Source organism: Salvelinus fontinalis, chromosome 20, assembly GCF_029448725.1.
Source record: "Salvelinus fontinalis isolate EN_2023a chromosome 20, ASM2944872v1, whole genome shotgun sequence".
NCBI lineage: Eukaryota > Metazoa > Chordata > Actinopteri > Salmoniformes > Salmonidae > Salvelinus > Salvelinus fontinalis.
The window spans coordinates 20500008-20621903 of NC_074684.1; the positions used below are offsets into that span (position 1 = coordinate 20500008).

The 121896-nt window shown below is 42.1% G+C and overlaps 5 protein-coding genes across 7 annotated transcripts; 4 read left to right on the plus strand and 1 right to left on the minus strand.

Moving 5' to 3' along the window:
- Positions 1 to 2204: 2204 nt before the first annotated feature.
- Positions 2205 to 8505, plus strand: LOC129817491 (transcription cofactor vestigial-like protein 2). The gene is made up of 4 exons (XM_055872790.1): positions 2205 to 2485; positions 3933 to 4203; positions 5025 to 5507; positions 5968 to 8505. Exons 1-4 carry the CDS (start codon positions 2399 to 2401, stop codon positions 6009 to 6011), a joined length of 885 nt encoding a protein of 294 aa, XP_055728765.1. The 5' UTR covers positions 2205 to 2398; the 3' UTR covers positions 6012 to 8505.
- A 23818-nt stretch (positions 8506 to 32323) lies between these two features.
- Positions 32324 to 74690, plus strand: LOC129817492 (discoidin, CUB and LCCL domain-containing protein 1-like). 2 transcript variants are annotated; one of them, XM_055872791.1, is made up of 16 exons: positions 32324 to 32718; positions 36033 to 36251; positions 39376 to 39489; positions 42496 to 42639; positions 43320 to 43371; positions 44735 to 44807; positions 48332 to 48465; positions 50643 to 50683; positions 53465 to 53662; positions 59486 to 59607; positions 59825 to 59972; positions 62324 to 62419; positions 62524 to 62608; positions 70034 to 70083; positions 70780 to 70899; positions 71905 to 74690. In XM_055872791.1, exons 1-16 carry the CDS (start codon positions 32646 to 32648, stop codon positions 72471 to 72473), a joined length of 2238 nt encoding a protein of 745 aa, XP_055728766.1. In that variant the 5' UTR covers positions 32324 to 32645; the 3' UTR covers positions 72474 to 74690. The 2 variants fall into 2 exon arrangements, with proteins under 2 accessions (XP_055728766.1, XP_055728768.1); XM_055872793.1 differs by lacking the exon at positions 39376 to 39489 and having other exon boundaries at positions 32328 to 32718.
- A 2837-nt stretch (positions 74691 to 77527) lies between these two features.
- On the minus strand, positions 77528 to 99693 carry LOC129817493 (Golgi-associated PDZ and coiled-coil motif-containing protein-like). 2 transcript variants are annotated; one of them, XM_055872795.1, is made up of 9 exons: positions 99139 to 99693; positions 85032 to 85196; positions 84843 to 84866; positions 83400 to 83575; positions 83152 to 83317; positions 82951 to 83046; positions 82649 to 82813; positions 81523 to 81697; positions 77528 to 77677 (listed from the first exon to the last, which is right to left on the minus strand). In XM_055872795.1, the coding sequence occupies exons 1-9, from the start codon at positions 99406 to 99408 to the stop codon at positions 77559 to 77561; spliced, it is 1356 nt and encodes a 451-aa protein (XP_055728770.1). In that variant the 5' UTR covers positions 99409 to 99693; the 3' UTR covers positions 77528 to 77558. The 2 variants fall into 2 exon arrangements, with proteins under 2 accessions (XP_055728770.1, XP_055728769.1); XM_055872794.1 differs by having other exon boundaries at positions 77528 to 77680.
- A 523-nt stretch (positions 99694 to 100216) lies between these two features.
- LOC129817929 (nephrocan-like) lies at positions 100217 to 102931 on the plus strand. The gene is made up of 3 exons (XM_055873526.1): positions 100217 to 100803; positions 101040 to 101941; positions 102265 to 102931. The coding sequence occupies exons 1-3, from the start codon at positions 100603 to 100605 to the stop codon at positions 102671 to 102673; spliced, it is 1512 nt and encodes a 503-aa protein (XP_055729501.1). The 5' UTR covers positions 100217 to 100602; the 3' UTR covers positions 102674 to 102931.
- A 3511-nt stretch (positions 102932 to 106442) lies between these two features.
- nus1 (NUS1 dehydrodolichyl diphosphate synthase subunit) lies at positions 106443 to 121431 on the plus strand. Its single transcript, XM_055872796.1, has 5 exons — positions 106443 to 106998; positions 108444 to 108578; positions 113651 to 113803; positions 114772 to 114871; positions 116880 to 121431. Exons 1-5 carry the CDS (start codon positions 106632 to 106634, stop codon positions 116968 to 116970), a joined length of 846 nt encoding a protein of 281 aa, XP_055728771.1. The 5' UTR covers positions 106443 to 106631; the 3' UTR covers positions 116971 to 121431.
- Positions 121432 to 121896: the final 465 nt, after the last annotated feature.

Below are 121896 nucleotides of genomic sequence, written 5' to 3' on the forward strand. Positions count from 1 at the left end.
AATTGTGAGTTAAAGAGGGCTGATGTGTGAGGGGCCTGGTTCTCCCAGACACAGCACAGGGCTGGCAGAGCAGAGCGGGTGGTGGTTTCCCCCATGGTCATGTTTCTGCCACAGCCAACAAGGTTAATTGAGTGCAAAGACACTCTCTTATCCAACTCGCCATCAGAGGGCTAGAATCATCTTTACCTTGGATTTCCTTTATATGGTTTATCCAGCATCAGACATGTTTTGTAGGATATGGTAAAAGGTTTGTCTCCCTTCAATTGTTGAAACATTTAAAGAAATACAGTGAGCTCCAAAAGTATTGGGACAGTGACAATTTGTTGTTGTTGTCTTGGTTCTGTACTCCAGAACTTTGGATTTGAACAGTTTAGAAATTACACCACTTTTTGTACATAATCCCCCAATTCTTATTGTGTCATTTTGGAGTCATTTCTATTGTAAATAAGAATAGATTATGTGTCTAAACACTTCTACATTAATGTGGTTGCTACCATAATTACAGATAGTCCTGAATTAATCTTGAATAATTATGAGTGAGAAAGTTTTACAGATGCACAAATATCATACCCCCAAAACATGCTAACCTCTCACCATTACATTAACAAGGGATGTTAGCATTTTGGGGGGGTATGATATTTGTGCATCTGTAACTCATCATTATTTACAATTCATTCAGGACGACCCATAATCATGGTCGCATCCACATTTATTAGAAACATAATCTATTATTATTTACCATAAGTGACCATTCATTTCTATTGGGGACAAAATAATGTGAAACACAACCAAAACAAACAGCAAATGCATCCAACAATTTTGTTTAAACAAAAGCTTGATGTAATCATTGCATGCTAGGAATATAGGACCTAATACTAAACTTTGGACTAATTTAATACACATATTTGTCCCAATACTTTTGGTCCCCTAAAACTATGTACAAAAAGTGCTGAAATTTCTAAACGGTTCACTATGGATGAAAATACCCCCAAATGAAAGCTGACAGTCTGCACTTTAACCTCATAGTCATTGTTTCATTTCAAATCCAAAGTTCTGGAGTACAGAGCCAAAACAACAACAACAAAAATGTCACTGTCCCAATACTTTTGGACCTCACTATATTTATGGTGAAAAAAACATTTGTCCAAGCCCCAATGACCATGAAAGCAGAGAGAGTCTTTGGATATGAATAGTCATTACCTGTCTCACTTTGTTCACAATAGACTAGAGCAGCATTTTTGTAATGTTAATACCTTCATTCCAGTTCCATTATTGTTTGTCGTGAAATTATTATTATTATCATTCAAACTCTAGGTAATCCGTTCTGACCCCGACAAACTATTTAACCTCTGACCTTGGAATCTGACAGGCCACTGAAGGATTGTGACACGCTGTACTGTGTGGGGCTGGAGCCCTGCATTCCTCTCATTCATTTATTTGAACTGTTTACATAGACAATTAACACCAACAACGATCACTATGTTACATTCCATATGTTGAAATTCCTGACTCATATTGTACTCATTTGGGGAAAATTTGTATGAATAAATGTATTGTTCCAATTAATAGATCTACATACTTTTGACAGCCGTACAGGCTGCATGTACTGCCTGATATAATGTACACTGAGGGATTATTTTAAAAGCCTCCATTGCAAAGGATATAACACAGTCTTATTAATAGGCCTTTACAGCTTACCACAGAGCCATGAACGTTATGCGACAGATCCATGGGTTTCTATCCTGGCCCATCAAACTATAAAAGTATTAGAATATAATATAAAAAAAGTTTTATTCACAATATTTTGTATCATACTGTCTCATTTGTGGCAACCAGTGAATGACTAGCCTTATGTAAAGACAATATAAATGAGCTACAAATATAATACACATATGTGTGTGAAATTAGCATATTGGCGTGTAATATAGATTAAATGGAAGTAACAAGCAGGTGCGTATCAAATGAATTCATTCCAGGTTACAGTCGATATCAGTAAACATTTAACTTGTTACTAAGCGGCCTACCCTATTTGGCAGAGCTCCATTGTATTTCATTTAGCATCTCGCATCTCATGACAGTAATGAAATGTTCATTGCAGACTTTCAGAAGACAAAATACACCAGCTTGTGAAGTGCTTTTGCTCCCTCATTGGTCAGATGCAGGCTCGTCCAGAGACACTTCAAAACCGCTGGCTGTGTAATGTCTTTACTTTCCCCCGCCACGCGCTCCCTGTCGCACTGACGTAGCGTTAAGAAGGCAGGACGCGCAGCGCAATTGGGATAGAAATGCAGCTCTCCAACGTCCCAAATTACTTTCATCTCTCCCCGTTTAGGAAATTACAGCCCTACAATCTGCTTATTCTGTCAAGTTATTATCCGTGAGAATTCGCTTTTTCGCCATGAGCTGCTTGGATGTTATGTATCAAGTGTATGGTCCACCACCTCAGCCTTATTTTTCTGCAGCATATAGCCCATATCATCACCAGGTATGTTATTTCTTGTGTTGTTTCGCTTCTTGGCAGATTTAGTGCACGGAAACTTTTGTAAAACTTGTGTGGAATAAAACTTTCATCGCGCATTATAGCGCGTCATTAGGTCTCTCTAGGCAACTGTATTTTGGCAATGGTCACTTTAAAAATGATTCTGCATGACAGCCGTCGGTCAATTGGGAACCAATAGTCCCTTCCGACGGTTATCTATTTAATAATAATAATGTATTAGCCTATTGACAATGCTAGGCCAACTTTTGATTGTTATTGAGGATGCATTAATGAATAATGATAGCCATACCTCCTTATATTGTTATTGACTATATCGAATCTGCGTGATAATATTTTAGTTGATGTAAGTGTTTATAAGTGTTTTAAACCAACTTATTTTTCAAGTTGTTTATAGATATGCTCTCTGTCTTGCTAAAACGGATCGCTCAGGCTAGGCTACTGAATTTGTTGTGTCTATATTCTATTGCTATTTAGGATATTTTGCTATGTGTAAGTTAGGACTATTCGTAATATGTCGGTTACATTGAAATAGCCAAGGCCTTTATTAACCAATCAAAACAAAATGGTGATGGGTCATTAATAGATTGTAGGCTTCGTTACTACTTTAATTAACCGTTCGTCAAGTCGAAGTTGGATGCAATTTAGGATTCTTTACATTCACAACAATTATTTTGTTACCGTGTAACATTTTTCATAACTTGCAATGAGCAAGGGCAGTTGAAAATTGAATAAACAGTGCTCTGGTAACGATTTCGTTTAAGCATATCCGGTGATTACTGTAAATTAAGTTTACATTTACATTTACATTTAAGTCATTTAGCAGACGCTCTTATCCAGAGTTAATGCTTGTGCATGCACAAGAACCAGTTCGGCCTATATGGACTATTCGTTTTCTAGACGTGCATTGGTGCTACGGCCCTTTAAATGTTTGCAACTTTCTTAAAACCTCTCACAGTCAATACACAAATGCAGATCTTCGTTTGCACGGAGAGCTGGTTTTCATATTTCAAATAGGTCGAACGTTTTCTTTAAATTGAATGAGTATGCACAGAGATAATGGAATAATGGCATTCATTCAAAACTCTCCAATGTCCATAATTAACAAATTAACTGAGTTGCGATATGTTCAGGAATTTAAATGCAATAACTTTGCTCTTGAATCCAACCACTGCCTCCTCTAAAAAAAAGTTTGAGTAGGCCTGTGAATGAGGAGAGAACCATGCTTTTATTTTTAATATACCACACACAGAGGCCACAATATAATGCGCAACTGTTGGACAATAATGAAAAGCGCAAAAATGTCACACGTGGTCACCCAGATGTGCAGGTGAAATTCAAGAAGATCATTTGTAACTTGATGCCTTGATAGGAATTCATATCTAATACATGTCAAGGCTGTTACATTCTGACGTTTTTTTATCGGATGTTTCAGAAATTGGCATTTTATTCCAAAATGCAAGAAGCGCAAGAGAGCATCAGCGGGAGCAGCTCGTTCTCGAACCTCGCGGGTCCGACGATAAAGGAGGAGGACTGCGCGCGCGAGAAAGATCACCCTCCGGAGGCCGAGTACCTGAACTCGCGGTGCGTGCTCTTCACCTACTTCCAGGGGGACATCAGCTCAGTGGTGGACGAGCACTTCAGCCGGGCCCTCAACCAGCCCACCAGCTACGTCCCCGGGTCGGTCAGCAACAAGTCCATACGAGGTAGACCTACATCCACCTCTCGGAGAGGTGCCGATCACAGAACCACTCCAAACACCTGTTCGCGCGCGGGGTTTCATTTCACCCCAAAACGGTGTATTTAGGCTACATAGAAGATAAAGGAAACGTTTTCATAAATATTTGCATTAATTTGGCAAGAAGGCCTAGGTCTTGCATGCAAGTGAGCTCTTGGTTTTTGGTATATTATTGTGTTCACATTCTACTAAAATAAACTGCCTTTTAAAAGTTTGGATTTTAGAACAAATCAATGAATCCCATGTTTTGCTCCCATAGTTTCAGTTGGCAGTCATTCACTCTCATTTGTGTTTGATCAAAATTACAAAGGAATCAGAAAGTCAAACAAAATTGATGGGCATGATGAAGTGCTGTAAATAAGGAAGTTGAAAATATAATCACATGGGTTCTGTGGAATTTAGGGCTTAGACTTGTTCACTATATTGTAGGGGAACCTGTAGTGAGGGTTTGGTTAAATTTTTCTGTTGCATGTTACTTCCTTAATTAACAAAAATGTAATTCTATGACCAATATTACACAGCCAAACATTCTCCAATTTTGATCAACCATCAGAAATTATGGACAACAACAACGATATTCATCCATGCATCTTTTTCCCATCATGTTCTCCTTTATTTCATCCTTACAACTGAATTGATCATTGAATCATTGAATTCAATGAATCATTGAATGCTATTTTACCACATCCTCAGAACAGGCTTATCGATCCTCTTCCACAGATACGTTCATAGTCTTTACCATTTAATTGATCTGTGATTGAGCATTTCAGTGTGTCTGTGGTTTCCCAGATGGATCATTCCCGATGAGCCAGAGGAGTTTCCCTCCGTCCTTCTGGAACAGTGCGTACCAGCCCTCCTCCATGAGCAGTGCCTTAGGAGCCTCCCACTCAGAGATACCCTTCCCTGGGGACCCTTACTCCTCCGCCACCCTACACAGCCACCTCCACCATGCTACCCCAGAGCCCTGGCACCACTCACACCACCACCACCACCACCACCCCTACTCACTTGGCGGGGCCATCGGCACCCAGGGCTCCACCTACCCTCGACCCAGCATGCACGAGGTGTATGGCACGCACTTTGACCCCCGCTACAGTTCTCTGCTGGTGCCCTCCGTACGGCCGCTCCGGCTCCCTCAATCCACTGTCCCCGGGCCGAGCGCCTCACCGTGTGACATTGGGAAGAGTGAGCCAACCAGCTCGGCCTGGACCGGGACCTTCACCGGGGCAGGGGCAGACATCAGCCAGAGCATCGGCCTCAATGTAGACTCAGGTAATAATAGCAATAACAACAAAAACACACTCTTCATAAAGGAGTAGTGGTTCCAAGGGCACTTCAGAATAGCATTCATTATTTGATTGTCCCCAAACATGCGTGACTACTATTGTGGGCTCTACAATTCATTTAAGATAGAAGTTAAGAAACGTTGCGACGCCTTACACCAGGGTTATCCTTCATTCATAACACAATGTAGGGTTTCTTTCTGCCTGGGAAAACTGTTGTCTTTTCAAGGCCACTCTCCAACACTAAGAAAGACCATGTCTCTGTGTTTTAACAGGTTGAGTTCTCTGTCTCTGTTCTCTGTTTCCTGGGAGGCAAAATGTTTTTTTTTACACTTTTCTGCTTCAAGGCTTCCTGCTTCTACCTTTAAGACATTTGATCTCCCTCTTCCTAATCGTCTTCTCTTGCCCTCCCTTCTCTTCTCTCTTTTTTCTCTTTCCTGTCCTCTCAGGTCTGCAGGCCCAGGATAAGAGCAAGGACTTGTACTGGTTTTAAAGCTCTGCTGCCCTCCAGGCTTGAGCTGGCCTCTGTGTTTCTCTGCACTGTGTGATATTGACAGACATTTTCTGTAACAGATTCTAATCTCACTTGCAGCTCGACGCTACACCCTCTGTGGCGGAAAAATCCTCAGCTGAAATTACGCCATTGTGGATACCATCTGCTGGAAATGCAGTGGACAAGGGAGAGAATCTAAAACTGAGTCTCTCCTACTTAAGAGAAAGGAGGGCAGGACCTGCTGGACAGCATGCCAGAAATACTAAGTGTTGTGACTGACAACTTTTATCTGGCCAAGACTGAAAACTTTCAACTCCTCCAAAAAGGACACTTGTTGAAAAATAAAACAAATATGGTGAATGTGTGAAACTGGAACATCAAAAATGAGATTTGACAAGAGCATAGTCAGAGACTGGACAAACATTATTTGCCATTGTTGTTTTTCTATCCGTGAAAGGAGAGGAGCAAGAAAGAGGAGCATTCTCTAACATGACTGAAGTGAGCACTGGCTATTTGAAGCCACTTGACTCTATCTATATTGCTCCCCAGCAGCTGTCAACGACAACTGTTTCAGAACTCAACGGACACACACAATCGTAGTGTCACTGCACAGTGTTTGACGGGGGCTCCGGACTTCATAAAAGGAGCATTTTGTCAAATCTGAACCCCGACCCACAGGGAACAACTGGTTTGACTGGTGATTTTGAGGGGGAAGGGTGGACAGGTGGTAGCAGAAGTGGACACACACAACTGTGCTATGTATGTATGTCTGTGTGTGATCTATGGGCAGCTCTATACATGTGTAGGATCTTAATTTGATCACCCTGTTGCAGGATCACTTTTTTCTAACTTGTAGCGTATGTGTGGTTTAAAAAGGCTTCTGAAATTTGTAATTTCCACTTTGAAATTTCAGAGTTGATTTTCTCTTATGAAAAATTGATCAATCCCTACACTAATGTCCATTAATTATAATCCACATAATAATTCACATTTCCTGTTGTTGCAGGATTATTTTCCTGCTTTACCAATTCTGGCTCAAATTAAGATCCTACATCTGTGATAATGTTGTATTTAAGATTTGGATCTTTATAAACTTATTCCTCATTGTTTTTCAGTCATCCCAGGTATTTTGCAAAGTCAAACGATTACCCATTGAATATTGTATTGTGAACATATTAATATATTGCCTTTTAAAGTATTTTTTCTTGATACAGTTCTGATGTAATATCAATGTGTTGCCTGTAACTATAAAGCAACAGCACAATGTGATTAAAACTCAACTATAGGCTCTGACTGTTTAGGCGAACATGTACACGGCAGATATGGGTGATCTTTAGAAAATACAATTTCATTGACAGTCCGATTGAAAAGTATTATGTTTGATGATGTGTCAGTCTATTATTCTGGTTAATTTCTTCAATGATATTATATTGTACAACATCCATATCTTCCAGTCATCTGTAAGCACAACTTAAGAGTTACATTTTTATCCTCCACTAATGCATTGTCAGTGTACTGGGGTTCACATTCATCTTATTTTCTTTCTCCCCTCTTAACCTTTTACTGCAGTGGGCTAAATCAGGGTCAGACAGAGTGTTTCTTGGTAGTCTTAAAAAAATCTAATTTGAAACAAAAGTACACACCTCACACACATGGCTATGGGCTTAAAAAAAGAAGACCTAGATTTGATCTAGATTTGAAATGTATTCCATTTTGAGTTTGTATCCTAATACTTCACTTTATATACATCACAGAAAACTGAAATATAACAAAACGGTTTGACATAGAAACACAAGATTTTCATCGTAAAAAAAAAACTTTATTAATGAGAATATTATAACAAATATCAATAACGTTCCACCCATGAGGCCAAAGAGGGCGCTTTTGGCCATTGACTGCAGGAGAGGGCTACATCATTCTCTTGTAGATATTGTCAATGCTAATGCTTCAACTTTTCAGTGTGAAGACATACTGTATGTCTAAAGGGAATTCAATACCGTACAGCAAAAGTGTATGAAGTATTTGTACAGAGTAGTATTCAGAAAGTTCTTTACAGGGAGATAGCAGCTATGCACATTCAACTGAGATGTTCTTGAGAAGAGACCACGGCTATTTCTTTCACTATACTCAACACCACCACTATTTTCTTTACTTTTCTCCATGAGGTCATACAATACGCTACATACAAACAGGCCACAAATAACACATAACTTACATATCAGATGGAGAAAAGAAATAGGGGTGAGAAAGAAAAATCCAAAACAAAAGTCAAACAAAATAAAAGTGTGATGATGCCTATGTTTCCACTCTCAGATGGTCATTTTGATTGTGTTTCAGTTTAGCACTGGACAGCTGTAGATTAATATCAGCTTCTGACTAAAGTGATGAAAGACAAGCGAGGGGTGGAGGGTCTCTCTCCCTTCCATGAGAGCCACTAACAAAGGACTCTTTTCAGAGAGATTATTTTTCAGTAATCATGGAAGCGTTTTAGCATTTAATGGGATAAAATAGGCTACATGCAGTGTTTGGGTCAATGAATTAGCCTACTGCATGTAGGCTAAGTGAAAAATTATTGATGAGTTTTTTAACTATCAGTATGTAGGCTATGTGTTCTTATAACATAATTGTTATTGGTAGCCTACCATCAAAGTGTGGGCTATTCAGCGTCATCTGGGCTATAGCCTACTATCATCAACTTGTCTAGGTGGCATGTATGCAAAAAATAACATTGCATAATAGATTGGTGTGTAGCATAGCTGCGGGAAGTAACACTGCATAATAGATTGGTGTGTAGCATAGCCGCGGGAAGTAACATTGCATAATAGATTGGTGTGTAGCATAGCCGCGGGAAGTAACATTGCATAATAGATTGGTGTGTAGCATAGCCGCGGGAAGTAACATTGCATAATAGATTGGTGTGTAGCATAGCCGCGGGAAGTAACATTGCATAAGAGATTGGTGTGTAGCATAGCCGCGGGAAGTAACATTGCATAAGAGATTGGTGTGTAGCATAGCCGCGGGAAGTAACATTGCATAATAGATTGGTGTGTAGCATAGCCGCGGGAAGTAACATTGCATAATAGATTGGTGTGTAGCGTAGCCGCGGGAAGTAACATTGCATAATAGATTGGTGTGTAGCGTAGCCGCGGGAAGTAACATTGCATAATAGATTGGTGTGTAGCGTAGCCGCGGGAAGTAACATTGCATAATAGATTGGTGTGTAGCATAGCCGCGGGAAGTAACATTGCATAATAGATTGGTGTGTAGCATAGCCGCGGGAAGTAACATTGCATAATAGATTGGTGTGTAGCATAGCCGCGGGAAGTAACATTGCATAATAGATTGGTGTGTAGCATAGCCGCGGGAAGTAACATTGCATAATAGATTGGTGTGTAGCATAGCCGCGGGAAGTAACATTGCATAATAGATTGGTGTGTAGCATAGCCGCGGGAAGTAAGGGTGCTGAGGGTGCTGCACCCCCTGTAAAATCAAATGTAAAAAATAAAAATATATAAATAAAACAAAAGTAGTATATGTATTAGCGGACTGATAGAGCCATCTGCAGCGCGGGAGAAATGTGCCCCCCCCCCCCCCCCACCCCCACCCCACCACAAAACATCTTCCCACGGCTATGGTGTGTATGCAAAAACAGACCAGTAGCAGTTTGACTGTGCCACCCAGAACTGTCAGAATATAAATCACAGGTCTTGTTTCCAAGCCATCGGCACCACGTGGGTAACTCTGACCGGTTGCAAAGAGCGCGAGCCAGCTGGTCCTCTGGAACATGCGACGGGACACACGATAGCCTTTCGTGTCGCTATTAGGAATATTTGTGAGGTTAACATATAATCTAAAAGCAGGAACTCATAAAGTCTTGCTTGCTCATTAGAGATAGAGCGGAGCTGTCATTCACATTATCCTAAAAACACACAGACTTCCATTTCCTTATACGGAGAGTGTGATCTGGGTCCAGTTGTCACTATGTGTGACCTTCAGCAGTGGCGGGACAATGATCTACTCCAGATCAGTCAGGTCCAGTACAGCAGACAGCCTATCACAAGACGTTTTGATCACCGTGTGTATAAATTACTTTAGGCTTCTTCTTTATGTGTTTTTAGGGGGTAGATTAGTTTTAATATTGCAGATTGATTGTGGCTTCCATCAACGTAATTGTCTGCATAATTTACAATCGCCCATATATATATATAGATATATATATATATATATGTATATATATATTTTTTTTAAAATATATTTTCCTTTATTATTTTCCCCTAACCCTACCACCCCTCCCCTAACTGGAGTAAACTAATGGACAACAACACTTAAGCTTCTACTTCCAGCTTATACATACTATACATATTTTACAGACACAATCTATTTTACAATAGTTCTCTTTTTTTTCTTTTTTTTCTTTTTGCCACCCCCAACAACTCCCATCTATCTCTGAAGACCATCCAGTTTGATTTCTATTTGCCATATATTTTTAACTGTGATACTTTAGGCTTCTTTGCACCAATAGGCTATGCTATAGGCCTAAGCCCTATGTAAATTGATTTTTGTATATGGATAGACAGGCTATCATATTACAGCATGCGTTCTACAAGAAGAAAAAGTTCTTAAATTGGCCTTCTCACTATGGTCTCATAAAAGTGGAAACCACACTGTGAACAGGTTATTTGTGTTTGCCAAGATAGAAGGTATCCATCAACACATACTATATAATTTTAGTGTGCTTAACATTACATTTCCCCTTGTATAGTTTGTCTCAACCATGCAAAAACATTCTCTACTTCTGTAAACCATTGGCACTATTTCAATTTGTTTGGTTAGAATATCATTACCCCTATCAGTATGCTCAGAATTAAAAAGTGCATCTGATATATTCCACCCTGGAACGAGGCTTGCATTATAATATAACCTTAGAGAGTTGAAATATGATTGTTAACACATGCCAGGCTAAATGGCAGAAGACATTGTGTTTTTTAATTTAGTCCATTCATTAATAACAGTCTGATCTCTCTCGCACCCTCAGCTTCACCATCCCAAGCACTGGCTTGCTCTGCTGTCATTGCCACAGTCTGTTCTCTCTGGGCAGCGTGCCACATCTCTGATTAGCGTTCAGCCTTTTCTCCATCATAGTCATACAGAGTATAGGGCTTGTGGTGGGTCTATTGCTATGTAAACGCAAGACAGGATCACTTACATGAACCACCTGAGAGACTGGTAGTGTGCTACATGCAGCCGTGTTGCAGTAATGCCTTATTTTCCAACTCTGTTCATCTTGATTTGAGAGGAGCCCTCATGACCCCTCATGACCCCCACTATATCATGTCATCTCTTTAGCCTCTGTTTCTTTTTTGTCTGTCTTTCTTTATGGCTCAGGAATCCATCCTTGAATTCAGATGAATGAATGGAGGCTGTTTATGAAAGAAATAAAAATCAATGGTGGGCCCTTGTAATGCACTGACAGTAAACTATATAATTAGTGGCCATTAAAAAGGTCACATGTCAATAGTTTGAAAAGAGAACATGAGCATCTCCTACAGCATACAGTATGTCAATAATTCATAAGGTATGCCCAACAATCTTTCCAACAATGAAGGCAGGATCTTTTAAAATGATTAGTACAGTATACAATCATCTGTGTCTGTGAGCTTGCCTTTGTATTTAAACACTTTGATAATATAAATTCCTAGGGATCATATTATTTGCGTTATTTGCTCCTGAAATGAATTAACGTCAAGGGCCACATAAAACCTCCTGGTGGGGCTCTGTGATAGTATCGCTGTTGTAATGCCTGCTACTTGGCCCTCTCACCACCATTGAACATAGGAATTGGATGTTGGAGTTTGTGTGATAATGCCTCTCCCTGGTTGTAGAGGAATGCCAACCACGCTAATGCTGAAGTTGTAGAGCAGCTCTATATGACATTCAGACCATGCACGTGTGCCACATGGCTGCCGATTCTCACACCATGGCCATTGGCATTTTGCACATTAGTCAACATAAGCACTACAAATGCGTACTTGGAACCCTGTCCACACAGGAGCATCCTGCTGGTGATATGGAGCAAACTGTTTTTAAAATGTGTTCTTAAGTGGATCATTTATCCAAGGATGCTATTGATTTGAATGTATTTCAAAGCCAGCAAAACAGAATACCCACCTACATACTACATAGCTAGAGTGACTCAACATCCACCAAGAGTATCTGTATTTCTTTAAGTTTGACCTCAGACCGACATTCCAGGTCTCAGGATGGACATAGGATGTTCCTGAACTAACAGCTGATATAAGACCATCCAAAGCATTTTAGTCAACTGGTCTGATGGGGACTTGTATTCTCCTCTAGGGTCTACTTTAGAATGGTTTATGACAACACATGGTGATAGGCACTGATGCCATTTTGAACTCACAAAGATCAGAAGGCATGTCGTTAATCATGTAAAACATACAAGGGTCATTCCACGAAATGAGTTCCTTTCGGGTATTAAAAAAAGAAAGAAACACTGCACACTGCTGCTCATGCTCCCAGGTGATTTTATTATTGCAACGTTTCCACCGTTAGATCTCCATCAGGCTCCATATCCCAGATGGGGGTGGAAGGTCCTATATATAGAGGCAGTACTCAGTGACATCACTCCCTAAAACAGGACGTAAAAATATATAACATAGGTTCTCAATATCAGCATTCAATATATCAAAATATATGAGCATACATGAGGAATGTGATCAATATTTTGGGTAGTGTAACTTGATGAAAAATGTTGTTTTATTTCACCCATTAAGTGCTAAATAAAGTAATAGGGTTGACCATAACAGGGTTGAAGATGTCATCTCAAAGCAGCCATAGGGATTGACGCATTAAGTTTTCCACCACAAAACACCAGAAAATTGCCAAAAAAGAGTAGAACCAGCTCACCTGCTTTTACACTATGATTGATGATAAGATATTCAAATTATTTAAAAGGGAATAGTTTCACCATATTAAAACAAGTGTTCAGTTCAGTTCATGCAACAGAGTTGACCTTAAAATGAGGGACAGTTTTTATTTTATTTTTTACCTTAAACCAAATCAATAATAACATGAAATAAATATTAACATACACACAGACTAGATAAATCAAAATCTGTGGGGCAGAATCTGTGGGGAAGAAATGTCTACTTTTACTTAACTGTCTAATTGTACTACTTTTACTTAAATGTCTAATTGTACTACTTTTACTTTGCACCAGTGCACATCCATCTCAGCACTGATCCATCTCAGCACAATATCCTATTTCACTGCAGCACTCACTGTTTGCATGTTAACTGGGCTGGAACACTCTTAACAATGGAAATGAATCCTCAATGTCTTGTTCTAAGAATGCCTCACATATCTAATACGCTTTGCTACAGTCCTCTAGATGGGAGAAACAAAGTCAGTGGTTACAAATGACTGACAAAATGACACTGGAAGGTAAAAAATCTTGTGCCATGAAAGAGGCCTCAAAGACAAATAGTTGACATGGGAGTATTTTTAAGCAATTTTGTGTGGAGCTCTGATGGACACAAGAGCCGTCTAAAACAATGGATGGGGGACAGACAACGAAATCGTAGAAAAACACACTTTCACATCCAACCATCAAAGCAAAGTAAAAGCTTCAGAGTCGTGAACTTCAGCCACATAAGGATTGACTTTCCACCTGCAGCCTGAGAAATCACTGGTTTTATTCCATAGCTGCATTTAGCTTTTTCCTCTCCATAGCCTGCCACTTTAGCCAACAACAACTGTCACCTTCCCCCCTGGAGTGTGTACAGTGAGAGAGACTGTAACTGAATGTGAGTTTCCACACAAACACAGAGTTTCTCTGGAACTGGAGCCCCTTGGTGAAATACATGCATCAACAAAGTCATTGACAACCCACATTAACAAATCACAAATTGTATGATCTTATTGTCAGAATCTGCAATTACTGACCAGAAATGTGGGACATTAAAAGAGAGATGAAAAAGGAGGTAGTATGGAAAAACAGCTGTGGTGGTCGCCGGCCAAGACTCCACTGCCAAAACTGTCCGTCGCTGAATAAAACAATTCTTTTTGGAAAACATACAGTAGGGTGATTTTTATTGAGGTTTGTTTATGCCTATTTGGGGTAATTCACAACACGGTCATCTGTGAACTTGAAAATGCCAACAATGTATACAAAATACATGCCAATATGAAGTTAATTTAGATCCATTACATGCTTTACATTTTTAGTAAACATATTCAGCAGACTTTCAGGTGTACCCATCTAGAGAGTCTGATTTACAGTATTAGAACAGAAAGAAGAGCCATTGTCTATCAGAATCCCCTAGAGCAGGGTATTCAACTCTTACCCTACGAGGTCCGGAGCCTGCTGGTTTTCTGTTCTACCTAATAATTAATTGCACACCCCTGGTGTCCCAGGTCTAAATCAGTCCCTGATTAGAGGGGAACAAAGAAAAAAAGCAGTGGAACTGGCTTCTAGGTCTAGATTCGAGTTTGAGGGCTCGAGAGAGTAAATACATTTTCAGTTCACTGAATATTCTATAGTTAGCTGTTATGGGTCAGGCCTTGCATAAAAAATGAATTCCAAAAAACTCAAATGCAGTAAATGCATTATTTATTTTCATATACTTTCTTCTAGAGCTCAGATTGAATTCCCCTGCTTGGTGTGATTACTTCCCTTTTAAATGATATGTATACAGAGGACCACCTCCCAGTGGGATATAATTTGAGGCAGCATTTAAAGTGATGTGCCATACATTGAGCACCAGGATTAAAGGACCACTTCATTCCTGCAAATTAAGATGGCAGATTGAGATGGAAAACTCTGATTTTCAGAGGGAAGCAGCTGGTTCCATAAATCATATTCATATGAGCGGAGGTGAGCTTAAACAGTTTGCTGCTCCTATTTCATACACCCCCTCAGTGCATTCTGACCACCTCTACTTACACCCACTGCCTCCAAGGGCAGAGAATCACACACAACCAAACCTGCACAAGCAGGGCAGCAGTTCAGATGGCGTGAAAGGATCTACAGTGCCTTCAGAAAGTATTCACACCCCTTGACTTATACCATATTTAGTTATGTTACAGCCTGAATTCAAAATTGATTAAATGGATTGATTTTCTCTCACCCATTTACACACAATACCCCATAATGATAAAGTGAATCTATCTATTGAAAATTAAATACAGAAATAATCTAATTTACAGTGGCCTAAAGTACTTAAGTACAAATATTTAAGTACTACTTAAGTATTTTTGACAACTTTGATTTTACTTCACTACATTCCTAAAGAAAATATGTACTTTTTACTCCCATACATTTTCAGGGACACCCAAAAGTACTTGTTACATTTCGAATGCTCAGGCAGGACAATATCAATATAACGCATTGTAATCCCTACTGCCTCTGATCTGGTGGACTCCCTAAACACAAATACTGCATTTGTAAATGATGCCCGAGTGTTGGAGTGTGCCCGTCTGTCTGTAAATACATTTTAAAAACTACAAAATCATGTTGTCTGGTTTGCTTAATATAAGGAATTTGTAGTATTAGTATAGTATTACTTTCTACTTTTACTCAAGTATGACAATTGAGTACTTTCCCCACCACTGTACTTAAATGGATACTTCGGGATTTTGAGAATGAGGCCCTTTATCTACTTCCCCAGAGTCAGATGAACTTGTGGATACCGTTTTCATATGCACGTTATTCTTTTTCATGCTCTGTCAAATGGTTGTTCATCATTGCCAGACAGCCATTTTCAAGTCTTGCCATAGATTTTCAAGCCGATTTAAGTCAAAACTGTAACTTGGCCACTCAAAAACATTCAACGTCGTCTTGGTAAGCAACTCCAGTGTAGATTTGGCCTTGTGTTTTAGGTTATTGTCCTGCTGAAGGGTTTTTCCTATAGGATTTTGCCTGTGCTTAGCTTTATTCCGTTTCTTTTTATTTCAAAAAACCTCCCTAGTCCTTGCCGATGACAAGCATACCCATAACGTGATGCATCCACCACCATGCTTAAGATATGAAGAGAAGTACTCATGTGTTGTGTTGGATTTGCCCTAAACATAACGCTTTGTATTCAGGATTTAAAGTTAATTTCTTTGCCATATTTATAGCACTTTTACTTTAGTGCCTTATCGCAAACAGGATGCATGTTTTGGAATATTATCTTTCTGTACAGGCTTCCTTATTTTCACTTGGTAATTTAAGTTAGTTTTGTCGAGTAATTACAATGTTGTTGATCCATCCTCAGTTTTCTGTTATCACAGCCATTAAACTCTGTAACTGTTTTAAAGTCACCATTGGCCTTAAGGTTGAAATCCTTGAGTGGTTTCCTTCCTCTCCGGCCTCTCCGGCAAGTTAGGAAGGACGCCTGTATCTTTGTAGTGACTGGGTGTAATGATACACCATCAAAAGTGTAATCAATAACTCCACCATGCTCAAAGGGATATTCATTTTATTTTATTTTACCCCTTTTTCTCCCCAATTTCGTGGTATCCAATTAGTAGTTACAGTCTTGTCTCATCCTTGCAACTCCCGTACGGACTCGGGAGAGGCGTAGATCGAGGGCCGTGCTTCGTCTGAAACACAACCCAACCAAGCCACACTACTTCTTGACACAATGCCCACTTTACCCGGAAGCAAGCCGCACCAATGTGTCGAAGGAATGTAAATGAAGGAAACACCGTACACCTGGCGACCATATCAGCGTGCACTGCACGCGGCCCGCCATAGGAGTCGCTAGAGCGCGATGGGACAAGAACATCCCTGCCGGCCAAACCCTCCCTTAACCTGGACGACGCTGGGCCAATTGTGCGCCGCCCCATGGGTCTCCCGGTTGCGGCCGGCTGCGACAGAGCCTGGAATCTCTAGTGGCATAGCTAGCACTGCGATGCAGTGCCTTAGACCACTGCACCACTCAGGAGGCACTCGCTTTTTTTTTTTTTACCCATTTACCAATTGGTGCCCTTCTTTGCAAGGCATTGGAAAACCTCCCTGGTTTTTGTGGTTGAATCTGTGTTTGAAATTCATTGCTCGACTGAGGGACCTTACAGGCAATTATATCTGTGGGGTACAGAGATAAGGTTTTCATTCAAAATCATGTTAAACACTATTATTGAACACAGAGTCCATGCAATGTACTATGTGACTTGACATTTCAGCTTTTCAATTTTAATTAATTTGTAAAAGATTCTAAGAACATAATTCCACTTTGACATTATGGGGTATTGTGTGTAGGCCAGTGACACACAATCAAAATGTTTATCCATTTTAAAATCAGGCTGTAACACAACAAAATGTGGAAAAAGTCAAGGGGTATGAACACTTTCTGAAAGTACTGTAAGTGGATAATCTGTGCCTGGTCAGCCGGCCTCTAAGATGGCTGGCACCTACAGTACACTCTTGGTCGGCCTAATTTACGAGCCTCTGTGGCTCCGTCCGTACAGTGTGCAGTGCTATAGGGGAACAGCAGCGTGGCCACCGGGTCCTCCGGACCAGCTGTTTCAGAAGCTCTCAGAGGCAGTGAAAGTTTGCCCTCTGGACAAGCTCCCTCTGCCAAAATGTCAGTGTCATATCGCATCTGCAGGATAAATTGTTCCCATCAATTGTAATCACTTTATTTTTAAGATGATGGACACTGCGTCTGCATCGGGCCGCCAGATTCTTTGAACAGTGCGGTTTGTGATTAGTATTATATCTCTCTTCTAAAAGAGGCAGACCCTGTCTGACAGACATGTTTTGACTGTGTATATAACTGTGGTCTTTGTTTGATTTAAAAAAAAAAATTGGCAAAGATTCTTTATATTTTACTGTAGTCTTTGTTTGATTCAAAAAATAGTTAAAGATTCTTTATATTTTTTTGTAGTTGTTTGATTTTTGAAATCGTTTTTTTAGTAAAGATTCTTTATATTTCAATATAGTCTGTTAGATTTTTTTACTATTTTCTTTGGTTAAAAATTCTTGATATGTCACTGTTCGTTTGATTTTTGAAATAGGTTTTTTGGAAAGGTTCTTGATATTTTACCTTAGAGTTTTTAAATCGTTGTTTTGAAACATTTCTTATTTTTTTTGTTAATTTCACGCAATTCTGCACATTTTGCCATGGGGCGTAGAGAAAATGTTGCAGTTTTAAAGCAAGTTGGCTGCAATTCTACACATTTTGCCATGAGGTGGAGAAAAGATTTTGTAATTGTATAGGAAATTTCATTAAATTCTGCTCATTTTGCCATGGCGCAGAGAGAAAAATGTGCAATTTTACAGCTAATTTCCTGCAACTCTACACATATTGCCAGAGGATAGAAATGTTAGCAGTTTTTAATATGATAATAGGGGCACCCGGTCGGTAATTCGACCTTGATTACTACAAGTTTAGATAGCTGGCCACTAGACTAATTTACCAATCCAAAGACATTTAGCTGACATGGTTAATTGAGTGACTGTCAGTGGCTGACATAAGAGAAAAACTGCTGATGCACAACCACATTTCAAAATTGGACCTTGTATTCTACTATTCTCACTCTCAACAGTAAGTTGAGACCCACGACTGAGTTCTTTAAAAAATCTTTGGTGATAAACTGCATGTGCAACACTTTACTTTGACCTGAATACATGAGGGGAGTGGAAAGTTGCCATAACACAGGAGCTCTCTGACATAGATACTGTATTTGAGCAACAACATGTTGTTTTATGTTCGTTGCTGTAATTGATAATGCACAAGAATCAAACAATGTGTTCGCATGTGTGCATGTTGGTGTAGGTGTGAGGATCATAGGGGAAAACAGAGAGAAAAAAGGGCCTCTCTCTCACACCTTTAGACCTCCGCTGTCTGTCCATGGTGGGGAGGAATGTTGAGAGCCGGGGAGCTAGAGTGCTGGATCCCACACAATGCCAGGATTAAGTATCAGCTATTCCAAATGTCAACAATTCTTCACTCTCCAAAGCCACAGCACTTTTTCATGTCCCATGACCTCCTGACTTGCTGTGATAATGGTAAACAAACATGGTCTTACCTGGCCAGGTAACATAAAACCCCCAAACTTCCTGCTCTGGCACCCCGTAGAGCCCAGGTCCAAGCCCCCCTACCATTAGGGCTGTTCCCCGCGGGAGTGGGGGGGGGGGGGGGCTTTGGGAAGCAATGAGAGGGTGCCTGGGGGAGGCATGATGGAGCTCAACAGTCAGAACGGCAAAGAGGGGAGGAAACAACAGAAGAAAGCAGAGACAGAGGAAAGAAAGAGTAGGGGATGAGAAGAGATTGGTGAGGTGTGAAGGTGAGGTATGCTGAGAACACTTCGCCTGCGAGGATCCTCCACAAGCTCAAGAAAATAGGAGAGCCTGACAGGTGATCGATAGAGACAAGAAGAACAGAGAGGGTCTTGGGAGGTTAGACTAAGAGGGTAGACCGAGAGGAGGAAGTGCATAGAGGATTTTGTCTTTCTTTGTGAGGGCGTTGTTTAATAAGAACATAGAGATTTTAATGGTTGTCCTCGATATGGGAGCAGTGTTAATGTCAGAGGAGCCAAAGATTTCAAAGGCTTCATACGCAGAGCAAAGACCATAAACAAGTGACATACTTGTTTTCTGAAGGCTTTATTTAAGTATGTAGAGCAAGAAGGCTTTTATTAGATGTTTTATTACAAACAACAACAACAACAACAAAACAACAACTAAAATGATCATATGACTGGCAATCAGGAGCACATTTAACTTGAGAGCTTTCCTCTGTCTACGTACTCAGGTCCATCACACTTCAAATATTATTTAGTCCTACATGTCAGTACAATCTTGAGACCTCACATTTTTTTTTGCAATCATGTATAATAGTGTTTGACAGTTATTTTGAATGAATTCAATATCAACATACACTTAGTGTACAAAACATTAAGAACACATGCTCTTTCCATGACAGACTGACCAGGTGTATCCAGGTGAAAGCTATGATCCCTTATTGATGTCACTTGTTAAATCCACTTCAAATCAGGGAAGGAGACATGTTAAATAATCATTTTTAAGCCTTGAGACACCAGTTTGAATGTGTCAAGAACTGCAACAATTCTGGGTTTGTCACACTCGACAGCTTCCCATGTGTATCAAGAATGGTCCAACACCCTATGGACATCCAGCCAACTTGACACAACTTTGGGAAGCATTGGAGCCAACATGGGCCAGCATCCCTGTGGAACGCTTTCGACACCTTGTAGAGTCCATGTCCCAATGAATTGCAGGCTCTTCTGAGGGCAAAAGGGGGTGAAACTGAATATTCGGAAGGTGTTCCTAATGTTTTGTACACTCAGTGTATAAGTGATGTTACATCGTTCACACAGAGTTGATGGTTTATGGGAAGGGGGGGTCAGGGACGCTGATTAAATGTGTTTTTAATGTCAACCCAAACCACGCAACACAGTCACACCCCACTCTGTCTGTTACTGGGCAGTTCCCTGGTACTGTAACTGTATGGAATTGGATTTGCAGTCTTCATTCATACATAGGGATTTTAAGTCTCGTGGTTGGGCTCATTCAGGAGAATCACCTTTTGATCTTAGCAGCAAACATGGGACTCTGTTTTCTGTGTATTTCAAGTTCAGGGACTGTAACAACAGGCTGCTAAACGTTTAATTCAATGGTATGATTTATACATGAACATTTATAACTGACTGGCCAAATATCAAAAACATGATCCGATTGGGCCATATCTCATGTAAGACAAAGGGCATTTTGTGAGCTACGTCGGCTGTTATGTACAACCTTTCCGTGCTAGAGCTATGCAGGTTGGAATTATAGCGACAGGGTTGAAAGTGAGAACACGTGGTGCAAAGTGAAGGAGTAAGACAACACAGGGGCAAGGATTGATGCTGAAATGCTACTGGTTGTGACACACGTAGGCCCAGTGTTGGCCAGGACACAGCCGGGCCGGGGCCGGTTCTGATGAACAGGTGGGCATAGCGCCTGTCAGCCTGCTGGAGATTGATGCTGTGGGTTAGAGCGAGGCCGGGTATTCTCTTACAGCGTAGACAGCTGTGCTGGTCTCTGCCTCGATGTGTTGTCTTTTACCACAACGGGACACTCTGGAGCCTTGGGTAATGGGCCAGTTGAACTCTGAGGGCCTTCTGAGTCAGGGACGAATTGTTGCACCCTCTCTCGTAGTTTATTTGATTGTCTGAAGGTTGATATACAGTGTGAAGGGGATAGTTGCCATTGAGAGACAGACACTTCTAGAATAAAGTAGTCATACAATCATAGTCCTCATTATTCGCATGAAGATTAATTTCAACATGTGTTGTACCAAATAAACTGGGCCAATGTTACTATTATAGCATTATGTTAGCATTATAGAATAATTTGGTCACACTTTTCAGTACACAGGCCTTGTGCCAGAGGTACAGCAATAGAATATCCTATGTAATTACTGTGTTATATTACAGGAATGAAGCATGTAGTTACAGAATACCTATTGCATTTTTTTCTATATGTTATACAGAGCATTTTTTGCTTTCAGTTGTTTGTGTTTACTTGTTAAACCAAATTAGCAGAAGTAAGTTCTATGTAATCACATACTTGCTTTGGCTTACATTATTTTCTTTCTTTGACGATTTTTTTTCCTTCTATGATCTGGAAACAACATGGTCTGTCTGCTCTGCCCTTCTACCTTCATGTGCTTCAATGAATAACAAGAATTCAATTGATTTTGTTTATTGGGAGTGCAACATTCTTAGAATTACTTGTCTCATTTGACAGCAAGGCAATTACAGTACAGAGGTACAGAACCATCAGAAACCCCATTTCGTGTTCAGTCCTAAATAAGTGAAAATAGGTTATCTTTTGAGTTTATTCTATTAAAGCTTTGTAATTAAAAAACCTGAGCAAGAGAATTTGTGTGGCTGACCGGTAATGATCAACATGCTTTCATGTTCAGTTTGTGGGTTTGCAAGCTTGGGTGAATTAAAATTCCGTATCCCTCAAACGTTTACAGTAGCTTGTTGCCTCCTGTCTCTACTGCAGAGATGAAGGTGTGCTGGGGACAGCTGTATTTAAACTCTCCTTTGGTGTTGTTCCATCTCAACAACAATATCTCAAAAGAGGATGCACTTGATTGTTGCACACAGAGGAAGGCTATACACAGGTCTGGGATAAATAAATAATCCACTTATTTTTGTCAATGGAACCTATAGGAACATATATGAACCCCTGTAAGAGACGCCAGCATCACAGTAATTACACAAGTAACAGCTTCTCTATGGCATGGGATGTCTTTTTTGCCAGTTGAGGCCTTCACCCGTTTTCAGTCTGAAATTAAGAATTCAAGAATTCTAAAACCTCAGCCGTATTCGGCTGCAGTGGTGCCTCTCTCTGGTTCAGTCCCAAATGGCACCCTATTCCCTATATAGTGCACCACTTTTGACCGGAGCCCTAGAGCCCTGGTCAAAAGTAGTGCACTACATAGAGAATACGATGGCATCTGGATGGAGCCTCTGCCAGTCTCTACACAAATTAATACTGAAAATGAACAGAGGAAGAATTTCTGAAGAGTTCAGTGAACTACAATTCAACATGAAATCTTCCCCCACACATATTTCTTAGCTATTCTATCTTTGCATTGATCTTGTAACTTGTAATGATAAAAGTTCATCACAGTTTACTACTTATATCTCAAATCCAGATCTCACAAAACCAATGTGGCATTGTTGGAACACTGGTATACAAGCTACAATATGACATAATTATTTCTGAGCTGCTGCTGCTAACAATGGGAGCGCGTACCTTCAGACTACCTGTCCCCTGTCCGCTCACGCTTCCTCCATCTCAAGGCTTTTATTGGTTAACACAAAATCCTTCTGTCCTTCAATATGTTCAATATTCAACTATAGAAATCGTGTAAAATATATTGCTGCAGTATAGGGCTGAGTTCAAAGATGGAAGCGGATGTGGATGAAAGCATACAGCATTGTCCAATGCATCCCTTTCATCCCTGGAAGACAGTCCCTTCTCCTTCTGTTGGCTTTTAAAAAGCCTCATCTGAAAGTCCAAACAGATAGGAGAGTTGTACGACAGAACAGCACCAATCAGTACCTTATTCCTAATCGGCCATGTGATAACATGTGGTTTGTATTTCACTTACATCTCTCTTGTATTGTGTATTGACCTTTCTTTATCGTTATGCCTTTACTATCCGGTTTGTTTCCAAACCTAACAAAACACAAGACAACAAACAAGCACTGTCTTAATGATAACGGTAGTTGAAGTCTATATGAAAGATTTAGCTTACAGCTTTGACTTGAATTCCACCACATGGTGGTTTATGTAACAAACACTTATCAAGTGGAAATATTTTCATTGCCATTTAAGAGGATTAGTGTGAGTGTGAGATTGTTTACAGATCCCTGCTGTGATCTGGTACAATAGCTGCAGTTGTCCATTTTTCTGCCGGTTTTGAACACTATGTGAGTGTAACGACCTTCGTCTGGAGAAAGAGAGGACCAAAGCGCAGCGTGGTAAGTGTTCATGATGAATCTTTAATAGAACAAACTGAACACTGAGATACCAAACAATAAATTGAACTACTGAAAACCGAAACAGTTCCGTGTGGAACACAACGACACGGAAGACAACCACCCACAAAACACAACAGAAAACAGGCTACCTAAATATGGTTCCCAATCAGAGACAATGACTAACACCTGCCTCTGATTGAGAACCATATCAGCCCAAACGAAAAACCCAACATAGAAACACAAAACATAGATAACACACCCAACTCACGCCCTGACCATACTAAAACAAAGAAAATACAAAAGAACTAAGGTCAGAACGTGACAGTGAGTGTGTAATGGCTTCAAGACTATGAAATTAATTAGGTATAAGTAAATAGTTTTGTATGATAAAGTGGGGACCCTACCAGGTAAAATACTCACTCTGCCACCCTCCTTTTTCATGCCTACTCATCTAGTCTCTGTCTAAAACAGAGATACTGTAGGAATTAAGTTAATGAGAGGACTCTGTCAGCAAGAATAATGGCAAGGCTAAAAATATATAACCCCTGATTGCCCTATCAGAGAAGTGAGCCCCACTCAGCCACCTCCAGCAATGACTGAAATGACAAATTACTCTGTATAGCCCAAAACCAGCGAGTCACGCCGAAAAAATGTTCTTGTCAAGAAGCTGTTTTGTGTCATGGCCAGCTTTCGTGTTTCAACTACTGCCAGTCACATAGAAAGAGACATAACAACCAAGGTCTCAACAGCATTCCATCTTTGTTTTCAGAGAACTGATATATTGCAGCTTGGTCTGCAATCTTCTTGCTAATTAAGGGGGAAATGTGCTCAACATACCAACGTACAAACAACATTTAAAAAAGTAGAATTCAGAGATGCTGGACAGTTCACTTGTTGATATGATATGGCATTTGTTCATGCATTTTTGTGCCTTGCAAGTTTTGTGCCATTCCATTTTCCATGGCTTAGCATATATAACCAATATAGCTATTCCAAAATTGAATTTAAAATAAACTGTTTACTATCAAAATGTTTGGATTTGTGATTCATAGGGGCAAACTGCAGCATCCATTTCTGGACTCTTATTTTAATTATATATACCCATTGATATACACTGTACCTTACAAATGCCCATAGTCGCGGGAAGCAGGGGTGCTGAGGGTTCTGCAGCACCCGCTGAAAAATCAGAATAAAAAAATTATAAAACAACAAAAACATATATATTTTTTAAATCAACAAAAAAAGTTGTGCGCTGGACCTTTACTTGTTCTGTATTAGCAGACCGATAAAGCCATCTGTAATGCACTCAACAACAACAACAAAAATATTCTGCCATTTCTCCAGCCCCATGCTTCAGCTATTTACCAAAACATTGGCTGGGCAACCGCTTGTTGTAGTTTGAACTGCAGATTGTCCCTTTAAGGGAAGCTTATGCACTTGTCCCAAGATGGGTGGACGTAATGCTTTAGGTGGTTTACCGGTATGAAATCAATTACATTGCAATTCGATTTGAGGATATTTCTTCAAAGAGTTCAGAAACTAGTCAGATGGTGTCTTTTTTTGTTGTTGATTTCTTTAAAATATATTTTTTTAACTATTTCACTTACGAACCACTGCTTTATGATTTATGGCAGTGGACTGCAGCCAAGGGTAAGAAACAGCACAGCCTAGTGTAAAAATATGGAGGACACACATTTTCAATGGTACCAGCAAGTCAAGGACATTCAGTAATCTATACTGTAGGTTCTCAACGTTTCATCATTCCTACATGAATTATATGGAAAGCAGACATTGTAACAGTTTCAAGTGTGTTTTGATATTAAAAAGTCTATCCATGATTTTTTTATCGAATGTAGGCCTATTCATGTTTTTCATGTGGGAAAATTGTAAATGTCAAAAATATTACATAAAATAATGCATGATGAGTATGCACAGTAACAAGAACCTCTGAAATTTTAGGGTCAAAATGTGGGTGAAGAAATTAGATTTGTAAACAACTTCACAGCTGAAAAACAACTGAACAGGTTAACAATTTTCTTAACTGGTGGATATAAAAACAAAATTAAACTCCTCTCCAAACAAATAAAATAGCAGACCATTGGATACAACTATAATTGTGTTGTGGAATTAACATTAAAAAGTGTTTTGGCTTTTGTATTATAAAAATGAAATGGAACCTTGAGCGAGACCATTGCAAAGAATGCCTAAACCCTTCTTTTCATTAAAAGAGAGACACTTTAAATTGTGGTCTGAAAATGGGATATTGATTTAGCACAAGCCTTGAATAGTGAAGTGCCCTCACCTTTCTAATGAAACCTTGGAAAAAGTACTATTGTACTTTTGTCGTCATAGGACAGACATTGGTGCCCTTGAACTTTAAAAACTACAACAACATGGACGTGTGTATTCTCTCAAGTTCTATTCAGTTTAAACAAGGCATATGAAAACCCCTAAATCTAGAGTTAGAATAGCGAAATCAAATGCAATTTCTTCATTCATAGTGCTTAATTTCACCCACCATTTCTGCTCTCAGAGTCATAACATTAAGAATGCATGATAGAATGCGCAAGATGTGTAAAAAAAATCTCACAAGTGGAAAGATAACCAGCCTTGATTCAATCTAATGAAAGAGAAAACAGGCACAGTATGACAAGGACTATAAGATAAATCTTCACCAAAGCTGTTGGTGCATGAAACATAACCATAACCATCTGGACATTATTATCGTAATTATTTTAATTTTATTGATGGTAATTTGATTTAGTTATTGCAATCTGCTTTCAGCTGGCAATAGTTTTGGGATAATGGTGAATATGCTGCAAGCTTGGTGCATGTTGACAACCATTCAGCTTTAATTGCAGGGATATAATCTAGTAAATCATCTTTGAGTTCCTCTTAGTTTTCTCCTTGTACATGAAAATACACTGTATAGATCATCAGTAATGGAAAATCATTGCCTTCACTTATCAACAATGGCTCTACAACATACTGTCTGATTAGCATTAAGTGCAATATGAGCAGGTATATGAATATGTTCAGTGGGGGGGGATTAAACCTGCAAACGCATTTCTTTTTTCATTGTGGCATGGCGTCAGGGAGATTCAAAGCAACGATCTTCTGTTCTCTATCCATGGAATTAGTCCACTGCGTCACCAGGATGGAGCTAGCATGGAATGTTGTTTTTTTTGCTCAAAGCTGTTCATTTTTACGTTGTTTCTCAACATTCTCGGAACGTTCTGAGAACATGACATTGAATGGAACATTGAGGAAACCTGTAGAAAACGTTACACTGAAGTACTGAAATTCCCATAGCATTGAAACATATGGTTCTCAGAACATTATGTGCTAGCTGGGTAGTGTGCACCATTCCCTGAATGTTGTGGGAAGGTTGTATGCAAAATAACCATAGGACAACCAAGCTCTCACCAAGCTCTAAGAAGCATATGGTTCTCAGAACGTTATGTGCTTGCTGGGTTAAGATAGCCTACACTTAGGTGGGTTGGTCAGGGAAATGAGTCGGAAAACTCCACCCAAAATCTACATTTTGGTATTTGTTTCATTAGTCCATTGTTGACATAGTCCCAAAAATGTTTTCCTTGTCAGCACTCAAGTTTTTAAGATATGTAACTTTCAAAATATAGACATCATCTTCATATGATGCTGCGTTTGGAACATATTATGGCTGATTTAAGATGAAAGCGTTAACCCTGTTATGGTCAATCCTTTTACTGTCACGCCATGATCTGTTTCACTTGTCCTTGTGATTGTCTCCACCCCCTCCAGGTGTCGCCAGTTTGTCTTGTATGTTTCCAAGTCAACCAGCGGTTTTCCGTTCTCCTGCTTTTTGCATTCTCCTTTTTCTAGTCCTCCTGTTTTGACCCTTACCTGTTTCTGGACTTTGTACATGCCTGCCTGATCATTCTGCCTGCCTTGACCACGAGCTTGTCTGCCACTGTACCTCCTGGACTCTGATTTGGTTTTGACCTTTTGCCTGTCCCCGACCATTCTCTTGCCTTTCCCTTTGGATTAATAAACATTGTAAGACTCCAACCATCTGCCTTCAGTGTATGCATCTGGGTCTCGCCTTGTGCCTTGATATTTACTTTATTTGGCCCTTACTATAGTTTTCACCAAGTTACACTACTGACAAATAGTTGAAAATAATCCAGACAAGATCTTGCCTGTCCCCTGTGAACACATTTACTGAAACCTGTAGGTCAATGTCATTTGAAAATAAAATGTCATTTGAAAATAAAATGTAAACTTTCTGAGGGCAAAGGAGAGTAACCAGCCTTATGGACTTTCATGAAATGTAGGCTACTGTAAATTACAGCCATAATCTATTGAGTCTGTTCCAGTGGCAACCAACGACTGTGCTATTTGTTCAGGCTCCTCCCTTTTCTTTTATTGAAAATTGTTTCTCACCTTGGGGGTCATACCTCATTTAGGTTCAATATAATGTGTAGGTAATAAGCACTGAGACAAGAGTAGTCACCATTGAAATGGGTGTTATTCCCTGTATAGAATAAAGAGGAAGATATCCCTTCCCAATCAACATCGCCATCTGCAGGCTGCTATATTCTATCCATATTTGTTTCAACATAGCGGGCCATTTAGACGATTATTTTATCCAAAGTCAGTGATTCAATCAATTACAGACAGTGAATTTCCAGAGCGCTTTCAGAAGTGTGTTTGCTTTGCACAGCAAGTGTAATGGGTGACACGTAAAATAGTTGTGTAAAAAAAGGAAGTCTTTCTCTGCCTTCAGTACAGAAAGTCACATACTTCAGAGTGACCTCAAAATAACCTCAAACCATTTTCAAACTCAGTTCTGTAATAGGAACATCAACAGAATGAAATATTTGCTGTAGATCACTCTGCATCTCTCCCAAATATAACTAACCTCTCATGTCTCTCCTGTGCCTACAATTTTTGAAGTTTGCCTAACATGTAGTGCACAGAAACTCCACTAGGATGAGATATAGTTCCACTATTCAATTTATGGACCAAAGATAAACATTAAAGCACAATCTGTAAGATTCCTTGTGTTTAATAATCAAGGTAAAAAAGGAGTAAAATAGAGAAAAAGTACATCAAGGGGATTAAATATATGACTAACAAACGATGGTCCACAGCATTAAGACAGTCTGTCCTTATGAGTCTGCCTATCTGGATACTTCCTTACGTTTTAACTCATTACTGCATAATCATGTCACTATGACACTTTATGTGCCTTTGGTCCCCGCACTTAGTTCTAGCCAGCTAGTGATTTACTCTGCTTGATGTGATCTATACCAGGTAGTAAGCCTAATCCCCAGCTGCATTTTCCATTATCAAAACCATAAAAGTATATGGATTCCCTGGTCAGTCTATGGCAGAAGTGTTTTGTCTCATAATTTATTGTGATATGATATGTGATAGGAGCCCATGTAATAGAGGCAGTGTCTAATGGAGCTCAGATGTAGATGTGTCGACGGGTTTGTCGCAGCTAGCAGCAGGCCCTGTAACAAGGATAGGGGAGCTCCCACAGTCACTCATCATCTCCCCTGAGAGAACAGCACTGTGACTGTTTGACAGTGTATAACTGCTCTGTCTTTGGCAAGAGAGCAGCAGGGGGACAATTTGGAGATGGCCCTTACAGTAAAGTAGATCTTTGTTAAATTATCATTATCATTAACTGTCAGCTAAGCTGTTCATCCACCAATAACAAATGTTCTAGCCACATTTTTCTATAAACAAGGAATTTAAAAAAATGGATTTCCATAAAATGGCCCCAACAACAGTCAATCAAAATGACATTTGAATGTCTGAATAAAGACTTACAGACAGGGCAAAAGAGAAGCATGCATAAGGGTATTTGAACTCCATGAGTGTGAGAGAAAACAATGTGTGACATTATTTGAAAAGCTAAACTTCATATAAACATGATCTAATCAACCCATTATATACAAAACATTAAGAACACCTTCCTAATACTGAGTTGCAATCCCCCCGCGAAAGCGTGTCGAAAGAATTTTACAGGGATGCTGGCCCATGTTGACCCCAATGCTTTCCACAGTTGTGTCAAGTTGGCTGGATGACCTTTGGGTGGTGGACCATTCTAGATACACACAGGAAACTGTTGAGTGTAAAAAACTAGTTGCAGTTCTTGACACACTCAAACTGGTGCGCCTGGCACCTACTAACATGCACCGTTCAAAGGCACTTCCATTTTATGATCTTACCACATTCACCCTCTGAACAGCACACATACACAAACCATGTCTCAATTGTCTTTAAGGCTCAAAAATCCTTCTTTAACCTGTCTCCTCCCCTTCATCTACACTGATTGAAATGGATTTAACAAGTGACATCAATGAGGGATCATAGCTTTACCTTGTCAATCTATGGCATGAAAAGAGCAGGTGTTCTTAATGTTTCGTACACTAGGTGCATGTCTTTCACATATACTGCACAAAAATATAAACGTAACATGTTGTGTTGGTCCCATTCATTGACATAAAAGTTCCCAGAAATGTTTAATACGCACTGTTAGTGAGCATTTCTCCGTTGCCAAGATAACCCACGTGACAGATGTGGCATATTAAGAAGCTGATTAAACAGCATCCTCATTACACAGGTGCACCTTGTTGGGGACAATAAAAGGCCACAAAAATGTGGAGTTTTGTCACACAACACAATGCCACAGATGTCTCTAGTTGAGGGAGCGTGCAATTGGCATGCTGACTGCAGGAATGTCCACCAGAGCTGTTGCCAGATAATTGAATGTTAATTTCTCTACCATAAGCCAACTCCAATGTTGTTTTAGAGAATTTGGCAGTACATCCAACCGGTCTCAAAAACGGAGACCATGTGCAGACCATGTGTAACCACTCCAGCCCAGGACCTCCACATCAGGCTTCTTCACCTGCGGGATCGTCTGAGACCAGCCACCCAGGCAGCTGATGAAACTGTGGGTTTACACAACTGTAGACCTTCTGCAAAAACTGTCAGAAACCATCTCAGGGAAGTTCATCTGTATGCTCGTAGTCCTCACCAGTGTCTTGACCTGACTGCAGCTCGGCGTTGTAACCAACTTCAGTGGGCAAATGCTCACCTTCAATAACCACTGGCACACTGGAGAAGTGTGCTCTTCATGGATGAATCCTGCTTTCAACTGTACTGGGCAGATGGCAGACAGCATGTATGACATCATGTGACCGAGCGGTTTGCTGATGTCAGTGTTTTGAACAGAGTGCCCCATGGTGGCGGTGGGGTTATGGTATGGGCAGGCATTAGCAGTGGTTGAAAAATTACTCAATTGCAATACTTGAGTAAAAGTAAAGGTACCTTAATAGAAAATAACTCAAGTAAAAGTGAAAGTCACCCAGTAAAATACTACTTGACTAAAAGACAAAAATTATTTGGTTTGAAATATACCTCAGTGGGCCTCAGTGGCCTCAGTGGCGCAGCGGTCTAAGGCACTGCATCGCAGTGCTTGAGGCGTCACTACAGACTACAGACTTGAGGCGTCACTCACAATTGGCCGTGACTGGGAGTCCCATAGGGCGGCGGCGTCCGGGTTAGGGGAGATTTTTGGTTCCAAACGCTGTGTCTTTGTGAGATGCAGAGTAGGTGAACGGATGATCTCCGTATGTGTGGTTCCCACCACGAAGCATGGAGGAGGAATGATGGTGCTTTGCTGGTGACACTGTCTGTGATTTATTTAGAATTAAAGGCACAATTAACCATCATGGCTACTACAGCATTCTGCAGCGATACGCCATCCCATATGGTTTGCGCTTAGTGGGACTATCATTTATTTTTCAACAGGACAACAACCCAACACACCTCCAAGCTGTGTAAGGGCTATTTGACCAAGAAGGAGAATGATGGAGTACTGCATCAAATGACCTGGCTTCCACAATCACCCGACCTCAACTCAATTGTGATGGTGTGGGATAAGTTGGACCGCAGAGCGAAGGAAAATCATTGACTGACCTTCATGTCTTAAAGTAATGATGGACTGTCGTTTCTCTTTGCTTATTTGAGCCGTTCTTGCCATAATATGGACTTGGTCTTTTACCAAATAGGGCTATCTTCTGTATACCACCCCTACCTTGTCACAACACAACTGGCTCAAATGCATTAAGAAGGCAGGGAAGTCCACAAATGAACTTTTAACAAGGCACACCTGTTAATTGAAAAGCATTCCAGGTGACTACCTCATGGATGCTGGTTGAGAGAATGCCAAGCGTGTGCAAAGCTGTCATCAAGGCAAAGGGTGGCTACTTTGAAGAATCTCAAATATAAAATATATTTTGATTTGATTAACATTTTTTTGGTTATAACATGATTCCATATAAGTTATTTAATAGTTTTGATGTCTTCACTATTATTCTACAATGTAGAAAATAGTCAAAATAAAGAAAAACCCTTGAATGAGTAGGTGTCATTAAATAAATAGCTAGAATAGCCAATGACCAATAGCATTGCAATATATTACAGAATAGTAGGCCTGTATGAAGTAGGCCTACTAGTACCTCCTATTTGGCTGTTTTATCACTGGTGAAAGTCACCTATCTTCTTAGGGATTGTTAAATTACATTTGACATGTAGCCTATGTAAGCCTACAGGCTTAATGGTTAACCATTGAACTAAGGACTACTATACTTACTTTCAATATTCCCCTTCTAAGATAATACAGCTCAGACAGTTTAAAGGAGTAATGTTTGAACTGGTTCTATTTTAGTCTGAGTTCTCAGTACCTCCTATTTGGCTGATTTGAGTTAGTATAAAAGATCATAGGCCTATCTTTCAGCAGGGGTGTGCAGTTGAACAATTATTTTGATCAAGTGTTGCCTCTTGCTTGTCTTGGCTGCTAAACAAATATAGTCCTCTCCCCAACGACACCGTGGCTGTCAGACTGGTTGGTCGACCTGAGCACTGGGTGCCGCCTGTGGATGAAACACGGAAGAGTTCATTCAAGGAATCTACTGTGGAGATACAGGCAGGATAGAAGCACAAGAAGCGCATCGGGATCCTTTGATTTACAGCAAACCTTCCAAAAAGAAAATTATCCCATGAAGACGAGACAAATGTGTCTCCATATGCGATTTCGTTGCGTTACTTTGGATAAAATCTGAGATGTTGGGAAAGGAGAAACTTAATGGATTCTTTGTCGTTTGGACTATACTTTCCGCGTTTGGCGAAAAACTCGGTAAGTAAACTAACCGTCGTTAAAGCAACAGCGATTTACACGATTACCCATAACTTATTTTTTGGACTACAGAAGATTGTAGGTAACAGGTCTCGCTACTTTATATTCGATGGAAACGGAATATTCTTTAATTCAGCATGGCACCGATAGTTTGACATTTTACTAGACTTTGGTGGGCCATGTGTTGAAAGCACACCAGACGGGTTTTATGTACCTTAAACACATGGCACATAAAGGGTTAATAACACATTGTGTGTGACTTGTTCAATAAGCCTCGAATGTTAAGTACTTGTCATAACTGGTTTGCCAATAATCAAATGTAACAATAGTGTGTGTCGTGTAATTACAATGAATCATGTATTTGTTACATTGAATCACTGTTAGGCTACATTGAGTTGAGATCAAACATGCAGGACGTTGTGAGAAAATATAACCAGTCATTTCTTTACAGTTGTCTTTCAAACATTACTCCTTAACCCTCTGAGCTGTATTATCTTAGAAGGGGAATATTGAAAGTAAGTATAGTAGTACTTAGTTCAATGGTTAACCATTAAACCTGTAGGCTTACATAGGCTACATGTCAAATGTAATTTAACAATCCCTAAGAAGATAGGTGACTTTCACCAGTGATAAAACAGCCAAATAGGAGGTACTGGAGCTGAAACTATAATAGTTGTGTGATTGATCATCCTCCTGTATCACCACACTAATGGACGGCATGGCTCGATTTTGTATTATTTAGCCTGATAGGCTCATAGTAGGATACGTGCATTATAATGACAATGGAGCAGGGCCATCCTTTTGTGCCTGTGCTCCTGTGGTATTGTCTCTCAGTACCAAGGAGTCACCACTGGCTGCTGAACAATGCCCTACAGCGCCACGCATGCCTTAGCAGTTTAGGAGACTCAGCCAAAGCTCTCCCACTGGCTGCCTTTGGGATCCTTGTGTGGATCCATGCAGTGAACAGTTTTAGTCCAATGCACATTGTAGTCTGACAGAGCCCCTCTACCTGATATTACTGTATGGTGAGCCTCCCTGCCTGTTACATTGCATCTGCTTCCACAGCTCCCCCTCTGAGTGTGTGAAGTGAATATTTCATGTTTGTCCCGAGGGCAGGAGTCAGCCAGGTGTTCAGGAGAGACGATGAGAGATACACTGGCATTTAAAATTTAAATAGCATAATTATATTCTCTGTTAGTAAAAATAAATGCATGAGTTTGCTGGTGTATATCAGTTTGACTGAAGTGAAATAAGGATGCATAAAGGTTTTACTCTAGTGAAGTACAGTATGTGCACAGCATAGAGAGAAATGCAACCTTGCTATGAATGAGGAATCTCAAGGAACAAAAAAAAGGCAATAAATGAAATCTGACTGAAACCTCCAACACATGAGGCCATATCTGAGAGGATCAGATAAATGTCTAGGTCATTGAAGATATATATAAACAAAACAATGTCTTAGTAGGTCTGTCTGCTGGGGACGCTGTCATGTAAACATTTTGTTGTACAGTAGGTATTTAAAGTGCATGTGGGCTGAGCCTGGATTTTTATTGTTCCAAACAAACCACTACTCGAAAAGGCTCTTGAGGGGATCTTAAAGGGCCCACTCTGAACTTCTCCTACTTTACCGTTGTGTGACAATGCCACCGCTCCTGCGCTTGCCCCCGGGTGGGTAGTTGCATCTTGTTTACATTTTTCGGTCCCGCTGTGGTGTCCGCTCAGCCTCACATCTGGACTGAGTCCAGCCTTGGACCACAAAGGCCACTGTGTGTGCCTGCCCAGTGTGTGACGCTGACGTAACCATCGCTGCATGGCTGTGGACTGGCCAGTCAAGTCAAAGCTGCCATCATGTGTTTTTTAATAGCCTCATTCATTTGTCCACAGGCCAACTAATTTTCTTTAAATGTTTTTCCATGAAATGTGATTTACCTTCCTTGGAAAGAAGAGGGATCCTGTAGAGATCCTTATCCAGAAACCAGTGTTATTTCATGCATGTTTTAGGCCTGTGTGAAATGATCCAGCACTGCACAGATCCTGCCATTGATGTCTGGACTATGTGTTTCTGTTCTACATACATCTAAATTCAAGGGCCCAGTCCAAACCCTAGCCCCTACCTCCAAGCCCCAACCTGCTAGGCACTTCATGTAGGCTAGATCTGAAATAAATTTAATAGATACGATGCATTGGGGATAGGTGTAAGCATAAGACGTGATAGTAGCGCAACTTTGCCCTATGATAAGCTAGGTAGATTTTTCACCATATTGTTAATAAATATTGCTAATAATTTCACATCTACATGAAGTCTCTAGGGATTAGAGGGACAGGGCCTAGGTCTGTGTGAAGCAGTCCCGGTGACTGGTCTCTGTGGGCCACAACTGCCATGAAGCCCTTGCAGGCCTGTTAGTGCTGTCACAAGTGTTAATGCCACACCCAGGGGGACAGTGGATTAACCTCTCTGTAAACAGTGTCCACCGTGTCACCAGGGTGCTGAGCTAGGCCCGGGGCGTGGGAGCCACTGACACACCACACACACACGAAAGGGAAGCCCCACACCTTCTGAAAGAGCCTGGAGTTGGCCTAGCCCAAGCAGCTGAGCATCTCAGACAGACACCCCACCTCTCGTGCCACCCACTGGGAATCTCTAGAGAGAGAGAGCATTGCCTTTCTTGGGGGTTGTGATTTTTTTGCTTTGCTGTGTCTGCATTCTTAAGCAGAAATGCATCAGCCAGGTATTTCTGTGAAGTAACTCCTATTTGTTTTGACTTGTCTGTTTGAGAAGACGTCCACTCATTGAGACATTGGCAAATTTTTACTCACTTTGATGTTATTAAGACTGCCTTCCAATAGCTGTCATCAGAGCTTGTATTTATCTGACACAATGCAATATGTACAGTGTCTTTTGTTTTGCTTGTCTTGACTTGTCTCCCTCAATGTCTACTTAACATAAGTGATTCCTTTCATATGTACTGGCACATTCTCTATGTAGACCTGCTGCTTTTCTTGATTCATTTCAAACTGTTAGCTTAGTAATATTAGTCATGTTGTCTAGCTAGCAAACTGAACAATATGTCTCATTTACTGGTGAGGTTGTTTGGCGTGTTTGTGGAGTGAAAGTTGAGCCTTGAATGGTGAATGTTCTTATTTGCCTTCCAGTTTGAGAGAGTTCGTGTTTTTCTCCACCTAACTCCACCATCACGTGTGTTCCTCATATCATGGTTTAACTAGTCTTAAAAAATGTAACAGAAATACAACACCAAAATGGAGACGGAACTTCTTCTGATCTAACTTGACTTCTCTCCTATGGTTTTGTCCAGATGACGGTTGTGGCCACTCCATGCTGGGCCCAGAGAGTGGTGTCCTCTCCTCTAAGAACTACCCGGGAACCTACCCCAACAACACCTGGTGCGAGTGGAAGATCCGCGTGCCAGAGGGCAACAGCCTGGTCCTCAGGTTCGGAGACCTGGATGTGGAGGCACGGGATTGCCAGTCGGACTACGTTAAGGTCCTCAAGGGTGTCTACGGAGGCGAGCATGGTGAGTCTGAGTCAGCCATCTTGGCCTTGGCTATTGTCTCTCTGGTTCTATGTGGTGATGAAAGTGTGACCTAGCTAGCGGTGGTGCTGCACAGACCACAGTCTTCATAACATTCCTTCTCCACAGATGAAAAGCACATGTCAGACTGAGCTTCCCTATTCACTGAGTCAAGGACAGAGTTTCTTCTGGGGTATTTTTTTATATATAAAGAGCCGGAGGAGAGGGCGGATGTCTTTGTTGTACTTGAGAATAGCCTCACACAAAGAGCCAACAGAAGCCAAGCCAACAGAACGACATTGAGCTCCAAAAGTATTGGGACAGTGACATTTTTTGTTGTTGTTTTGTCTCTGTACTCCAGAACTTTGGTATTTTCATCCATATTGGGTAAACCATTTACAGCATTTTTTGTACATAGTATTTTAGGGGACCAAAAGTATTGGGACAAATTCACTAGCTGTAAAAAGTTTAGTACTTGGTCCCATATTCATAGCATACAATGACTAATAATCCTGAATGAATCGTGAATAATGAGTGACAAAGTTAGACGCACAAATATCATACCCCCCCCAAAAAATTCTAACCTCCCCTGTTATTGTAATAGTGAGAGGTTAGCATGTCTTGGGTGTATGATATTTGTGCGTCTGTAACTTCCTCACTTATCATTATTCATGATTCATTCACGATTATTGGTAATCATGGTAGCATCCACATTTAATGTAGATGTGTTTAGAAACATATTCTATTCTTATTTACAATACAAGTGATTCCAAAACGACACAATACATTATTTACAATACTTCTATTGGGCACAAAATAATCTGAAACACAACCAAAACTAACAGCAAATGCATCCAACAATTTTGTAGAGTCACAAGCTTGATGTATACTGAACAAAAATCTACATGTAAAAATGTCAAAGATTTTACTGAGATACAGTTTATATAAGGAAATCAGTCAATTGTAATAAATTAATTAGGCCATAATCTATGGATTTCACATGACTGGGAATACAGATATGCATCTGTTGGTCACAGATACCTTAAAAAAAATATGGGCGTGGATCAGAAAACCAGTCCGTATCTGGTGTGACTACCATATGCCTCATACAGCACGACACATCTCCTTTGCATAAAGTTGATCAGGGTGCTGATTGTGACCTGTGTAATGTATTTTTTTGTTTTTGTATTTTTTTCATAATTTATTTATTTGTTACCCCCCTCTCCCCAATTTCGTGGTTTCCAATTGGTAGTCTTGTCTCATCGCTGCAACTCCCGTACAGACTCGGGAGAGGCGAAGGTTGAGAGCCATGCGTACTCTGAAACACAACCCAACCAAGCCGCACTGATTCTTGACACAATGCCAACTTAACCCGGAAGCCAGCCGCACCAATGTGTCGGGGGAAACACCATACACCTGGCGACCGTGTCAGCGTGCACTGTGCCCAGCCCGCCACAGGAGTTGCTAGTGCGCGACAATGACATCCCTGCCGGCCAAACCCTCCCCTAAACCGGATGACACTGGAACAATTGTGCACCGCCCCATGGGTCTCCCAGTCGCGGCTGGCTGCAACAGAACCTGGACTCGAACCCAGAATCTCTAGTGGCACAGCTAGCACTGCGATGCCATGCCTTAGACCACTGCGCCACTCGGGAGGCCCGGCCTGTATAATGTTGTCCAACTCCTCTTCAATGACTGTGCGTAGTTGCTGCATACTGTGGGGAACTGGAACATGCTTTCGTACACGTCGATCCAGAGCATCCCAAACATGCTCAATGGGTGACATGTCTGGTGAGTATGCAGGCAATGTAAGAACTGGGACATTTTCTGCTTCCAGGAATTGTGTACAGATCCTTGTAACATGGGGCCGTGCATTGTCAAGCTGAAACATGAGGTGATGGAGGCGAATGAATGGCATGACAATGAGCCTCAGGATCTTGTCATGGGGTCTCTGTGCATTAAAATTGCCATCGATAAAATGCTATTCTATTAGTTGTTCGTAACCCCACCGACACATGGGACATTCTTTACACAACTTTGACATCAGCAGGATTCATCTGTGAAGAGCACACTTCTCCAGCGTGCAAGTGGCCATCGAAGGTGAGCATTTGCCAGGTGTCAGGTGGATGGATTATCTTGGCAAAGGAGAAATGCTCACTAACCAATGTAAAGAAATGTGCACAACGTGAGAGAAATAAGCTTTTGGGCTTATGGAACATTTCTGGGATCTTTTATTTCAGCTCATGGGACCAACACTTTACATGTTGTGTGCTATGAATATGAGACCAAATATGTAATGTTTTGCTACTTTAATACACATATATGTGAATTTGTCCCAATACCTTTGTTCACCTAAAATGGGGGGAATATGTACAAAGAGTGCTGTAATTTGTAAACAGTTCACCTGATATGGATAAAAAAATCCCCAAATTAAAGCTGCCAGTATGCACTTTAACCTCATTCATTGTATCATTTCAAATCCAAAGTGCTGGAGTACAGAGTCAAAAGAATCAAAAATGTGTCACTGTCCCAATACTTTTGGAGCTCACTGTATTCCATTATAGGCTCTCTTTTACCTTGAGATCTCTATGGGCTTTGATGGGGTTTGACCATATTTGTTGGTGGGTTTGACAAGTGCTTTTGGGTAGTTCCACCTCAAAAAGCACAAGAAAGGATTTCAACACCAACCATATCAGATTGTTCTGAAATCTTTTCTGTTGTTAGAAACAGATAAGATTAGCATTCCTGCAACATTATTTTGTTTCTAATATTATTTTATCTTTGAGAAATTAAGCTAATTGATTGCATCTAAATTGATAATTTTAATTTATAGGATTCATATAATATTTTAACGACCCCCCACACCCCATGCCAATCCCACCTAACGAGTATATAGTATTAGTTCTCTGTGTCTGACAAGTACTATGGACCTGCGGCTTGGACTATTGTTTCTTCATCCTATGAAATGTATCCCAGTGAATTTGGTGATGTTTTTTCCCCCTTTTCAGAGAAATTAGTCATTGAATGTGTTAGGTTTATGTCCCATCCTACATCCTGATATTACCAGGTTCTGACTAGAGGTTGACCGATTAATCGGAATGGCTGATTAATTAGGGCCGATTTCAAGTTTTCAGAACAATCGGCCTTTTTGGACACCAATCATGGCCGATTACATTGCATTCCACGAGGAGACTGCGTGTCAGGCTGACTACATGTTATGCGAGTGCAGCAAGGAGCCAAGGTAAGGTGCTAGCTAGCATTAAATGTATCTTTAAAAAAACAATCAATCTTAACAAAGTCACTAGTTAAGTACACATGGTTGATGATATTACTAGTTTATCTAGCTTGTCCTGCATTGCATATAATCATTGCATATAACCTCTTAATTTATCATTGAATCACAGCCTACTTCGCCAAACGGGTGATTTAAACAAGCGCATTCACGAAAAAAGCACTGTCGTTGCACCAATGTGTACCTAACCATAAACATCAACGCCTTTCTTGAAATCAATACACAAGTATATATTTTTAAACCTGCATATTTAGTTAATATTGCCTGCTAACATGAATTTCTTTTAACTAGGGAAATTGTGTCACTTTTCTTGCGTTCTGTGCAACAGAGTCAGGGTATATGCAGCAGTTTGGGCCGCCTGGCTCGTTGCGAACTGTGAAGACTATTTCTTCCTAACAAAGACAGCCAACTTCGCCAAACGGGGGATGATTTAACAAAGGCGCATTTGCGAAAAAGCATAACCGTTGCACGAATGTACCTAACCATAAGCATCAATGCCTTTCTTAAAATCAATACACAGAAGTATGTATTTTTAATCCTGCATATTTAGTTAAAATAAATTCCTGTTAGCAGGCAATATTACACTAGGGAAATTGTGTCACTACTCTTGCGTTCATTGCACGCAGAGTCAGGGTATACGCAACAGTTTGGGCCACCTGGCTCGTTGCGAACTAATTTTCCAGAATTTTACGTAATTATGACATAACATTGAAGGTTGTGCAATGCAGCAGGAATATTTAGACTTATGGATGCCACCCGTTATATAAAATATGGAACGGTTCCGTATTTCACTGAAAGAATGAACGTTTTATTTTCAAAATGATAGTTTCTGGATTTGACCATATTAATGACCTAAGGCTCGTTTTTGTGAGTTATTATGTTATAATTAAGTCTATGATTTGATATTTGATAGAGCAGTCTGACTGAGCTGTGGTAGGCAGCAGCATGCTCGTAAGCATTCATTCAAACAGCACTTTCGGGCATTTGCCAGCAGCTCTTCGCTGTGCTTTAAGCATTGCACTGTTTATGACTTCAAGCCTATCAACTCCCGAGATTAGGCTGGTGTAACCGATGTGAAATGGCTAGCTAGTTAGCGGGGTGCGTGCTAATAGCGTTTCAAACGTCACTCGCTCTGAGACTTGGAGTAGTTGTTCCCCCGCTGCTTTTGTGGAGCGATGGGTAACGATGCCTTGAGGGTGGCTGTTGTCGATGTGTTCCTGGTTCGAGCCCAGGTAGGGGCGAGGAGAGGGACGGAAGCTATACTGTTACACTGGCAATACTAAAGTGCCTATAAGAACATACAATAGTCAAAGGTATATGAAATACAAATGGTATAGAGAGTAATAGTCCTAAAATTCCTATAATAACTACAACCTAAAACTTTTTACCTGGGAATATTGAAGACTCATGTTAAAAGGAACCACCAGCGTTCATATGTTCTCATTTTCTGGGCAAGGAACTTAAACGTTAGCTTTTTTACATGGCACATATTGCACTTTTACTTTCTTCTCCAACACTTTGTTTTTGCATTATTTAAACCAAATTGAGCATGTTTCATTATTTATTTAAGGCTAAATTTATTTGATTGATGTATTATATTAAGTTAAAATAAAAGTGTTCATTCAGTATTGTTGTATTTGTCATTATTACAAATAAATAAATACATTTTAAAAATCGTCCGATTAATCTGTATCAGCTTTTTTTTGGTCCTCCAATAATCGGTATCGGTATCGCCGTTGGAAAAATCATAATCGGACGACCTCTAGTTCTGACCCCCCTTAGTCATAGTATTTTCTGACAAGTAATGAGACGTCTTGGGTTTTCTCCATGTTAGCAGCGCGTAGGAGCACACAGAAAGCATTTGTCATGCAGCACTATAGCAGGATGTCTCTCCTCCAGCCTGCCACTGCTACTCTGAGTAAGAATTACTGGGCTGAAGGGAGGCTGGTGTGAAGAGCAGGATATGGGCTGAGGGTAGTGTTGAGCTGCTATATCCATCATGCTGTAGTGAATGATCATCATGCCCACTTTGCAACCCACCCACAGCTGAGGTTACCAGTACAGAGGCCAGGGTGTCAGAGGCCCTTTGAAACCTCAGTGGTGAAACACCTTGGCTTCTCTCCTCAACAGATTCCTGGTGAAAGTATTCCATCACTGACCAGGTTTCACATGTTTTGCTCATAAATATCCATAGGAATTAGTGATATTTACAGTATCCCATTCCCGGTCATACCTTGAAAGTTGTATTTTCACACTTCTTTGAAACTCCTTATATGACCCTTCAAATGTTCCGTAGGGCAATAGGGCTGGGGAATGTAATTATTTGTTCATCATGAAATCCCTCAGTGTTGTTGACGTGTAGTTCAGTGATGGAGTGGATATAGTGATTTCCACCCAGAGGATGTGGTTGCCATGGAGCTGACTGGTGGAGGACTCATGTTTCATCATGGTCGTCAGGTGAAGCAAAGCCACACAGGCCATTGAGACCAAACATAACCAGCATGGGCTGCCTGGCTGAGACCCGGTCTTTGGAAAGGGCCCTGGGCAATGTGCTGGGTTTGGGTGTCTCTCTCTCTCTCTCCCCCTCCCTTTGTCTGCCCTGCAAATTATTTACAGTGAGATTCCTGTCGCTGACAAAAGGGAAGCATTCTTTCCTCCTGTGTGTGATAGAGAGGAAGAGCGGTTCAGATGACATGTGTTTTGGGTTGTTGGGGCTGAAAATAGAGAGCCTTGTCAGGGAGACCTGGAGGGACAAACAGCCCCTGTGGGGTGGTGGGTAGGGGGGACCGTGTAGATGGCAGGTCAGAACCTGTCTGCCTCTCCCACCTCTCTGACCTCAGATATGGACGCACCATCTTGTGTTGGTCATTTGGAATATGAAATGAGTTCATATTGCTGTCAAAATGCAGATGAATGGTGGTTATGAGAAACCTATGTCCATCTCTCCTGTTGCAGTGTATGGGACCTTCTGTGGCAGCCTGAAGTCCTACCCCAGAGAGGTACACACGGACTCCAATGAGGTCATCGTCCAGTTCCGCAGCGGGCGCCACATCTCGGGCCGAGGGTTCCTGTTCTCCTACTCCTCAGGGGACCACAGAGGTTTGAGCCTCTCTCTCTCTAGATCTACACCTAAACTAATGATTCAATGCTGTTTCATGCCAAAACAATGATCTTGATAAGAATACACCGTTGTCTGAATTCTACATGTGTGTTTTTCTGTGCGGTCCTTTGGTTGACCTTCTCTTTCCACTGAGGACAGTCAGTGCTACTGGTTAATCAATCAGCTGTGCCACGTGCCACCACTTGCCTGTCCTGTCCTCTCCTTAGGGTAAACCCACAAGGGTTGGGGCTGTTTCTACATGCAGCATTATCAAACACAGCATTGACTGTTGTAAGTCAGACCATATTGAATGACACATAGTCACGCTGTGTATGTGATGATCCAGGATATTCCAGGAGTTTACAAACTGGTTTTGGTGGTTATGCCTGTTTCCACCATTATGATGTTGTTGACCAAAACATCATGTAGTTGATCACTAAGAGCAATCACTGTGTGCGGTGCGTGTGTGTGTCTGTGCGTGTGTGTGTGTGTGTGTGTGTCTGTGCGAGTGTGACATTAATGTTCATCCCAGAGGGAGTGAAGGAAGCAGGGTCTACATCCTGTTGTTGTGTTCCTTTCTGCTCCACAGGGCTGGTTTCCTCTGTCTGCTCTACTACTGGTCACATGGTATTTTCTCCCCTCATTGTCTCTCGGCTCCTCCCCTGTTTTCTCTCCTCAGATTTGCTCACATGTTTGGATAAAGGCAGCCATTTCTCAGACTTAAAATACAGGTAAGGTTGTTTCGTATGTGGCTGTGTGTCTGAGACAAGTCAAATGTCTTGCTTGAGTCCTTGATTAACTGTAATGGCAATAGATTCCTAGATTGATTATAGGCCTTAATGAAAAATATTACCCCTTGTTATCCCTCAGCTAGTCAATTATCGCATTTCCTCAATATTCTGATATATACAGTTGAAGTCAGAAGTTTGCATACACTTAGGTTGGAGTTATTAAAACTTGTTTTTCAACCACTTCACACATTTCTTGTTAACAAACTATAGTTTTGGCAAGTCCTATATCGACATATCCTGAAAGGCCGCTCAGCAAGGAAGAAGCCACTGCTCCAAAACCGCCATTAAAAAGACAGATTATGGTTTGCAACTGCACATGTGGACAAGGATCGTACCTTTTGGAGAAATGTCCTCTGGTCTGATGAAACATAAAAATAACTGTTTGACCAATATGACCATCATTATGTTTGGAGGAAGCTTGTAAGCCGAAGAACACCATCCCAACCGTGAACCACGGGGGTGGCAGCATCAGGTTGTAGGGTTGCTTTGCTGCAGGAGGGACTGGGTGGACTTTCATGTGAAGGAAAATGATGTGGATATATTGAAGTAACATCTCTAGACATCCGTCATGAAGTTAAAGCTTGGTCGCAAATGGGTCTTCCAAATGGACAAAGACCCCAAGCATACTTCCAAAGCTGGTATTGGAGTGGTCATCACAAAGCCCTGACCCCAATCCTATAGAAAATTTGTGGACAGAACTGAAAAAGCGTGTGCGAGCGAGGAGGCCTACAAATCTGACTCAGTTACACCAGCTCTGTCAGGAGGAAGGGGCCAAAATTCACCCAACTTATTGTGGGAAGCTTGTGGAAGGCTACCCGAAACGTTTGACCAAAGTTAAACAGTTTAAAGGCAATGCTACCAAATACTAATTGAGTGTATGTAAACTTCTGACCCACTGGGAATGTGATGAAAGAAATAAAAGCTGAAATAAATCATTCTCTCTACTATTATTCTGACATTTCACATTCTTAAATAAAGTGGTGATCCTAACTCACCTAAGACAGGGCATTTTTACTTGGATTAAATGTCAGGAATTGTGAAAACTGAGTTTAAATGTATTTGGCTAAGGTGTATGTATTTGGCTAACTGTATATATACCATTTAGATTCAAGTGTCTTATACGTCTCCATTAAGTCCATTTTGTCCCATTAGAGTGTAGTAATGTTGATTGTGTAAGCAGAGACCGCCTCTGGTGTGAAGAGATTACTTACCACTCCACTGAACCGTGTCCATCTGGTGAAATTGACAGGATGGGGCCAATGCGTTGTCAACAAGTGAGTTCTATTGTTGTCTACCCCCACAGGAAGTACTGTCCGGCAGGATGCAAAGCAGTGGCAGGCGACATATCCGGGGACATTTCCCAGGGTTACAGGCATGTAAGTAAACGTCTAGTCCTTCTCAAAGGTAGCCTATTCTCTGGCTTTCTTCCAGGTTTATAAAGAGGACAGAAATGCTGTTTGGTCACTGCCTCCCCCCTGGGGAAAGTTTTTAACCACAGATGTTGGTTTGCAGAGTAGGTATTTACGAGGCATCGTTGTGTTGTTGGAAGCCTTGGCAGCAGTTCTCTCCTAACAGGTTCTAGTCCCCTGAAGCAGCCAGCCAAGCACTTGTTTGTTTACCCTTGATTACATTGTCCTGTCTTCTGTCAGAGGAACACGACTGTTCTGAGGCACCACTTGGAGCACCTCAGCCCAAAGGTGCTTTGAGTAGTAGTAGGTCTGAATGGGCCCTTGTTAGGCGCAGAAACAGACACACCAGAAGCTGGACAGGAGAAGTTGTCCCCAGGCTAACCAGTCGTTGCTGGTGCTTTTGTCTGGCTGCTGCTGTGGAACACACATAAAGTGGTTGTGGAGGTATATTGGATGGGTCATCTGTTTATGTAACTGTGGTGCATTTTTACTCGGCAGCAGAGCTGGACTTTGCTGTTAGGTTGCACCACAGGGCAGCCAAACCACAGGGGCAAGGCAACTGTAAAACCTGGTGTTTGTGTGTAACTCGGTCTGCTTTGTCTTAGGGCTTGTGTACTATAGAAGGCTTTGGGCTCATTACACATAGTTAGAGCTAGAGATGTCTACCTCTCTTTGTAAGGCTGTTTCATTGTAATACCTGGAAATAGTAGTGTAATACGTGTAATACCATAAGATGTCTAACACTCTGAGGTGAACAGCCAAACACACATATAGACTAAGCTCTGTGAGAAGATTCTGGTCACTGTATTCACCAAAATACTCCAGAACTGTAGTTATACTAGTCCTCCTCTCTATGGGGCTCAGGATGCATTTCATGTGGGTCACCTGGATGGGTCGATCCCAGTGGTCCTCTGGCTCTGTTACCCTGGCCAGCCCTGCATGGGTTTCAGTATCTAAAAAGACAGGGGCTTTCCAGACCAGGGACTTTCCAAGCCTCCTGAGGTTTTGCTCTCTCTGGGGTTTGATCGGGGCTATTGAGCGGCCGCCCACCGGCCAGGCGGTCAGTGTGACAGACAGCTCCAGGCTTAGGAAGCCCAGCAGGGAGCCCCAGCCCCACAACAATAGGCCTGGAGGAGCACAACAACAGAGAACTTCCCAACCGTCTGCTGGGAAGAAGGATGAGCGTCGAGGGCTTGGCGTGCGCCGAGGGCTTGGTGTGCATCCCAAGTGGCACCCTATTCCCTTTATAGTGCACTACTTTTGAACAGGGCCCATAGAGATCTGGTTAAAAGTAGTGCACTATATAGGGAATAGGGTGCCATTTGGGAGAGACTGGGCCAGAGCGATTGATTATTCCGTGTAGGCTATTGAATAGGGAGGGTTTGGTGGAGGGCCTAGATTATGAGGAGATGATGCCTGTGGAACAGGTGTTTATCTGTCCACTGCACCCATTCAATAGACACACTCATTAGCATTTAGACCAACACGTATGGCATTAATGGTTCCTCAGAGTGTATTTATTATAACCATACAAGACCTCTACACATTGTGGCTATGTATTTTATACACTGTGTATCTGTAATTAATGTGGTTATCATACCATATGTCATAATTCAGTGTTAATAAGCACTAAGTGAATTAATAATTTAGCAACATATTTTGTTGTTTGAAAGGTCTACTTAGTTAGTGCTTATGACCCTTGGGAAATAACAGCAGGGAAGTAAGTGACAGCAGGGAAGTAAGTGACAGCAGGGAAGTAAGTGACATTTTGATAGTTCCTCTCCTACTCTGTAGTATTCCACACCCCTAAAATGAAATAGTCCGCAGAGGTTTAGACAAGGAGGTTAACAGAGGCAGGATACATGGACAATCTCAGTTAGAACCAGACGGTCTTTGGCTGATGTAGTCAAGCCATTATCTAGTCTAATACGCTCCTACTAGTAGCAGTAGCACCAACCTTGAACCCAGCCCTGCTCCAGCAACAGTCCATGATTAGTCTCTAGCCATAACTCTGACTGGGGCCATGATATCATATACAAACTACCAGAGCCTATCCATCTGCTCCACAGACAGGCAGGGCAGAGTTCAATGTATTTACAGTGTGGTAGTCGGCCAACCCGGCAATGTATAAATGATCAGAGTAATAATAATGAGACAGTTAAATCTGACCCAAGAGCAGCTGTTAGTCCAGATAAGCGACAGCCAGGCCTCTGTAAAGCAGCTCCTCAGGACCCCAGCCACTGGCCCCTGATCTGTACCATGGAGCTGTCGAGCAGCCTCTCCCCCTCCCTCCCTCCCTCCCCCACTCAGAGGAGAATAGTGCTCACATATAACACCTAGTCACCAGACCAGCCAGGCTTTTTACAGGGACAGGGAGGAAATAGCTGCAGGCTGAAATGAGCCGTAACTGATTTTAACACTGAGCTTTCACCTTGTCTCCATGTTGAAGTTAAATTATATATTTATATTTATTTCGGTCTTTTTTATCATGTTTGAACAACAATACGTTTTCAGAAATACATTTTTCACCTATATTAGTGTTTGAGTGCTTGTTTCAATAGATCCTTGATGGACTTTATGGAAAATTATATCGGCAGAGCTACGGTTCATTTTTACAGCACTCCAGTGATTGCTATGTTAATTGTAAGGCATTTCACGTTGTCTTGTGGAGGAAATGCCTGTTATACACTTATCCATCAAAGAGCTCCTTTTAACCTGTCCCAGTCCTTCATTTCAGTAGCAGGGTGGGGCGATCTCTGAGAGGTAGGCATCTAGCTATTCCAAAGGTACTGAATGTTAAGTGACAAAGTACTGCTTTCCTAAGTAACGCACCACAGAGAAGTATGTTTGACATTCCTCCTACAGCTGCAATTACTGTAAATATCGACCCTGAATGCAATCACAATGTGCATTTTTTCCCCCCACGTGTAAATTAAGTGTGATGTGATTGAGAATGCATGGGGCTTATATTAGATTAGCGTCTACTGTGGCTCCATGTCATGAGATTGCCTTTTTAATTTGGGATGAGATGCCTGCGCTCCCACTGCTGACACAGATGAAGGACGGGGAGCTGCATTGCTCTCCTATGTGCCACGTTGAAGGGAACCTCAGAAATGAGAGGAATGGTGCACTGATGGAAGCAGTAGTCCAAGCTCATTCACTTTTGTTGAAAGTCCAAGTTTTATGTATGTATTTCATGGCCCACACTCTCTTGGTGAAATGTTTTTTTTAATGTCTGAGTGGTAGCACCACACACAGTTTGGCTAGCTCAGACTTCCATTACAAGAGTGTCTGGAGTTTTACACTTCTCCCACCTTCGCTGTGTTTAGCCCTGGTTGTTATCTGAGCTGTGTCTGTCTGTGTTATAGCATATCTGTCTCTTGTTTCAGACCTCTATGATGTGTTTGTCTGTCTCTATATCACACCTGTGGTCTCTGTGGTTTCAGACCTCAGTTCTGTATGTCTAATATATTATATCTCTGTTGTTTCAGACGTCTGTGCTGTGTAAGGCTGCCGTCCATGCAGGGGTTATCCTGGATGAGTTAGGAGGCTGGGTATCCGTGGAGACCCACAAAGGCCTGAGTCACTACCACGCCACCAGAGCCAATGGGATCCAATCCAAAGAGTGAGTACTGGGGAATTACAGGCCATGATTCAGAGGATGGGCAGTACAACAGCAGTAGACTTGAATGTTAGGCCTCATATGTGCCTCATATTCACAGCACTATAGGTTTCTGTAAGCAGAGGTACCAATTGGTGTCCACAAACATTAGCCACTGGTTTAGGATTTATTTTTTTAACAGTCCGATGGAAGTTGTTGATAATAACTCTCTTAAGAGGAGTATAAACCTGCATGATGGGACAACTCTTATGTTTTGTGTCATCTCTGCTTCGAGTCTTAAATAAATGTCTGCTGCCCCAGACCTTGGCCAGGTTTACCTAGGTAGAAACCGGATTAATCAGGCAGGGCTAGCGGGCTAGCATTCCTGCACTGTTTCAATGATAGATTAGCCGGCTTCTCACAAATGTCAGAGACAGTCAGTCTTGCCTATGGCATTCATAGAGATTTATGATGGAGTTCTGAGGTGGGGGAAGAGAGAATAATAGTGTCCATCAGTCATAATTGACTAAAGCGTGTCGTCGTATAGCCGGCTTTTATACATGTAACACAGTGATGCATCACTCATATTATGACAGCAGAGTGAAGGCAAAGGGGCTTGAAATAATTTGATTTGATTCTTAAAGAAATGGCCATCACTCAAGCTGTCCTTAATGTTCAGTGGGGGAGGAGGATTTTGTCATTTGAAGTAATGCATGCAAACCTAACGTGATAAGTCGTTCATATCAAATAGGCTTCAGAGACCCTAAGCCTAGCTATGTGAATGCATTGGTGCAGTGATGGCAAATCAAATTGTGACATTTTGAAATGTATAGGTTCGGTTTTCACATATTACCCTGTATTGATTTTCCCTCTACACATACCGAGCACTCCGCATCAATCAATCACTTTCTAAATGCGTAAATGTGAACTCTTATTATGTGTAGCAAATAAATCTTAATTGTAGCAGCACATAAACATTTTGTCCTACTGAACCTGTGTATTAACATATTGTACACTGACATTTTCTTTATAGCCATGTAACAACATTGTATGAGCTTTGCAAACATATTCTATACAAAGGAAACATGCATGGGGTCACATTTTCTTCATGGCATTCACTGGCTGAACATGCACTGCTGAATTGAATATGTTCAGTGTTGTTCTCTGGCTCCTGATAGAACTTTCTCTTGAAAAAGAGCTGTGTTATAAATGGACAACCCCAGCCTAATACAAGTCTAATTCTCCAAATACTTGGCCTTTGCTGAAGGGGATGAATACTTGGGTTGTGTTAGAACATGAAGTTAACTAACACTCCAACAGTATGTATAAAATGCAGCAAGGATTGGATTCTGTTAAGCCGTTGTGATAATACAAGTTTGATTTAACTTGACTTCCTAATTGGATTCTGCTGGATTAAGACATGAACAATATTTACTCTGACAAGACCCATGTCCATACTTTTCTCTCCATCAACCACAGCACCATGCTTCCCACTCCCAGGATGGCTGACCGTGATGATGTAACAGTCTCTGTCCAATTTGGAAGAAAGGATCAATATCTGTTTTGATAATGACTCTGTTATTGGAAACGGATCAGCTCAAACCAAGATGGATACCTGTTTTTATTCATGTTGTAGCAGGAACCGTTTCTTTTTGACTGTTAGATAATAGATCATTTTGACACTCCCAGGTGCAGGTGAAAGTCAGTACCCACGTTAAAGTGTTTGATCTTTTGTACTTTGACTCACACCTCTTATCGCCCATAAATATAATTTAACCACCACGTCTGCTTTTCTGAACTGTTCAAAGAAAAAAAAAATCTGATCCAGGAAGCTGGTGAAAATGATAGTGATGAGTGATGGTGGAGAAATATAAAATTCTCCCAACTAGCCCCCTGTAATTAACACCAATCCTGGTGTCTTAATGTGTTCAGGTTTATCCCCCAGCTATAGAGCGCTAGGAGAGAAGAGACTACACAGGGAAGAGCAGGGGAAACAAAGCACAGGGTTCTCGGTGAAGGCTGATTTGGGAAGAGAAATGGGGGGGGGGGGGGACAATCTGGGTATGCTTCTTTGTGGCCACAATGGGTGTTCCTCCACAATGGCAGGCTCTCCACAATGGCATGCCCTCAATCTATCACTGTAATTGTAATTGTTGAAGCTAACGGCCCGTCATTGATGGATATTCTTTTTCTTCTTCCAGCGGCTCTTTGTCCGAAGCTCTCTTCACGTTCCTCATTAATGGTAACATTTGTTTTGTTCTCTTTCTCTACTGATTTTATGCTCTTAAATTGTTGTTTCTTAAACTACAGTTTCTTAGGCCATTGTTTTTATCACATAATAAAATATGCTGCATTTTCACCAGGAAGGAATGTATCAAAGCCTACCACTTACGAAATTAAACATTTTATGCCAGCATTTCTGATGACTTACTGATAGTTGTTGAAAAAGGAAGTAATTCACAGTCAAACGGGGTAAAAGATCTGGTTTGGAAAATGAAAGCTGGTCTAGTCACACCTTATCTTGGTGTGAAGCGTGGGAACCCTGTATCTCTTGTCTGTGTGATATTTTCATACAGCTGTTTGCAGTCTGGCACAGTTTCATCCAGTCAGTCGGCTATAACTGTGGAGGTTCTGGCTATCTATATCACAGGCAGGCAGGCCTGGGAAAGCTCACAAATCAACTGTTGGTGTCACAGTACAGATGTGTTCAGACACTTGACGGTACAACAGCTGTGTCAGTAAACAGACTGCACATATTAGGCTTATTTACTCTCAGTTACTCTGGACAACAATACACATTTTCAAAGAAGTTGTGATGTAAAATGTGTCTCGTTCCCAATTTACAGTTGTCATGTTTCTTGTAGACACTATCACATAGGCCTTATGTGGTAAATTGTTTTGCTCAAAAGGACTATTCTTTCTAAAAGATCAATAATTGCACAAAGGGATCTTTGCTCTCCGATCAACTTAGACAGCATCAATGCTCAAATGACAAATTGACAAATGATGCCATGACATGTCTGACATATATGTTCCCTAGTCTGGACTCTTCATGACCTCATCAACACTGTCGATGTCCTGCACTTTAATTAAGACTAGCTCCTTATTGACTTTCCTCAAAGCTCCACTCTCTCATTATGTTGGAATGGTGAGGAGGACAAGAGTCATAGCTTCTTTACATAGGGTTTTAGTTGGTTGCAGAGTTAACGGGTTTAGTCAGACTAGTTGCTCCTGGGACTGTTCTGACAGGATGTCTCCTAAGGGGACGATGTCGTCGATGCACTTATTAATGAAGCCGGTGACTGATGTGGTAAACTCCTCAATGCCATCAGATGAGTCCCGGAACATGTTCCAGTCTGTTCTAGCACATCAGTCCTGCAGCTCAGCATTCGCTGATACTTCCTGTTTGGGTTTTTGTTTGAAGGCAGGAATCGGGAGAAAAAGTTAAAAAGTTATGGTCAGATTTGCCAAATGGAGGGTGAGCGAGAGTTTAGTATGCGTCTCTGTGTGTGGAGTAAAGGTGATCTAGAGTTTTGTATGTGTCTCTGTGTGTGGAGTAAAGATGATCTAGAGTTTTGTATGTGTCTCTGTGTGTGGAGTAAAGATGATCTAGAGTTTTGTATCTGTCTCTGTGTGTGGAGTAAAGGTGATCTAGAGTTTTGTATGTCTCTGTGTGTGGAGTAAAGGTGAACTACAGTTTTGTATGTGTCTCTGTGTGTGGAGTAAAGGTGATCTAGAGTTTTGTATGTGTCTCTGTGTGTGGAGTAAAGGTGATCTAGAGTTTTGTATGCGTCTCTGTGTGGAGTAAAGGTGATCTAGAGTTTTGTATGTGTTTCTGTGTGTGGAGTAAAGGTGGTCTAGAGTTTTGTATGTGTCTCTGTGTGTGGAGTAAAGGTGATCTAGAGTTTTGTATGTGTCTCTGTGTGTGGAGTAAAGGTGGTCTCGAGTTTTGTATGCGTCTCTGTGTGGAGTAAAGGTGATCTAGAGTTTTGTATGTGTCTCTGTGTGTGGAGTAAAGGTGATCTAGAGTTTTGTATGTGTCTCTGTGTGTGGAGTAAAGGTGATCTAGAGTTTTGTATGTGTCTCTGTGTGTGGAGTAAAGGTGATCTAGAGTTTTGTATACGTCTCTGTGTGTGGAGTAAAGCTGATCTAGAGTTTTGTATGTGTCTCTGTGTGTGGAGTAAAGGTGATCTAGAGTTTTGTATGTGTCTCTGTGTGTGGAGTAAAGGTGATCTAGAGTTTTGTATCTGTCTCTGTGTGTGGAGTAAAGGTGATCTAGAGTTTTGTATGTGTCTCTGTGTGTGGAGTAAAGGTGATCTAGAGTTTTGTATGTGTCTCTGTATGTGGAGTAAAGGTGATCTAGAGTTTTGTATGTGTCTCTGTGTGTGGAGTAAAGGTGATCTAGAGTTTTGTATACGTCTCTGTGTGTGGAGTAAAGCTGATCTAGAGTTTTGTATGTGTCTCTGTGTGTGGAGTAAAGGTGATCTAGAGTTTTGTATGTGTCTCTGTGTGTGGAGTAAAGGTGATCTAGAGTTTTGTATGTGTCTCTGTGTGTGGAGTAAAGGTGGTCTAGAGTTTTGTATGTGTCTCTGTGTGTGGAGTAAAGGTGATCTAGAGTTTTTTTTTGCCTCTAGTTGCACAGGTGACAGAAATGAGGTAAAACGGATTCTAGTTTTCCTTAATATTAGAGATTGAACACCAGCTGTTGTTGACAAAGAGACACACTCCACCCCCCTTGAGTTTACCCAACGCTGCTGTTCTGTTCTGCCGGTACATAGAAAAAAAGAGCTAGAATATTATCCATGTTCTTGTTCAGCCAAGTTTCCGAGAAACATAGTAAATTACAGTTCTTCAGATCCCGTTGATAGGAGTCTCGAACAGAGCTCTTCCCGTTTGTTCTTTAGTGATTATACATTTGCCAATAGAACAGAGGGCAGAGGAAGTAGTGGGAATATTTTTGGTAAAATCTTATTCAGTTAGAGCAGCAGAATTGTTGTTATTTACTTCTGTTGTTGTTTTCTAGACTGTAAGAACCAGTCAGTGTTGCAGCATGTGTCTGTTAGTGCCAGTTCGTGGGGAGAAGCGATGGGTTGTCAGTCTGACTGGGCGCCCAACAGCTCCCAGGCTGACCCAGGATCAAGGGGCTGCACCTGGGCTGCAGATCAGAACGACAGCCTGCAGTGGCTCCAGCTGGACCTGGGGGAGAAGAAAAGGATCACAGGTGAGATAAGAGCCCTACTCAGGGGAACCTGCTCTCAAACATAAAGCTTCCAAATCTCCTCTCTACCTGACTCTACAAATAGAAGCTAAGTAGCACTCTGACTTTTTCCTCAGGGCTTATTCATTTATTTGGATCCCCATTTTGTCTCCACACAATATTGGGCATGTCCGGCTTGCTATACTTACAGTGCCTTCAGAAAGTATTCACACCCCTTGACATTTTCCACATCGATTAAATTGAGATTTTTTGGGCCACTGACCTACACACAACCCTGGAATGTCAAAGTGAAATGTATGTTTTTATAAATGTTTACAAATTAATTACAAATTAAAAGCTGACATGTATTCAACCCCTTTGTAATGGCAAGCATAAATAAGTTCAGGAGTAAAAATGTCCTTAACATGTCACATATTTAATTACATGTATTCACTCTGTGTGCCACACATTCAATTATCTGTAAGTTCCCTCAGTCGAACAATGAATTCCAAACATAGATTGAACCACAAAGAGCAGGCAGGTTTTCCAATGCCTCGCAAAGAACGGCACCGATGGGTAAAACTAAAAAAGCAGACATTGAATATCCATTTGAGCATGTTGAAGTTATTCATTACACTTTGGATGGTGTATCAATACACCCAGTCACTGCACAGATACGGGCATCCCTCCTTAGTCAGTTGCCAGAGAGGAAGGAAACCACTCAGGGATTTCACCATGAGGCCAATGGTGACTTTAAAGAACTTAGATTTAAAAGGCTGTGATAGGAGAAAACTGAGGATGGATCAACGACATTGTAGTTACTCCACAAAACTAACCTAATTGACAGAGTGAAAAGAAGGAAGCCTGTACAGAATAAAAATATTATAAAACATGAATGCTGTTTGCAACAAGACACTAAAGTAAAAGTGCATAAAATATGGCAAAGCAGTTCACTTTTTGTCCTGAATACAAAGTGTCATGTTTGGGGCAAATCCAATACAACACATTACTGAGTACCACTCTCTATATTTTCAAGCATAGTGGTGGCTTTATCATGTTATGGGTATGCTTGTAATCGTTAAAGACTGGGGAGTTTTACTGGATATAATAGAAATGGAATGGAACTAAGCACAGGACAAATCCTAGATGAAAACCTGGCTCAGCCTGCTTTCCACCAGACATTGGGAGATGAATTCACCTTTCAGCAGGACAATAACCTAAAACACAAGGCCAAATCTATCAAATTTTCAATCAAATGTATTTATAAAGCCCTTTTTACATCAGCAGATGTCACAAAGTGCTATACAGAAACGCAGCCTAAAACCTCAAACAGCAAGAGATTATAAGAGTACATGGTCATTTAAGGCCAGATTGTTCTTCAAGAGGTTCAAACGTTCATAGATGACCAACAGGGTCAAATAATAATCACAGTGGTTGTCGAGGGTGCAACAGGTCAGTACCTCAGGAGTAAATGTCAGTTGGCTTTTCATAGCCGAGAATTCAGAGGTCGAGACAGCAGGTGCGGTAGAGAGAGAGAGTTGAAAACAGCAGGTCCGGGACAAGGTAGCACGTCCGGTGAGCAGATCAGGGTTCCCTAGCCGCAGGCAGAACAGTTGAAACTGGAGCAGCAGCACGACTAGGTGGACTGGGGACAGCCAGGAGTCTTCAGGCCAGGTAGTCCTTAGGCCTCCGGGAGGGGTGGTAGATTGAGAGAATAAGAGGGAGCGTATTCAAACAAGACACCATATAGGACAGGAGAATTACACCACATATAACAGACTGACCCTAGCCCCCCGGCACATAGATTATTCCAGCATAGATACTGGAGACTGAGACAGGGGTGGGTTGGGGGACACTGTGGCCCCATCCGAAGCTACCCCCTGCCAGGGCCAAGCAGGCAGGATATAACCCCACCCACTTTGCAAAAGCACAGCCCCCACAACGCTAGAGGGACATCAACAGACCACCAACTTACTACCCTGAGACAAGGCTGAGTATAGCCCACGAAGATCTCCTCCACCGCACGAGCCCAAGGGGGGGCGCAAAACCAGACAGGAAAAGCACGTCTGTGACTCAACCCACTCAAGTGACGCACCCCTCTTAGGAACGGCATGGAAGAGCACTAGTAAGCCAGTGACTCAGCCCCCGTAGTAGGGTCAGAGGCAGAGAATCCCAGTGGAGAGAGGGGAGCCGGCCAGGCAGAGACAGCAAGGGCAGTTCGTTGCTCCAGTGTCTTGCCGCTCACCTTCGCACCTCTGGGCCAGACTACACTCAATCATAGGACCTACTGAAGAGATGAGTCTTCAGTAAAAACGTAAATGTCGAGGCCGTGTCTGCGTCTCTCACATGGATAGGCAGATCATTCCATTAAAATTGAAATCTATAAGAGAAAGCCCTGCCTCCAGCTGTTTGCTTAGAAATTCTAGGGACAATAATAAGGCTTGCATCTTGTGACCGTATCGTACGTGTAGGTATGTACGGAAGGACTAAATCAGAGAGATAGGTAGGACCAAGAACATGTAATGCTTTGTAGGTTAGCTGTAAAACCTTGAAATCAGCCCTAGCCTTAACAGGAAGCCAATGTAGAGAGGCTAGCACTGGAGTAATATGATCACATTTTGGGGTTCTAGTCAGGATTCTAGCCTTGGTCTGACGCCATTAAAAGGAAATGTACCACTTTCCCGAGTGCAGTCTCAGTGCTATGATGGGGTCTAAAACCAGACTGAAGCATTTTGTATACATTATTTGTCTTCAGGAAGGCAGTGAGTTGCTGCGCAACAGATTTTTCCCCAAAAAATTGAGAGAAATGGGAGACTAGAGATAGGCCAATTTTCATTTTTTACATTTTCCGGGGTCATGGTTTGGCTTTTTCAAAATAGGCTTTTGTCGTGACGTTGCTACCATTAATGCGATGACGGCTATTCATCGAATAATTACATACCACGTTCAATTATTACGCAATTCAATTAATCATATAACTATTTATTAAGTAGTAATCTGGGGCACCACGAGAAAAGTTTATTTAACAAGTTACCATTTCCCAAATTAACTCAAATATCAGATAATCTCGATATACTATCCGTCATCCATCAATCATTTGCTCCTATATCAGTCTCATTCTGAACGTCGTAATATCCTGTAAATCTGCACGAACTCTAGTCTCCATGATGAATCAGTTTACAAAAATGTGCTTAATTATTTATTTACTAACTAATGAAATAATCCCACAGAAATACATAAACACACACACAGGATAGATTATACACTGATTATTAACATGATGCAATGAAAAGTCCCTAGTGGACTAACTCAATATGACAGCTGGTTACACAATGAAAGGGGGTGGAGAACGAAAGAGTGGAAGAAGGAGAGACAAAAGGATTCAACTATTGTACATACAGTTGAATAATACGCTCATCGTAAATATGGATATTTAGCACCCTAACAACCGCTCATTCAGATTTAGAAAAGCAATGTACATATTTACGCTTGTATGTCTTTGTCGTCTTTCTCTCTTAAAATCGTTCGGTCCATTTTCTGGGGAGTCAGTCAACAGAAAGTCTCTGGTTGTGTAAGTCTCTGGTTGTCCACCAGAGGTAACCATGTGCTTTGTAGTTGTAGCTTCTTGATCTAGGAGTGTCTGTTAGAACGGATCTTCCTTAGGTGTACCACGCGGTGTTCAGCGGGCCTTGTCCTTCACTCAGATGGTTTAGAATAAATTCCACCTATAGTGGTGAGAGGAAATTGTTCTTTGTCTCTCGCCTTTGGTAAAGTTTCCTAGGCTAACAGTGCATACACAGCTGCAGACTGTACGGACAGAGAAGGAGTAGAAGACAATTTGTTCCAACCATTCTTAGCAGTGTGTAAACTATTTGTACTTTTTTTTTTACACTGTAGTTCCTTACCAAGATGACAGGGAATGTTCCTGAGTGGCCAAGTTACAGTTTTTACTTACATCTGCTATGGCAAGACCTACAAATGGTTGTCTAGCAGTGGGCAACAAGCAATTTGACAGAGCTTGAAGAATTTTGATGTGAATTATTACTTTCTGAATCAAATCATCAAATCAAGTTTATTTTATATAGCCCTTCGTACATCAGCTAATAAAGGCACTGTACCTTTTAGTTTACCAGGCTAAGTTATTTGAAGGTGTTTTTCACATCTGGAATTTCGAGATTTGGTTGTAGCCTACTGGTACAGATTTACACCGTTGCCAATCTCTCTCTCATGATGAATAGCAATCCCTTCTTACTGGGCCTGCTCAATGCTCAGCATACTGTTAACATTACAGTTAACTGTAATAAAGTAGGAGCCTTGGTGTTCTTGGCCAAGTCTTATAGGATCAATGGCAATTTCCTCCCCCCGTGGCATCAATTAAAAACAACCGTTTAGATTTAACCCTCTCCTGCCTGGCTCTTTCCCCCCATTCGTAGCCCTCTGTAGAGGATGGTAATAGGATTAAGGCTCAACACGTACGTATATACACACACACACACACACACACACACACACACACACACACACACACACACACACACACACACACACACACACACACACACACACACACACACACACACACATCTGTCGGAAAAAGATGAGAAGGGATAGAATGAGATCTGATCCAGGGGGTTGTTTAAATGGGGGATGTTCTCTTATAAATGGGCCTTTCTTTTGATTTAACTCTGGAGGGCTCACCACTGCAAAACTGTAGCACATGTGCACACACGCAGACACACACACGCAGACACACACACGCAGACACACACACACACGCAGGCACACACACACACGCAGGCAGGCACACACACACACACACACACACACACACACACACACACACACACACACACACACACACACACACACACACACACACACACACACACACACACACACACACACACACACACACACACACAGCATTAGACCAGTAATCTAATGTATTAGACCAGTTCTCAGTAATGCATGAAGGGAGAGAATACCCCTCTGTGCTGCTCCTCCACAAACAAGAAAGTGACTTTCAACGGCCTGTTTAAGTGTAGCACAATGCAATAGTTTATTTTGAGTGTGGTGTGTGTAGTCAGCAAGTCCCAAGTTAATTTCATGCTACTTTACAACACATTGGGTTCCAGTCAATGAAGAATGTCTAGCTTTGTCTGCCGGTTCAGAAATCCAGAGCTAAGGGGAACGTCGTTTTGATTGGAATGCGGTTCCTTGAAAATGGAAGCACTGTTGTCGTAGAATTGTTGTTGTGCAACAATCGTAAGACTCTATAGCCTGAAGAATACAAGCCTTTCTTTCCTTAAGGATCCTGCCTTTCTGATACTCATATTATGGCAGATTGGATTTCTGTTGTTGCCGGTGTCAACAGTTGTGCATTGGAAACCCCTGTTGCTCTTTATGCAACAAAAGTACATTTTAGCCGTGAAACCAAAAAATACCTTGAGAGTCTACGATTCTGTATTTGAAATATGACAGTCATTTCCTATAATGATAGGTTGCACTGCGTCTCCATATGAACCACAATGCCCTGTGTAATGACATGTTGCGGGTCACCCGTCTGCCGCCATATTGTTCTGGCCCTGTGTCAGGCGCTCATCTGCCACAAAAATGCTCATCATGGCTGTCTGGGAGCTGCAAATGACTGGGAGGGTTTCCCCTTGGTGTTGCAGTGACTGTTCTGCTCTCTGAGGTGATGTCTCCTTTCCCTGTTCCAGCACATTCCAGGGCTGACCAACGGGTGACATCACTGCCCTGGAGACAGACAGAGAAAAGGGGATGAAAAATGTTGAACAATAGAAAGTGAGTTTTAGAGTTTTTACCTTCTCTATTTTTGTTTTCCAGGGATTATCACGACTGGCTCTACTATGTTGGACTATCACTACTATGTGAGGAGCTTCAAGATAGTTCACAAGGAGAGGAGTCGGTGGAGGACGTACACACAGAACAACAGCACACAATACATGGTGAGTACTCCAAATTCAATTATCTAATATCTGACTCCAATATTGAATTTCCTGATCATGGAACAATATACATTTCGGTATGTGTTATTGGGCAACAATTTCTTTATATGTAATCAATGTGTTATGTTGCCGATGAATCACAAGAATGCATGCCTTCCAATAAACCTTGCGACCACCTCCCCCTCACTCCCTCCGTCTCTCCCTTCCTCCCTGTCAGATATTTGAGGGGAACCAGGACAGTCTGCATCAGACCAGGAACACCTTCCACAATCCAATCATAGCCCGCTACCTGCGGATCATCCCTCAAACCTGGCACCAGAGGATTGTCATGAGGGTAGAGCTGCTGGGCTGCACCCATCTCAGAGGTACACATCCTAACCCCCATCTCAGAGCTACACACCGTAACCCTAACCCCCATATCAGAGGTACTCATCCTAACCCCCATCTCAGAGCCTCACACCGTAACCCTAACCCCCATGTCAGAGGTACTCATCCTAACCCCCATGCCAGAGGTACTCATCCTAACCCCCATGTCAGAGGTACTCATCCTAACCCCCATGTCAGAGGTACTCATCCTAACCCCCATGTCAGATTTACTCATCCTAACCCCCATGTCAGAGGTACTCATCCTAACCCCCATGTCAGAGGTACTCATCCTAACCCCCATGTCAGAGGTACTCATCCTAACCCCCATGTCAGAGGTACTCATCCTAACCCCCATGTCAGAGGTACTCATCCTAACCCCCATGTCAGAGGAACTCATCCTAACCCCATGTCCAGACCACAGTACTGAGTGTGGGTCTGGCTACAATACCAGATAGTATTATCAGTGAGTTAGTAGATAGTGATTGATGACTACATGTACAGTTGAAGTCAGAAGTTTACATACACTTAAGTTGGAGTCATTAAAACTCATTTTTCAACCACTCCACAAATTTCTTGTTAACAAACTATAGTTTTGACAAGTCGGTTAGGACATCTACTTTGTGCATGACACAAGTCATTTTTCCAACAATTGTTTACAGACAGATTATTTCACTTATTATGCACTGTATCACAATTCCAGTGGGTCAGAAGTTTACATACACTAAGTTGACTGTGCCTTTAAACAGCTTGGAAAATTCCAGAAAATTATGTCATGGCTTTAGAAGCTTCTGATAGGCTAATTGACATTATTTTAGTCAATTGGAGGTGTACCTGTGGATGTATTTCAAGGCCTACCTTCAAACTCAGTGCCTCTTTGCTTGACATCATGGGAAAATCAAAAGAAATCACCCAAGACCTTAGAAAAAACATTGTAGACCTCCACGAGTCTGATTCATCCTTGGGAGCAATTTCCAAACGCCTGAAGGTACCACGTTCATCTGTACAAACAATAGAACACAAGTGTAAACACCATGGGACCACACAGCCGTCATACCGCTCAGGAAGGAGACACGTTCTGTCTCCTAGAGATGAATGTACTTTGGTGTGAAAAGTGCAAATCAATCCCAGAACAACAGCAAAGGACCTTGTGAAGATGCTGGAGGAAACGGGTACAAAAGCATCTATATCCACAGTAAAACAAGTCCTATATCGACATAACCTGAAAGGCTGCTCAGCAAGGAAGAAGCCACTGCTCCAAAACCGCCATAAAAAAAGCCAGACTAGGTTTGCAACTGCACATGGGGACAAAGATCGTACTTTTTAGAGAAATGTCCTCTGGTATGATGAAACAAAAATAGAACTGTTTGGCCATAATTACCATTGTTATGTTTGGAGGAAAAAGGAGGAGGCTTGCAAGCCGAAGAACACCATCCCAACCGTGAAGCACGGGGGTGGCAGCATCAAGTTGTGGGGGTGCTTTGCTGCAGGGGGGACTGGTGGACTTCACAAAATAGATGGCATCATGAAGAGGGTAAGTATGTGGATATATTGAAGCAACATCTCAAGACCTCATTCAGGAAGTTAAAGCTTGGTTGCAAATGGGTCTTCCAAATGGACAATGACCCCAAGCATACTTCCAAAGTTGTGACAAAATGGCTTAAGGACAACAAAGTCAAGGAATTGGAGTGGCCATCACAAAGCCCTGAGCTCAATCCGATAGGAAATGTGTGATCAGAAGTGAAAAAGTGTGTGCGAGCAAGGAGGCCTACAAACCTGACTCAGTTACACCAGCTCTGTCAGGAGGAATGGGCCAAAATTCACCCTACTTATTGTGGGAAGCTTGTGGAAGGCTACCTGAAACGTTTGACCCAAGTTAAACAATTTAAAGGCAATGCTACCAAATACTAATTGAGTGTATGTAAACTTCTGACCCACTAGGAATGTGATGAAAGAAATAAAAGCTGAAATAAATCATTCTCTCTACTATTATTCTGACATTTCACATTCTTAAAATAAAGTGGTGATCCTAACTGACCTAAGACAGGGAATCTTTACTGGGATTAAATGTTAGGAATTGTGAAAACTGAGTTTAAATGTATTTGGCTAAGGTGTATGTAAACGTCCGACTTCAACTGTAGATAATCTTTCTGAGAGGACAATTATGAAACACAGTTTCATATTAGATAACTACTGATCTGTTGTTTTATAGTACATTACAATAAAGTGGGGAAGTAAGTTAGTTCTGTTATTTTGGTTTTGGGCTGTATCAAATTTTTGTCAAACCTGCTTACAGCTAACCCCCCCCCCCCCTCGCTCTCTCTCTTCCTCTTCGCTCCCTCTCTCTCCTTAGTGAACATGTCGTCCCAGGTCACATTACCCACCAAACCCAAGCCTCCGGTGGGGGACGAAGAGATCACTGAGCCAGTGCCCTCCCAGGCAGACTGCGGTACCCATCTCATTAAAACACTGCATTAACCATCCACCAGATGCCTTCTGTTTGATTATGTAATAGCTGGCTAACATGTTCGCTCCTCTCATCTCTATTCTCAGGGAAGCTGGCCATCATCATCGTACCCATAGTCTTATCTGTGGTGCTCCTGCTGGTTGGGATTTGTGTATTCAAGATGCTGCAGAAGTAAGCGACTTGTTCATGTCATTTGAATAGATAATGTAATGTTTTTAGAGACCGTAATGTAAGGTTGTGTAAGGAGAGCTTGCACCTTCATAACTTGTGCATTTCCTGTCCCCATGACAACATGACTGACAAACTCAGATTAGCCTGACCTTATACATCCCCATAGCACCGGGTTATCTCTACCGTGTGCCTACTCCCTAAAGTATGTCTGTTACGTATGTGTGGGAGATGTTGTCTGTCTGCCTCTGTCAGTATGCATGAGAGGGAGATGTTTTCAGGAGAAGGGAGAGTGGAAGAGAAGAAATACATTAGAGTGAGGGAAGATAGAAGAAGTTGTGCCCCTGTTAAGCACAAGTTTTATATCAGTAAAGGTTTCCTGCACAGCTGCGAAATCGTACTGTAGCCATGTCACAGCCAGGTCAGCTGTTGTGGCAATTGCGTACAAAATAGTATCATCAGCATATACATTTTTTTTTGTTTTATTTTTTTTACAGATTGACCAATAACATTGATATAAATACTGAAAATAACAGGTCCTAGTATCAACCCATGCTGAACCTCTTTATATATTTCAAGAAATTAGGAAATTCTGTCACTAAGATAATCATGAAACAATGAGCAGGCGTCAGAGGCCATGCCAATTGAGGACAACTTGTTCAATAAAATAGCATGATCAACAGTATCAAATGCTTTTGAGGGGTCCACAAACAAGGCAGCACAATTAATTTTAGCATCTTAAGCATTGAGGATATCATTAACTAATGTGGTTGCTGTGATAGTGCTCTGCCCTGGCCTAAACCCAGATTGACTTATATTCAAAATACCATGCTCAGATAAAAAAGAGCGAAGTTGCTTATTTACCAAAGATTGAAGAATCTTAGCTAGATATGGAAGCATGGAGATGGGATGATAATTATCAAGATCACTATCCCCGCTCTTATTGAGTGGCAGCACATAAGCTGTTTTCCATTCCTTTTGGAACATTTCCTGATAACAATGTTAGATCTAAGATATGGGTTACTGAGCCAGCAATGAGGGCGGCAGCACATTTGAGCAGACCCAGTTCCAATTGGTCAGCCCCTGTGGATTTCTTGGTGTCTTGGCATCAATACTTATTTTTCTGTGAATTGACAATCATTTTCTGACTAAATCTGCAAAATCCCAGAATCAGCGTTTAGCCCACTCTTAGAGATGGTAGGGTTAGACGCTCTTTAAAAAAGATAGCCAGCTCAAATAAAATGCAGATTAAATGCATCAATGATGACATTTTTGTCTGTTATGTGGCCAGAATTAATTTGCTGGGGCAAAGAGGAGGAAGTGCAACCCTTGAAAGATTTGACAGTTTTCCAGAATTTTGCCGGATTCCCCTTACAGTCAGAAAGAGTGGTTACATAATAATCAGGTTATGCCTTTCTGATTAGTTTTACGCATTGATTACTCAGTTGCCTAAAATATTGTCAATCCGGGCTTAAGCCTGTGTTTCTGGCCTTGAACCAGGTAACATTTCTCTTATGAATGACTTCGGATAATTCCGGAGTGAAACAGGCATTCGATCTACCTTTAACTCTCAGTTTTAAAGGAGGCATTATTATCTACAATAGAATTGAAGACATTTGAAAAAAAAAGCTTTAAGCTAAATCAGGTTCAGGGATAGCTGAGATATAGTCATGGTCACTAAAATAAAGATCATGTAAAAAAGCTTGTTCACTTAAGTTTTTAAAGTTCTCTTAGCGACGACACAAGGCTTAGATTTATGCATTCTCACAGCTCTGACAGAGACAACTGGACCATGATCACTAAAATCCATTGGGAAAACCGCACTAGCAGCATTTTTATCTGGAGTATTCTCAAAATCAGATCAGTCAGACTAGATTCCGATGGATCTTTAGGATTGGGCTGTGTAGGCTCAGTTATCAGCTGAGACCGGTTTAGCTCAGAGCAAATATCTTTCAGCATATCTGACATTGGTGTCCTCCAATCAATATTAAAATTGCCCCAAATTATGAATTAATGTTTTCCATACTTAGATAGCCATTAGATAGCCAATGATATCATAACCGCCATCGATAAGAGACATTACTGTGCAGCCTTATTCATCGACCTGGCTAAGGCTTTCAACTCTGTCAATCACAACATTCTTATTGGCAGACTCAACAGCCTTGGTTTCTCAAATGTTTGCTTCGCTTGGTTCACCAACTACTTCTCCGATAGAGTTCAGTATGTCAAATCGAAGGGCCTGTTGTCCGGAGCTCTGGCAGTCTCTATGGGGGTGCCACAGGGTTCAATTCTCGGGCCGACTCTCTTCTCTGTATACATCAATGATGTCGCTCTCGCTGCTGGTGATTCTTTGATCCACCTCTACGCAGACGACACCATTCTGTATACCTCTGGCCCTTCGTTGGACACTGTGTTAACTAACCTCCAGATGAGCTTCAATGCCATACAACTCTCCTACCGTGGCCTCCAACTGCTCTTTAATGCAAGTAAAACTAAATGCATGCTCTTCAACCGATTGCTGCCCGCACCTGCCCGCCCGTCCAGCATCACTACTGGACGGTTCTGACTTAGAATATGTGGACAACTACAAATACTTAGATGTCTGGTTAGACTGTAAACTCTCCTTCCAGACTCACATTAAACATCTCCAATCCAAAATCAAATCAGAATTGGCTTCCTATTTCGCAACAAAGCATCCTTCACTCATGCTACCAAACATACCCTTGTAGAACTGACCATCCTACCGATCCTCGACTTCGACGATGTCCTTTACAAAATAGCCTCCAACGCTCTACTCAACAAATTGGATGCAGTCTTTCACTGTGCCATCCGTTTTGTCACCAAAGCCCCATATACTACCCACCACTGCGACCTGTATGATCTCGTTGGCTGGCCCTCGCTTCGTACTCATCGCCAAACCCACTGGCTCCAGGTCATCTACAAGTCTCTGCTAGGTAAAGCCCCGCCTTATCTCAGCTCACTGGTCACCATAGCAGCACCCACCCGTAGCATGCGCTCCAGCAGGTATATCTCACTGGTCACCCCCAAAGCCAATTCCTCCTTTGGCCACCTCTCCTTCCAGTTCTCTGCTGCCAATGACTGGAACGAACTGCAAAAATCACAGGAGCTGGAGACTCATATCTCCCTCACTAGCTTTAAGCACCAGCTGTCAGAGCAGCTCACAAATCACTGCACCTGTACATAGCTCATCTGTAAATAGCCCATCCAATCTACCTCATCCCCATACTGTATTTATTTATCTTGCTCCTTTGCACCCCAGTATCTCAACTTGCACATTCATCTTCTGCACATCCTACCATTCCAGTGTTTAATTGCTATAATGTAATTACTTTGCCACCATGGCCTATTTATTGCCTTACCTCTCTTATCCTACCTCATTTGCACATGCTGTAAATAGACTTTTCTACTGTATTATTGATTGTATATTTGTTTATTCCATGTGTAACTCTGTGTTGTTGTATGTGTCGAACTGCTTTGCTTTATCTTGGCCAGGTCGCAGTTGCAAATGAGAACTTGTTCTCAACTAGCCTACCTGGTTAAATAAATAAATAAAAATTGGGGGGATAAATTGTTAAGAGAACATGAGGGAGCCGAGGGAGGGCGATACACTCCTACTAGTGTCAGCTGGTTATTATGACCAAGGCCCACATTAAGAACGAGACAATCGTGGCGCAACAGTCTAAGGCACTGCATCGGAGTGTTGCGGCGTCACTACAGCATGGGGTCTGTGGTTCGATCCCAGGCTGTGTCACAACCGGCCGTGACTGGGAGTCCCATATGGCGGCGCACAATTGGCCCAGCGTCTTCCGGGTTAGGGGAGGGTTTGGCCAAGGGGGCCTCATTGCACTCTAACGACTCCTTGTGGCGTGCCGGGTGCCTGCAGGCTGATTTCGGTCGTCAGTTGAACAGTGTTTCCCCTGAAATATTGGTGCGGCTGGCTTCCATGTTAAGTGAGCGGTTATCAAGAAGCTCAGCTTGGCGGGTCATGTTTTGGAGGACGCATGATTCCACCTTCGCCTATGCCGAGCCCGTTGAGGAGTTACAGTGATGAGACAAGATCGTAATCACGAAACTGGGGAGAAAAAGGGGGTAAAAATTACAACAACAAAAAATATAGACCAGTCAAAAGTTTGGGCACACCTACTAAAATCTAAATATATTTTATATAAATATAAGTAGCCTTGATAACAGCTTTGCACACTCTTGGCATTCTCTCAACCAGCTTCATGAGGAATGCTTTTGAAGGAGTCTTGAAGAAGTGTGCAAAACAAACATATGCTAAGCACTTGTTGGCTGCTTTTCCTTCACTCTGTGGTCCAACTCATCCCAAACCATCTCAATTGGGTTGAGGTCGGGTGATTGTGGAGGCCAGGTCATCTGATGCAGCACCATCACTCTCCTTCTTGGTCAAATAGCCCTTACACAGCCTGGAGATGTGTTTTGGGTCATTGTCCTGTTGAAAAACAAATGATAGTCCCTAGGGATGCACAATATATCGGTGAACATATCGAAATCAGACGATATTAGCTAAAAATGCCAACATCGGTATTGGCCCGATGTCTAGTTTAACGCCGATGTGCAAAACCGATGTCAAAGCTGACGCGCATGCCTATATAACGTAGGTACATGACATAACGACGCCATATAAAATTTTGCGCTACACGTGCAACACAGCATTCCTAACCTAGCCCACAATGTCTGCTGTGTGAATCGAGCAATCATCAAGTCGAGCAGTCATTTGAAACAGTAAGAAAATTTCAGCGAGACAACTCAAAGGCGAAATCCATTAACACGAAGATAATAGAATTCATTGCCCTTGACAATCAACCGTTCTCTGTCGTGGGTGATGTTGGCCTTCGCTGACTGGTCGAGCACCGGTACACACTACCAAGTGCGCTATTTTTCAGATGTTGCCCTACCGGAGTTACACAGTAGTAGCATCATTGCTATTAGCTTCATGACTGACATTTGGACCAGCGATATCAGCACTATGAGCATGCTGAGTTTGACAGCACAGTGGGTTGTCGACGATTTCGTACTGAGGAAAGTTGTATTACCTGCTCATGATTGTGCTGTTTGTCATACCGCTGCTGCCATTTCAATGGAATTTGAGAACATGTTTGAAACTTGGAAACATGAACACACTAGCTAGCTCCATTCAATCAACTGACTTGAGAAATAAGCTCATCAACTGCACCTGCAGCAGATTTGATACCCTCTGTCATGGCAATGAAACGCCTGCTCAACAAAACTGCCGACAGGCTGTGAACAAGCAATTTGGTGGCATTCTCTCTTTACTGTGTCGCCGCCATGCTCGATGCTATGTACAAGGACCTCTACTTCAATGCAGACAAGAAACAGGGTTTACGTGAAATGTTCAATACACAGCTGGACAAGATGGAAATGGACACAGTGACAGTGCGCACCGAGGAAGAGAGGCCATGGACAGACAGAGCTGAAACTTCACTGCTTGACATGTATGATGAAATCCTAGTTGAGAATGAAACGACTGAACAAATGATCAACAAAACAGCAGGGCAAGTAAGTGAAAGAAATAGGTTTTGTATACTGGTAATGGGGACCTATGTAAATGCCAACAAAACAACTTTTTGGTCAGTGTGTGTGTGTAACGTTTATTTAACTAGGCAAGTCAGTTAAGAACAAATTCTTATTTACAATGGCGGTCTACCCCGAATGACGCTGGGCCAATTGTGCACTGCCCTATGGGATTCCCAATCACTGCCGGATGTGATATAGCCTGGATTCAAACCAGGGACTGTAGTCATGCCTCTTGCACTGAGATGCAGTGCCTTAGACCACTGTGTCCATGTGTGTGTGTTAACTATTTAACTGTACTAGAATGCTTAAAAGGCCGCAAAAAAAAATCATATCGGTATTGTTTTTTTGGCAAGGAAAATATCAGATATCGGTATTGGCCAAAAATGTCATATCGGTGCATCACTAATAGTCCCACTAAGCGCAAACCAGATGGGATGGCACATCGCTGCAGAATGCTGTGGTAGCCATGCTAGTTAAGTGTGCCTTGAATTCTAAATAAATCACAGACAGTGTCACCATTAAAGCACCCCCACACCATCACACCTCCTCCATGCTTCATGGTGGGAACCACACATGCAGAGATCATCCGTTCACCTACTCAATGTCTCACAAAGACACAGCTGTTGGAACCAAAAATCTCAAATTTGGACTCATACCAAAGGACAGATTTCCACCGGTCTAATGTCCATTGTTTGTATCTTGGCCCAATTAAGTCTCTTCTTCGTATTGGTGTCCTTTAATAGTGGTTTCTTTGCAGCAATTCGACCATGAAGGCCTGATTCACACAGTCTCCTCTGAACAGTTGATGTTGAGATGTGTCTGTTACTTGAACTCTGTGAAGCATTTATTTGAGCTGCAATTTCTGAGGCTGGTGACTCTAATGAACGAATCCTCTGCAGCAGAGGTAACTCTGGGTCTTCCTTTCCTGTGGCGGTCCTCATGAGAGCCAGTTTCCTCATAGTGCTTGATGGTTTTTGCGACTGCAGTTCTTGAAATGTTCTGGATTGAATGACTTTCTTCATTTCTTAAAGTAATGATAGACTGTTGTTTCTCTTTGCTTATTTGAGTTCTTGTCATAATATGGACTTGGTCTTTTACCAAATAGGGCTATCTTCTGTATACCACCCCTACCATGTCACAACACAACTGATTGTCTCAAACGCATTAAGAAGGAAAGAAATTCCACAAATGAACTTTTAACAAGGCACACATGTTAATTGAAATGCATTCCAGGTGACTACGTCATGAAGCTGTTTGAGAGAATGCCAAGAGTGTGCAAAGCTGTCATCAAGGCAAACGGTTGCTACTTTGGAGAATCTCAAATATAAAATATATTTTTGGATTTGTTTAACACTTTATTGGTTTCTACATGATTCCATATGTGTTATTTCATAGTGTTGATGTCTTCACTATTATTCTACAATGTAGAAAATAGTAAAAATAAAGAAAAACCCTTGAATGAGTAGGTGTGTCCAAAATTTTGACTGGTACTGTATATGTGGCAACACCCCCACCTCTGCCAACCAGTCAGAGACACATCAGAGTCCAGCACAAAATTATTGGAGGTGGTAGGGAGAGGGGCTTAAGGGGTCATGGGTCAGAACATGTGGCCACTGCATGAGTCCCTAGAGAGAAGAGAGAGAGGGTGAAACGAAGATAAACGAGAAAAGGGTACACAGCAGAGCCAGGCAGTTGTGTGTGTGTGTGTATAGGGGATAAAGCCGACCCTACATCCCCCTGTCTCAGCGCCACCTCCCCTCCCAGGAGGTTATCATGGGAAAGGGCGAGGGGGCATCCCTGTCCTCCCTGTCACTGGAGTTCACCCCAGCATTTGTCTTTCTGTCACAGGAACAAGACAAAGGAGAACTCATACGGATCCTCTGATACCCAGAAAACAGGTCAGCGAAAAATCTCTCAACTCATCTCTTTGTCATAGCAATGAAACCGAATGTTAGTCTTTACTTTGTCAAAGATGTCATACGTACCGTACATCAAATGTAATCATTTGTATGGTGAAGATGAGCCTTAGAAATAAGCTATAGGCAGGAAAATATAAGCAATAGAAAAATCCATGTTGTTATGCTAATACCCAGTCAGCTAACAGGTTGTATATTGTTCCTTATCATCATGACTGCTTTAATGAAACTGACAGATGCCAGCTTTATTGATCTGTGACAACATGTCTGTCAGTCTGTGCGGTGGGGGGTTGTGGGTAGTGAAAGCCGGTCAGGGCTTGTCTCTGAGAGCAGACAGACGCGCTCCAGCAAGCACACCGGGCCACATCCATAAGCATAGGTCCAACTGCCAGCATCTCACCCCCCTTGCCCTACCCTCATCCACTTCTATCCTCAACATGACTAAAGCAGACAGAGAATTTGAAACAGAACCAGATCTATAGTAGAGCATGACTCTCGTTCCTGGCGTCTCTAAAAGAATAGCTCACATATGGAAGCCTCAGCAGTTTAAACCAGCCGGTCAGCTGTAATTTGGTGCTTATCGCTGTGTTGTCCCTGCTAGATTCCTGTCATTATGTCTGTCTGTCTGTGGAGTTAACCATTGTCTTTTTACTGTCTCTGCCTGCTTTCGGTGCTCAGGTTGCTGGAAGCAGATCAAACAGCCGTTTGCCAGGCACCAGTCCACAGAGTTCACCATCAGCTACAGCTCAGAGAAGGACCCCATGCAGAAACTAGACCTGGTCACCAGCACCATGGCAGGTGAGGACACATGCACACACAGAGATGTATGCCCATACACCCACACACCTGTCATCCCAGCTCAAGAGCCTATGGAGGCACCACCACCTATTGAACTTCCATTTTCCTCCATGAGTATCTGAGTTACTTGTATTGATTCATAATAACTCCACAGCCCAGTCAGTGTGTTGTGAAGCTCTCCATTCTTTACAGACATAACCCCACTCACAGTAACCGTGAAACACTCTGTGGTGATTAGTTTACAGTTCCCTTCTCAGTCCATGGCCAAAGCAATCTAGAACTCATTGTAAGCGCCTGTCTCAGTTTCTGAACGAACCATACAAAGAAGACTTCAGTGAATCCTCTCTTCTCTGGCTCGTATCAGTAATTCAATGTAATTCTGGTGGAGCTAGAGAGGATTGATCATCAAGCTGGAGCCAGCAGGAGGCTAGCTAGTGTAATCCTTGACTTTGGGAAGTCCTCTAGTAGTCTGCTGAACAGTTCCTGACGGGCTAAGAGGCAGCCAGATGAATAATGGCCTTCTGTTGCTGTTAATAATCCACAGCTTTCCTTTAGGGCACCAATTATTGATGATTCACATACTCTGCCAGGGTTGAATATTGAGATAGATCACTATAAACCTGCTACCAGTAAATGCAGATCAATGAAAGGGATCATGTCTGTGTTGAAAGACAATTGTGTCCTTTTGATATATAAAGGAGTCATATTATTCATTATAACTGAGTGAAAACAATGAAGTTGGTGTTTTGAAAGCTCTGACGAAGGCCTTGAGGCCGATACGTAGGGCTTGATAAAGAGCAGTGATACTATCAAGAGCGTTGTGTGGGTTTCTTCTTTTTTCTCATTTTGTTCAGCTGTTACCATGCACCTGCAAAAAAGATAGCTCAGATGTGCAAGTGCCTTTTGAATTTTGAATATGCTCATTCCAAAACAGTCACGTTTGATCACCATGGCACTGGTAATAAAGTTCTGCTCTTAAGTGACCTGTGTCCTTGTGTCCTCCAGAGTACCAGCAGCCTCTGATGATTGGGACGGGCACAGTGACCAGGAAGGGCTCTACGTTCAGGCCCATGGACACCGAGACCAAGGAGGACCCTAGCGACCCGTCCACCCACTACAACTACCTGCACACAGCCAACCAGTACGCCCTGCCCCTCACCAACCAGGAGCCAGAGTACGCCACACCCATCATCGAGCGCCACACCTTCCACAAGGATGGCTTTCTGCCAGATCCGGCCAACTACTGCGTTCCAGGGATTGTCCTCAGCAAGACTCCCTCCTTTAAAACCATGGACAGGAAAGCAGGGGTGGGCTCCTCCGGGGGCTACCAAACCCCCCAGGTCAAAACAGACCGGGGACACAGTAACTCTGAGGGGGTCTATGACAGCCCCAAGGTGAACAAGCCTGTGGCCCAGAGCAAGAGCTGTGGCTGCTCAGACTACCAGAGACCCCAGGCCAAGCTGGCAGAGCTGGAGAGCTACTCCAGCCCCAGGGACTGTGTGAGGGTGGCACCCGCCATTGGCCGCAGGCCGGACCATCGACCAGACCCTGAGGGCAGCTCTGGAGGAACCTGATGATGGAACATCTATGGGACTACAGGACAAACTGTCAAACTGTGATTTCCATCAGTTCACGGCCGTTTTAGACGGACCTCACTGTAGTAAACACAACCAATCTCATCTAAATGGTCAATTATTTCTCAACTGACTTCCGGCATGCGGGAGACGACAGTGTTTGTGTTTGCTGTGTGAAACGGACCTACAGGATGAACTGGATGCATCTTGGAGGCTGTGCAAGCAGACATCCAAATACAGATGGTTACTTTTATTTTCCTCGTTATGAGGTGATTTATTAAAAAGCAAATAGTGATGAGACAGGACATGTCCCTAAAAATGGGAAAATACCTCCCCTTATTCTCAACTGTGACTGATGTTTGTGACTGTAACATAAGATTGAAATAATGTGACTCGGTTCCTTAACTGTACAGTATATTTTGAGGTTGTGATAAAGCTTTCAGAGTCTCTCGGTCTGAGGTGAAGCTGTTTTCAGCAGGAAGACATAGAGGAAGCAGAGTGCTTGTTAAGTAAAGCAGCACCCAGTTTAAAGTGGCAGATTTGTGTGTCCCCAGCGGGTCCTACTATAGGGCGATTTATGCAGTCAGTGGAGTTGGCTCTTAACAGAGAACTGTAAGGACACACTGTGACTGAAAGGACTGGTGTCACCGCATGGGGTCCCCCACAATGGGGGTTCTGTTACCATGTTGCAGGTGGCTCTATGCTCTAAAGCCGAGCGGCTGCATCGCTGCTCTGTATCAAAGTCTGGAGGCAGATCTGGCCAGTGTGGGCAGAGAGCCCATGAATAGGCAATGGGAGAGAGTGTACAGTTAGTCTGGCATATTTAGAAACACCCAGCTGGGGATTTAGGGGAGTACAGCTGGACTACAACACATCACAGAGCTGTTTTTATATGATCTGTTTAACTGAACTAGATCAAGAACTACTGTAAAGGCTTGTTCTTTTTTAAATGGATGTTGAACACAAAGCCATGTTAAATGGTACCATTACTACAGTGTGTACATACATGTGCATAGTTTGAACATGTTTATTGCCAAGAGTAAAGAAAAAAAGAAATAGAATTGCTGTCCTGTGCTGTCGACTATATTAAAAGCACCAGTGAGTGTGGTGTTGCTGCTGTGAACGAAAGAGAGACCTTAGGATGTAACTAAGAACTCTTTAATTTCTGTGAAATATTTTGTGGAGATCTTTCGAGCGGTGTTGTATGTACGTACAGTACTCCGTCTGAGCGTTGCAAAAAGTTTGTCACTCTCATTCAAAGTGTGTCTACTGACTGTTGGCTGTAAACTGAGCCCTGAATAAAAACCAGCAGTTGACTTCCACATGTCAAGGTCTCTTTACTATGTGAAAATGTGTCTCAGCAGCCTAGCCTCAGCCCTGGGACAACCGGCTTTCCAGTCCCAGCGCCCAGAGAAGCGGGAAGTCACAAGAACACCCCACCTCCACCAGCACTCCGCCTGTTTCTGTCTGTGGAGGAATGTGGTAGTTTGGTGTCAGTCTGGGAGTAGCAGCTGCTGCCCAGTCCTCCCAGCTCTGGGCCCAGCTGAGGAGAAGAGGGGAGAGGGCTGATTTGGGGGTATGACAGCCTCACTGAGGGCCCTGATAACACATTACTGGTCTCTCCATAAGCGGGGGTTAGAGTGGTGGTCTGGTGGAGATAACCTTAGTCTGAGAAGAGACTGTTTGTGGCTATGGTCCTTAGTGTGTGATGAGAGCGGGTGTGTGTGAGGTCATGTCTGCCAGTGGGCTGGGCCTAGTCCAGCGCGTTCACACAGGGGTGTGGAGCACCGTTTACACCTCCAACCCAAAGCTACCTGAAAGCTCAGACTCAGAGCAGCTCTCTCAGTGACCACACTGCTCCTGGCTATTCAGTTTATCCCCACAAATTCCTGTCATGTCTCTTCTTGCGGACTGACGACTTTGTGATTTTAGCTTTGTTCATGTGAGCTTGAAGAGTATCAGTTTTGAACTGTGTCCCATTGGTATATTCTAAATGGCAGGAAAAACGTTAACCTAAAACTGGAGCGCGTATACAAGTATTTGGATAAATAATTATTCTGTATGAAGTCCTTAGCAGTTTGATATGAATCGTAACTGTATGTTCTTTCGTTTGCTAAATGTTCAGTATGTGTCTATTCACTGTGAATAATTGATGACTGCTGTTTCTATGTGCTGTATTGATAAAACTCAGAATGCACTACTAGTGGTTCTAGCGTTTACATCTCCCCCTGGTGTTCATTGTAGTTCACTGAAGAAAAGCAATAGTAACAGTACACATCAGAAAAATAACTTCTAGTTTAATCATTGTCTGCTTCTCATTGTCAGAAATGTGGATCTTCACATTTCAACCTAGTGAAGATGATCTCCCTTTCATATATTGAAGGAAGGCAGGCTATACACATACACTATACAGACCAGATTGGGCAAATACATTGAACTTTATTCAAAGGTTTCATGTTATACATTAACTACAGATATGACATTTATACCAAATCATCCAAGATTTCAGAAACACATTTTATGACAAAAATAAGTTATTTTATTCCTCAAAAGCAAAGAACACAAGGTCAGGTAAAACCTGTGTCTAAAAAGGGAGCCTTTGTTTCTTCAGTCAAAAGCACTGGCAACAAGCGATGTGAACATTCTCTATGACATGCTGCGCCAGTGTTCAGGTGACACACGATGTCTGTGTCTAGTGCCACTGTGTGTCATTTCACTAACGTTAAGCAGGGAACTGTCCTTGGCTTGGACACGTCCTTCATGAAGAGCATTTGAGTTTGATCAAAGCGCAATTTATACTGACCAAAAATATAAATGCAACATGCAACAATTTAACTGATTTAACTGAGTTGTAGTTCATATAATGAAATCAGTCAATTGAAATAAATAAATGAGGCCCTAATCTATGGATTTCACATGACTGGGCAGGGGAACAGCCATGGATGGGCTTGGGAGGGTCCACCCATTTGGGAGACACACCCAACCAATCAGAATTATTTTTTTCCCCACAAAAGGACTTTATTACAGATATAAATACTCCTCAGTTTCATCAGCTGTCCAGGTGGCTGGTCTCAGACAATCCCGCAGGTGAAGAAACGTGGAGGTCCTGGGCTGGAGTGGTTACACGTGGTCTGTGGTTGTGAGGCTGGTTGAACATACTGCGAAATTCTCAGATACGACATTGAAGGCTGCTTAGGGTAGGGAAAATAACATTCAAGTCCCTGGCAACAGCTCTGGTGGACGTTCATGCAGCTTCTTGTTATGCCATACCTGTCAGGTGGATGGATTATTCTGGCAAAGGAGAAATGTTCACTAACAGGGACGCAAACAAATTTTAGAGAAATAAGCTTTTTGTGCATATGGAAAAATTCTAGGATATTTTATTTCAGCTCATGAAACATGGGACCAACACTTTACATGTTACATTTACATTTTTGTTTAGTGTAGATAAAAAATTAAATAAACAGTAACTGCAGATTAGCTATGAATGAGGTCAAGATTGGAACAAGGCTGCAGGTTGTCATGACCACCTCAACCCATCAGTCCCTCTATGGGGGTACATTTGTAATGAGTACAGTAGAGAGATGCTAGCTACTACAGTAGCTAAATTCCAATATGATCTACAGAAATGCACTGATTTCATGTTTTAAAACAGCTAATACACACATACGCATAACTTTCTATAGTCTCAAAGATGATAGTTTGTGGATTTTATTTTTAAATTGATCTTCAGTGCATAAAATCCTGTTTGCATGTACACAAACCTTTTGGTTGTGTGAAATTCATAGATTAAAGCTGGAAACTCCCATCGCTCAACAGGTTGATAACCCTCTGACAGCTCTTAATATCAGAACACAGTACAGCCGACACGCTGCGCTCAGTCATCTTTGGGTCCTAACGAGTCTGAAAACACAGCCACTGATACAAGATCACAGCACACCAGTAATAGAGAAGGGTGGGAAAACAATACAGCGAAGGACTTCAGGGACAAGCAGGATATGTACTTTGTGTGAAAAGGGACAAGAACAAAGGCGGTAAAGAAGAAATCCTAGTTGAGTTTAAAGATATTGCACTTCTAATTTCTGGCAATGGAGCTTGTGGTAATATATATATATGTGAAAGAAATACTTCCAGAGATACCAGAAACTTTGTCATACACAACTTGTTTTCAGAGAACATTAGCCAGTGTGTGTGCCTCAGTAAACGGCAAGGACTTTGAACAGTATGAAGACAACGAGGTAGCACACAAGATGCATTGCTCAGAGTGCCCCATCTTTAAATTAAAATGTTGTGTAATGAGGACTATGGTAACATTCTGTGATACCATTGTTCAAATACAGAGGGCACACCCTAATAGTTGAAATCCTTTGAATTCTGACAAGTCTTTCCCTGACTGTACATTCTGTTTCGACATCCAATAGGTGAATGTGGCTGTTCTATATTCTGAACACTTGAGGGCTAAGCCTACTGGTAGGTGGATCTTACAGCGGTGCAGGTTTGACATGGGAATAAACATTGAGATCATAATCAGTGGTAGAAGATGAACATTACAGTTGAGGGAAACCCCTCTACACAAGCTACATGTGTAAGAGATAAATAAAAGCCAACATTTATGAAGAGAGAAGATTTCCTCAGCCTAGTAAAACAGTATTCATTACCAGCAGGGCAGTCTCACAGTAAGGAAGTGTAGTCTTAAAGTGGGGGCAAATAGGATCAGTAACTATACACGCAGAAAAATACCACTCAGTCCATCCATTCAATCATCTAGACCTACATCTTCTCCTCAATCTGTGGTCTTCTCTCATTGGCTCCTCACCTTTGCAAAGATAGTAACATAAATTTAACAGAGCTTTGAGTGCGTTTCCATGGCGACTTAATGATGAGCCGACTTTATCCCCATTTCTCCCCTCATACATCCTCCATTGGACTCTGATGCAGTCCAGTCTCTCAAATCTCATACAGTATAGTACAAAAATACATGTGCAGTCCAGTCTTTCAGCTCTTCTCCCTCCTCCTCTGCACCCCCCCCCCCCCCCCCCCCCCCCTATCACCCCTCCCCCATTCCTCCAGATCCTCCCTGCCCCTCTAGGAGGTGCTCTTTCTGGACTCAGCGGTCTTAGACGGGGTCTCCTCCGATGGCGTCTCACTGAAGATCCCTGTGTCTCCGTTCTTTGGGCCGTCACCCACGGACATCTTTTCCAGGGCTGCTGCAAGCACATAGAGACAAACATGAATACACACTCTCTCCTTAATGTAACATCTATCACTCTTGTACCAGCTGATATGCCATATTTTCTGTTCATTCACATATGCTCATATGGTATTGTGGCAGTCTAAAGTCCATTTACTAGGCTTGGGCGGTATACCGTATATCAGGGTATTTGGAAATAGCCACAGGAGGCTTCTTAACAACTTCTACTACCCCCAAGCCATAAGACTCCTGAACAGCTAATCAAATGGCTACCAGGACTATTTGCATCATCTCCCCCCCACCATCGATTTTACACTGCTGCTACTCTGTTTATTGTCCATGCATAGTCAATGTACATATTACCTCTCTCTCAACTAACCTGTGCCCCCGCATATTGACCCTGTACCGGTACCCCCTGTATATAGCCTCACTACTGTTATTTTACTGTTGCTCTAATTATTTTTCTAATTTTCCTTCTATATTTGTAATTACATTTTTTTTTAACTTCAGTTTATTTTTGTAAATACTTAACCAACAATGCAGTTAAGAAAAATAAGTGTTAATAAGGCCTTGTAAGTAAGCATTTCACTACAAGGTATATTCGGTTGTATTCGGCCTACGTGACAAAAAAATATAGATTTTATGTTTTTTTAATACCGTCAATACCGTTGAAATTTCTTTGAATTTTTTTTATACATTGAATATTTTTTCTGCTTTTTAAGTAAATACCTGTAGTCAACTTGTGCAATATGTTAGGTGATAAAAAAGGTTGCGTTCATTTCACCTGTCACATTATTTTTCATTCTGAAGCTTACCTGTGTTCCCTAGTCATGTTGTGTTTGTTTACAAGCACTCAACGAAGAGACACCGGAGCCTTGTGAGTCTCTCACTGTTGTACAGCACACGCCAGGTGATCTAGTTACAGTATGGAATTCACAACTAAATGTTTGCCAGCTAGTTATCTTATAACTACACTGCTCAAAAAAATAAAGGGAACACTTAAACAACACAATGTAACTCCAAGTCAATCACACTTCTGTGAAATCAAACTGTCCACTTAGGAAGCAACACTGATTGACAATAAATTTCACATGCTGTTGTGCAAATGGAATAGACAAAAGGTGGAAATTATAGGCAATTAGCAAGACACCCCCCAAAACAGGAGTGATTCTGCAGGTCGTGACCACAGACCACTTCTCAGTTCCTATGCTTCCTGGCTGATGTTTTGGTCACTTTTGAATGCTGGCGGTGCTCTCAATCTAGTGGTAGCATGAGACGGAGTCTACAACCCACACAAGTGGCTCAGGTAGTGCAGTTCATCCAGGATGGCACATCAATGCGAACTGTGGCAAAAAGGTTTGCTGTGTCTGCCAGCGTAGTGTCCAGAGCATGCATGCGCTACCAGGAGACAGGCCAGTACATCAGGAGACGTGGAGGAGGCCGTAGGAGGGCAACAACCCAGCAGCAGGACCGCTACCTCCGCCTTAGTGCAAGGAGGTGCACTGCCAGAGCCCTGCAAAATGACCTCCAGCAGGCCACAAATGTGCATGTGTCAGCATATGGTCTCACAAGGGGTCTGAGGATCTCATCTCGGTACCTAATGGCAGTCAGGCTACCTCTGGCAAGCACATGGAGGACTGTGCGGCCCCACAAAGAAATGCCACCCCACACCATGACTGACCCATCGCCAAACCGGTCATGCTGGAGGATGTTGCAGGCAGCAGAACGTTCTCCACGGCGTCTCTAGACTCTGTCACGTCTGTCACGTGCTCATGTGCTCAGTGTGAACCTGCTTTCATCTGTGAAGAGCACAGGGCGCCAGTGGCGAATTTGCCAATCTTGGTGTTCTGTGGCAAATGCCAAACGTCCTGCACGGTGTTGGGCTGTAAGCACAACCCCCACCTGTGGACGTCGGGCCCTCATACCACCCTCATGGAGTCTGTTTCTGACCGTTTGAGCAGACACATGCACATTTGTGGCCTGCTGGAGGTCATTTTACAGGGCTCTGGCAGTGCACCTCCTTGCACTAAGGCGGAGGTACCGGTCCTGTTGCTGGGTTGTTGCCCTCCTACGGCCTCCTCCACGTCTCCTGATGTACTGGCCTGTCTCCTGGTAGCGCCTGCATGCTCTGGACACTACGTTGACAGACACAGCAAACCTTTTTGCCACAGTTCGCATTGATGTGTCATCCTGGATGAACTGCACTACCTGAGCCACTTGTGTGGGTTGTAGACTCCGTCTCATGCTACCACTAGATTGAGAGCACCGCCAGCATTCAAAAGTGACCAAAACATCAGCCAGGAAGCATAGGAACTGAGAAGTGGTCTGTGGTCACCACCTGCAGAATCACTCCTGTTTTGGGGGGTGTCTTGCTAATTGCCTATAATTTCCACCTTTTGTCTATTCCATTTGCACAACAGCATGTGAAATTTATTGTCAATCAGTGTTGCTTCCTAAGTGGGCAGTTTGATTTCACAGAAGTGTGATTGACTTGGAGTTACATTGTGTTGTTTAAGTGTTCCCTTTATTTTTTTGAGCAGTGTATTAAGTTAACTGTCTAAAATGCTCCTCAGTTGTGCTAAGTGGTTAGCGTCTTCCAAAATCAAGTATCGCTTGGTAACAGCAGAGAATCCCTTCCTGGATCAAGAGCATTAATGTCTAATATTTGTTTTGCATGTGCAGCCAACTGTGAGTAACATTTTTGAGTTACTTGTATAACTTTATGAGCTTGCGATATCTGTCCTGCAAATACTTTAGGTCAGAGACTGTATAAAACGTTTGCAATGCGCTTGTTAGCATTTAGTTAGCATTCTTTATGGGATGTTACATGTATATTGAACAAAAATATACATGTTTCATGAGCTGAATTTTTTTTTCTTCCAGAAATGTTCCTTAAACACAAAAAGCTTATTTCTCTCCAATTTTGTGCACAAATTTGTTTACATCCCTGTCAGTAAGCATTTCTCCTTTGCCAACATAATCCATCCACATGACAGGTGTGGCATATCAAGAAGCTGATTAAACAGCATGATCATTACACAGGTGCAACTTGTGCTGGGGACAATAAAAGGCCACTAAAATGTGCAGTTTGGTCACACAACACAATACAGATGTCTCAAGTTTTGAGGGAGCGTGCAATTGGCATGCTGACTGCAGGAATGTCCACCAGAGCTGTTGCCAGATAAATGAACATTAAATTCTCTACCATAAGCCGCCGCCAACGTTGTTTTAGAGAACTTGGCAGTACATCCAACCGGCCTCTCAACTGCAGACCACGTGCAACCACTCCAGCCCAGGACCTCCACATCCGGCTTCTTCACCTGCGGGATCGTCTGAGACCAGCCACCCAGGCAGCTGATGAAACTGAGGAGTATTTCTGTCTGTAATAAAGCCCTTTTGTGGGGAAAAACTAATTGGCTGGGCCTGGCTCCCCAGTGGGGGGGCCTATGCCCTCCCAGGCCCACCCATGGCTGTGCCCCTGCCCAGTCATGTGAAATCCATAGATTAGGTCCTAATTTATTTAAATTGACTGATTTCCTTATATGAACTGTAACGCCGTAAAAATCGTTGAAATTGTTGCATTTATATTTTTGTTCCGTACTCAGAGGCTCAGTGTGGTTTCAAAATGGCACCCCATGTGCTCAGTGCCGGTACTACCAAATATCCGGGTACGGCACAAGGTCAGTATGAGTATGACAATTAACACAGACTCCCATTTGTATAATGCAAGTGAATGTGAAGTAAAGACCCTTTAAAATGCACGTACATGAAAATAAAGCCCTACTACTGTGACAACTACGTGTGCGTTTTTTATGATCAATGAAAGCCCAGGACTGAGGTACAGCAGAGATAACTTGCCTTGTAGTGATGCTGAGTCTGCTGTGCCGTTGTTCCTGCTGGCGGCTGACCCCTCCTCCAGCTCATCCAGGTAGAGGCGGTAGCGATGGCCGCTGTCATCCTCATACTCCACGTTCTCGTCGTCAGAGTCCACCTCCGGGGCCACGTACACCACCTCAAACTCTATCTCTCCCCTCTGGGAAACACAGAGGCAGACACACGCACACACACACACACAAACAGACAAGCGCACAAACAGACACGCACACGCAGACACGCACACACAAACAGACACGCACACACAAACAGACACGCACACGCACACACAAACAGACACGCACACACAAACGGACACGCGCACAAACGGACACGCGCACAAACGGACACGCGCACAAACGGACACGCGCACAAACGGACACGCGCACAAACGGACACGCGCACAAACGGACACGCGCACAAACGGACACGCGCACAAACGGACACGCGCACAAACGGACACGCGCACAAACGGACACACGCACAAACGGACGCGCGCACAAACAGACGCGCGCACAAACAGACGCGCGCACACAAACGGACACGCGCGCACACGGACACACGGACACACGCACACAGACACACGCACACAGACACGCACACAGACAGACACACAGACAGACACACAGACAGACACACAGACAGACACAGACAGACACAGACAGACAGACACGGCAGTGTGAGAGAAAACTTAACAATAGGTTACCCAAAAGCTTAGTTGGTTTGTTTGTTTGCCGAGGCATGATTAACTGTTTTTCCCCTAACCACAGCAGCAGTCCCACAGGCTAATTGAACCAACCCCAGCATGAACCTTCATTCAATTACTCTAGAGAGTGTGGGCTGACTAAAGTTAAGGATAGACATGACTGACTCAGTAAAAGTTGGAACCCCCAGGCTAAACACTAACTGGGCGTCACAGAGAGGGTGACAAAAGGCTTTTGAAATGTGGATCACAAAAGGAATGTATTCGCTTTTTACTATGGTTTTACTTAGCCTGGTCCCAAGCTGTATATGCTGTAGTCAACTCTTCCACTGTAGCTTGTCACGTCATAATACATACAGTCATAAATTCAAGATGCAACCCTTCTCTCTTCCTGGGGCTGAGTCTGACCTGTTGTGAGAGGATGGTGACAGCCTCCTTGTGTTTGGCGTCCCTCAGGTTGATGCTGTTGACAGCCAGGATGGCATCGCCCACATGGAGCCCCCCACAGCGCTCTGCAGGCTGGGTAGGATGGATCTCTGAGATCAGGATGGGTACCCCGTGTTCCTTACCACCCTGTCCATCCAGAAATAACACACAGACATGCACATAAATATTAGGGCATGGACCATTACAGATGAGCATCACACTATGGGTTGAGACATAGCATTTAACATTTTCTGGTTTGGGCAAAAATTGGTGGTGGAGTTTACCGTGATTGAAATTCCAAGTCCCTCGTGATCTTCTTTGGCCAGCACTACTTTACGAATAGGACCAACTCCTTGAGTCTTCTTCAGTATGTCTGTTTCCTGAGGGAGAGATAAAACAAGCAAACAATTAGCGATACACAAAGAGGAAACAAATATTTTTCACTACAATGAGAATCAAACCCCTCTACTCTGATGTCTACTCACATGCCCCACTGGAGACGCTAGGGGTTTCTTGGGGTCGTTGCGCCCCCTACAGGCCCGGATGACTGTTTTGTGGCGGTGGAGGTGGATCTCAGCCTCCAGCTGGTTCCACAGCTTGTCGTGAGCGGGCCCCTTCATGTCCCGACCCAGCAGCTGGATCTGCTGTACTCTGGAGATGATGGATCCAAAGACAACTAGTTACCACAGTCAGCATTATTGGTTATTTCAGTCTAAGCTAGGGTTAGGGTTACCTTCCAGCCAGCTCCTTGTCCAGGTACTTGGCTGCCAATCTGGCCCCATAGACCTCCGCCTGCAGTACAGCGACGTGCCTACGGAGGGCCTCATTCTCCTTCTTATGCAGCTTGACCTCTGCCTCCAGCTTCACCTCCTTCACCTTCTCCTTCTTGTTGGCCTGCAGCTCCCTCTCCTGTTACACACAGGCAGGCGGGAGGGCGCGGGCGCGCGCACACACACACACACACACACAGGCACGCGCACATACGCACGCGCACACACGCATGCGAAGATAAATAGTTGAGTTAAACTACAGAGAGAGCGAGTGCTGTGCTACATCCACAAATACCATGTCAAAGACGAACATGGATACAGTATAGATGAAAGTTAAATTAAATATCTACTTGAGGACAAGACACACAAGATATGTAACTGTGGATTTGGCTATTATACGTTCAAAGCACTAATCCTTATGGTGACCATGATGAACAAGTTGTCCATAGCGGTTAAGTTAGAGATTGAACAAAGGGTCAAAGATGTGAACTTAATCTTTAGAACACAGGTACAGCCAGTTGGTTCATTCAGAACTTTGCATTAAATTGCCAACCAGAACAATTGGTAATTTCCTTTTGGAGAAAATTTGCTTACATTTTCTGATTTGTTATGATGAAAACATGACCACAATCACATATCAATTAAGCACAAAAACTGTTTTAATTGCGAAGTAGGCATTCGTCTGAAGCCAAAAAAGGAAATTCATGAGCACCACAATGCCTACTTCACCCATGCTCTACCAAGGTTTTAGAGCACACAGCTTTGACCTACTACTGTTGGTATTGTACTTCAAACTATGTGTAAGCAGGTTGCTTAGGATTCAAAACTTCTCAAACAGCCTAATTCATACTCTTAGCGGAGGTGCTCCCACAATAATGTGATTCGTACTGCAAACTTACAAAATAAACTATTGAATGCTTTTCACCTCACACCAAGACATTATCCCATTCTACTACTTTTTCAAACTTTTTAAATTATATGAAAGTAAGCTTTGCTTTTGTAAGACCATCTGGCTTGATTGAATGAGCTTTTTTGTCTTGTAGTAATTTATGTGGTACCTATTTCCCTTTGCGCTTTGTTGACTATTGAGACAAAACTCTTTCCAAGTATCAAAACATGCATTTTCCTATCAAATCGGGCAACACGAATATACATGAATAGGCAATAACAAACAACAATGCTACAGTAATTCCATATCTGATATCACTGTCAGTCATTGCTAGCACAAGCCCCATAGAGGGCCTGTTGGACTTATTAATGAGCAACTGTTGTCAGCAAGAGCAGGAAAAGACCAAACTTGAGGTTAGGATGAGTACACAGACCAAGGCACAGACACATGCAAGACACAGACGCACAGCTATCACTAACCACAAAACCAGACACACAGACGACATGCACACACTTACCATCTCCTCCACTGAGGGAACAGGCTTAAGGTGAGAAGAAAAGAAAGGGGTCAAAGGTTAGAAAGGCAGAGTTAAAATCACAGCCAAGCAGTGGGGAAGAATACCACCATTTACCACTACAGACCCACTGGAAACTCGGCAGGTATACCCCAAAAATATATTAGCAGTCGTGTGTGTGTGGTGCCCTACCATCCTGTCTTTGATGGAGTCAGAGTCCACAGTCTGTCCAGCCTTGGCATGAAGCTGCAGCTGCATGGCATGAAGGTGGAGGAGCTGGTCGTGGACCTCCCTCTCCACCACCACGTTCTCCGCCTGCACGTCAGTCAGCTCCGAACGCAGGTCCACCAGCTGAGCCTGGAGGAGGGAGAGAGTTACATAAGTGTACGCTTCTTCTGACTTCCAAGATTCTTAGGAACCCTCATCATTTATATATAGTGCAATCAGTGTGCCATGCCCATGCCATTATCCCAGCACAGATCAAATTAGATTTTGGATTGGTCTGTTTTACATTCTCTCTGTTCTCTTCCAGATTTTTCAACAAGTTTTTTCTTAGAAAGCAGGCTACTATTTATTCAAGCCTGAATGAATTTTGCCGAAATGAATAGGCCTACAAATCCTGCGCTCAGGGTTGTCTATTGTATGCGAACAAAACCCTGAAAAAAAAAATCACATTTGTGCTAGTCTCTGGAGCCTACTGAGCTTGGCAACATGAGAAGCAGATTTAGGTTCAGAGACAAATCACTTATTTATTTATGCCATTGAACTGGGGCCACCTGCCCGTCACAGCTGTGGGAATGAATTAATCTATGATATGAATGAGGTTCATATTTTAGGATTCACTCCACCTATGATGATGAAAGAAGAGTGTGCTTATGTGAATCTGACTGAATACTAAACAGCCTCTGTCTCCTAAATGATTTATCATCATCCTCGGACAGAGACTCATCTATCACTGTTATAGTCAGGCCTTCATTATAGAGACCCAGTCTAAATCAAATAGAATACTCTATAGTACGAATATTCTATAGCTTCTCAAATGGAAGATAGGTAGGGGGAAACAGTGACACACACACACACCAAAAAGGGCAGGACATCCTGATTGTGACACAGTGTGGAACGTGGGCATCTCTTTGCTGGAGGCTGAGTCACTGAGAGTGATCTCTATATTCAATTTAAGTTTCAATTTAAGGGGCTTTTTTGGCATGGAATTTTTATTTATTTATTTAACTAGGCAAACCCGGACGATGCTGGGTCAATTCTGCGCCGCCCTATGGGACTCCCAATCATGGCAGGTTGTGATACAGTCTGTATTCGAACCAGGGTGTCTGTCATGACGTCTCTAGCACGGAGATGCAGTGCCTTAGACCGCTGCGCCACTTGGGAGCCCCAACCAAATAAATAAAGATAGTATTTACAATGGTGTTTGTTCTTCACTGGTTGCTCTTTTCTTGTGGTAACAGGTCACAAATCTTGCTGCTGTGATTGCACATGGTGGTATTTCATCCAATAGATGTGGGAGTTCATCAAAATTGCATTTGTTTTCGAATTCTTTGTGGGTCTGTGTAATCCGAGGGAAATATGTGTCTCTAATGTGGTCATACATTTGGCAGGAGGTTAGGAAGTGTAGCTCAGTTTCCACCTCATTTTGTGGGCAGTGTGCACATAAGCCTGTCTTCTCTTGAGAGCCAGGTCTGCTTTGGCTGCCTTCCTCAATAGCAAGGCTATGCTCACGGAGTCTGTGCATAGTCAGAGATTTCCTTCATTTAGGGTCAGTCACAGTGGTCAGGTATTGTGCCACTGTGTACTTTCGGTTTTGGGCCAAATAGCATTCTAGTTTGTTCAGTTTTTTTGTGTCTATATCCGTGCTCTCTAATCTAATCAGAACGGCTAAGACTCGGGTCCGGCTGACCTGTCCTCTTCCTGATAAAATATGCCAGAGTAACAGTCCGGAGCCGAGACGGAGGAATTCTTAATAGCGGAGCCATCACTTTATGTTTGGTCATTATTCTACAATCTATTTTGTTTGCATAAAAAAAACCTTGCTCCCTCGACAAGAGCAAAAAGCTAAACTGTGTCTCAAGTGTTGGCAACATAATGACAGAAAGCAATTCCCTGAAGCAATTCGCCGGCAGACTTACATCTTCCACAGTTAAGCTTTTTAAGTGATTCACACACATGCAAAACTGATTCATCTCACATAAGTAGATAAAGCCCCCATTGAAGTCTCAGTAGGACTATGGAGAAAATAAAGAATAGTTTTAATAGATGTTTAACGGAGGGGGTAAAGTAGATTACACCAGCGGACCCCATCCTCACGGGGTCTGAAACAGGCACCAGCCAAGACACCAAATGTCCTTACCTGTAGAAACACTAAGTCACTGAACATCTGGGTACCAGAGAGGCCCTGGACCTGAAGACATTCTTCCTCTTCAGTCTTATGGTCTTCAGCAAATATAGATCCAAATGTAAATCTAACCAATTTACACTTGTATTCATCTGGAATTCTGAGTTGGCCAAAATTCTGAATCTAGAAATGGATGCCCGCAATGAGTTCCAATGGCTGGGCAGGAAAAATGGGCTTGACTCACCAATCTGAGCCTTCAAGGTCTAGAAAACCTTCTACTTTACTTTCATGAGTGTTTACTAGATACTGACAGCACAGCAGCATTGCTAAGAATAACATGCCAATAGACCAAATAAAATGGGTTAAGGTGCAACTACACTAGGTCATTAAAGCCAACACTAGTTTATATACTGTTATAAACTGGGTAGTTCGAGCCCTGAATGCTGACTGGCTGACAATTGTGGTATATCAGACCGTATACCACAGGTATGACAAAACATTTGTTTTTAGTGCTCTAATTACGTTGGTAACCAGTTTATAATAGCAATAAGGCACCTCAGGGGTTTGTGGTATATGGCCAATATATCACGGCTAAGGGCTGCGTCCAGACACTCCACTTTGCGCCATGCTTGAGAACAGCCCTTAGCCATGGTATATTGGCCATATACCACACCCCTCTGGCCTTATTTTTTAAGTAAGGTCCCAATGAGTAGAAGGCATGGGTGTCAAACTCAATCCCTTGAGGGCCTAGAGTCTTGCTGGCTTTGGTTTTTAATTTCAATTAAAGATCAAGACAACCAGGTGAGGGGAGTTTCTTACTACTTAGGCTGCGGTCCAAACACGTAAAAGACACACCCTATCCCCTCAGCCCTCAAATTAAGTGGACACTTCTGATGACGTTTCATGACGTCTGACGAGTATACACTTGCAGGGCGAGGGAGGAAGGAATGGTTTTTAAAATGGACTGCCCTTGTTCGGAAATTCGTCACTTGTTCATCCCGCGATGATTGTGTGTTCAGCCACTGGTAGCTTGTGGGTGCTTAATATGCGCTACAGTCAATTATGATTGCATGTCCACCTATATTAACTATATCATTATTAATATGCCTACTGTATGATAGCAAGCAAATTAATTTGCTAACTACCGTTAGCCTGCCTAGCTACTTCTGAAGGATAAAAAATATTTCTACAATTTCCAAAAGCTAATCAAACAAAAACATCTTACTTTTACGAGACGTGTTTGTGCATTAGTAGCACAATTTCTAACTTCTTTATATTAGTTTTTACTTACACTTGTATTTTGACTCCATATTCATATTGAGATTTAAAGTTTTGCCGGACTTTTCTTAGCTGATGTACAATCGTCACGAATTGAATTATGGGGTGTTTTAGGCCCCGGAGTGAACATAATTGTACACTCGCAAACTCGACTAAAAACGAGGGCTGAGGGGCTTACGTTGCAAACTTCCCTTGCTTGGCTAATCATTTGCACCACCCTCCATGATGGTGACCGGGATTCCCCCAAGGGCATAAGGCGAGGGTAAGTGGACGAGGGTGTGTCTTTTAAGTGTTTGGACTGCAGCCTGCAGGTGACCTTAATTTATCTATCAAGTACAAAGGAGGCAAGAAAACTCAGTGACACAGCCCTCCGTGGAATGAGTTTGACACGTGATATAAAACCCTATTCGCACAGGAATAGTATTAGTAGAGAACGTGGTAATGTGTTGACAGGATTCGTTTTTTTTATGCAACAAATTGACAGTTACAACAAAAACCTATAGTTTTTTTTATTTAACCTTTATTTAACTACGCAAGTCAGTTAAGAAACGGTTAAGAACAAATTCTTATTTACAATGACGGCCTACCAAAAGGCATCCTGCGGGGACAGGGGCCTGGGATAAAAATAAATAAATACTATATAAATATAGGACAAAACAGACTTCACAACAAGAGAACAACACAACACTACATAAAGAGAAACCTAAGATGTCAACATAGCAAGGCAGCAACATATAACACAGCATGGTAGCAACATAACATACAGTTGAAGTCGGAAGATTGCATGCACTTAGGTTGGAGTCATTAAAACTTGTTTTTCAACCACTCCGCAAATTTCTTGTTACCAAACTATAGTTTTAGCAAGTCGGTTAGGACATCTACTTTGTGCATGACACAAGTCATTTTTCCAACAATTGTTTACAGACAGATTATTTAACTTATAATTCACTGTATCACAATTCCAGTGGGTCAGAAGTTTACATACAATAAGTTGACTGTGCCTTTAAACAGCTTGGAAAATTCCAGAAAATTATGTCATGGCTTTATAAGCTTCTGATAAATGATGTCAAGTAGCCTGAGTCAATTGGAAGTGTACCTGTGGATGTATTTCAAGGCCTACCTTCAAACTTAGTGCCTCTGTTTGACATCATGGGAAAATCAAAAGAAAAACAATTGTAGTCTGGTTCATCCTTGGGAGCAATTTCCAAACGCCTGAAGGTACCACGCTCATCTGTACAAGCAATAGCACGCAAGTATAAACACCATGGGACCACGCACCCGTCATACCGCTCAGGAAGGAGACGCGTCTCCTAGAGATAAACGTACTTTGGTGCGAAAAGTGCAAATCAATCCCAGAACAACAGCAAAGGACCTTGTGAAGATGCTGGAGGAAACAGGTCCAAAAGTATTTATATCCACAGTAAAACAAGTCCTATATCGACATAACCTGCAAGGTCACTCAGCAAGGAAGAAGCCAGTGCTCCAAAACTGCCATAAAAAAAGATGGTCTACGGTTTCCAACTGCACATGGGGACAAAGATCGTGCTTTTTGGAGAAATGTCCTCTGGTCTGATGAAACAAAAATATAACTTTTTGGCCATAATGACCATTGTTATGTTTAGAGGAAAAAGGGGGAAGCTTGCAAGCCGAAGAACACCATCCCAACCGTGAAGCACAGGGGTGGCAGCATCATGTTGTGGGGGTGCTTTGCTGCAGGAGGGACTGGTGCACTTCACAAAATAGATGACATCATGAGGATGGAAAATGATGTGGATATATTGAAGCAACATCTCAAGACATCAGTCAGGAAGTCAAAGCTTGGTCGCATATGGGTCTTCCAAATGGACAATGACCCCAAGCAAACTTCCAAAGTTGTGGCAAAATGGCTTAAGGACAATAAAGTCAAGCCCTGACTTCAATCCTCTAGAATATTTGTGGGCAGAACCGAAAAAGTGTGTGCGAGCACGGAGGCCTACAAACCTGACTCAGTTACACCAGCTCTGTCAGGAGGAATGGGCCAAAATACACCCAACTTATTGTGGGAAGCTTGTGGAAGGCTCCCCAAAACATTTGACTCAAGTTAAACAATTTAAAGGCAATGCTACCAAATACTAATTGAGTGTATGTAAACTTCTGACCCACTGTGAATGTGATGAAAGAAATAAAAGCTGAAATAAATCATTCTCTCTACTATTATTCTGACATTTCACATTCTTAAAATAAAGTGGTGATCCTAACTGACCTAAGACAGGGAATTTTTACTAGGATTAAATGTGAGAAATTGTGAAAACTGAGTTTAAATGTATTTGGCTAAGGTGTATGTAAACTTCAACTTCAACTAACAACATGGTAGCAACCCAACATGGTAGCAGCACAAAACATGGTACAAACATTATTGGGCTCAGACAACAGCACAAAGGGCAAGAAGGTAGAAACAACAATTCATCCAACAAAGCAGCCACAACTGTCAGTAAGAGTGTCTATGATTTAGTCTTTGAATGAAGAGATTGAGATAAAACTGTCCAGTTTGAGTGTTTGTTGCAGCTCGTTCCAGTTGCTAGCTGCAGCAAACTGAAAAGAGGAGCGACCCAGGGATGTGTGTGCTTTGGGGACCTTTAACAGAATGTGACTGGCAGAACGGGTGTTGTATGTGGAGGATGAGGGCTGCAGTAGATATCTCAGACAGGGGGGAGTGAGACCTAAAAGAGTTTTTTAAAATAAGCATCAACCAGTGGGTCTTGCGACGGGTATACAGAGACGACCAGTTTACAGACTAGGGGCGGCAGGTAGCCTAGTGTTTAGAGCATTGGTCCAGAAACCGAAAGGATGCTGGATCGAATCCCTGAGCTGACAAGATAAAAATCTGACGTTATGCCCCTGAACAAGGTAACTAAACCACTGTTCCCCTGTATGCCGTCGTTGTAAATAAGAATTTGTTCTTAACGGACTTGCCTAGTTAAATAAAATATTAACAGAGGAGTATAGAGTGCAGTGATGTGTCCTATAAGGAGCATTGGTGGCAAATCTGATGGCCGAATGGTAAAGAACACCTAGCCGCTCGAGAGCACACTTACCTGCCGATCTATAAATTATGTCTCCTTAATCTAGCATGGGTAGGATGGTAATCTGAATCAGGGTTAGTTTAGCAGCTGAGGTGAGAGAGGACCAATTACGATAGAGGAAACCAAGTCTAGATTTATCTTTAACCTGCAGCTTTGATATGTGCTGAGAGGAGGACAGTGCACTGTCTAGCCATACCCCCAAGGACTTGTATGACGTGACTAGCTCAAGCTCTAAACCCTCAGAGGTTGAAATAACACCTGTGGGAGGAGGGGCATTCTTCTTACCAAACCACATTTGTTGTAGAGCATTTAACACAAAATCCAGGGAGGGGCCAGCTGAGTATAAGACTGTATCATTAGCAAATAAATGGATGAGAGAGCTTCCTACTCCCTGAGCTATGTTGTTGATGTAAATTGAGAAGAGCATGGGGCCTAGGGTCGAGCCTTGGGGTACTCCCTTGGTGACAAGCAGTGGCTGAGACAGCAGATTTTCTGACTTTATACACTGCACTCTGAGGTAGTTAGCAAACTAGCCCAAATACCCCTCAGAGACACCAATACTCCTTACCTTGCCCACAAGAATGGAATGGTCTACGGTATCAAAAGCTTTGGCCAAGTCAATAAAAATAGCAGCACAATATTGCTTAGAATCAAGGGCAATGGTGACGTCACTGATGACCTTTAAGGTTGCAATGACACATCCATGACCTGAGTGGAAACCAGATTGCATACCAGAGAGAATACCATAGACATCAAGAAAGCCAGTCAGTTGATTATTGACAAGTGTTTGCAACAATTCTGATAAACATGGCAAAATAGAACCTATAACAGTTAGGATCTTGGTTCCCAAATTTCTAAACCATACCAAACCACCTTTGGTATAGCGTCGCCATAATATTTGAATTTAGAAAGTGTGTTCATAATCATTAGGATATTTTATGCACTTGATATGCGTTTTAGGCTATGAATGAGGAAGTGAACTTGACATTTCCAAACGTTTAGTTCAGTTGTATGCTGGTTGCATTAAATAGACGCAATATTTTTTATTGATGCATTTGGCAATGTTCAACTCATTCGCACATAACGTATAAACAAAAGCATTCCCTGTGAAAGTTGATACATCTAGGCCCTTCATATATAGGCTATGCACAGCACTGTTCAATTTATTGAGTCAGTTTCCTTGCTCAAAGTGCAAGCAACACCTGTCAAACTCAGACATTTCTCTCAAAACACAGGAATGTCGATTCGCATGGGACTAGTATTATCAGATGATTTTGGAGTTTGCCAAAAAAAAAACAGTTGGATATTCTGGCTGGAATTGTTACTCTCCTGCCATGTAAAAATGACTGACATGGCAGATTCGAACAGGACTAAAATTACAAAGACGTGGTGTTTTGTGCTCATGCACATATTTGTACCAACCTTCCTCCCCAGTAAAACTAATCCAGTCCGAATAGGGTTTTAGGCAACCTAAAACGCTTATTGAGCCCTATTCGCATGGGACTAGTATTACTAAAGAACGTTGGTTATGTATGGTCTTCTGTGTGAGAACCTAGATTAATATTGGGCGATTCCACGACTGCTGAAAATATTTTGGGCATCTCAGATCTGTTCTGGCAATTCTCACATAGGAACTTCATTCGGAGGAAGGATGTTTAACATGCTTTTTACATTTATATTTTTTATCATGATGAAATTGTAGATTTTGGGCCCTTTTTAGACTTATATTCCTTTTAGTGCTCCCTCAAATATGGAGTAGCCTATGTCCAATTCATGAAAGACATTTTCACATTCATTTATTCAACATTTAAAACATCTCAAAATGACCCTTTTTTATTTTGCCTATTTTTAGACATATTGTTTCAAGGCTCTACAGTGCGACCATGTGACTTGCATATGCGCCTAAATATTTTGCTGTGCGACCTGGAATTTTAATTTAGGAGCACCGGTGCGCCTAGAAGAATTAAGGATTCTAGCTTTAATACCTCATAGTTTTCATTGCGTTCCTAAATGTCTTTGTGTGCACCTACATTTTTCAAATGAGGCACAGACGTGCTCCTTGTAAACTAAGGTCAGCATAGAGCCCTGTGTTTGCAACAATATACTCTTCAAACACATCACATTTCCAGAGTGGGCTCTCTGCTACTTTTAAAAGATATGACCCATTTTTTGTTCTTCTTCATAGAAATAGACATTACAGGTCATTAACCAATCACAGTTCTCCTTTAGGATTACACATTCAGAAAGTCACCAGCAGTGGGAGAACCCTTTGAATCCATTTTCCCATTCACAGTGTTGGTGGTGCACATAAAATTGATCACACCGTCAGAATTAGCAGAGAGCCCACTCTGGAAATGTGATGTACTTGTAGAGTATATTGTTCCAAATAATATGTCTTAAAATCAACAAGGGTAGTTGTGGTGCTGTAAACAGCAAACCCTCTTACAATGCCCTTCCAGCACTCCCCAGTTAGGAGGCTAATAGAGCCCAGCTGAGGTTCATTAGTCAATCATGTGTGTGATTGTTCAGCCAATCAGACCAAACAGTTGAGTAGGCTGCTGCTGTTCACATTCAAGGGGAGAAAGGACTGGAGACAATAGCAGTCAGGCTGGGAGCTAAAATACTTTAAGAGAGACCTTAGTTACTGAAGTTATATGTTAAATAACTTAATCTTGAGCCTTTATGTTTGTAAAGTGTAATACATCTGAAATTGTAAGTTTACTCTTCCTCTACCCTGAGACCCCTTCTAGTTCTGGTCTGTGGCCCCTCCCAAGAATCTGCTGCAGTAGTTGAGATTCATATTTTTGATATTGAATAAATGAAATTTGTATTAAAGAATCAAGAAACTTTTAAATTTAGAGAATAATGATACCAAGTAGAGGTCGGCCGATTATGGTTTTTCAACGCTGATACCGATACCGATTATTGGATGACCAAAAAAGGCCGATACCGATTAATCAGCCGATTTTTTAAACATTTATTTGTAATAATGACAATTACAACAATACTAAATTAACACTTATTTTAACTTAATATAATACATCAAAATCAATTTAGACTCAAATAAATAATGAAGCATGTTCAATTTGGTTTAAATAATGCAAAAACAAAGTGTTGGAGAAGAAAGTAAAAGTGCAATATGTGCCATGTAAGAAAGCTAATGTTTAAGTTCCTTCCTCAGAAAATGAGAACATATGAAAGCCGGTGGTTCCTTTTAACATGAGTCTTCAATATTCGCAGGTAAGAAGTTTTAGGTTGTAGTTATTATAGGAATTATAGGACTATTACTCTCTATACCATTTGTATTTCATATACCTTTGACTATTGGATGTTCTTATAGGCACTTTATTATTGCCAGTGTAACAGTATAGCTTCCGTCCCTCTCCTCGCCCCTACCTGGGCTCGAACCAGGAACACATCAACAACAGCCACCCTCGAAGCATCGTTACCCATCGCTCAACAAAAGCCGCAGCCCTTGCAGAGCAAGGGGAACAACTACTCCAAGTCTCAGAGCGAGTGACGTTTGAAACGCTATTAGGGCGCACCCCGCTAACTAGCTTGCCATTTCACATCGGTTACACCAGCCTAATCTCGGAAGTTGATAGGCTTGAAGTCATAAACAGCTCAATGCTTGAAGCACTGCGAAGAGCTGCTGGCAAACGCACAAAAGTGCTGTTTGAATGAATGCTTACAAGCCTGCTGCTGCCTACCATCGCTCAGTCAGACTGCTCTATCAAATATCAAATCATAGACTTAATTATAACATAATAACACAGAAATACTAGCCTTTGGTCATTGATATGGTCGAATCCGGAAACTATCATTTAGAAAACAAAACGTTCATTCTTTCAGTGAAATACAGAACCGTTCCATATTTTATCTAACGGGTGGCATCCCTAAGTCTAAATATTGCTGTTACATTGTACACACTTCAATGTCATGTCATAATTATGTACAATTCTGGCAAATTAATTACGGTCTTTGTTAGGAATAAATGGACTTCACACAGTTCGCAACGAGCCAGGCGGCCCAAACGGCTGCATATATCCTGACTGCTTGCACGGAACGCAAGAGAAGTGACACAATTTCCCTAATTATAAAAAAATTAATGTTAGCAGGCAATATTAACAAAATATGCAGGTTTAAATATATACTTTGATTATACTTTGTATTGATTTTAAAGAAAAGCATTGATGTTTATGGTTAGGTTTGGTGTAGGCTGTGATTCGATGAGAAATTAACAGGCACCGCATCGATTATATGCAACGCAGGACACGCTAGATAAAATAGTAATATCAACCATGTGTAGTTAACTAGTGATTATGTTAAGATTGATTGTTTTTTATAAGATAGGTTTAATGCTAGCTAGCAACTTACCTTGGCTTCTTGCTGCCCTCGCGTAACAGGTAGTCAGCCTGCCATACAGGCTCCTCGTGGAGTGCAATGTAAGGCAGGTGGTTATAGTGTTGGACTAGTAACAGGAAGGTTGGAAAAACGAATACCCAAGCTGACAAGGTAAAAATCTGTCGTTCTGCCCTTGAACAAGGCAGTTAACCCACCGTTCCTAGGCCTTCATTGAAAATAAGAATGTGTTCTTAACTGACTTGCCTAGTTACAGCGTTACATGGGCTTGCTCCTACCTATCTTTCCGAGTTGGTCCTGCCGTACATACCAATACGTACGCTACGGTCACAAGACGCAGGCCTCCTAATTGTCCCTAGAATTTCTAAGCAAACAGCGGGAGGCAGGGCTTTCTCCTATAGATCTCCATTTTTATGGAACAGTCTGCCTACCCATGTGAGAGACGCAGACTCGGTCTCAACCTTTAAGTCTTTACTGAAGACTTATCTCTTCAGTAGGTCATATGATTGAGTGTAGTCTGGCCCAGGAGTGTGAAGGTGAACGGAAAGGCTCTGGAGCAACGAACCGCCCTTGCTGTCTCTGCCTGGCCGGTTCCCCTCTCTCCACTGGGATTCTCTGCCTCTAACCCTGTTACAGGGGCTGAGTCACTGGATTACTGGTGCTCTTTCATGCCGTCCCTGGGAGGGGTGCGTCACTTGAGTGGGTTGAGTTACTGACGTGATCTTCCTGTCTGGGTTGGCGCCCCCCCTTGGTTTGTGCTGTGGTGGAGATCTTTGTTGGCTATACTCGGCCTTGTCTCAGGATTATAAGTTGGTGGTTGAAGATATCCCTCCAGTGGTGCGGGGGCTGTGCTTTGGCAAAGTGGGTGGGGTTATATCCTTCCTATTTGGCCCTGTCCGGGGGTATCTTCGGATGGGGCCACAGTGTCTCCTGACCGCTCCTGTCTCAGCCTCCAGTATTTATGCTGCAGTAGTTTGTGTCGGGGGGCTAGGGTCAGTTGGTTATACCTGGAGTACTTCTCCTGTCTTATCCAGTGTCCTGTGTGAATTTAAGTATGCTTTCTCTAATTCTCTCGTTCTCTCTTTCTTTCTCTCGGAGGACCTGAGCCCTGGGACCATACGTCGGGACTACCGGGCATGACGACTCCCTGCTGCCCCCAGTCCGCCTGGCCTTGCTGCTATTCCAGTTTCAACGGTTCTGCCTGCGGTTACGGAACCCCTACCTGTCCCAGACCTGCTGTTTTCAACTCTTAATGATCGGCTATGAAAAGCCAACAGATTTATTCCTGATTATTATTTGACCATGCTTGTCATTCATGAACATTTTGAAAATCTTGGCTCTCTCTAATTTTCTCCTTCTCTCTTTCTTTCTCTCGGAGGACCTGAGCCCTGGGACCATACGTCGGGACTGCCGGGCGTGGTGGCTCCTTGCTGTCCCCAGTCCGCCTGGCCTTGCTGCTGTTCTGCCTGCGGTTATGGAACCGCCACCTGTCCCAGACCTGTTGTTTTTCAACTCTTAATGATCGGCTATGAAAAGCCAACTGAATATTATTCATGATTATTATTTGACCATGCTTGTCACTTATGAACATTTTTGAACATCTTGGCATAGTTCTGTTATAATCTCCACCCGGCACAGCCAGAAGAGGACTGGCCACCCCTCATAGCCTGGTTCCTCTCTAGGTTTCTTCCTAGGTTTTGGCCTTTCTAGGGAGTTTTTCCTAGCCACCGTGCTTCTACACCTGCATTCTAGCTGTTTGGGGTTTTAGGCTAGGTCTCTGTACAGCACTTCGAGACATTAGCTGATGTACGAAGGGCTATATAAAATAAACTTGATTGATTGATTGATTGATAGTTAAATAAAGGTGTAAAAAAAAACATACATTTTAAAAATCGGCCAAATCGGTGTCCAAAAGTAGCGATTTCCGATTGTTATGAAAACTTGAAATCGGCCCTAATTAATAGGCCATTCCGATTAATCGGTCGACCTCTAATACCAAGATGTCTGTATCATGTAGGCCTACTGTTCACCGATCAAAGGGTCTCACAGGAGGCATGTATAGGCCTAAAATGGGCACTTACTTTCATAATATTCTCAATGGTTTGTGAAAAAAGCATTTCAAACATCCTTCCTCCCATTGAAGTTTGAGAATTGCCAGAACAATCTGCAATACCAAAAATATTTTCTGCTCCTGCTGATGTGGAATCTGACAATTATTAGTGAACTTCCCATGCTCCAGTATTTGACATTTCTATGCCCTTACCTTGGTGCCTTTGATGTGTTTTATCATGGGCTCATGACCTGACCTTCCTGCTGTAATGTGACCATTGTGTCAACCTGTCATTAGCTCAAAGCTACCTTAAGTAGGTGGAAAACATGTAGGCCTAGTTAAAAATGTAAAAATACAGATCTAACCTACTTTCTCTAAATAGATCTTAACATAAATCTAATTGGTCACACACCAACGGCCGTAACCAGTGGACAGAAAACAGGCATTTCACAAATCCAATCATAGCTGATTTTCCACAGATTTGGTTTACTTTAGCCATGTCATATACCCTTAGGCCATGACTTTGTAGTAGGTGTTGTTGGGAGCCAACTGGTTGTGTAAAGCCAGAATTCCTGGTCTCAGCACTATACTGCGCTGAAGGTAGAGGCTGAAATGCAGTATCAATTTACATACAGGCAGTAATAGGAGCTCTACGGTAGTCTCAAGAATTGCTGGGAAGGTGTTGACAGAGTCAACTACACCACTGACCAAACAATTGCTATTGAGCATGGTAAGGTCATACATGGTGGAGTAAGGGTCAGGATGATCCTTGTTTCTGTTTCTCTCATCAATAGATTTGATGGCTTCTCACAACGTGAAGTGGCTGTCAAATATTGTGTGTGTACTGTCACCTAATTCTTATTCTGTCAATTGCCAGAGCAGAAATGCAGATTGTCAACACAAGTTACACAACAGATATTGATACTGAGTGGTCAATTTCAAACTTTTAGGAAGGGACAATGTACGGAAATTGTTGTTTGGGATTATGTCGGGCCATCTACCCTCGACCGGTCACTCATCTGGATGTCCAGAGACGCACTGTCATGCATGAAGAGAGCTATGGATGACATTCTAATTCTGACAGCTATTTAGCTAACTAGGAGCTAGCTTGTTGGGCTACACAGCATAAGTACACCATTAACATATCAAATGATCATGCGCATCCTTTTTAGCATTTATACAAGACAAGTTTGCGCTCACCTCTACTTTGTGATTAAGTTGAAAAATCGTCTGGGCTTTGTGGCAAAGCTGAGCAAAACAGGAGCTGAGACTTGTCATCTTTTGACGACCCTCGTATGTGATGTCAGCTTGATCTGGGTCGATTTCTCCAAGTAGTAAATCGACGTCAACAAACGCCTTGTCAAACTCCTTCTCCAGAACCTCAAGCCACCGAAACATGGACATCCCCGTGCCTGGACTGACCAGGGCCGTGCCCTGGGCTGACGGAGAGGCACCGGCCGAGGCAGACATGTCCAACAGTACAGGCTAAAAGCTAAAGCTAGCTGACTAACCGATTCCCTTCACAAATAAAATCAGCGCTTTGTTTTCGACACCCTGTATAAGTCAACTGAGTCGTAATACCAGAGTTACACTGTACTCTAAATGCCCTAATCATACGAAAGTGTTTCTTTTCAGAGAAGACTAGCTAAAATAAATGTATTTGGTTCTTGCCCAAAAGCCTAATGCTACCAGGAAATCCGAAATCGGATACGGATTATAGCTATGAATCGACTACAACAGTCTGCCACACAACAGAGAAAAAGCAATCGATAGCATATCTAGTCAATCTGTGTCGAGTTCTTGGGGGCAGTTTCCTGCCACTCCTTATACTGGCAGACAGTAGCACATATTATTGTACCTTTTGTCGTTAACAATTGCAGTTAAATGCTTTGCTTTTTACACTTGTTTTTGTTGGCCACTCCCTGTGTCTAAAATATCTTGTTGGAGAGTGTAAACATTTCTTATGTCATTGTAGGCATGGTGTGAGTGGCTATGCAGACAGTATTACATATTTTACATTGCTACTTTTTGCATTAAATAAATTACTTTTAATTGTATTTGCTAACCTCTTATCTCACACCATTGTTGGAATAATCAGGCAAATATTTTATTTATTTAATGTTCATGAGAGAGAAATATACATTCCCTGGGTGGCACTACAGAAGGCAATCATTCAGTTAAAAGACAAGTGGTCGTTGTTCATTAATCTGTATTAAATGTTACTAATAATATATGCCATTTAGCCAATGCTTTTATCCAAAGCGACTTAGCCACACGTGCATGCAGTAATCAGGGTTAAGGTAGTTCATCTAACATATCTTAAAACATAACATGCAAATATATGGCAACTCCTTCAAGACAGTGGCAGACAGAGTATTCAAATAGACAGAGGAGGAAATAGTTTTGTTTAACTGAATGGGTTGTAAATGGTTTATCAGCAAGTTTCTCACGTCCGCAAACAGAAGGGCTATCTATTACTGTTTGTGTCAGTTCCTTGTCGGTGTCAAATGTTGTTTTTTAACCAAGATAAACATCTCTGCCATTGTTCCAAATGAAACAGAGCACCTACTCTCTCCCACATAATCCTTGCTGAGGTATTTAAACCCCAGAGCAAGAGGGAGTGCTGTTCTTTTTTACTGAGATGCCCAACTAGGCTGGGTGTTCATGATGCGGTTTCTCATGATCTTGCTGGCAAGTATTACATTGCATACTCTTGTGTGCATCTGTAGCAATGTTTGTCCAAAGAAGTGTGTGTGTGATAGTGCAAAGTCAGTGCAGTGTTTCAGGTTGCAGTCTTTTCCCACTGGAATCACTAAAGATGTGAGGAAACTAAACCTGGGATACAACCACATCAAGCAACTAAAGGTAAGAGTGGAATTGCTAATTTGATAATAACCATCGAGAATCAGTGACATTGGTAACAATAGATTCACTATCAAACCATTTTCCGACCTTTCATTTTAGTAATCTTGTAATTAATCCTTAGAAATCAGTTTGATTTAAACACACTGAGGGATGATTTACTTCTGATTAATAGCATATTGTTTGTATAATGGTGCACATTAGTTCATATCTTCTCCTGATATGTTTGTCTTTTCCAGGGTAGAGACATATCTGGCCTGACAGAGCTGGAGGAAGTGATCATTTCATCCTGTGGAGTGGAGGTGGTGGAGGCCAATGCTCTCAGGGCTCAGGGGCTACTAAGAAGCCTGGATCTACAGAAGAATAAACTGCATCAGATCCCCCGTGGTCTCCCACCCAGCCTGGAGACCCTCAACGTGGGCCACAACAGGATCACAGGCCTCCAGGAGTCTGTCTTTGAGGGGCTGAAGAAACTACGTCTGCTTGATCTTCAGAATAACCAGATCACCAACCTGCGTTCCAACACCCTCTCCACCCTGGAGAAGTTGGAGTGCCTTTACCTGGATGGAAATCAAATTGAGACAGTGCAAGGTGCTCTGAGACTCCCCCAACTGAATCTGTTGAGCTTGGGGAACAACAAGATCCCCTGTTTTCCCTCATCCTTTTTCACACCACTACAGTCCTTGACGACACTGCGTTTACCAGGGAACCTCCTATCAAGAGTCCCACTCGATCTCCCTCACGCCCTGTCCTACCTGAACTTGGACAGGAACCAAATACGAGCACTGAGAAACCGCGAGATGGGCCAACTCCGCAACCTCACGTCTCTGTCTGCGTCCTACAATAGGTTGGTTTCTGTGGACGGTGGCCTTCGCTTGCCCAACCTCACAGTGCTGGAACTGCCAGGAAACCACCTGAGGGTGCTGCCCAGTAGACTGAGCCCCAAACTGGAAAGACTGGACTGCAGACAGAACTCCATCCAGGAAGTCACCTTCCAGCACCTGTCTGGAATGAAACAGCTGAAGCATCTCTTCCTAGAGAATAACACAATCTGGAACTTTGAAGCTAATGCTCTGAGGAACAGCGTTCACATAACCAACCTGGCTCTGGAACAGAACCTCCTCTCCTCTATTCCAGACGGGTATGTATTTAATCCCTTGATATGGTGCTTTATTAGCATGTTGTAGACTAACATTTGGAATCATATTTATAAATTCATGAAATACATTATAGATGTGTTGTACATTCAATTGAGTATTACTCATTTGTACAATAATCTTTGTACAATACATCGGTAGAATAGTGGCCTAACCATATTGTAGGTCTTTGGTTAAACATATTTGAGTATAAAACCACAAGATGATAGATAAACACATCTTAACTGTAGATCCATGTGACTCCTTTGGCCTTTTGGTAAGAGCAGACACAACTGTGCACTGTTCTGTTAACATGTCTCTCTGGCAGGCTTCCAGAGAGTCTGATCCGCCTGGACTTGAAAGGGAACCGCATCGAGGCCGTCCAGGAGCAGGAGCTGAGATCCCTGAAGCGCCTGCAGGTGTTGAACTTGAGGAGAAACAAGCTGACCTCCCTCCCCCAGATCACCCTGGACCTGCTTCCCCGGCTGAGGACCGTCTACCTAGACGGGAACCCCTGGAACTGCAGCTGTGAGCTCCTGGGGGTCAAGAGGACCCTGCTGGCCAGGAGGGTGGAGATCCCTAAAGAGCTGTGTAACGAGCATGTGAGTGCGCCGGGGGACAGCTGGAGAGCGTACCTGATGGCCCAGGACAGATGTGAGGAGTACTTCATGGAAACCGCACCTGAGGACCAAGTGGAGCAGACAGACACTGAGGAGTATTATGACTATGATTCGTAGATGGAGAAAATAAATGTAGCGGGGGAATTTCATGTTTAGCTGAACATACTGGGTATTTTGAATGTTTTAACATTTTACTGTAGTTTGGCAATTAATACTAAGGAAGTTACCTTTAGCTGTGTAGTCTATAGAAAAACATTGAACTACTGTATTAACAAACAGCCATTGCAATATACATTGGTAAATAGGTTGATGTAGAATATACCTTAAATACCTAATGTATAATAACATAATAATAAATAAACAAGTATATCATTACAGTTTTCATTTACTTGGTACAAACAGATGCAAATTATCTGCTATAGGATAAGCCACGTAATTACTTTTGTGTGTGTTTGTTTTGTTCTGAATTTAGTGGCATCTTAGTTGATACTGTAAACAAGTGTTATGCACACTTTACAAAAACAATAGACAAATAAATAAATACTAGCTACAGATAACTAATGACTTGCACTTCTAGGGTGCTTGACCTGCACGGTTTCCACTAGTTACCACAGCCACAAAGTCAAAATGGTCTATATCGTAAAAATGTATAAAATCTAAAATGTGCTTTTAGATCTTAATTTGAAGTTAAGGTTACGGGTAAGGTCTATACATATTTACCTCTATCACTACAGTATAGTATCCCTGCACACTGGACATTTGGTATTGGGAACTGACCCTGTTTAAAGCTTCTTACCATCTCGTATTCTTCTTATTTCTTATTTGTATTACACGTGTATTTTTGTTCTACCTTATTTTTTAGTACTACATTGATATTGATCACTATATTGCTGAGTTTATTGTTCTGTATTGCTGAATTTTATTCATCACATACACATGGTTAGCAGATGTTAATGCGAGTGTAGCAAAATGCTTGTGCTTCTAGTTCCGACCGTGCAGTAATATCTAACAAGTAATCTAACAATTTCACAACAACTACCTTATACACACACAAGTGTAAAGGAATGAATAAGAATATGTACATATAAATATATGGATGAGCGATGGCTGAACAGCATAGACAAGATGCAGTAGATGGTATAGAGTACAGTATATACATATGAGATGAGTAATGTAGGGTATGCTAACATTATATAAAGTGGCATTGTTTAAAGTGACTAGTGATACATTCATTACATCCAATTTTTTATTATTAAAGTGGCTAGAGATTTGAGTCAGTATGTTGGCAGCAGCCACTCAATGTTGGTGATGGCTGTTTAACAGTCTGATGGCCTTGAGATAGAAGCTGTTTTTCAGTCTCTCGGTCCCAGCTTTGATGCACCTGTACTGACCTCGCGTTCTGGATGATTGCGGGGTGAACAGGCAGTGGCTCGGGTGGTTGTTGTCCTTGATGATCTTTTTGGCCTTCCTGTGACATCGGGTGGTGTAGGTGTCCTGGAGGGCAGGTAGTTAGCCGCCGGTGATGCGTTGTGCAGACCTCACTACCCTCTGGAGAGCCTTACAGTTGTGGACGGAGCAGTTGCCGTACCAGGTGGTGATACAGCCCGACAGGATGCTCTCGATTGTGCATCTGTAAAAGTTGTGTGAGTGTTTTTGGTGACAAGCCAAATTTCTTCAGCCTCCTGAGGTTGAAGATTCTTCACCACGATGTCTGTGTGGGTGGACCATTTCAGTTTGTCCGTGATGTGTACGCCGAGGAACTTAAAACTTTCCACCTCCCCCATTACTGTCCCGTCGATTTGGATAGGGAGGTGCTCTCTCTGCTGTTCCTGAAGTAGTTGAAATGGCAAGGTTTGTGACTTTGTGGCTGTGGTAACTAATGACGACCTGCCTGCACTTTACCTCTGGGTTCTGTCGTCACTAGTTACTACAGCCATAAAGTAATAAACCCCACATATTTCTACGATTTATCTTAAAAATGGGATTTTAAACCTAACCCTAACCTTAAGCCTAACTTTAACCACACTGCTAGTCTTATTCCTAACTCTAACCTTAAATTAAACACAAACAGCAAATGTTTTGTTTTCATGTTTGTTAATAATGAATGTTTACAATATAGCCAAATGTGAAATTGTGGATGTGGTAACTAGTGGACACCTCTAGGTTCTGACAAAAAGAACAACCAGAGTATCTCGGCATGCGTTTGAGGGGACGGGCGGACGGGAAGTGGGAAGATGGCGGAAGTGGATGCTGAGTTCGAATCCAGTAGCGTGTCAAGCAAATTTGGTGAAGACGAATGTTCTGAATGGACAACAGTAGTATCAAAAACTGGAACAAAAATGACATTTTCTAAAATTGCAGTGGATAATACGTGTGTGAATGATAATGAATCTCTTCTTATTGGGATACGTTTGTTGAGTAAGGATGCATATGTGGCAAACCCATTTGAGGTGTCGAAGATTGTGAAGCATGGGCTTGGAAAAGTGGAGTGGTCTTATTAATTGTATTTCTGAAGAACAGGGGAAGATTGCAGTGGGCCTCAAGAGAATCCGGACAACAGAAGTGTTGTGTTTTGAATTTGAGTAGAGCACCCGTCAAAGGAGTCATCTCAGGGGCGACAAAGATCATTCCTGGTGTGGTTGGTGCCCTGCGTCTGACCCACTGGGTGAATGGGGGAAAATGAAGAAAGTCTGTCGGTCCTGTTGTTTTTTTATAAAGAGCAAATACCTATGCATGTGAAGCTTGGTTATGTAAGATAGGCTGTAAGAGCTTTCGTCTCCAAACCACTGCAGTGTTAGAATTGTAAAGGATTTGGCCATGTTTCAAGTGTGTGCAGACAAAACAGTATACTGAAATAAATGTGTGTAGAAGGATGACAGTGTTGCAATTGTGGTGGGGATCATGATCCTGAGTTACTGGAGTGCCCTTTAAGGGTGAAGGAGATTGAGGTGGCAAAAGCTAGAGCGGTCAATCAAATCTCCTATGCAGAGGCGATTAAAATCATTGAGTGACTAGTGATGCTAGTGAATATATGGTAGTGGATACACCACAGCCCGTAGTAAATGTTTGCTGCCAGACAAAAGATACCGTGTGTTAAAAATGTGGATTTTGTTGTGTTCATTAACACATTTATAAACTGTAGAGCACAAGTCTCAAAGAAGTCTATGAAACTGGACATTATTGTGGCTGCAGCAGAAAAGTTTTGGGGATTTAAGGATTTTACATCTGAAGACTTGCAAGGGCTACTGGCGCCAGAAGACCCACCCTACCAGATTCGCCTTGAGCCTGTGTAGGTGTAACAGATTTAGCTTCCGTCCCTCTCCTCGCCCCGAAACAGGGACCCTCTGCACACATCAACAACTGCCTCCCACAAAACATCATTACCTATCGCTCCATAAAAGCCGCTGCCCTTACAGAGCAAGGGAAACAACTACTTCAAGGTCTCAGAGCGAGTGACGTCATTGATTGAAACGCTATAAGCCGCACCCGGCTACCTAACTAGCTATTTCACACCGATTACATAGGGATCAGATCTGTTTAATTTTTTTAACAGAAAGGTTGTTTGATTTATTGTATTTTTTTTGTAATTTGTTCAGGTTTTTTGGAGGGAATCCTGTTTCCATCCCGCATAATAGGTGGCGGGATGCACATTAATTTGTGTAATCGTTAATATACTGTAACGTAACTGGGTTTATAAGCGCGGATATCGACTCTGCCGCTTGAGGATGCTTTTGCAGCACAGTCGATAGCGCGCTGGACTTCGGGCTAGAAGGTCGAGGGATAGAGACCTGCTCCCTTGCCTGTTTCATTACATAGAAGAAAAAAACAACCCTACGTAGATCTCGCGTGATTTCATATTTGCTGAATCGTCCAATCAGTGAGCTACGTGTATCCTTCGGGTTCAGAGGGTAAAGGTTGGATGAAGATGGCAGCCGTGTAAACTGAGGCGTTGGCAGTACGCTAAATGGCTCACAGGAGGAGATTAGTCTGTATCCATATCTAGACTTGAAATGCAGAGCTCGGTAGATACCTGATAATTATTCAATTTCGAGATTTTGTCGAGGAGGGCGGCATAATGGCAATAGTGTACGAGTTCGTGTGGCAGGTTCTGCATGTTCTTCTTCACATTCATAGAACGCTTATCACTTGGTTCCGACTCCGTCTTCGGAATTGGAATGGGCAACTGTGGTCACGAGCCTTAACGGCGCTTATTGTGCCGATAGCTCTCTCGTTTCCTAACCAAAAAAATATTGTCCCAGCACCCGGTAAACGCGTTGGTCGTCGGTATCGCTGGGGGGCGGATGGGAAATCTCTGGAGAAGCTGCCTGACCATATCGGCTTATTGATAGCGGAAGAGGAGCCACGGTACACAGATATAGCCAACCTTGTGGTGTGGTGCATGGCAGTCGGCATTTCTTATGTCAGTGTGTACGATAATTACGGTAAGATTATTTCATTTCTTCGTTATTTTATTTATAATAATTGACACCAGGAAGTGTTGCTAAATACCGCACCACCAGACAGTCACGTGCGCTGCAGTGCAGACCCTTGCCAGCCAGCCAGCCATATTTTGATTTGTTTGTAATCAGCGATTGTTGAACTTTCCTATTCATGGTACGTTGTTAGTTGCCTTGGATAACTGTTACCTAGCTATCTATTATCAATTCTGATAGTCAAATAGCTTTACCCAGCCTTCTTCCATAATTTGTGCTATATCTGCTTAGGCCTCAGGTGCCTAATGCTATTATAAACAGGTTAGCCACGTAATTACAGCAGTACAATTGAATGTTTTGTAATTACCAGTAAAAAAACGTGTCGTCATACTGTTGTATATGGTCTGATCTACAACGGTTGTCGGCCAATCAGCATTCAGGTCTCCAACCACCCAGTTTATAAATGGTCTTTGGGCCCTGCCCTCGTTCCCAAATGGCATGTCTTGTCATTAGAGAAACCGCTGGAGTGTAATAGTTTATTTTCTATCAACTCTAACAATGTTGTATAGCTAGATTATAGAATATGATTTCAACTGGTGGAGTCCCGACTCTCAATAGGCTTTCAAGATTTGCCCTGTGGCTTTTTCACCTATTCTCTGAGCCTAGAGGGAATTGGCTTAACTGAAGGTTATACACACACAGTATTTATGTTCTTGCTTCCCGAGTGGCACAGCGGTTTAAGGCACTGCATCTCAGTGCAAGAGGTGTCACTACAGTCCCTGGTTCGAATCCAGTCTCAATCACATCCGGCTGTGATTGGGAGTCCCATAGGGCGGCGCTCAATTGGCCCAGCGTCGTCCGGGTTTGGCCGGGGTAGGTCGTCATGGTAAATAAGAATTTGTTCTTAACTGACTTGCTTAGTTAAATAAAAATAATATGTACCACAGACACAAAATATTGTTTATGCCTTCTTGAGTGGTGTGGTTCCTCAATGTCTGCTGACTTGTGTCATCAGTCTCTCACAGCCAAATCTGGCATATGATGCATTATTCCCCCCTAATTATGAGACTTCTTATAATATTTTGTTAATTTTAGGTATCAGTTTTGAAAGGTTGCAAATCTCCTTGTTTTTTCGTCTTTCGGTTAAGTTCGGATGTGCCCAATGTTCCTAACCCCCAGTGAGAGGTTGAAACTCCCCCCAACAGATAACATATCCATTTTGGTTGGTCATGGCTAGAAGGGATCCAGCTTTTGTGAAATTAATGTCAAAAGTAGATTTTATTTTATTTATTTTAGCTAGCCCTTTCCCTAACCTTAACCTAATTATCCTAACCTGCTATGTTATTTCTCCTAAACTGCTGCATAAGTTCTCCTAACCTGCTACAAAAAATAAAATCTGACATTAATTTGACTAAAGATGGATCCCTTCTAGCCATGACCCTTTTGGTTCCCAGGTGTCTTCAGGAGGAACAACTCAAGGCTGATGGATGAGATCCTGAAGCAGCAGCAGGAGCTCCTAGATCTAGAAGGCTCCAAGCAGCTCTCTGTGGAGTTCCTTAACAATGGCACTGACAAACAGGACCAACAAGGTGAGACACTTGAACACTGAACAGCAGGGGCTGTATGCATCTCAGACTAGGATTGTATGTGTGTAATTATTGATTTTTTTGTGGAGTGCCGCTTTAGACCAGCACTCCACAAAAAAATCAATAATTACACACATACAATCCTAGTCTATGGAAGCTGGCATAATGCTAATCGCGAACTAAATGCCAAACGTTAACTCTAATACAGGTTGCTACCAGTGGTGGTGTAGATCAGAATGTTTGTTCAAGGGAATGTTCTGAATCAACTGAGCAGATCTTCCTTTATCAGGAGATGTGCTTCAAATGTAAGTAGGATTCATATAGGCCTTATATAAGCTATATCCATCAATTTAATAATCTATTTTTCTGGTGCACTTAAATTTTATGTGGTGCTCCTAACTTTTCAAAATTAGGAGCACCAGTGCTACCAATAAAACAAATTAATTTAGAGCTCCAAGTGCCAGAGCAAAAACTAAAATGTGCACCCCTTTCGGTCCCCGGGACCAGGATTAAGAAACACTGCACTAAACTGATCTTAAATCAGCACCCCTACACCTACTCGACGCTTGATACATACGGCCTCTCAACATCTGGAACAATGGGACATGCCCTGTGGTTTCTCTGCTATTCTCCGTCCTTACTACTGTAGTATGCCATAATCAGGTTAAACCAGAAGAATTAGACGGACTACAACCAAGAAGAGAAGAGGCATTCAGAGTTCTGCCATGTGTAGTATGAATAATCAATTCAATTCTATTGGATACTAAATAATATATGAAACCCTTTAGGGCAATTTAGATTGCAAGGCAATCTGGAGTAATATTCACAATTCATCATCACTTATGGAATGAAGTTTGAAACGGATTATGAATATTATTCCAATACACCAGGCTTGAAAGCATGATTGCATCATCATCTGTGGCATTTGTTTATTGAAGAGCATGTGCACTGCAGCCAGCCTGTATTGACTGATTAAGATCTATTCTATTGTGTAGTCTTACTGGCCGTCTGCGGTTGGCAACTACACCATTATCCCCTGAGCAAGTCAATCTGTTATGACACACGGTCTCACACACACACAGACCATATAGAGTAGTAAAGGAACACAACCCAGAATAATTCTCTTCAAGGAATTATTGTTTTTCCCTTTCATAGAACCTATAATTTACTTGTATAACTTACAAATTATAGGATCTCTATGTTCTCTTGTTATTCATTTGTTTTGTAACCTATAAATGTAATATTAATATGGAACGCCGTTTGGGTCTTTGCGTGTCAAGAAAGATACACATCAAATTACACTTTAACGCATCAAATAAGCTTGTTGACCAATCAGGATCTGAATATGACTGCACTGTCGCGTAATAATGTAGCACATTCATACATTTTTTACATAGTTATGACACATTGATTACACTGTCACTCGTATTTCATATGTCACAACGATTCACCCGTTACGTATCGTATGATGCTGGTAAAGTTGTCTCGCGCACCTTCTGCTGCCATACGTGCGCAGACACACTTCCCCAAGCGCTGGACAGTGCTGGTCATAAAAAAAGCTAGCTAGCTGATGGATGCAAACAATGTTCTTTCCCAAAAACATAACAAAATGACAATCTGTTTCAGTAGCTATTGTTAGCTAGCTAACTATCTAGGCTAGGTGTCATCTAAAATACCCATAATATATAAGACAGTTCTTACATGCTGACCAGACCGCTCGCGCATGTTGATTTTTGTCCATCCACTCCAGATGCGATCAAGACACGCAGGTTGAAATATCAAAACGAACTCTGAAAAGGCTATATTAATTTGGAGACATGTCAAAAAGCATTAAACATTTATGGCAATTGCTGTTGCTAGCTAATTTGTACTGGGATAAAAACATTGAGTTGTTATTATACCTGAAATGCACAAGGTCCTCTACTCCAACAATTAAACTCCAACAATTAATCCACAGATCAAAGGGTAAACCGAGTTCGTTTCTAGTAATCTCTCCTCCTTCAGGCTTCTTCTTCTTTGGACTTTATACGTTGTGGTGGCATATTTCTGCTTTACCAAATGAGGAGAGTTACAAACTACACACCAGTCAGAGTTATAGTTAAACTACATCTTTAATAATAAGCTTTGCAATAGCATTTGACTTTCAACAATTCACTATTTCTAATGAACCGTTGAGAAGAGACTACAGAAAATTACAAGGATCTTTTATAGCCAAGATACACCACTCTCAACTTACATGACGAATCACAGATCTTAGGAACTGTTCACAAATAAATACTTTTTCTTGAGAAAGGACTATCCCATAGCCAGATAACATTCGCTATTAATTATCGTTGAGTTTGGTCCCTCAGACGAGGTTCTAATCTCGTTGCTGTTACTTCAAAAACACCAACTCATCCAATGGCATATATCAATTATTGACTCTAGATACTCCCATCTCAAGTAAACCCCCTCTTGACCCCACTCCTGGACAAGCTCACTGAGGGGAGCGAGCCTCTAGGTCATACACTATCCCAGAATAAGTGTAAGATCAGAGAGGACATACAATGTTTCCAGACACTGCCATACACCTCCCCCCAATGGGAAAAGGAGGGAGTGACTGGCACACAGACATTGTGGAGACAAGTAATTGGTTCCCCATTAATCACGCCATCCCTTCACATGGTTTAAAAATAGGTAAAGACACATTCACATATGAAGACAATGTTCTGTTCTGTCCTCTTCCCTTTCTGATATTCTGCATGGCACCAGGGACATGTGAAAGACAAGCCTGACCTCTCCCCTCTCTGGGCCCCAAGTGACTGAGCCCTAGCTGAGGGAAAAGTGCAACTGCCAACATTATAGTCCAAAAGGATACATTCTAATGACAAGTATCTCACATAAGCATATTATGCAAATAAAACATCTTAATTATCTATGTTACCCAACTAATTCCGATTCATCTGCCACAACGTCGGTTGCCAACCAACTTTAAGGTGCATTACCACTACCGACTGGATTGTGGACCTCAGTTCATCCTTCATTCACCCACATGGGTATATGCTCCTAAAAACCAATGAGGAGATGGGAAAGGCAGGACTTACAGCTCATCAAACGTCACAAATGGAACCAAGTTCTATTTTAGCACCTGGCTACGCAGACAGCATTGTGGATTTAATGATTGAATAACATGTATGTGTAAATGTATTTTGCGCCGCGTGCAGTGAGGTCAGCATGTTATTTGATTAACGGTGGTCGGACCCGCCAATGTGAAGCTAGACACACAATAAGGATTAGCCACAATAGTGGAATTTTGTGGTTTGCCTTCAAAATAAGTCTGTAATTGACAGTGATGCAAATGAATACAAATAGTGGAATTGTGCCATAATTTAATAAATCATGCTAAACAAGATTGAAATGTTATATAAATTTAACAAAGGCAATTTGTTAATTTGACAAAAATATGTTTAAATCACACTGGATGTATTAGACTTTAAAATCAAATCAAATTTTATTGGTCACATAGACACGGTTAGGAGATGTTTATTGCGAGTGCTTGTGCTTCTAGTTCCAACCGTGCAGCAATATCTAATAAGTAATATCTAACAATTCCACAACAAATACCTAATACACACATCTAAGTAAAGGGATAGAATAAGAATAAATAGAATATATAAATATATGGATGTGCAATGTCAGTGCGTATAGGCTAAGATGCAATAGATCTTATAGATCTTATAGAATACAGTATATACATATTAGATGAGTAATGCAAGATATGTAAACATTATTAAAGTGGCATTATTAAAGTGACTAGTGTTCCATTTATTAAAGTGGGCAATGATTTCAAGTCTGTATATAGGCAACGGCCTCTCTGTGCTAGTGATGATTGTTTAACAGTCTGATGGCCTTGAGATAGAAGCTGTTTTTCAGTCTCTCGGTCCCAGCTTTGATGCACCTGTTCTGACCTCACCTTCTGGATACTACCGGGGTGAACAGGCAGTGGCTCGAGTGGTTGTTGTCCTTGATAATCTTTTTTGCCTTCCTGTGACATCGGGTGCTGTAGGTGTCCTGGAGGGCAGGTAGTTTGCATTGGGGGCATACTTATTTCACTATACAGCCTTACCTATGGATTGTGGATCAATGACATGGGTTATCAGTCTAATCAGTGACAACCACAGAACACAACTGTGAAGAGTTTACACAAATATTATCGCCGTAGCTCTTATCAGGGACTTTGAGGGAAATCACCTGCCCAGTCAGCTTATTGTGCATACTGACAATCATATTGCACTGTACAGTCTTACCTATGGTTTGTGGATCAATGACATGGGTCATCAGTCTACTCAGTGACACCCAGAGAACATTTGCGTTGTAGCTCTTATTGCGGGAATCTGAATTGAGCTACATTTATTGTGTCAGTCATCCTACTATGTGTATTGAACACGCTTCCAGAGGAAAAACAATACAACGTGGCTTTTTTGGGGTCTAACTCTGAGGAGGGCGTTGTGGGGGAACCACTTGTGTGTACTGAGTAGACTGCTAAAGCTAGCTAGCTACTGCAGAAGTTGCTAATAAAATCTGTATCAAAGATATTCGCAAGCATTTTTGATCCTGCTCGTTTGATCCTGATCTTATTTCAAATGCTCACACAAACGTTTTCCTATTCGGTTGAACACATAATGCCTTATTAGCCACGCGGTGTTGTGAACACATCGTTCGTGGCCGGTGTGTGCTTGTTTGCAGACTTATTTTTTGTACAGCAATTGACATTGCTACTGATCGTAGTGGTGGAGCGTGGCTTGCTCGTGCAAATTCAGCACACAACTTTCTATCATATAATTGTTTTATTTGACATGTCAAATAGTGTTATTTGACGTGTATAGTTTTTGACACCCAAATACCCAAACAGCATTCCATATATTAAAGCGTAACAGCAGGATTGTAAAGCAGGCATTCCCACCCACTAACCTTCAGTCAAACAGACACCTGACATGTTTACCATTGATTGTTATGATTAGTGTGTGTGTGCGTGCCTGAGTACCGGTATGTGTGTTTGTGGGGCGCATTATGACTCTATTCCTCTGTTTCCACAGTGCTGTCGTGTCAGTCTGTGTTGAAGGTGCTGTCTCCAGAAGACGGCAAGCTGAGGATCGTGCAGGCAGCACAGCAGCTGTGTAGAGCTGTGGAGCAGAGGGAAAAGACATCCAAAGACATCAATGTCACTATGTTGGACTCCCTACTCAGAGGTGAGGAGGCCCCAAGATCAGCAGGAGGACATGCCATTGGTTCTTACTGGTCTTTAGTGTATTGTTATTCGTTGACTGGGACAACACCTTTATTTAATTGCTTAATCGTCAAGATAAAGCCCATAGACATTCTATTGATCATAACAGTATTAATCATAGACTGTAAATCATCTGATATTAATCTGTGCTGCACTATTACAAGCTGGAGTACAGTCAGTGAAGCTTAGCTCACCAGCTCTTCTTTGGCATGATGTTCAGAGTAGGAATTTCACTCTATTTGAAGCTCAGGAAGGATGGAGGACAGAAATTGGGTAAAGGTCAAGGAGCCCCCTGTTAGAGCAGCTCCAACAGTGTTTGATCAAAAGATGTAGAAGATGAAGCACTCTGAGCCAGAGCTCCTCTCTCAATGTGGGTTTTTTGACCTGAGCCCTTTGCCCGCCCCGGCTCTGCCCATCGTTAGCCCCTGGCTAAGACTGATCACCCTCACTAGCTGTAAATCACATCACCATTACTTTAGTGGAACACATCCGTTTGCACTCACAAATCAAAACTCTTGTAGAAGGTGATGGATGAGACCGAAGGCAGAAATGTGAACAAACTGATGAGAAAGATGGTCTCCAGATAGAATATAAACTACAGAGGATAGCAGAGTTCACTTCAGTGCAGTTGAGTCGAATCCAATCACATCCAGTGTAGTGTACAGTGAAGTTATTGTGTGTTTACTTCTCTGGGCCAGTGAGTGCAGCTGTTCCTCAGCAGTCAGTGTCTATGGGGCTTGGCAAGCTGCTGCTGTAGTGCTTTAACACCCTCCTCTCAAAAAAGAAAAGGCATTTCAGATGGTTATTTCTTAATCTTTTCCACAGTCCTTATGCAAACCAACCTCTGAAATGCTCGAAACGGTGCACTCTGAAATTTCCAGTGATTGGTTGTTCCATTGATCTCTCTCCATGCTGTCTCTGTATGTGCAGAGTCGAAGAGTACACCAGATCCAGACCTGGTTCTGAAGTTCGGCCCAGTAGAAAGCACCCTGGGATTCCTGCCCTGGCACATCAGACTGACAGAGTTCATGTGAGTATTGTACGGTGTCTGTCTGTGTGCACACGTTCGATAAGGCTGCCTCACTCGTGTAGAAGACTGCTGGGATAGCCGCTGCTCTAAAGAGCTGGACACGAATAACAATGAGGTTCCTTTCTTATTCCTCATAACCACTCTGTGTGTGTGTGTGTGTGACAGAGAGGGAGAGTTTGTGTGCATGCCTTTGCTTTGCCTCCTGAGTAGAATTGATATGGGCCTGTTGTGCTTATCTGTGGAGATTAACTGGTAAACCTGCCTGCTGCCTAATTTGTCTCCTGTCTTGACAGATTGACAAGGCTTTTTAAAACACTGCTGTGAATCCAGTATAAATAGCAGTGCTGTTTTAATGGAAACGGAGGGGAAATTATGCAGTTCAGCCTTCATAAGATGCGACTTGACAGATTATGATGCATCACTAAAAATTGCAGAAATCCTATTTCTAGACATAGCTATGTTTCCTTTTTTATTTTATTTTTACCTTTATTTAACTAGGCAAGTCAGTTAAGAACAAATTCTTATTTTCAATGACGGCCTAGGAACAGTGGGTTAACTGCCTGTTCAGGGGCAGAACGACAGATTTGTACCTTGTCAGCTCGGGGATTTGAACTTGCAACCTTTCGGTTACTAGTCCAACGCCCTAACCACTAGGCTACCCTTTAACTGGTCCAGTGATAAAAAAAAATAATAATAATTAAATCATAGAAAATCGACAATTGCATGCTAGGCTACATTTCCATTTAACTATCTTGTGTTGATAAAGATAGCTGGATGTGATGGCATCACTTCGGAAGAAAACGAGTGTTGAATAAAAATGTAGTGGTTGAATGTGTTTCCTATGTCGGCAAATTGGGTATTAATAAGTTGGTGACAGCCTGTATGCCCTCCCACCTATCTGTTTGACGTATCAGGTAGGCCTATAGCCTGCGAAAGCCAGCATGTAGGCTATAGAATGCAATAATTGACTAATATTTGCCTAATATTTACTGGACATTGCTTTTGTCGAGTAAACCTGGGTCAATGGAAACCTGACTATAAATGTATCGTTATTTGGCAGACATGAAGTTGTCAGACTGGCCCACATTATTGAATGTGGGTCTTTACAAAGCAACATTAATTTTTCCCAGAAATACTTTATTTGCAACATGAGAGAAGACACTTCTTTGTATCTGTCACATTATGGCATTTGTGAGCACACAGGCTCCATTTTGAAGTTGTCAATTTTCTTCTACTATTTCCATTTTTTACATGTTTAATTCTTTTTGTAACCTTTATTTAGCTAGGCAAGTAAGAACAAATTCTTATTTACAATGACAGCCTAGGAACAGTGAGTTAACGGTCTTGTTCAGGGGCAGAACGATCGATTTTTACCTTGTCAGCTCGGGGATTTGATCTAGCAACCTTTCGGTTACTGGCCCAACGCTCTAACCACTAGGCTTCCTACCGCCCAAAAAGTTGGTTAACAAACTGAAAGGGTGCGTGCTGCCACCTACAGTTATGTAATGTTTGCTCACAAGTTTAAATCATTAGCTGATCCCTTCTGATGACCTGGATGGAATTATGTGAACCTTCCTTAACCTATAGGAAGTCCCACCCAGTTGAGGACTTTCACTATTTTGAAGTAGTCAATGGCCCTGCCCATGCTTAATAAACAGGCTTTTGGGTACTAGAGTCCTATCATTGTCAGGGATTTGCAAGGACATTTTGGGCCTTGACCTCCATCAAACACTAGATGGCCATATAGTGCTGTAACTGCTTTAGACATTAACTCAAGCAGCAGCTTTCGGGAATCACAGGAGATTTTTTACATAATTGTATTTGGAGTACGCCTTTTAACTAATGTAACATGGTAACATTTCTGTTCATCACTTATTGCTTGGTATCTATTTTACCAACATTATTTTATATTCATAGATTTTACTCTACTGCCCATAGCTACTGCCATCTGAGGTAGGCTAGAAGTGTCTCTGTAGTTTCTCTCTAAAATCCTCCCTCTCTCCTGCAGCTCCTTACCCTCCCATGTAGACGTCACCTATGAGGACTTATTCAGCGCCTTGCAGCGCTACGCCTCCTGTGAGCAGCGGCTGGGGAAGTGAGTGATTGGCCCCGCCCCTCCAGAGGAAGGGGAACGACAAGGGTGTGGGGTACGGGTCCGCCCTAGCCCCTCTTCCTCCCGGGTCTCTATGTTTGCAGTACAGGCACGAGAGAACAAGCAACCAGCCAGACAGCGTACTGCCGCATCACATTGAATCTCACCTCCACCCCCGCTCACTCGGACTCACTGCTCCTCCGCAACGTGAAAGGGTCACCAGGCTGCCTCTGTGAGGCATGCTGGGTAGTACGGACCCTGACAAGGTAATGGCACGCACTGAACATCAGCGGGCTTGGAAGAGATCGGCCAATGCCCCTGCGTCAGCTGTATTAACGAGGAACCAACATTACCTGGAGGACATTGTTAACCGTATGGTGTAAATCTAGTGTTGCTTTGCTTCTCTCTCGCTCTCTCTCTGTTTGCTGTAGATCCTGCTGTGCCCCTGAGGTATGAATGAGGATAATGGATAAAGCTTTCTGCTGCTCTGGAAGGGAGTGATGTGTTGGGAGGAATGTGCCAGGCAGAATGTTTAATGCCAAACAACAACATTGCTCTTCAGGTCTCTCCATCTCTGTAAAGGACTGCATGGGGGACCTTGGGGTTTTTCTGGAAATATACTTTATATAAGTGTGCTTCAAATGTAGCGCTTGATCAATATGGTACGGGAGGATGTGGAACGAGAGCTCTGTGATACGGGACTATACTCTGCATGTTAAGGATGTCTACATGGTTGTGCTGTGTCTTCATTCAGAGTTACTATTGGTGGACTGTGTGTGTGTCTGCTTTTGTACATGTGTGAAACTCAGCCAGCAAGTTACACTAAACCTACACAAAATCCAATCTTTGCAATCAATCAGGATGAAAAATAAAGCAGTTGTATACAATTTCCCCCATGACCAACACTATTTTATTTGGTGTTGAATTACTAGGTTTTCACTCCGTTGTCCATAACATTAAGATTTTTGCATGTGGAAGCCCCTTAATCCTCAATGCTGCTGTCTGTTGTTGTTAATCCATGTGAATATTGACTAACATTTGTATTAAAGTGTTTTGCTATTTCTTTCATCTCATGAACTTGTTTAAAACCCAGATTCAGTATTTTATTTTCCTTTCTCTCTGGTTAGATGGCATACAGGAGTATTTACACTGTAGGGATATCCTAGATAGAGGACTAGTGCCCAAATGCCAATTTTAGCATGGGCAGTGCCATTGAGGACTTCAACCATTTTTGAAGTAGTCAACTGGATGGGACTTCCTATTGGTTAAGGAAGGATCACGTGATACCATCTTGGACTTCGGGAGGGATCAGCCAATGAATTATACTAGTAAGCAAACATTCCATAACTGCAGGTGGCAGTAAATCGCCAACCTGGGCTTTATGCCTTTTCAAACAACACTCCAGGTGGCCGTATGCATTTACACCATAATGCTAACTGATTACCTGTGGGACTGAAACTCCCAATTCCTCACTAGCCAGTGGTTGGGTTGTCATAGGAAGGTTAATCAATAAATGTTACTGAAAACCCCATATATGCAGTACACCTATATGCTTTGTTTGGGTTGGATTCCCTCAGCATCTTCTAAAGGTAGACTGAACAGCTGATAATGTCTTCATAATCTTCCTGCGAGCTAAATTGAACCGATGTAAAAGGTTGATTTGTAGAGTTGTGTTGTCGGATCTTGTTCTCTGCATGTCCCCTCACATGTAATGTGTTCTATGGTAAGGTGAACAAGTGTTTTACTCCCTGTAATGTATGCACCGAAAGGCCTGCTGGATTTAACCTCAAATGATCAACTATTGAATAATGGACTGAGAGTGAAGCTGTAGTAACCTTGGATGTGTTAGATATTAATTGAATGTTTTATTTGCACTGACACCGGTGGTTTGCCGTTCTCTGATCATTGCGTCCCAACCCATATAACCAAGTATGTGTTTCACCATCTGAAAGCTGTGTGCCTAGGGAGAGGCACTCGGATGCAGGATTCTAGTCATTCTGAAGTGATATGCAGCAGTCATTCAAATGCATGGTGGACTGCACCATCATTCAAAGGGAAAGCATCTTTAAACGCTTCATTTTAAATACTAATGTGTGTTGTGTTTTCGATACAGGCAGGCTTACACACCTGCAGCTGAGAGCAGCTCAAACCACTGTACTTCTACTCTCTGATGCAGCACTTTACATAAGTCTTAACATCCCCCTCAAATGGAAGAGGGTTAGGTGTAGTGTTTTCAGATGAGGCAGATTTGCTTTAAATCCATCCTTAATGTCAGTCTTTTAGACCAAGTGAAGGCATATGGGCTGCAGAAATGGAGAACTACATGAAATTACGTTGGGCGATGTCAACCTTTGTCCTTGCGCGATTATGTACCCATACAACATTGTGATATACGACGCTATCGTCCCCCTATTGGCCAACCCTAAACATTTTAATAAATGTTGAAAACGGCAGTCATTGAGAACGAAGTGAAATTGCGTTATGTTCATAACGCATCCTTGCAAGGGAGAGGATTTTCCTCTAGTAAGCTTAGGAATTTTTTAACACTGAAATGTTGGTGTCTCATTTATCCAAAATGCCATATTTACTTCTCTAACAACCCTAGTGATGCCTTTAGGAGATCAGATTTGACCCAGTGTAACATGAGAAAAGGTGACAGGCTGAGCTTCTTTCTCTCTCTCTCAATACAATAAATTGGTTATTTTGTAGAGGTTTATTGTCTTAAAAGATTCCTCCTATCCATGAGAATTTAGCTGTAAAAAAAATTGTCTTAAAGTGATGTCCCCGAACATTTCTATAATTTCAGTAGTTTTGAAAGTGGTACTAGCTCACGAGCCAAAATGGGTGCCCATTTTTTGTTCACTACTTCATCCAATTGTGTACTACGTCATCCATTTAGTACGATATGTTAAGTCATGCAAACATTATTTGTTTTTGTGCTAAAGATCTCGGACTGCATCTTTAAGTAGGATATCAGTCAGATATGAAGGACGCATTGGGAGTAAAATTATTGACATTGACCCAAAAGTATTCCCCTATGTGCTGTGCTGTCATGGCCTCTTAAGCTGAGGGGATGAAAAGAGAAGTCAAACTGAATATATTCTCATACCCATTCTAGAACCAACCAGTAGTTGTGTGTGCTAGATTCAGGCTCATTTCTGTTTTTATGCAATAGCATTGTGGGGCCACTGAACCACAGGAGGTTGGTGGCACATTAATTGGGGAGGACGGGCTCGTGGTAATGGCTGGAGCGGAATAGGTGGAATGCTATCAAATGCATCAAACAGGTGCTTTCCATGTGCTTGATGCCATTCTATTTGCTCCATTCCAGCCATTATTTTGAGCCGCCCTCCCCTCAGCAGCCTCTGCTCTACAACAGAAAGTCTTATATGAGATATTAACATAGTTTTTACAGCTGATGTAGATCGACTAAAGCATATTTTAATTACTACTTCCTTTCAGTTGACTGTTCTCCCTGCTGATTGATCAACAAGGGGATGCCAGAAAGCACTGTCAGTTTCCAGTATGCTAGCTAAAAGCAGCTAATTATAAATAGGGCTGTGAGTGCATTAATTAACAATTATGAACATGTGACCTTGTAGGAGGGTTGTACTTAATTTGTGAATGTTTATTTTAATCTTGTTCAGTCTGGTGGGGAAATAAACACATGCACAGACATGGGCTTCTAGTTGTTAACAGTGCCAACGCCACTGTGAACTGGGGTAGGGCCTGGTAGGGGTTTGGGAAGCCCTGATGTAAACTGTTACAAACTATGGAAGAGTAATGTTTTGATTTTCATCCTGCTTGTGTTATGCTTTTAAAATGTGTTACTTTTCTCTCAAATTATGTCAAAAGCCCAAAACCAGCATTCCAGACTCTTTTAAGGGTTCAAATTAGCAATTGTAGTGTATGCTATTCACTGGTCAGAAAATAAGTAATTACTGGTCTCTGCAAATTCTGTGACAGTGGTCATCAGCATAATGTCAAGTGGAGAGTCTGGGTGAAAAATACCTGTCAAGCCCCTTTGTTCAGTGGTGTGTCCCAGTCAATCATAAGTTTGCCTTTTTTCTCTTCTTTATTATTTGAATTATATTTATTTATATATACACTACCGTTGAAACGTTTCGGGTCACTTAGAAATGTCCTTGTTTTTTAAAGAAAAACTAAAAAAAATTGTCCATTAAAATAACATCAAATTGATCAGAAATACAGTGTAGACATTGTTAATGTTGTAAATGACTATTGTACCTGGAAATGCTGATTTTTTTATGGAATTCGCATTGTGAATAATGTTTCCTGTGTAGCGCTGAAGTAACCATGGCAACCATGTTGTTCATCTGTGTATGATTGTAAATAATATGTCAAACATTTCTTATTGATTTAGAAAAAGGATATAGAATCCAATTACATGTGTACCTATTTTAAATGAATTGAAATGGAAAACTGGTTATAAACTGCTAATTTATGATGTAGGATCCTGCTGTCTTTTTTGTTCACTTCTGTAGTTTCATCCTTTCAAGATAAATGACTCAATACTTAAAGGCAGCATTAATAGACCTTGGTCTACTACTACAATAAACAGCACTCCTTGTCTTTATCAGTAATAACCTGTGGCAGTCCCCCATTTTGACTTGATTCAGTGTTAACAGTAAAACTGCAGTGAATATCCATTTGGTTTAAGTTGAGAAATATCACAGTATGTTGGTACTATGAATAGTATCAGATCAATCTATGGAAAGAGCAAAGCCCAACCCCAGTGTTGGTAAATCTACATTAATTATTCACAGCATATTGATTCAGAATAATATCTTGGTGGATTAGTCCAAGGCTAAATCATAATTTCAGGTCCCTTTATATATACACAAGCCCAGTCAGGACACATTAGGGAAGACATAAATACATCCAAGGACTATTAGGTTTTATTAAGACCTGC

Excerpts from the sequence above, each read along its gene's own strand:
- LOC129817491 (XM_055872790.1), top strand. The coding sequence starts at position 2,399 with ATGAGCTGCTTGGATGTTATGTATCAAGTGTATGGTCCACCACCTCAG. Across the intron at positions 2,486-3,932 it reads ATAGCCCATATCATCACCAG|AAATTGGCATTTTATTCCAA; the intron begins GTATGTTATTTC and ends CGGATGTTTCAG. Across the intron at positions 5,508-5,967 it reads CGGCCTCAATGTAGACTCAG|GTCTGCAGGCCCAGGATAAG; the intron begins GTAATAATAGCA and ends CTGTCCTCTCAG.
- LOC129817492 (XM_055872791.1), top strand. The coding sequence starts at position 32,646 with ATGTTGGGAAAGGAGAAACTTAATGGATTCTTTGTCGTTTGGACTATA. Across the intron at positions 62,420-62,523 it reads GCCCTCCCAGGCAGACTGCG|GGAAGCTGGCCATCATCATC; the intron begins GTACCCATCTCA and ends CTCTATTCTCAG. Across the intron at positions 70,084-70,779 it reads CTCTGATACCCAGAAAACAG|GTTGCTGGAAGCAGATCAAA; the intron begins GTCAGCGAAAAA and ends TTCGGTGCTCAG.
- LOC129817493 (XM_055872794.1), bottom strand. The coding sequence starts at position 99,408 with ATGTCTGCCTCGGCCGGTGCCTCTCCGTCAGCCCAGGGCACGGCCCTG. Across the intron at positions 83,576-84,842 it reads TTCCCTCAGTGGAGGAGATG|GAGAGGGAGCTGCAGGCCAA; the intron begins GTAAGTGTGTGC and ends TGTGTGTAACAG. Across the intron at positions 81,698-82,648 it reads TCACCATCCTCTCACAACAG|AGGGGAGAGATAGAGTTTGA; the intron begins GTCAGACTCAGC and ends TGTGTTTCCCAG.
- LOC129817929 (XM_055873526.1), top strand. The coding sequence starts at position 100,603 with ATGATGCGGTTTCTCATGATCTTGCTGGCAAGTATTACATTGCATACT. Across the intron at positions 100,804-101,039 it reads ACCACATCAAGCAACTAAAG|GGTAGAGACATATCTGGCCT; the intron begins GTAAGAGTGGAA and ends TGTCTTTTCCAG. Across the intron at positions 101,942-102,264 it reads CTCTCCTCTATTCCAGACGG|GCTTCCAGAGAGTCTGATCC; the intron begins GTATGTATTTAA and ends TCTCTCTGGCAG.
- nus1 (XM_055872796.1), top strand. The coding sequence starts at position 106,632 with ATGGCAATAGTGTACGAGTTCGTGTGGCAGGTTCTGCATGTTCTTCTT. Across the intron at positions 106,999-108,443 it reads CAGTGTGTACGATAATTACG|GTGTCTTCAGGAGGAACAAC; the intron begins GTAAGATTATTT and ends TTTGGTTCCCAG. Across the intron at positions 113,804-114,771 it reads GTTGGACTCCCTACTCAGAG|AGTCGAAGAGTACACCAGAT; the intron begins GTGAGGAGGCCC and ends CTGTATGTGCAG.